The sequence below is a fragment of the Lytechinus variegatus genome, chromosome 2 (genome assembly GCF_018143015.1).
Source record: "Lytechinus variegatus isolate NC3 chromosome 2, Lvar_3.0, whole genome shotgun sequence".
In the NCBI taxonomy this organism is placed as follows: Eukaryota; Metazoa; Echinodermata; class Echinoidea; order Temnopleuroida; family Toxopneustidae; genus Lytechinus; species Lytechinus variegatus.
The window spans coordinates 78,283,605-78,414,650 of record NC_054741.1 but is presented as its reverse complement, the minus strand read 5'-3'; the positions used below and the strand labels follow the sequence as shown (position 1 = coordinate 78,414,650).

Sequence of the window (131,046 nt, the reverse complement as noted above, 5' to 3'; positions counted from 1 at the left end):
TGTATAATTCAAACAATAAAAAACTTTAAAAAATAGTGAATGAGTGACGTCATCGACTCTCTCATTTTGATGTAACTGGCTCGTTCATATAACCATTTTTGTTGAAAATAAGCGAAACTTTGAAATGTCATAACTTTCTTATTTTACATCCGATTTTGATGAAATTTTCAGCATTGTGCTTGTCTGATTTTTCTCTATTTATTTAAATCAACATTTTTCTGAGGTGGACTTGACCTTTAATATAGAAAGATCCCAAATTACTCATGTTTTTCATGATTTACAAAACATGAATTTGTAGGTCTGAATCTTGATTTTTTTTTTTTGCCGCTCGCGCTCGCATCAATCGTTTAGTTATAGGCCTACCTATCCTGTTCACGATTACAAAAAGTGCTTGGAATTTTCATTATTTTGGTAGAAATGTCAAAAATTTTCGGCTTGCGCAAAAATTTTCGGCTCGCGCTTTGCGCTCGCATCAATAATGTAAGAAGATCCCAATTACTTATCAATTTCTTGATTAAAAAAAACATGAATCGATTGTCCGTAAAGGAGGTCTCGCTTCGCGCTCGCTTCAATCGTTTAACCATGATAACTATCCTGTTCACGATTACAAAAAGTGCTTGGAATTACCATTCTTTTGGTAGAAATGTCAAAAAAAATTCAGCTCGCACTTTGCATTAGCATTATTTGATTGTTTAAATATCTAACGTCTTCATGGAGGCAAGCAGTCCTTTATAGGTCACTTTTTGATCAGATTAAAATGTATATTGACAATTTCTCAGTAATTATTCAATTGCATGCACATCTGTTCAGGATCACAAATATTGCCAAGAATTTTATAACAAAATACATGAAATTTAAAAAAAAAAGCTCACGCTTCGCGCCAGCACTATTTAGATTCCCCCCCCCCCCCCCTCTACTAGCGAAGACTGGATCCGCTCCTGAGATATCACAGCGACCAACCGATATATTTTATATTTTTCGATCGAAACTAACTAACTTCTTTGAGGTCCAACCACGAGATTCGATGATAATTGCAGTAGATAGGCGTTTTTTTGCGGAGCTTAGCGGCCTAGCAAGAAAATTATTAATCTTCACTATGTAAACTTTTCAGTTGAAATGTGAAACTCCAAAACAGACTCAGCTGAGTCTCCTCTTACGCTCCTGTTCTACAACTCCCAACTCAAGGAAGCCTTTAACCATCTACTGAAGACTCTCTCACCTCTCCAAATACTATACTTTTCTACTTTGTTTATAATATTCTGGTTTACAGTCATTTTAAGGAATACGTTTGTTTCCGAAAGAGATACTTTACTTTCTAACCTCCAGTTTATCGTCTCTCCATTTCACTATCATTTTCAGGACTTTACACAATACCGTAAACCATAATCTGCCTTTATGAAATAACCGACATATCAATATGTTTTTAGTCTTTAATGTACTGCGTCCAGCCTTATTGAAATATTGACTCAAGATAAATATTACGAAAAAAAAGTATGTGAAAGGTGTCCAAAATTTGCTTTTTGCCGTTGAAAGAGGAAAATTGAAATTCTCTAGGACCGTGTGCAATGGATCATGCTCTTCAGCAAAAAAAAAAGACCCGCAGCCTTTCTCCGGGACAAAAGACCGTTATTTGTCTTCCTTGTAAATTAAATATATGAAATATACGGAACAAGATGGAAAGAAAATAAACGGAGGGGAGAAAATTATTCAAAAAGATTCGTAAATTCGACTTGAAAACGAAGATTCTCAGATCTCGTCATGTCGACTTCGTCATGACAAGGAGTCGAGAAAACAAAATATCCCAGATCTCGTCATGTCGACTTCGTCATGACAACGAAACAAGAAAAAGGGAGACATCATCCTAGATTTCGTCAGCACTAGGAGACAACAAGACAAAATCCTAAATCTTGAAAAATGTCGGATTCGTCATGACAATGAAATGAAAAGACGTCATCTTAAATCTCTTCATGTCGACTTCGTCATGACGAGGAGATAATAAGGTAACATCCTAGATCTCGTCATGTCATGTTTTTCAGAAAGCGAACCCAGACCTCGTCAACATGGACAAGTCGATTGTTAGGACGAGAAAAACATTCTTTATCTCATCAGGTCGACTTTGGCATGACGGGAAAATGATGGACACCTCCTAATCTTATGTTTATGATGGGACTTAATTTCTTTTTATCATTTCTTCGGCATTTTCAGCATATTCATGATATGTAAAAGGTTGTTTCCATGACATATATACTTTGCATTTATAATTTTACCCTAGCAAAGAGAAAAGTCGCAATTTCAGATTGCGACGTTTCTCATCGAGAGATGCGGCAATTCTATACTACCATGATGATCAACATATTCTGTACTAAAGATAAAGTTATTTCAATGTATTTAATCAAGGTTTTTCTATTATGTAATGTATGTTCATGTTAGTAATTAATTACATTTTGAAATCATTCATCTGGATACTTTTTGGCCAATTACTACAAGAGGGAAAGAGATTACCACTTTTATATATTTCTTTCTGGATAAGGCATTCCACTTAATCAATTCAAAAATCTAAATGTTTAAAAAATATAATACGCTTTGAGCCCGGGCTTTGAGTGCTCGTAAAAAAGAGATGTGAGTTTTATACTCGGCAATTTACGCCAGATAGCCTTGACATATATATTCATATTGCACAATCAGCAACGCTGTCAGAAAAAAACACTGCGTTTATAATAGCGATCTGCTTTACACTATTTGCTTTAAGTGTAAATATATCAAGATGATGGGGATAAATATTGATGCTATATACCAGGTAATATGAAGAACTGAAAGACGAGAATATAACACTGATAAGAAACCACGCGCTGGACACGAGAACATGGCATGCTATTCTCTGATTGGATAAATAATACAACCAATAGGTATAACTCATTCAGTGTTGGAATGAATACAATAGAAATAAACATGGTATTAAGCTATTGTGAAATGGACTTTTCCCAAAGTAAATGTTAGAGAACCTATATTTAGTACATCATATCCTGAAAATAAAAACTGTCATTGTGGTCCAATGTCAATTACTTATCTTGTCACCAATTATTTATTTGAATTCTGGTTTTGAATACCGCAAAATAAAAATGAGTGTTCGAAACTTTATATTTTTCCCCTTCAATGCTTTTTTTATGTTTTACTTAAATTACATCTCTCGAATTCAAATTTCTCAAAGAATTATTACCAACTTCAAGTCCAGCATGACACCTGGTGGATGTATGAACGTAAACTCCGCGTTATATCTATATGTTTTGGTACAAAGGTTGTGTTGGAGGAATGCTTGAAATAAACTAACCAATATACGATAACAATACAACTTATCACATCTAAATCGTTATCTCGTTAATGGCTTAAGATTTGGGAATATTTTCCGCGTGATGTTTACCTCACGTTTAAGAGAAGAAGGTGTATTTTTGTTTTTGATGAGTCAATTTATCAATTGTTATGAATAAAATACACGTGTTCTCTTGGCCATAAGAGGACATTGCTGCATGATCAGCAAAAATATATTGTGCAATTAATGAAATCAAACCCAAAATTAAAGTTGAAAATATTTCATCAGAATGTAGGTGTTTTCATAATAAAATGTAATGTAAACGTAAATAATGGAGATAAATATAATTCTACACAATATATCCACACGAAGAAGCTTGGTTTTGATACATCAATATAGGATGTCTGTGCATTTGGGGCATATACATACAAATAATAATGAAATTATGTTCTACCAAGGCTGTCCCTTATAGATTTAGTGCGTTGCTCAACGTCAAGATGAATACATACAATTCTTTCGCAACATAAAAATAGTCCAACACCTTCACGTTTACATCTGACTTACTACTTTCGGCTTCAGATTCATTTAGCAAACATTTTATTATAAAACTGAAAATCCTTTAATTCTTCGAATCCATCAAAATTATACACCCCCCCCCCCAAAGAAAAAAGAAGGAAGTGTTCAGCTGTTGTAATTGTATCCACCGATCGCTTATTATCGTTGCCTTGAAGGGACATGGTTATAACGAAAAAGATAAATCTAAATTAATCTAAGCAGGACTTAAATACGTTTAAAAGATATCTTAAAACATATCTATTCTATTGTAGTCTAAATTTGGCGAGCTGAATAATTATGTAAAGCGCATAATAGCAGTTGATTATGCGCTATATGTAAGTACCAGTTCATTATTTATTACGAATCCTGAATTTGTTGTAGGGTTTTTTATATTTAGTGTCAGTTAAGATTGATTTTTAAATGTACATCCCTTTAGCGTTAGCATGATTCATATTCACAATAAAATGTCGGTATATACTTTCAATTTTCAGTGCTAAAATTCATTTTGGGAAAATTTTTCTTCGTCGAGGAATTTTAAAGATAGGCAAAGGCAGTAATGGTGTAACAATTTACACTCAACAAGGTAATCTCGCAATCCACAATTATTCCCATTTCCAGGTCCATCTGAGAGGGCCTTAAATGGGTATCTGGGGCTAAAAATAACATTCAAAGAACAAATGCTGAAACTTTCATCGAAATTTGATGACAAATAAGGAAGTTATTTAATTTTATGAAAACTGTTATATGCATTTCATCATAAATATTCATTAGGAGGGCTAATGACATCACATCCCACTCCTTTTTTTAATTGTTATTACAAGAAATTATATTTTTTTTCCTTTTTACATACACGTGTGAATAATATGTCCCTAATAATGAAAAACGTTGAAGCAATGAATATCTAATGCACTAAATATGTTGCCAATCCATTTGTTTAGTACTTGATAAAAAAATAATTAGTAAACCTCATTCAATGTAATAAAATACAAGTGTGGATATGACATCATCAATTAGCTCACTGGATGTTCATGAAGATATCCTAGAACTGTTCCACCGGAATAATGCAAATCTTTTAAATGCCATAGTTATATTATTCCTTATCATTTTTGTTTTCTTTATCTGTTCGATTTTTGTTTTAGCCCAGAGAACCCTTTTAATTCTTTGGTCCTCTGGTTACTTTCAACAAGCATTCTTAGCGATCAGAAAAAAAATCACCACTTTCACAATCGGGTAGACTTAGCCTATCACATCTGTTTTAAAAAAAGGTTTAGATGGGGAAAAAATAATAATGGCACGATTGAACAGAGTGACGTCAAATAGAAATCTATTCCTTGTATTGACTGACTACATTTCGAAACGCACTTACATCAACTTGATCATTGAGAGATATAATTTACATTTCAGTTGTATTCATCAATTTTCCAGCTGTCAGCATTCAATGAAGAAACATACACCACATTCATTATATCGATTACTGTTTCACATGTTAAAAAAAACAATGTAAGATTGTATAAGATTCAGTTTCCATTTCCAATAATGTTCGTAAAAACATAAAACTGTTTATGAAACGAGCCGATATTAATCAATACAAGATGATCAGGATTTCAGTCATTGCCAATGCAGAAAACTAAATTAAATGCTTAATGCAATTCTAAAGTCTATTCAAGTGATGTTGACATGCTTTCTGTGTCAATAGTGCTAACCTTTTATCTAACAAACTATGCATACCCGGGCTTTCACACATGGACGTTTTACCCGGGGTATGCCGACTAGAGTTTCATTCGTATTCAATGATTCCATTCTTGATATGAAGAAATGTATTTAGTTAATAACGCAAAATATCAAGAATCATTTCGCATTGTTATAGGTCAAGTCAACCCCAGGAAAATGTTTATTTGAATAAAAGGAGAAAAATCAAACTACCATAACGCTGAAATTTCATCAAAATCGGATGTAAAATAAGAAAATTTTGCAATTCATCATATTGCTTATTTTTCACAAATCAGTTTCATACAAATGAGTCAGTCAATGATGTCCATCACTCACGATTTCTTTTTTTTTATTGTTTGAATCATACAATATTTCATTTTTTACAGATTTGACAGTAAGGACCAACTTGACTCAACAATATTAAACAATGCTAATTTCACATGTTCAGGGAAGAACTAATCGTTATATCATTGACAATGAGTAAAAAATTAGAATACTTCATATTTCATATAATGAAATAAAAAAAGGAAGTAGTGAGTGGATAATGTCATCGGTCTCCTCGTTTGCAAAACTGTTTTGTGAAATTAAGCGAAACTTTAAAATGTCATAACTTTCTTACTTTATATCCGATTTTAATGAAATTTTCAGTGTTATGCTAGTCGGATTTTTTATATTTTTATTCAAATCAACTTTTTTTGGGGGTGGACTTGTCCTTAAACAAAAAGGCAATTCTTGAGATCAAGAACTGATATCATGTGGGAAATCGATATATCGTACGTCGGTATATAAAAAGCTGGCTGAAATACCCAGATGTGACAGATATACGCAACAGTAGTTCCATTTTTTTTAATCGCTGAACATCCATACGATATCAAATCATGGATCGAAGAAGAATTATTGTAAAGATAGACGTAATGTCACATGTAAGATATTTACAATTTAAAAAAAAAGCAGGGGAATTAATTTAGAGGAGTATGTGAAGGTGGTTCGTTATTTCAAGCTAGTTGACTTAAATTCATTCTACTTCTGACCCTGTTAAATTCATAATATTTTCCTTTTAAATAATATCAGCGTTTTATATATATAGACATACCACTTGCACATTGCCACAGAAAGTGGATTTTTTTAGCCAAAGCAAACGTTAGATCCCAACTTAAGCACATATGGTTAGAAAAAAATCGCAAAATTGGTTTATATGTATCAACCTCAACAAAACTTAGATTTAATCAGATGACATATCAAGGGGAAAATCAGACATTCCACCATTAAAAAAATCATGTAAGTAACATAAGTCTGTTCTCCCGTTAAACTGGCCCATCCGACCATTGCCAATGAGGAGAGAATCACTGCCCCAAAATATCATTCGAATTTACTTTAATACTCATTAGTTTGTTCCTTTAGTTAGAATTCTAATGGAATGCAGTAAATCTAGTGCTAAAAAAATCTAGTGCTACCGGTGAAAGACTTGCACTCAGGAATCAAAATCTCTAAATTCTATTCAATTCATGACGGTCATTGTTCATTTTAAAGTCATCAGATGAATGTTCTCCTTGGCTGATACGACCCCCATATCAGCCCAATCAGGTTCGTTGGTCACATCCTTCTCACCTATATATTCGATGTTACATCTGGCACCTGAGTGAAATTAACGAGACAAAATCAATGAATTAATAGGTATTTATTACAGGAATACTAATGGCTTCTAAAATATCATCTCATTAGGATTCATTTTGGGGTGGCGCGTGTCAATTGGCCTTGATATAATTACAATCATTATGACAGCAAATTCATATAAGTCACCTAAATGTTGATGCATCTTGTCGAAATATCAAAATTCTAAAATGAAATAACTGTATCGTTTCAGAGGTCATGTGTGTAGCTTTTAGGCTCAATAAACCATCCGTTTATTTGTTCATAATGGCTATTTCAAGTTCTTCGAATGGCACGTCGGCTAGGCTTCCTCAAATAAATATTTTCAACAAATTTTCGTAACATTTCAAAGGATCTGTTTACTGGTGGAATCTCTAGACTGTTCAAATGAAAAAAAAGAAAATCTAATATCTTCTTGTTGTGTTTATGGATTCATTTTACCCTATATAAAAAATCAGTTCTGTTCTATAAATTTCTTCAGATAAACAATTTATAACAATCAGAGTTCTCTTTATTTGTGGTAAAAGAATAAAATCCATAAATACCATATATATCACGAAAAAAATCTGTCTATTAAGACACAGAGGATTTGAAATGACGTTATAAACATACCATAAAGGAGATGATAATCTTTCTCTTCAACATCCGGACATGGATAATCTTCATAGACTGATCCAGCCTCCATCTCCGCAGCTGAGAAAGAGGGGAGAGAGAGAAAAAATATATGTATACAATGAATCCCATTTATTCATTTTTATTCTATTTATACATGGTAAGGGCCAATTTACAAATAAGTGAAATACATATATGATTAATAACAAACATAACATTTAATACAATATGCAGAAGTATAATTGTTGAATTGTACAAAAAAATTGAGATCTTTTTGCAAGATAAACGTGTATTTCATCATGTACGTAAAAGGTAAAGAAACCGAAAAATATTTATAAAAAGAGAGTAAGAGATAGTGGGAGAGGCAAATATTCTTCGCACATTCTCTTGCTACGTTAAAAAAATATTCAAGAGAATTCAAATTCATTCTAATTTGTTCATTATTTTTATTAACAGTTATTAAAATTCATTAAAACATATTTAAATAAATTCAATAAATTAAAATTCATTCAAATTATAGTTTTCAAGGACAAGTCAAAAATCCAGGGTCGAACTATATTGTTACCCCAGTCATTCAGAAGACATGAGAGGATCCTCTGACAAATATATATGTTTCTCTATATTAAAAAATTATTTTGAAGTTAGTTCATTATTTCCTGAATTTATGAAAGACAATAACAAAGGATAGTTCGCAAGTTATGCTAACAATATTTCATCACTTTTTGTCGGAATTTTCTCCATTATTTACTGACCGTTTCCTCTCATTTTCTCATATATGTTAAAATCAATGGATGGAAGGGAGAGATATATACGAGTTCTCAATTTCCCCATAAATTTTATTCATGGTTGTTATTTCTGTTTATTAGGTTTCTATGGCAGTTTTAATCAGTTTAATGATTTTGCTAGGAAAAAGGGTCACGTCTTTAAATCATGTTTCATAATGATATGAAAAAAGAAAAAAGCGGGGAACAACTAAAACGTTTTGATAAGTGTTTTATTTCGAATTTTATTTTGGTTTCGCTTAATTTTATGCAGATTCAATTCAAACCAATAGAAGTGTTAACCATCCAACTAAAAATGAAATTAGAAAGTAATACCTTTTGATTCATCATCCCATATAAATTGATACGACTGGTTCAATATCCGTCCACCTGGCTTCAAAACAGATAACAACATTTGGCCGTACCTGCAAAAAGTCATCAGAGGGCGCACATACAAATTTAGAAATATGTCCATTGATGGCTATTATATATCTTTTAAGATAGTCATGTAGGATGCATTTCATTATTTTCTCTCAGATGACATTGTGGCTTCATTTAAATAATACAACATAAGTACAACTTGTCCGCTCACAGCAAAGTATAGAGCGCCAATGTTTTTAAACCAGAAACTGTTCACATTTCGTTGAAATGGCTGTCAATAACAGATACCATGATTTCGTTCGAAAACACCACGTAAGCCAATCAACTGCCGTGATTTTAATGGCTATGAACAAAGACTAATACTTTGGTCATAACTGTTCATTATTAATTTAAGACAATTTCATGATTTCATCTTAATGAAAACACCGTGAAATAATATCTAAAAAGTACTAACAATAGTTTAGATATTGAAATAAACCATTTATGACATCAATTGTTGTTACGTAACATTGACAAAGGAAGATAGGAGGATAGAAGTAACTTACTTTGGTCTATCTGGTGTACTAATGACTATTAGTGCCCCACAGTCCCAAATACCATCAACCTTTTCCATTAGTGAGCTGAAAAGGGGAATATTTTGAGATAATTTCACATTATTAAGTAAGCAAACATCCATCGACTGTTACAAATAATGTTATCACTATATTTGTGTTACGTGCGTATCCCGTTACAAGGTTTTGCTGTCAGGAAACTGCGCATTTTTCTGTTAAAAAAATACATATTTGTATAACAACATTTTTGCATATTCATATTGAAAAACTATATGTTTGTGAAAAATGAAAACAAAATTATTTAAAATCATTTTTTTTTCGTTATTTACAATAGGATTAATTAATGAGAATTCAATATACAAAGAACTGTTTAAAAGAGAAGAAAAGTTTAGTGAAAAATTATTTCATCAATTCGGTCATTAAAACCTTTATCTATTAAAAACAAATAGATATACAATCTCAAAAATCTGCGTGGCTCATACTTACACGTCAAAATCGAACATATTACATTTGAATAGTTTGATGGTCTTTTCCTCGTTCTGAAAAGATAAACAAAATGGGTCATGATAGTGATAACAGTATTGCCTTTGTTGTTGTTGTTGTTGTTGTTAACAGGCGCGCCGGAACACTTTCAGTTTTTTTGGGGGGGCAAAATCCCGAAGGGGGCACAATATTTTTGACAACGTGAGATACCGAAGCGATCGAGGGGGAGAGGCTATGGACCCCCCCCCCCCACCACGGTAAGGATTTTGTGTAAAATGGAGTATAAAAGTTGCGTTTCTAAGTGCATTAAAAAATAAATTTCTTGAGAATTAAACAGTCTTGGAGTTCTTTTTGCTCCTTCTGTTTCCTCCGGCCGGCCGGCCCTCCTGACCCAGCCTGGTGTTTCTTCGTGACCAGGGTCGCAGTTCCAGCAAATTACGAGCCTTATTGCAAACGAAATTGTTTCAAACCAGTGTAATATAGGCCTTTTAAAGACTTTAAGATGACAAACATGACCGTACGCAGCCGGGGGCCGCCGATCGAGAGGGCAAAATTCAAAAAATTCACCAAAAGTGTGCACGAAATCCTTCAATTTCATTCTAGAAAATGCAAAAGCTCCCCCATCACAAATCCCCTCGCTCATACGTTTCTTCGAAAATTTAGGTCTTGCAGCCCCACCCACTCCCGGGTTGTTTTTTTTTATTTTTGCAAACGTCCATGAATAACAAAAGCTGGGATGAACCAGAGAACATAGCTGCCATCTCGATCTGACTAGTAACAAGTAATGGGAATAAATTTTGGAATCTAAAATACATAAGTGCTATATATGAGCTGAAATAGTATCAGACAAAACGCCTTCCAATCATGCCAATGAAAATGAATAGAGGAAATACGGGGCTGTGAAAATATATTAAGATTTTTTTTATAGTAGAGCACTACTGTAACGCTTATTTTTTCTTTTATATTATTTACATTTTAAATCATATCTCGGATAATATCTTCTGGTCAAGAAGACACTTTCACAGATGATTTTATTTTGTTCATGTCCAAACATTATCGCTAAGTTGCTTTCGAGTGGGATTCACCATTTTTACAAATTATAAATTATAATCCTCTACACATGATTATTCTGAGTGTAATTTTCTGATAACATGTCTATATTGAGTTGAAATGACCTTGGTATTTTCTTTAGGGCACTGAATTGTTATTATTATTTGTTTGGCGTCACCTGTGCCTGGGAGGCGAAAAGCGAACTTAATCACTATGATCCACAGGTCTCTCCTCCCGATATAACTGATTGGAGGGGGGGGTGCAGGTGGACCTCGACACCGGGGTTTCCCCCCTACTCTTATACGAATAGTGCAGTGGGTTCTTAACGTGCAAAGGTGGTGACTCTCCTCTACACGGGGCCTCCATTTAACGTCCTATCCGAGGGACGGAGTGTTTTCCATTGTAACATAGCCTGCATCTATGAAACATGGGAGAGACGTTTACACACAACGCACTGACTTTAGTCATCCGCCCAGGGTGGACTCGAACCTACGATCTTTGGTTCGACTTCGACGGGCAGACGCGTTCCAACACCGCTTTCTTGTTATCACTGTATTAACTAAATTTAAATTTAGTTGAAAATGAAATAATTGAAACAAGTTTCTCGAGATGTTATGGTTTCTGGGCTTGATAGCTATGACATAGATTCCATATCTTGCTCGAGTAACTAGTGTTCACGCGCGTTAGTTATATCGGGTCCGGTCTGAGCGTTTCTGGGCGACCGCGCGTTTGTTAGACGACACAGCCAGCATCATAGAATTATAAACCTAATCATTGGTGGACCACTATCAATTTGCCATTCGCTTTTAGTCTGAAATGGATTCATTAAAAGGTTAAACGTTATCACACTGTAATAAGATGGAAAAGGGGCTTATCAAAGCTATGTTTCACAGAGGAACTGTTCGTCAAAAGACGCGAGGCTTACTATGATAATGTATTTGCAAAATTTTTCATTTTTGACAATGGAAATGACAATTTTCAGGCAGAAAAGTGCCTTCATTTACTTTTGTCCTTAAATAATTTATCATTTTTCATCTTTCAGGGGGGCACGTTGGGGGGGCAAAATCTCGTTTTGCCCCCCAAAAATTTTATTTGGGGGGGCAAGTGCCCCCCCCCCCCCCGCTTCCGGCGCCCTTGTTGTTGTTGTTGTTGTTAATGTTGCTGTTGTTGTTGTGTATGATGTTGATGTTGTTAGTATAATCATTATTATTGATGGATAATGATTTTTTCAAGATTTTGGATGGATACCAATCTAAACTCAGAATGAGAGTGGAAAGAAAGACTTCTAAATCCACCAGATTGAGATCTTAAATTTAATTTTGCATCGGCCCCCTGTGGCAACTAAATAAATTACATGTAATAATACCTTGCCCCCAAAGTGTAAAAATATCCAGGAACAGATCAACGGAGACGGGCTTTGGGGACTCTCCTGAAAATAAAGAAAAGAAATAAGTCTTTCAAACCCACCTCAAACACTTTTCCATTGGGGATGTTTGGTAGATCATTGACTGTAAAAGACATCTGGTATTTTTCGAAGAACAGACGAAACGATTTCTCTACGATATCCAGGCCGATAACACGATGTCCCTGGTCAACCAACCTTTGATGAAAATAAAAAAACAGACGTGGCGGGAAATTATTTAGTGGGAGTATTTGAATGATACAAGAGATCTAATTTGTCGGTCAAAGAGATATTCTATCCTCATTAATGATGGGAGAGAAAATTTGTTATTTTCCAGATAACAAACTTTGTCTCTGATGGCAACCATAAATGAGCTGAAATTTAGAATACTAATAATCATTTTGGTCACAAAGAAAGTATTTCATGACTTTTTCCGTCGAACAACGCAAGAGTAACTGATCCATTTAATTAAAAAATAATGTCAAATGAAATTTGAGTGACTTACCATTTTATATCATTACTCATTCCGCATAAAGGAAGAAATATCGTAGACCCAGACTTCCCGTTCGTTAGTCTATCAACAAACTTGATAAGATTCCTGTTTTATTGAAAAAAAAAATAATGATACATTGCAGTAGATATTTGATACAAAATGGAGCGTCTAGATGTCAAAAAGAAATGTCAAGCATACGTATCATTTCAAACAATAGACTAATGGCATAGTCCCATATTCTGAAGTCAGGTTGGGTTTAACTTAGACCATTGTCTAACTCTGTGCTAAAATTATGGGAAGCCAACGTGTCATTTTTTTTATTAAGTTGTATTGTTTTTATGTTTACTGTGCTCTTTCCTGATTCATCGATGGTGAAGACAATAATCTTTTTATACTTCCTAGACAGTTGTAAATTATGTTAGTGCCAAATGAGCTGAAATATGATATCTCTACTGTTAGTGATTTATGTAACAATTGGCTATCCATACTTAAACCACAACTTTAAACCTGAGTTTAAGTTAAACCCGACTTCAGAATACGGACCATAAAACTATGTACATATTATATTCAAACGATGTTACATTTTGTCACGTCTCTAATCACAATATTCAATCTTAAATATCATATCTAATTTAAAGTTTTATTTACAAAAAAACATATATCGTCGCTATCGGGGGCATGTGACGATCGGAGTGACGACCTAACTATTAACCATTAAAATCATTATTTGGTCTCCATAATGAAACGTAATGATTGAGAGTCGACAACATATATGTTGCAATAAAAACAGATTAAATTCAAGTGTGCCGACTTGGCAAGATAATTTAACATTATGATAGCATTCCATCAGGTATAATAGGACAACTTATTTTTGTGTCTACCAGACAAGGTAGCATAATTGTGTCTCCACCAGGGGCGGTGCTACAGAAGCCTTCATTGGAGCCCACCCCCCCCCCCCCCAAGATTTTCAAGTAGTGAAAAAAGCCGGGGAAAAAAGCTGAAGGAAAAGGAGGAAAGAGGGTTATTAAAAAGAGAAGTCGTGGTCGTGTTACTTTACAATACCCCTCTGTTTCTATTTTTTTTTTAATGACGTCATCCTGAGGTCGTCTTGCCGGCCCCAGTCAAAATATCCTAGAAGTAGTTTCTCATTGATAGTAAAGTTTCTTACCAACAAAAGGAATAACTTACTCAGTGACAGGTCTATCCGCATGAGCCAGAGGTTTATCATCTGTACCAAGCCATGTCTTTTCCCATTCTTCTTCTGATGGAACCGGGCCAGTTGGGGCTTTTTCACTTTCAATTTGGGCAGACATATTTCCTTTTTTAAAAAAATTGATGATTACATTTTTAACGTAATAATTTTCATATAATTCCTTAATGTATCCGGCAAATTTTATCTTTTTTAATATACAAATATGACACAATTAATCACTCTTTAAAATACATTATGATTGTTTACTCTCTCACAAATTTCGGAAAATGTCAGAACAGTAACTCGGCACCTTTAAAACGTTTATGTAATTCCGTCACTGGTATCGACGATACGAAATGTCTACCAATGTACCTCACCTGTTACTCCTACTGTAATACAGCTCCTGCAATGTTAAGATATTATTTTACTACTTGATAATACTGCCAACATATACAGAGGCTACAGTAATGGTATTGCCAATACAGCGGTAGTGTAGATTGTGCTTGCATGAGCTGATCATATAGGGAGCTAACATTGCACATAAGTACGTATACGCATGGACAGAATAGCCTATACTCTCTGTTTGATCAGATTTGAACATTCATATTTGTCAAGTTCATGAACTAGACGTTGACTTAGACCCTGTACAAACACCATGCAATACACCTCTCTTTCATATAGACGTGATATCATGAAAACTGTATTCAGACTAGACCTTTGCTTCCACTTCATTTCAATCTATACTGTCCGCTGCATGTACCCAGTGTCCCCAGTGTCCATGGCCAATGCCATGTTAATGTGTATAATATTATATGCTTCTCCGATTATAGACTCAACAATATACTGCGGTTTAGTCAAGTTTGTATCCATAGAGCAGACAAACGCTCATGATCGTAATTCACCACCGTGCATGTCGTTATGATCATAACTATAATCATGTTTGATAACAATCATACTCACCTGGATTTACCAGTGGAACATTATAGATCAAGCGTCGAAATGAGAAGACAGACTATGACGTCTGTTCCCCCAGGCGTCTGCTTCAGGCAGGAAAATGGAAAAAAAAACTTATATCGTAACTCTTCTATCATACATGCAATGAGCAAGCGGAAGGAATCGAAATTGAATGGGATTGGTAGTAATGCAAAGTTATTGATATTTCGATTCATTTATAAATGGTTTGGTCGATATTACGGATCGCTGCACAGTACTAAGTGTACAATATGTCGATGCATTAGTGGTTTGCAGAAATAATTCATTTGTCATTTTGATAGAATAAGTGACACAGTAGTGATTCGTAATTATACCGAGGTTATTTTACCTGACTGCTAAAAGCACGAATGCCTGTGAGCAAGCAACCAGGGGACCAACGGCTTAAAGTCCTCTCCGAGGGACCTGGTAATGAGGATAAATGCCTTACCAAAGGGCACTAGCGCACCATTTGGAAATCGAACCCGGGTCACCGGAATCCGAAACCCCCGCTCTACCGACTGAGCTATCGCAATATGATGCAGAATTGTTTGTTCACAGATGATAACAACATCAACAATAATAGTAATAGTATAATAATAATGATAAAAATAATGACAATAATGATAATAATAATAATAATAATGAGACTTGTAAAACGCCAAATCCACTCTGTAGAGTGCTCAAGGCGCATAAAGAGCTAAGAGTTAAATAGCAAAGTTTTTAGAAGATTTTTGAAAGTTTCGACAGAGGTACATTCAGGAAGGCTATTCCACAAAGTGGGGCATGCAAAAGCAAATGATCTTTCCCCCAAGTTTTTGAAACTTTCGGAATGACAAGTAAGCCAGAGGTGGATGAGCGCAAAGATCTGCCTGGTCTGTAGTGATTGGTAAATGAAAGACAGTATTGTGGTGCTGATCCACGAATACTATGAAAGGCAAGTAACAAAATCTTAAAGATAATCCGGTTTTTTATAACAATAATAATAACAATAATAATGATAATAATAATAACAATAACAATGATATTTTTCATATACATCTCCTATGCATAAACACATATACGATCTTTCACTTTTTTGTGACGAGGCCTACCACGAAACGTATATGCAGTGACATGAACTATTATTTGAATAACCCATTCCCACACTGTATAAAGGAACGAAGCGATCTGGATGATTTTCAGTAATTAGGAGAGAAAATCTTTCACGACCCCAATAAAGGGAGAAAGTGTGAACTTATGATATCACTTTCCGAATATCTATCACAAAGTTAAAAGTTTATTTTTTTTAAAAAAGGTCAGGGTCCTGGGAACTATTTTGAACAGGGGGTTCTGGTTGAAATTTGACAAGCAAAAAAAAGGGTCACTACAAAAAATAAAGGTCATTTGGATCACGTGTAATTTGCCAAGCAAAAAAGGGTTCCGCAACAAAATACAGGTGATTAAATTTCTGCTATTAAGCGTACCTACCAGGGGGTATACCTATGGTGAATAATATAGGCCTACGCAGCACTCTCCCCTCACCAGCGAAATGAGGCACTTCAGCACCCCTGCTTCCCATGGTCATTAAAAGGGTTTTTGAAAAATCGCTCAATCGTGCTTTTTTTTCTTATTATTAGTATTTAATAGAAAATTCCGTTAAAACAGTAGTGTGCCCCCCCCCCCTTGAAAGTGAAGACTCATTTTTTCCGGCTTGCTTGTCGAATTTTTCCTCGGCAAAATGTGCCCCCCTTTTTTAAATCCTGGATCCACCCTTAGTTGAATTGAATTGAATGATGATCATGTTGATTCACAGCACGTCTTCAATCCAACCCAACTTTGCGTCAATTACAGAGGTAGATTATATTTATCCACCTCTATATGGCGTCAATCCGGATCTCCCACAAAATGGTCCTGGGCCCTCTACCGGTAATAATACAGCGTCGTCTGCTGCTACGGGAAAAAGTCCTGTATGCGCTCTTTCTTCACACGCAGAAACTACACCCGGCCGGTAATTTCAACTGCAATGCAAAACGCGACAAAGATGTCGAAAATGTGAACCAATTTTGATCATCTGAATGTGAAAACGTAAGTATATCTTTCATTAAGTAGATGCATGTGGTGTTAAATCTTTTAAGTGCTAAGTTGAGTTGTGAATGTGGTTTGGATCTTGTTTGCCTCAATCATGTGGCCTGTTTGGCCGTTGCATGCTGCGTCATAACCCAGGGAGCTCCTTTCGCGGGCCGGAGCTCCCTGGGTAAGCTGCATCAGTGCGTGTTGAAGGCGATGTCATCAGCTGTATTAAAAATCAAAGCAAACAATGGCTCCCATTCTGCATCATCGGGGAGATGGAAAAGCTCTAAGTTAGCCAATGAGCTCTTGGGTTTACAGGAGAGCCCATTATAACCTTGTTCATTGAATGAGTGCTGCATCCCAAGACCCATTCAACTAGGTGCTAAAAAAGCTCCAGTCTCTGTTTTGTAGGTTGTTTGTCTACCCGGGGGGGGGGGGGGGCACTCGACCAAAAAAATGGTGGAAGTGTGCCGCGGGCAAGACAAAAAACGGGGGCCTTGGAACAGGTTTATTGTAAAAAGGAGAGTCCTCGGAATGGGCTTCGGAACTAGAAATGTTTGTGAAAACGGGGGTCCTTGGAACGGATCGCCAGCGTGTGAGCGCATAGGCATCCCTATGGAATGGTCATGCGTGCATGATGCAGATAGCGCGGCCTCCGGCCGCTTTTCACCAAAATTGCAGCTCATTGTAGCAGATCAATGCGATCGGAACGGCATAACAAAAAATATGCGAAGCTTTGGAGCGGATTTCTCTTTTTCTTTTTTCTCGATAAGAATAAAATGCTATGCCTTGGAACGGCTTTCTTTGTTCTTTTTCTCAATAAGACAAAAATGCTATACCTTGGAACGGAAATTTGAGTGTAAAAATGGGGGTCCCCGCCACGGCTCAAACCCACTATGCATTATATACTGAGTGCCCCCCCCCTGGTTTTTCTGGACTATTCAGAGGAGAAAGAAAAAAAAGTTTTAAATATTTCAAAATTCTTCCAAAGAGACTGATTTCAACTGTAGAGGTGCTAGGAGGTCAACGCCATTTCTGTCTCAGCTTTAAGAAAATCCAAAATATTTTGTCATTGTGATAAATAACAAGAAATAAACTAGTAGGATTTCAAAGTTAAACTTAAAGCATATTTTTGCTTTGTGGCCTTCGGGAACATGTCACCAGAAGCACCACAAACTGGTCCCATAGACGTAACTTCTTTCAAAGTTTCATTTTTATTTTTAGCCCAAAATAGATGTATCCTCACTTTTTCAAAAGATTTAAAGGACAAGTCCACCCCAACAAAAAGTTTATTTGAATAAAAAGAGAAAAATTCAACAAGCATAACACTGAAAATTCATCAAAATCGGATGGAAAATAAGAAAGTTATGGCATTTTAAAGTTTCGCTTATTTTCAACAGAATAGTTATATGAACGAGCCAGTTACATCCAAATGAGAGAGTTGATGACATCACTCACTCACTATTTCTTTTGTATTTTATTATATGAAATATGAAATATTTTGATTTTCTCATCATTGTCATATGAAATGTAGTTTCATTCCTCCCTGAACATGTGGAATTCCATTATTTTAACATTTTGTGCTTCAGGCAAGGAGGTCCAAATCATCAAATTCGTAAAAATTGAAATATTGTATAATTCAAACAATAAAAAACAAAAGAAATAGTGAGTGAGTGACATCATCGACTCTCTCATTTGGAAGTAACTGGCTCGTTCATATAACTATTTTGTTGAAAATAAGTGAAAATTTAAAATGTCATAACTGTCTTGTTTTACATCCGATTTTGATTAAATTTTCAGCATTGTGCTTGTCTGATTTTTCTCTATTGATTTAAATCATCATTTTTCTGAGGTGGACTTGACCTTTAATAATCATACTCATAGACCAAAAGCATCAGTCTATTTTGTCTGATATTTTGCTGCACTACATCTTGCTTCATTACACCTCCACCACCATAGACTGAAATCAGTCTTACAATGACTATGAGACACTCCGACTGGGAATCATTTCTTCAATTAGTTCTCTTCACCAATGAAACATGATGATATATGAGGAAAGACCAAAGTAAACACATGAAACAATTAATGTACATAAATGCGATTTTGACATTTTCAGCAAAGTCTTTTGAGAAAAACACTTTTTGTTAAATTATATCCTTCAATTCATTGTTTTAGGGTAAAGTAATATAGGAATTGATCGTGATTATAACATATACTTTTGGGAGATACCAAAATTAGTAATAAATAATTGCCTTTCATCACAATCATATCACTTCCAAATCACCAGAAAAAAAGAAGTATAATTGATTCAAGAAATTATTCTTGTGAGTTTCTAAAAATTACAGTTTTGCCCTTGATGAGTGCTGATTCATACATGAGGAAAATAGGAAAAATTACATGACCTGATGGATTAAATTTATTTCAATCATAAGTAAGTTATAAGTGTAGGACAAACATTTTATTTAAGAAGTAGAACAGTTTGAGTTTATTGGGAACTTGATTGCCCCTTCTCCCCTGTATTCACTGACAATGTGTTGTATGGTTCTTTGAGATAACTTACTTTTACCTATTCAAATATAATACCTATACCTTACTCGTTTTAAACTGAAGATTTTTTTCCTTGCATTCTTTCTGGAAGTCAAACTTAAGGTTAGGATTAATTGGCACATAGCCAGCCACCAAGGTCTGTAAAAAATGATATTGTTATGAAGGAAATTCCTACATACCATACCGAGATGGTGAACATTTTGTATGTAAGAAAGGGTGTATACCCCATCCGTCCCCCCCCCAAACCAGACAATATATATATATATATATATATATATATAGTGCCCCCCCCCAACACATTGAGCTCTAGCTACAACCCTGATGATAGTACACCTTGAAACATGCGGCCACCATGTTAGAACTAGTCCAACCCAATTATGACAGATTCATCACCTGGCACCCATGCTTCATATTTTACCCCCTGCAGTGCTCTCCCCAATTCCCCCTTCCTCCAGACCAACCTGTGTTCAAAACAATAACATTTCATCTATTATGCCATGTTAAAGGCAGGGTTACATTGATGGCTCTGAACAACATTTGCTCTGTTGCTGTGATAATAAAAGGAGAATGAGAATGCTGGTGTAAAAGTGGAAAAATCAAAGAAAGAGAGCACCAAGAATCTTCAAATTGAAAAAAAAGTAAGAAATATGAGCAAAAGAATGATGAGAGCACTACATGTACATTGTTCTCTCATTAATGTGAACAAGATCTGTAATATACAATTCTCTCCCCCTTTGGACACTGAAAATATACCTCTGAAAACATGTTTTGCTTTTACTCATTATAATGATAGAACAAATAATCCATGATATGATGTTGTGAAATTGTCATACCTTAATGTAATTCTCTTGAAACAGTACACATGATGCGAGAGACAAAGATTACAGTGAAATCTGTACTAGAGTAAATAAGAAGCTGTCTCATCAGTTATTATGAGCATTGTTTGTCAAACTTAATTATTCATAATCTTCCTCAAACTCAATCTGTTTCTTTTATTTTTCTCTCATGTAAATTCAACTGGTTCTAATGATTTGATTCTCCTTCACATATATTAATGCAAGAAAATGTTGAAATGCATTGTCTTATAAAAATAAACATTTGAAATATTAAAGAACTTAATATATCATGAAGGGCATAATTGCTCATTGAATAATGATGAATGAAAAGGTGATGTTGGAAAAAAACATGATTTTTTTTCAAAACATAATAAGAAGTTTCTGTGACAAATATATTTTTTATTTATCAGTATTAGCAGTAACTGAAAAAAATAAAGAAATGTAAAATTTTTGCTTCTTACACTTGAACGATAATGCTTATTTTTCTGGAGTTTCTTACTGTGAGTCAATTGAATGTGATATTTTTTTACCAAATATTGCCCAAATAAGACCTGTTCTGGCACATATTTGAGTTGGCCATTTTTCTTTTGCTGAACAAAAAAACAATGAATAGCCCGAATACATATTAAATTCACTTAGAAAAGCAAGGTTGCTTGCAATTGATACTAATGCCACTTACTGGGAAAAATTCATGAATTGCTATATCGTGTGTTTGAAATACACTAGCTATGCTGTCATAGAGAATGATTGCCTACTATTGCGTTCAATGCTGATTTATCAATTTTTACTCAGACCAAACTAATAATTCTCCCCATGCCATCAGGTAGTCCAATATGACTGGGTTTTATAGTATAATCTCACGCCTGCTCACAAAAGAACCATGAATAATTTATCAGTTCCCGCCATTTTATGATAGGGTTGTTGGTAGGGAAATTACGATGAACGGCTGTATAGCCTTTCATAGTTGGCTGGTTCATAAAAGTGAATGAAATTGAGGCCTATGCTGTGCATCGAATGTACCATAATTAGAAATATGTGGGATCAATATATTGTTATCAAACGAATATAGATAAGCACAATACTCAGAGGTTCTCATAATTCAGTTTCTATTGTTATGAAGATGAGATTTTCAATCATGATAGGTGTTGTTTTCTATATTTTGATATTTCATGTTAAATACAAGGAATATCCAATCAAAAATAGAATAGAAACCTACATTTAGAATTTGAATGATTGAAAGAAAGACACAGATATAAAGAGAGGGGGACAGTACTCACTTGTTACCAAACAGTTCTTACTTGGTCATGTTGATCAATTTGATAATGTTAATCAAACACCATTTATTCCCACCATGATTAAGTATAATATTCTACTATTGGACTTTTAATGAGTAAGTTCAACACAACAGCACATTATTGCAAAGCATCATTATTACTGCATGAATCTTTCACAAGTGTTTAATGATTGAAAAGTTCATGAGCAAGAGCTTGCAGAATGATTTATTTTCAAGTGTGCAAGAGTTATTTGTGTGCAGGCAAATGGAATGACTCTTACCAATTATTTTCTTTTGTTGTTTGTGTCATTGGTGATATTGAGTTAATTTGCATTAATCTATCAGATAATATAGCCTTTGAAATCCATCTTTTTTTTAAATAATGATAGTTTTTATAGACCAATTCACACATATTATATTATGATTGCCATGCTCATGATGCTTCAGACTGAATGAGTGATAGCTGTAAGCAAAGGAAAGTCTTTACATGTACATTCTTGTTTGTGATTTCCTATGTGATAAAGTACATGTTGGATTTGTCATAAAATATGCCAGCTACTGCTAGAGCTGGTATAGACCTTTATTTGTCAATCTATCATTAAAAGACATGTCATAGACAGATAGTCAATTTGCTATCCATACATCACAATGTCCGATTATTTGCACATTTGATTTTGTGTTTGTCAGAGCAAGAATCCTTTTATGGAGCTGTCTGAAGTTATGATGTAGTATACACTCTTTTCCCATCTGAGGTAACTTGCAGAGGAATATTTCAGAGATCATGCTCACGATGATCTATTCAACATTTAAGCCAAGACATTCTTTTTTGGCTCTACCGGCCCAAAGGGCAATATGAGCTTATGCCGTGGCGCCCGTCGTCCGTCCACAATTTCAAAATGCTACTTCTTAGCCATTTCAAGTCCGATTTCAATTCTGTTTGCTTTATACGATAGCACCAGGTAGGGGATTCAAAACTTCTACACAGTATTTTGAAATTCATTAAATATGCTAATTTATGCGCATTTTTCAAAATTCACAAAAAATGCTTCTTTATTTGTTGACCGTTTTTGAATTTTTTGCACCCATCTGGTAGAGCTTCATGAGGTTCACCAACTTTCTACACAGAATTTTGAAATTTTGACCAGAACAATTTTTATGCTAATTTATCCGAAATTAATTTATGCAAATTTTTAAAAATTCACATAAAATGCTTCTTCTTTATTTGTTGACCGATTTTGATTTTATGTCTACCATCTGGTAGAGCTTCATGAGGTTCACCAAGGTTCTACACAGAATTTCTAAATTTTGACTAGAACAATTTTTATGCTAATTTATGCGAGATTAATTTATTCATATTTTTAAGAAATCACATAAAATGCTTTTTCTTCTTTAATTGTTGACCTATTTTGATTTTATTCTTCCATCTGATAGATCTTCATGAGGTTCACCATACTTTTACACAGAAATTTTCAGTAGAAAATGATTTATGCTAATTTATGCAAAATTTATTCAAAAATCACAGAAAATCCCTCTTCTTTATTTGTTGACCGATTTAGATTTTTTTTCTTCCATCTGGTAGAACTTCATGAGGTTCACCAAACTTCTACACAGAATTTCAAAATTTTCAGTAGAAAATTATTTATGCTAATTTATGCGAAATTTTTTCATAAATCACAGAAAATGCCTCTTTATTTGTTGACAGATTTTGATTTTTTTCTTCAATCTGGTAGAGCTGCATGAGCTTCACTTAACTTGTACACAAAATTTTGAAATTTTCAGTAGAAAGTTATTTATGCTAATTTATGCAAAATTTATTCATAAATCACAAAAACTGTGTTTTTTCTTCTTAATTTGTTGATCAATTTCAATTTTGTTTGCTTAATATGATAGCTCGAGGTGGTGATACAAAATTTCTACACAGAATTTTGAAATTCATGAAATATGCTAATTTATTCATATATTTTTCAAAACTCAAAAAAAATATTTATTTGTTGATTGATTTTGATTATTTTTGTTCCATCTGAGAGCTACATGAGGTTCACCAAGGTTCTACACAGAGTTAAGCAATTTTGACTAAAAAGTTATTGATGCTGAATTTATATGAAATCTATTCATAGATCGTCATTTCTTCATCAATTTCAATTCTATATCCTCAATTCATGTCACCAATATAATTCACTATAGTGTCAACTGGGCTGAAATTAAAATTGTGTTAAATTTTGTTGCGAGATGCCGCATGAGCTCCACATCATTGATGTGCTAGTTGCAAAATGAATTATATTTTGAGAAAAATATGTTTGTTCTGATGTGAGTGAGTGAGTTAGTGACGGAGGGAGGGAGTGAGTGATGAGTGAGTGAATCAATCAATCAAATGAATGAATGAATGAGTGAGTGAATAAATGAATGAATTAATAACTAGATTTTGATGACATAAAATATAATGATGATATCAGTATTTCAAACTCGAGTGGTAATATTGCTTGCATTCTTCAAATACTGTACGGCAGTACATAAATCAAAGGTGAGAAACAGAAAGTGATAAGGATCAGTTGTTTATAGATTCATTTGTTCTTTTATCAACAGAGATATTAAATCAATATTAATAGCTCAAGGACCAAAAGATTGTTTGAAGTCGTGCCTGTGCACATTCACTATTCCTATTCTGGGGGTTAATTACTTGACTGTCAGGGTTTACTGCTAAATGAAGTTGAGTGCTTTGTTATAAGATTTTGTAAAATGACATATGTATTTTTTTTCAATTTTGCTTGTATTCTCTAATACGCTTTTCACACTGCATTTCCTTAACCCCATACTATCCTTAACCCCGGACTATCATTAACCCCATACTATCTTTGATTCACACTGTCTTTCTTAACCCCATACTATCTGCTCAACCGTGGTTTATGCCTTAACCCCAGACTATCCCTCAGCTCATGAATATTGATGATTTTACCGTACAGAGCGTGATGAACGTGCAAATCGACTTCTGTGATTGGCTAATGCTTAGCCCCACTTTCCTTAGCCCTGTTTCGTTTTCACACTGCATCTCTTAGCACCGCAATTGTGGTGCTAGCACCACAATAAGCCGGCTAACCCTGCTTTTTTGCAGGGCCAGATAGTACCGTACTATTTACCGTGCTAGCCCACTTTGCTAAAACGTAGTGTGAAAACGAAGTGGGCTAAGCTTAACCCCAAGAAATTGGTGGGGCTAAGACCCCCCCCCTCTTAGCCCCACCAATTTAGGACAAAAAGTGAAGTGTGAAAAGCATATAAGATACAATTCGTCAGCGGTCATCCAAACGGTCGTATGTGTGATATGACGGTTTGGATGACCGCCGATGACAACCCATTTCAGAGAAAATCAACTTCAAAGTTTACTATAATTTTCACACTTAGTTCCCTAGCCATACAATATATTCATTGCTAGAAAAAAAAACCATAGTTGGAAAGATCAAGATAATTGCTTGACATTGGTATCCCTATTTTTACGCAAAACCAAGGATGGGAGAAAATATCACAAAAGAGCTCCATGCTTGTAATTTCGGTTTGAGTGGTTTAGATTTCCCCTGGATAAAAACGCCATAGTGGATACAACAAACCCGACCACGATTTAAATGCATGTGGTCAGTCAAAACATCGTATCACTCTGCTAAAGTACACATTTCCAATGGGATTTGCTCATTTTATTAAATAGTTGTATGGCATCGCCATGAAAATCACCTCATATCTCAGAAAATAAAATAAATTGCTGCCTAAAAATTTAGTTATGAATAGTATAGGACTTGCCCTTTCATTTTCTGCAAAAACCTCAAAATCAATTTTTTGGGGGGACCAAAATTGACTGATTCGACGGTTCGGATGAACGCCGAGGACGTAACTTAACCTAGGTTGCATTACTTTAGATCACAGAACTATGCTTTTCTTCTTTAAGTCTGACCTCTTATACTTCTGTTATAATTGTGACATTTAAATGACTTGTTTTGACTTAAATGACTATTCAACTTAAGAAGAGATTCAAGTCAAAAGGTTAACTTAGATATTTTTTACATAGTTATCTTTCCACCATTCCACCCCTCAGTATCCTTGCATTATGTGATGGTGTAAGTCAGTATGTTGTCTTTTAGACTTTAACCCTCCAGTAGTCAGCTCACAAAGTAAACATCTCAAACACTGATCAGGATTTGTTTTTTATCAGAGTAACATGTCCATGTCATGTTAAATCAATGTATTAAAGGGGAAGTTCAACCTGACAAAAAGTTTATTGTAAAAATAGCAGAAAAAATAATAAAAAATATTGACGAAGGTTTGAGAAAAATTCATCAAATAATTAAAAAGTTATTAGAATGTCAATTATTTGATTTGTGACGTCATATGCGAGCAGCATTCCTACATAGCGAATGGTAAAAAAACAATTAAATGTCATTTTCTCAGAAAATTGAAAATGGTTTTTACTTTACCTTTTGTATATCAATAGACAAATCATTTCACACCCGATCATGAATAGAAAACAAAATTAAGTCATCAGCAACCATATAAAATTTGAAATTTATGCATTTTATATTACATAACACATGGGGCAGCTGCTCGTTTATGATGTCACAAATCCAAAACTTTGAACTCTAATAACTTTCTTATTCTTTAACGGATTTTCCTCAAACCTTCACCAATATTTTTTACTATTTTTTGTGCTATTTTTACAACAAAGTTTTCTTCAGGGTGAAATTCCCCTTTAATGCTGGGGATGAAATGTATATCGGTTTTGGTAGGTGAGAGAATAACAAATATTTACTTAGTTTCAGTTAAGCCCACAAGCCCCCCCCCCCCCTTCCTCTATCCTTCCACCCTTCACACAAAGGTCTTGTAAATTTATACTTCATATCTTCATAAAGAAGGGGATATATATTAAAGGACAAGTCCACCCCAACAAGAACTTGATTTGAATAAAAAGAGGAAAATTCAACAAGCATAACACTGAAAATTTCATCAAAATCGGCTGTAAAATAAGAAAGTAATGACATTTCAAAGTTTCGCTTCATTTCACAAAAACAGTTATATGAACGAGCCAGCTACATCCAAATGAGAGAGTCGATGATGTCATTCACTCACTATTTTTTTTATTTTTATTGTTTGAAATATGAAATATTTTGATTTTCTCGTCATTGTCATGTGAAATGAAGTTTCATTCCTCCCTGAACACGTGGAATTCCATTATTTTAACATTTTGTGCTTCAGGCAACGAGGTCCTAATCGTCAATTTCGTAAAAATTGAAATATTGTATAATTCAAACAATAAAAACAAAAGAAATAGTGAGTGAGTGAGTGACATCATCAACTCTCTCATTTGGATGTAACTGGCTCGTTCATATAACTATTTTGTTAAAAATAAGCGAAACTTTGAAATGTCATAACTTTCTTATTTTACATCCGATTTTGATGAAATCTTCAGCATTGTGCTTGTCCGATTTTTCTCTATTGATTCAAATCAACATTTTTCTGAGGTGGACTTGACCTTTAATATTTCTATTTCAGACTTCAGTCTGAAATAGCCCTTAATAATGCAGGGAAAACACATCCTTCATTTTAAGGTAATTATTTTGAAGAGTGTTTAGTTGCCGAGTGTGTTATTTTCATAGGTAGAACAATATACACCTCTTTTTATTTTACAGCATAGGCCTGGAAGTAATAACATTTAAGAAAGTTCTTTTTTTCTCAATAGATGACATCAGTAAGAAAAGTACTTGTAGTAGGAGTAGTAGTGGTAATATTATCGTTAGTAGTAGGTAGTTTTAGTCGTAGTAGTTCAGTAGGAATAATATAGTGAAGGTAATAGAAAGTACAAGTAGCCAGAGGAGTAGGAGTAGTAGTTGTAGTAGTAGTAGTAGTAGTAGTAGTAGTAGTAGTAGTAGTAGTAGTAGTAGTAGTAGTAGTAGAAGTAGTAATAGTAGAAGTAGTAGTAGTAGCAGTAGAAGTAGTAGTAGTAGTAGTAGTAGTAGTAGTAGTAGTAGTAGTAGTAGTAGTAGTAGTGGTAGTAGTAGTGGTAGTAGTAGTGGTAGTAGTAGTAGTTGTAGTTGTAGTAGTAGTAGTAGTAGTAGTAGTAGTAGTAGTAGTAGTAGTAGTAGTAGTAGTAGTAGTAGTAGTAGTAGTAGTAGTAGTAGTAGTAGTAGTAGTAGTAGTAGTAGTAGTAGTAGTAGTAGTAGTAGTAGTAGTAGTAGTAGTAGTAGTAGTAGTAGTAGTAGTAGTAGTAGTAGTAGTAGTAGTAGTAGTAGTAGTAGTAGTAGTAGTAGTAGTAGTAGTAGTAGTAGTAGTAGTAGTAGTAGTGGGAATAGGAGTAGTGTGAATAGGAGGAGTACTTGTAGTATATATAGTGGAATTGGTGGGGCTAATAACATATTGCATCTGAGTAGAGCTTTGATGTATAGGCCTATAACATATCTCAAACCCTAAAAGAAAAGATGCCACTCTATATAATCCTTTGTCTCATTAAATCCTTCAAGCAAACACATGCTAACTCCTGCAAAGAAACATGTGTACTTATTACAAGGCTTCTCCAACTTATCCAAACAGAATAAATAAAAAGACATCAAGCTCTTAAAAAAGAGACAAGAATTTATATCTTGTTTCCTATCAGTAAGGCAGATCATATACAGTGTCAAACACGTTGTCTTTATATATGAATAAGAGCAGTGGTCAAAGATTAACTCATCAGTGGTCATTACGGCCAAATGTCCAATCAAGAGGTAGCTCTGCATTATTGGCGGTCAGTTTCAAACTGTAAGGTATTACATTGAATCCTTGAAGAGATGGATTACAGTCTGTTTTGTCGGTTAGCAAACAGGTTTGCAAACAAGTTGCCTTCATGGGCCCTACAGGAGCTTACTGCCCCAGCCATTGATGAGCATTCACCCATCCATCTATTCCCCCATTGACTCAGACTCCTGAGAAGTCTCACAATTGCAACTTGGTGCACTCCAAGTATTCCTCTCTGTATATTTGGATTCAAGGATGGACCAAGACTGGATGTAAACCTTCATTTTCTTCGGTTTGAGCTGGGTAAATACTTGAGAATAATTCTTTTCTTAGAGGATGGTCTGTTTTTAAGCACTGTTTGCTGATTGGTTGAATAAAGCAAGGAATTTAGAGGAGCTTTTGAACTGGTGTTGAGTTCTTGATTGAGCAGTAGGCTACTGAGTTGACAGGACTATATACTTAGGATTTAAACATCTTGGAAACTTGACTTTGGAGGAAGAAAATAAGGCCATCCAGCAAATGATTCAAGTAAGTTTTAGTATATTATAAAGTGATGGTAAATACAGGGATTCTTTGCAGCCATCTTTATACCAGAAATATGATTTTGAAATATATCATGCAGGTAGCAAACATGTATCTCATATTTTACTTACTCCCCTATAGAAAATAGAAATCTGAAGCCCATTTAATATTTGGGCTAAATGGGACAGGGGCTGCATATGTTTGAGCAAAGATATAGCCTGTTAACTACTCTTTTGTTATTGAGTAACATTTTTGTTTTAATATTTTCTTAACCTGATTTATCTCTGAAAAATAATTAAATGGAAAAAATCCCAATACAACAACAAAAAATATAATGCATGTCTTTGTTTTTGTAAAATAAAAGGCAACAATGATAATGTTCACATATTATTTGTAACAGATGAGTTAGACAATAAAATCAGTTGGATAGTAGGCCTGGGCCCTGTTGTGTAAAAAATAATAATAGTTAGTGTGCTTGCTTATTTGCGGATAGGACATTTTCCATGGAATTACATTATTATTCACATCATTCAACGTCACATATTTTTCAAGCACCACCCCTCCCTCCCAAAATAATGATAACAACTTTGACTTTCAGTCTATAATCGCCTCTTTTGTGCTGATTAAACAAGAAATGTGGTATACACATTTGGTGATTTCAAGTCTGGTGTCGCCATTGGTGTTGGACATAAATCAATACATAAATTTTTATGCAACAGGACCCTGATATGTTACCTTTACTGACACAATTTTGGCGGTATTGGGACTGCTTTTGCCCCCCCAAAAAAAACACAAAAAAACTAATAATTATAATAAATGAATAAATAAATAAATATAATAGAATAAATTAGTTGATCATTGTATGGAACTTTTCAACATTTTCATTTAACATCTAGAATATGTAGGGCCTACATGCTTAACTATTGCAAAGTAATCATTTTTTTTTGTTAGGTTTTCTCACTTGCAAAGTGGGTTTGGGACATGCTTCTCCAAAACTCTGCCTTCTCAACTTCCTTGCTTCATCATGCCAATGTATGTTACTCCGGATTACACATGTTATTGTGTGAGAAACCATATTTCTTATCTTTTCAAAAATCATATGAAATGATGCATGGAAATATGTTATTTTCATCATAAAAAATGATATTGAAAGATCTTTTGTTTGTACGGTAAAAGACGTTTGAATTTATGACTTCAAATTAATCTTTACTTACTTTTGATCTTTGCTCAGAAGAGAATTGAAGCTACGTCCACATTCACTGTACGGTCATATTACTCCGATGCATATTTGTTTGCATATCTTGTTAATGATATTTGGATTCCAGCCATACTAGCAGTGTGCCTATAATACAGATGTCAATAATGATAATTTGAGGTAATTATAGTCCCATACATAGGTCTTTGTGTGCTTTCTGAGTTCAGTTGCTAGGATTACTTTAGAAGAATGAAATCAGTCAATATTGACCACGGAGTTTAATTGGTCATTACACTCGGTATGGTATGGACAGTTATAAATATTTGTGTGTTGACTTCCAGGCAATATAATATTTTGAATACATGAACTATATGGTATGAATTACAACTGACCAATCAAAAACAAAAATATGAATTTAAGTGTAGAGCATGAAATGTAATGTTCAAAATTGTATTATTTGAAATAAGTTTTAAAATGGTAATTTCAATTTAAAGATTTACACTAATAAGTGTAAAAAAATTGAAAAATTCATATGGACAAATAATATTTCGATAGCCTTTCTAGAATTTTCCCCAGGAGTGGAAAAAAGTACATACATTGTGTGTAGGTGTCAGGGTATGTGGCGGAGCGAAGTTGAAAGTTGGGGGGGCACAGGAAAAAAAGGGCACTTTAAACATGGCCGTATGCAGAAATTTTTCACTGGGGGGCAGAACGCATAAACTTTTTTTGGAAAAAATCTAAAGCGAGGGAGCGAAGCGACTGAGCGTTTCATTGAGGTGCTTTTGCATTTTGTGAAGTGAAATTGATGGATTTTGTGCGTACTCTTGGTGAAATATGGTGAGTTTTCAAAATTTCAGGGGGGACTGCCCCCCCCCCACTGCATATACTGCCATGACCTTAAAACAAAGAAAGAAACTTATCTACCCCTCTCACATGACTCATGAATTTTAAGGCATGTAAGTTTATTTTCACAAGTTTTTTCATTCATTATGCACTCGCAGAAGGAAGCAGAATAGTGCTAAATAAAGAAACTGGGCACTCTCAGGCACAAAAAGAGACTTGGTTTTTCAGGACAATTTATCTAATATGAAGAAAAGGCACCTCTGAGAAGGAAAAGGGGCATTGATATGAGAAAGGGTACCTATTAGAAGGCAAGGGGGGACTTGCTCAGACATGAAACAGGTCCTCCTCAGGTGAAAGGGGCACAGAACACGTCCTTGAGCCCCCCCCCCCCCCCCCCCGTCACCACCCCTGGAAGGTGAGCCAAAATCTGATTACCTGGGCAATGTATTTAAAGCACTCCATGTTTTTATTTGAGCACTATATAATATAGTATGTAACTGCTGTGCGCATTGTCAAGCTGTATAACTTTGAAAAATCAATTATAGTTTTTATTTAGAATATTGACATTTTTCTCTTATTGTATCATAATGTGAAATATTCTTTTACACGACGTTTATGAATTTAAAATTACCTTATCACACAATGTGGCTGGGATAAATTATGAATTTGTGTTTTACTATCAGGAACTGAAATTTAATACGAGTCAATAAACTTTTTTTCTTTCAACTGTCTCTAGTTTTTTCTTCAATAAAACGTTTTTAAACTGTGTAATGGACTTTTTCTCATGTTTGGTTTAAACATAGAAGCTAATCTTGTCACTGGCTATTTAGCAGTGCTAGGTAGTTAGTAAACACGATTTGGATTTTCCAACAGTCAGCAAAGTCTACAAACTTTGCTGATAGATCTTTTGTGATGGAGATTAGACCAAATGAGGATTGCTTAAAAATATATTGAAAGAAACCTTCAAGGAAACATTAAGGAAGACCCATCCAATATTAGGAATGGATCATGTGCTAGTAAGTTGTTTTTACTATTTTACTCTCTCTCTCTCTCTCTTTCTTTTTTTTCTCTCTACTCTAAGTTGCTCATTTGTCTTTCTCACTTTATTGTATATTTGTTCATATTAATTATAAAAGTAGAAAATCACGTTCTCACAAATCCTTTATTATATTTTTGTTCACTCCTCACTTCTGTCATTTATAACCATTCCCCAATTTGCCTCCCACAATTTTGCTATCCCCAGAAGCCATTTCTTATATGAAAAGAGCCCTAATGACTTGCCACTTATCTTACACAATAGAACAGTTTCCCCAAAAGCTTATACCAGGCTTCTTTCAATAGTAGAAGGGATCAAATAACAATTTATATTGATGCGATAAAAGGGATTAAATCACATACTGCTTCTCTAAAAGTTTATATGAAAAAGAATTTGTTTGTTTGTTTACCAACATAACTCCATTGCCTGACTGTTGTATAAGCTGTTGATTTGACTTTCAATCATACATATATGCAGAGCTGCCAAGTAGTACGGATTTTCATTATTTAGTACTAAAAAATGAGAAGAATACTGATAATTTCATGCAAAATACTGATTTCTAAAGTTTCAGTTTTATGTGCTGTCTTATGGTATTTCATTGAAAATACTGATGTCATCATCAAAATACTAATTTTCAGCTTTGAAAATACTGAAATTTTCATTCAGGTTGGCAGCTCTGCATATGTGACTAATATCAACACAATTTGTACAAAATAATACTAATATGTCTTGTACATGTAGGTAAAATATTGATATTAGTTTGTTGACTTTGTTCATTTCCGTTCATATGCTATTCATGCTGACAGTGGAGCTGGAAAGTTAGTGAACCACTCCACAAAATGAACTCCTTCATGCAGAGTGTTAAATTTAGACAACACTACAATGTGAGGCAGTTCAAAAGAAACAAAGTTCATTAAATGTAACATTTTGGTTCACCTTACTTTACAATTAAATATAGATAACATGGCAGAACTTGAACTAAATATGTTCATTTTCTGGTGGGGTTCACTTACTTTTTAGCACCACTTTATATCATAACCATGGAGCCCCTAAAGTCCTTTTTTGTAATTTGGTTTTAGGGCTTATTAGATACATTAAAAATTGTATTCAAATGAGGTTTTTTGTTTACCGGATAAATTCATCAAAATATTCATGAAAAATTGCATCATCTGGGCCTGTTGCATCAAAGTTACCATTATGGTAACTGTGCTATCCAATGGTAACTTGGAATGGAATCCTTGAAATTAATGGCTGTTGGTCAGCGTTACCATGGTAGTTACCTTTGGATGGCAAAGCTACCGTAATAAAAACTTTTATGCGATGGGGCCCTGATCCACCTTTTAATACATATTGTTGTGAATTGGAATTCTTAAAATTAAAAATGAAACAACAATTATATCTTTCTCATAACCAACCCTTTTATTCCTTCTCTCACTTATATGCACCCCATTCTTATATTACAGTATATGTTTGTTTTAATGAATGGTGGAATAAGTTTCACTCTTTATTTTGAAATAGTTCCACAGCTCCTCCATGAATTCCCTAGAGTACAAATCTTACTCCAACATATAAACTGAAATGACCATGAATTATATCTCATTTCAATTTTTAGAAGAATCCTACTTCTTCTGTTGGCAGATATAATTATTTAGCTCAGGCATTGATTGGTTTAGAAGGCATTCTGAGTGAACATTAAAAAAAATGATTTGAAATAATATATGATGTATTACATAAAGCCTGTCTACATATATGCCATTCAAGTCTGATTCCATTTGTTTTCGATGTGAATTCTGTATTTTTTATTTATATCATTTATTAGAAATTGTCATTACTTGCACAAACTTTAAATTATAATGATCTCTGTGTTGCTTTGGTCCCTGAATTTGGCATACATCTATAGCATATACATTTAATGTGTCAATATTTTGCTTTAGAGTTGAATTTTTATATATATAGATATATATATGTTTAATGTTTGGACAGTTTTGAAATTAAAAGATAAGCACACAGAAGATGCATTGTGTTTTAACGAGAGGGTTGGGATGATGAAAGGGAGAGTGAGGGTGATAAATACTTTCATAACACTCATGTTCACACATTGAACATCTGCACATGAAAGTTCCTTCAAGAATTCTCCCTCACTCTTGGGAAAAGAATGTGCCAAGGTAATTAATCCCTTCTTGTTTTGAAAGCGATTTACAGCGATTAAGAATTTATTTCATTCCTAGCAACCAAATTCAACCAAGTATCCCTGAATACTATACAAAATCCTGAATGGTTTACTTGCTACCATGGTAACCATGCAAGATAAGACTGGTAATCAAATCTCCTTCCCTTCTGTTCCATTGACCCCTTGTAAATACAGGCAGTTGGAAGTCAATAAAGGGTCAATACCTGTGAAATGTGTCATAAAGAGGCAGGATGTTTAGCCACAATTCTTTTATATATTCCTGGCATGATTTAAACAATTTTTTCGTCTTTCTTGAAAAAAAAAGTTTAGCCAAGAGTCTGGGCACCCAGATTCATACATGGAGGCCTACATGTTTCCTGTATTAGAATAGGATAAAGTTTGTTTTTGAATGATTTTGTTGTATTACGCTAATGAATTTTTTAAGAAGGGGCTTGACTGAATTCACTTCTTTAGATCATATAAAATGTTTTGTTATAAAGTTTTTATATACAGGACTTAGAAAAAAGACACTTGAGCTCAATATTTTCATGCACAAGATTATGTTTATAGCGTGCAGACCTACTGTTTTCTGTCTTTTATTTGACACTTTTGTGACTGAGTTAAATGATTTATAAAACAGTAGAAAGAAGTGGGAAGTCTAGACTTATATGAACTAAACAGTATGTTTTGAATTTGAAGCTCAGACCAATAAAATTCCAACTTCCTATGTGATTGTAGGTGGTATGTAATTACCTCTGTCAGGAGTTCCCAGCCAGCAACATGACACCCTAAAAAACAAACACGGATGATGAATATATGTATCGTTGACTAGAACATGAGAAAGTGCTGAAAATATGAAACATTTTCTTTTTCCTGAACATAGTTCAATCCTAGTCCCATTGCACCGCTTTGATCGCAAGTCCCTGGTGATCCCCTTCGTGGACCCACACATTGCAAGCTATGTCTGCCTGGATACTGTTTCCAAGGTGGAATTCAATGTTGCAGTGCTAGACTGTTCTTCATGGGCTATGGATTTGATGGAAAGAAGAATTTAATGGAGAGTGATGCTGTGCTGATTAAGCAAAAGTCTTCTGAATTGCACTTGAATTTTTGCGTAAAGTTACATTGATTTCCTTCTGAGAGTTGTAATCATCATCACTCTATCTTTGGTGATGGTTAGAGGTGCTAATATGTAGGCAAGCTTGTAGGTAAAGAAATAACATTTGTGTGCAGACAGTATTAAATGTTATGAGAAAACGATCATGGAGAGAGACATGGAGTAGAAAAAGAGGGGAATCGACTGGGGAAGAAAGAGAGAAAAAAAATCAAGTAAAATTGAAAAACAAACTCTATATAAGGCTGCTTTCTAATGCTATGTACAGTTACAAATACCTTTATGAATACTGTACAAATGATTTCATATCATTTATTGTTATGCTATAAATTATTGTTCATACAGCATTTGTAAAGGTACTTTTGACAGTAGCATTAGCTAGCTTTAACTCTTTTGTATTTATCACTTAAAAACAATATTTATTTGTGGCAGTGTATTCATTACATTTCATTAATCATTTCTCTTTCTGTAGGAAATTGTTAACCAGTAATCGGATCAAAATAAATCTGATCTGATGAAAGATTAAAATAGAAGAGCTAAAGAGCCAGGAGGATTGAAATAAGATGAATACTTCAGAAGAAAGTGGAGAATGGATTAATCCAGATGAACAGAATGACAGAAGTTTAGAATATGAAGAACAAGAGGAAACAGAAGAAGGTGAGATAGTTCACAGAATTTGAACAATTTTTTTTTCTGAGCTTTAATGATTAATTTGGGTCCCCAAGAAAAAAAAATGAATGCATTTTAATGTTTATGATGCTTTATATTAACATCTAAAGTTCTGAGCTGCTGTAGACTTGATTTCGGGATTACCTAGTCTAGATCTGAATTTCAGCAGTCGTTTGTTTGGAAAATGCTATACTCGCTCATTGCATATCACAGTAAACTCCAACCAGTTTTCACTCCCTCCTACTAGTAGGAGAGTCAGATTCCTAGGCATATTGATGACCACATATGCTTACTGCATATAGGGTTTTCCAAACAAATAAAGACAATGAATTGCCCAAACCCCTTATTTTATACAATAAGAAGGAATATTGCCATCTTCCTCTTTAAGTATGACCATTTCTGATTTAACTGCAATTTAGTATGATGTTTTTTGTGTAATCAATCATTTGGTTTTCTTAAATTCAGAACATGAAACCAGCTCTGAGATCGAGGAAGAGTTTTCAAGCGAAGAGGAGGAGGAAGAAGAGATGGGAAATGTAGAAGAGAACTACAGATCGGAATCATCTCCTCATATGCACATAGTCAATGGTCACGGGAACCATAATGGAAATGACAATGATGGTGATGATGATGATGACCAAGATGATGACGAGGATGATGCCAGTGAAGAAGATGATGGAGATATTGGCATAAAAGATGAACATCTTAGCAAACAAGTACCACAGAACTTCAACCCACAGAACAGCATCCAAGGAGGCAACCCCAAGATGACCTCATCACCAAGGGAACATCACTTCATGGTTACCAGGCAACGGGATGCAGTCCCAGTGCAACATCAGAATGGACATATGGTTGCTAGGGAGGATGATGGTGATGAGGAAGAGGAGATGGAGGAGGAGATAGAGCCTGGTATTATTGGCCCTCTTCATATAGACCATGTAGACTTTATCTTGGATAGCATAGATGCAGAGCTTAGTGATCTCATCACAAAGGTACCATATTGAATTTGTCTCATAATTTTCTTTACAATATTTAAACATGTAAATCATTTTGATATTACTGCAAATGAATTTATCATTAGGCTGTTGGATATTGCTTTCTTTTTTAACATGGATCACTGATTCTAGACTGTTGGCAAAAGGTACATTGTAATTTGTTCAAAATACTGGTAGTATTATACTCCTTGTAATGAAAACCTTACTGGTGAACTGTAATTCAACAATTGTATAATTTTGCATCATGTCAAAGAAGTTTGTTATAGAACTGTATGTTTTCCTGTGAGATTAGTACCATTCACAACTTTTGTCTTTTATGAACCTTAGAATATTTCACAATGGGAATGAATTTCTAATTTCATTATTATTTCTTTCCACAGAGTGCCAGAGGTTCACCAGAAGAGAGGAAGAGAAAGAAGAAGGAACATACAAACAAGAAAACAAGCTCCACAAATGAATCAGGTAATATATAATAGTTTCTCTTGTTAGAGACTAAGACTGCATTCCAAAATCAAGAGGAGGCAGAATACCTATTCATGCATAATGACTGGGTCAAATTATTTGCAACTTGTTTCTTGTCAGCTTAGATCTGATATGATTTCTTAATAATTTTCTGAAGAATTTCCTGTGACAAAAGTTTGATTACCAACTGAATATTAATAACTCATCATAACAGGTCCGTGTTCTACCTTCCTGATCAAAAGCAACTCAATGGCCCGCATTCACAAAGTGGTTTTTAAAACCCATGGTTGAGTCCATGGTTTATGCAGATTTCCTGTATGAATTACGCTTAATTTAGCGCGTATCGGGCGCGTGTATAAACAATGTCCAATGGTGATACGCGCTTTTGTCACAGTGCGCCTAATTGATGCCTGTTGCCATGGTTATCCACGCTATTTTATTCATGAGTCCACTGTTTGAAGAGTGGACTCATGAATGAAATAGCATAGATAACCATGGTAACAGGCGTCAATTTGGCGCAATGTGACAAAAGCACGCATCAGCATTGGATATGTTTTATACACGCGCCCGATACGCACTAAATTAAGCGTAATTTATACAGGAAATCTGCATAAACCGTGGATTCAACCGTGGGTTTTCAAAACCACCCTTGTGAATTCGGGCCATTATGTAAATAAAGATGGGGAAAGGTCATGAACAGTTTGAGTAATAACATTCAAAGTCCTTAGCAAGCAAATAAAAATATGTTTGTTCATGATGTGATATGTGCTATATAGAGAATTGTTATTATTGTTACGAGCAATGACTAGAGAGACTCAATCTGCACTCACTGTTTTATAGAGGACAAAGGGGAGATATGATTACTGTTTATAAATAGTTAAATGGAATGTTGGGGATCTCTAGTGACAGATTCTTCAAATCAACAATTCATTCAGCATCAAGAGGTCTCAATTTCAAGCTTTAAGTAGTGGAAACTGAATCATTGGAAAGATTTAAAGTTATGGTGGGGGGAAGATTAAACCCTTCCATTTCTCAACGCACCTAAAGCTTCATAAGATTTAACTGTCCAGATAACTTTGTGGAATACCCGAATTGAAGACTGGAAATTCTACAGAAGTCCTTCATTTCTGTACCTGATGTGATATGATGATGTGGTGTAATTTTCTTTATATGTGCCATAGAGGGCGCTAATCAGACTGGACCTCAATCAGCTAATACCACCATTGACAACACCCTACCTCATGATCATCAGCTACAACCCAATGGAAGATACAGGATGCTACCAGTCAACAAAAAGACCAAGAAGACAGGAAAAGGGAGAATGAAGACCAGAAGTCAACCATCTTTAACAACCTATCCAAAACTAAGGATCAATGATTACAGTAAGTTTGTGAAAGAAAAGTAAACATATATACTTCTGATTATTTATCTCTTGTGTTATCTATCTGTTTTGTTTGCTGAATCTCACATTTCTCCTAAGTTGTGTCTGTAGTTGATGGTATATGGCATCCTTCAATTGCATCCTAAACAAACACTTTCTTGTAGCATCAAACATATTGGTTCTGACCCCATCCTGTACGGTTACTTTCCTTCAGATCAAACTTCGTTTGCATTGTGCTAGACTTGAAGCAGGTGAAATAAATTGGTAATCTTGTTGGAGTTAACTTTATTGTTCATTTTTAATTTTGCTCTAATTAATTCCCACATATATTTTCTTCCATGGAGCATGACTGGTTAGTGTGGTAAAGTTAAGGAGGCCCATTAGTGTTCACTTTGAAATCCAAATTGGACAGTCTCAATTTGATTAATAGGAGTGTTTTTACCCTGATAACACTATGTGAAGGTTTTATTGGTCACAGACACACTTGCTGAAGAATTCTTCATTCTAGTTTGGGTCTTTGCTTTGCTAATTTCAGAGGTGTCTTCTTGTCCTGTCATATTTCGCTCTCTGGAAATAAGTTTTGTTGAAAAGTTTTTGTTTTTGTTTCTTTTTGTAATCAAAAGTCATATGGGAGAGTAAAGTGTCAGCTTGTTAGTTATATATTTCACACAAGAATATTGCTTTATTATTTTCATTAAACTTTTCTACCACAGTGCACAGCCATTGAAGATACCATTGGGTGTTTTACAAAGACTGACCATTGAATTGAATTTCTAAGTTGCGTGTGGTATACAATACATCACTGATTTGTTCAGACCATGTTCTACTATGAATAATGATAATCATAATAATAACGCATTTCTTGTATAGTGCATATTGCATTATGTCATAACGTCCCTATGCGCTTCCAAAGGACTTGGATATTATTATCCCGGCTTTAGCCCCGCAGCCTTTTACAGCTCGGTGGCATTTCAAGGAATAAGTTCTTACCAGGTACCCATTCACCTCACCTGGGTTGAGTGCAGCACAATGTGGATGAATTTATTGCTGAAGGAAATTACGCCATGGCTGGGAATCGAACCCACGACCCTCTGTTTCAAAGTCAGAAGACTAATCCACTGGGCCACAATGCTCCACATGAATGAGATAACGCAGTAGGTATCACATATGCGTCAGCACCTATTTGATAAGTTTGAACTCCTTGTAAAACAACCTCTTGATTACACATTATTATAACTTTATTCTAGACATCTTAATGACCACTAAGTGTTTCATCCGAGTTATCTTTCTCTTCCTTTTTTGTTTTGTTCCAACCACCTGTTACAGGCATAGATGATTCTGTTGGAACTAACAGTGATGCAGATTCAATCACAGCTGAGGAGGTTAGGAGAAGGGTTGTCCAATCTCTCCATCAACAAGGTAAAATACCTGATTGATGATTGTACCTTGATACAATGTTTTTTATTTCATTTTAAGAATTCTTGAAAGTAATATAACATATGATAGAACACAGGATATTGACATATATGCTATTTTTCCCTTTTTTAATTTTAGTTAGTTACATTCCATTGTATTGGCCTAATCATCGTAAAATAAAAAAACGAATAATACACAAGCTTGCAGCTAACAATGCACTGTTTTTATTGAGCAGGGTTGATGCAAAGGAATGAGGAGCGAGTTTAAAGCTTGTTATCACTTAGACCACATTAAAATAATTTGTTCACTTAATATTGTATTCAGCCAATTACCAATGTAGAAAATAGAATGCTTTTCCCATCATGCTTTAAAAAAATCCTGTCAATCATTCATTTTCGCAGAAAAATCTAGTAGCAGTTCCTTGCCACCCCACCATCAACTCACTTGTAGCCAAGAGTATCATTTAGCTACCACCCCAGCCACTAACCACTTGAGCAACATTAATAGTAGTCACTCACAAAGTCCACCATCAACTGCTGACAATAGTCCAAACGCTAAGACATCTGAAATGAACAATAATGAGGTTACGGCAAAGAAAAAAATAACAGAAGTGCAAAAGAGTCGGACTAATACCGGTGGGAAAACTCAAGAAGGGAGAAAGAAGAGAAGTAGTGTGTCAAGTAACTCCAGTAAGCAATCAAACCAAAAGGTTTCAACTAAAAAAACAGGGACATTGACACCACAGCAAGTGAGTGATGATTCTGGCGGTCTTGGTTCCAAGGGAGATGCTAGTAATCATATACTGAGGTTAAGAGACATCTTGAACCACTGTGGTGATGTTGGTGAGGAGTCTGAGAAGGCATCCCTAGCAACAGAATACCTGGTCTCACAACCAACTGGGTTACGAGGCATCAGTGACCTGGAGTCTGTAGCAACAGAAGACTTTGAATCTGCCTTCCAAAGGTTTGCCATACCAGAGTCAGCAAGGAGTCATCGAGGTAAGAAACAAGGGAAGTCAAAGCAAGGAAAGAACCAAAAGCAAGCTATAGAATCAGCAACGGAACAACTTCAGAGAGTGAAGAAAAGTGCAGAGGAGAAAAAGATGAAGAGGACTGTTTCGGCGCCCCCTATTGATCCGAGTGGCCTGCCGGAGTATATGTACATGCACAAAGAAGTGTCAGAGAATGATGTTGGGGCAGATTCAATGATAACTGAGGATTATGAGGCTCACTTTCTAGCTATACCTCTCAAGAATATCCAGACAGGTACAAGCTTGTTTTCATCTAGTTTGCTAAAACCTTTAATCATGATGGTTTAATATAATGATGATGATGATGATGATGATGATGGTGATGGTGATGATGATGATGATGATGATGATGATGATGATGATGATGATGATGATGATGATGATGGTGATGAAGATGATGATGATGATGATGATGGTGATGGTGATGATGATGATGATGATGGTGGTGGTGGGGATGGTGATGGGGATGGTGATGGGGATGGTGGTGGTGGTGGTGATGATGACATTGATAATGATGATTGCAATAGTGATAAATATTATACCCAACCTAAACCCTTTACCCAAATCCCAGCCCCAGCACAAAATAATGCAAAAGAGCATCATTTCAGCAAAATAAATAGAAAAGCAGTTTCCAATCTTTGCTCGTAGTTTTGTTCTAACAAGATTGGATCCCAGATCATGAAATGGGATTATTATTCACAAACTTTTTTAATACCATAACATGCTCCATCTAATTTACATCTAGATCCATATAGCTCTTGTAGTTACAGATGAAACAAAGAGACAAGATGATTGATTGCCTGTCCACATCTTATATTGGCACAATCGGTGAAGAGATTTTAATTCCATTTTGTTTTATCATTTAGAGCACCCAGGAGTTACTCCCAAGAAAAGCCCGTCCCGATCTCGTAGGAAAGGCAGCTCCAAAGTTCGGCAAGTGCAGCCCCAGAGTGATCCTGAATCCGTCCAGACAGAAGATTATGAGAAGAAGTTCCGTTCAATTATGGTCAGACGTCTGGCAGGAGTACCGCTCAGTAGTTTTGACTCAGTGACCATTCAGAGTGACCTTGATTCAGTCAAATCAATGGACATCAAGAAGAAATTCAGGAAAGCAATGCACAAACATGAAAGTAAATAACAAATCTGAATACATTTTTTACTTTGACATTACATTGAAAAAAAAATTGCTTTTGAGCCAACTCCAAATGATATACTTTAGTTGTGTGAGGATGACCAATGAATATAAGTCATTTAACAATAGAGGGCAGTATACACATTACCATCAGGTTGAAGCTGAATCATGATGCTTCAATCCTCAGCACACATGCTACTTCTATCCACATACTTTTTAAAATGTAAATCCGATATTCTGTAACCTTCAAAAACAGATGGCTACAATTAAATTTGACAATAACTGGGAATGATGATTAGTGACTTTATAATTTAGTTGGGCTTTAATATGTACCACCAGGATAGATATAGAAATAATTAACTTTCGAAAAATTATACCTTTATTGAATTTTCCTATAAAGCGGATAAATGAATCATAGTCCCATTATAATTTATGGTTGGATTTTTAGAATAGATTAGTTGAGGTATGTTCATGCATGATGGTCTGTTTCCAAATGTAGTTGAGTGGGATTCACATAGACAAAAAACATTTGATTGTTATAGTGATATACATTTCCTCAAAGTGTAGCCTTCAAAATACTGATTACAAGCATCGTCAATATTTGTAATATTGCTCAGTCCTAAAACTTTCAAGTCTATCAACTGCCATTAGCAAAAATGCATTCATCTGAATTTCATACTTTCCTCATGGCGATATTAAATTCATATATTTTTTTTCAGTTTCAGGTACTTCCAGCATAGAAGAGGAAGAGATACCCGGGTCAAAGGTTGCACCAAAGTCACAGAGGTCCAAGGGTAGTCGATCAAGCAGTCTTCAAAGTCATTCTTCAGAGTCACTTAAAATGAAAGCAACAAGACAACAAACCAAGAAAGGTGAGGGCTTCTTGATAACCAGGTTATGATTAATTAAGAAAGGAGGCGCGATAGCTCAGTCAGTAGAGCAGGGGTTTGGGGATTCCAGTGACCCGGGTTCGATTCCCACTTGGTGTGCTAGTGCCCTTTGGTTAGGCATTAATCTTTATAACCAGGTCCACTGAAGAGGACCTTAAGCCATTGGTCCTCTGGTTGCTTCCATACAAGCATTTATGCTTTCTTAGCAATCAGGTAAAAATCACCACCATTTACCAAAATAACAAAAATATTGGTTTTCGTACTTTTGATAATTTTTATTCAACTCTTCGAGGTAAAGTTGACCACTTTTCCTTAGCTCTCACAAAATCCATTGGTTACGGTATCAAGTGGATATTCAGTTGGTTCTCAAACATTCATTGTGGGGCTTTAGGAGTGTCACATCACACAGCTAGACATGAGGGTCTGTATATGAAAGCCCTGATATCATCATTAATGTACAGGTGAACATGTACCGTAAAGATATAACAATAATAATAATAACGTTTTATTTACCCAGGGTAGCCACTTCAGTTATAGGAAACTGCTCTACCAGCGGGCCCTGCATAACATAACATGTTATCAAACAAATGATGTCAAATGATAACATGTTATCAAACAAATGATGTCAAATGATGTCATAACATGTTATCATAACAAATGATATGACTCATAAAGTAAATTTTCAATATCTTTTTTAATGTTTAGCCAAATTCAATGAAATTTGAATTATACCCTTTTCATAAACCTATCCTCCAATTAGCCGCCTAAGAGTAATGCGGATAATTCAATAAAAATTGCGTTCACAAACACCGAAAATAAGCCGCATTATTTTTATGAGCGCTCGTCCTGAAAAAAGGCGGATAATCGTCATGACAACTGGACACGCCCCCTCTGATGCGGTTGTGTTGGGAAAGGGTGACCTTGTGACCACACCATGGCAATTATCCGCATTATTTCGAAATGCGTTCATAAACTCAAAATCTTGTCCCGATGCTGCTATTATGCGGATAATAGCAGCATCAAAATAATGCGGATTACTCTTGTCCTCCAATTTTACGACCAAATTATGCTGCTATTAGCCGCATAATTGGGTTTATGAAAGGGGTATCTGATGGTTGATTACAAATGATATAAAGTGAATGACAAGTTTCTTAGTCAAGTTCCAGTGTCGTTGTAGGTTAAAAGACTAAGGACCGTATTCTGAAGTCATGTTTAACTTAAACTCAGGTTTAAGGTTGTGGTTTAAGTATGGGAAGCCAAAAAGTATCAATTTTTTTTTATTAAGTTGTACATTTCTTATGTTTATGATTATGAGTCCTAAAAGTGCCCAGGCAAGACTGCCAGAGGCATTCCTCTTGTTATTAAAGGCATCAGTTTTCTTGAAATATCTCGATCAATTGAAAATAATGGAAGTATATCACTAAAACCTCAATGATTATATTGTATGCAAGTATCCATTAAGAATTAGTGATGAAGTTATTTACTTTTATTATGTATATTTAACTTCTGTATTCTAGAATGGACTCGTGTTCAAGAACTTTTAAAAAAATATGTTAAATTTCAGGTAATCCTCAGGTATCAACAGGCCCACAACCTGGCATGCATCCACACCATCCCACAATGCATCTGACTTCCCCTGCTATGCACCATTCCAGTATGCCAAACCTTTCTACTACAGTATTGCCAGGACACAGCCATCCCTCAATACACCATCAGACTTATGCACCACCCCAATCAAGAGACAAGTGGAAGAGTCCACCTAGGATCAGCCACTTAGAAAGTCAGTCCAGTCCATTGAGAATAAGGTATGTGGTAACTTTGAATTCATGCTTGAAGTTGTCAAACAAGGTATTTGACACCAATATTTGGGTTGTTATGTAGGTTTTCACAGTTTCAATAAGATTATTCAATTTTGTTCAAAAAGATGCATCCAAACATATTTGTAAATTGAACAGAATTTTTCTCATTTCTTTTTCATATTTGAATTTGACCTTTTCCCAACTTAGATCTGGTACTAAAATGTTTCAAAGTTTTGATTGCTGATGCAGTGTTTGTTGGTATTAACTAGGAAAGTCTACATTAATGAACCAAAGAATTAATCCAAATTATCATTATCATAGTTTAACAAAAAATAAAATATTAGCACTTTTAATTTGAAGTAAAAATGAAATACACATGGAAACAGCACATTTAGATCATTTTGATGTTAGTCTAATATTCTTTTGTTTGTCTAAGTTTATTTGAAAAAAAAAGTTGACACCTTTCTCAAGTTGTGAATTAGCTGATGTGGGCGAGCCAAGGACAATTCCTTCTCATGAAGTATTCATTTTGTGAAACATAAGACGTATAAGTCGTCATTTGCTTTAAAGCAGAATATTCAAGATCGTAAATCCTACTTTAAGTCTCTATTCCTGACACCTGCAGTATTTCCATAGTCTCAAGTTACATTGACATTTTGGATGTTGGTGTACCACGGATGTACATATTTGAATGGGTCAGTAACTTGAGAGTAGCTAGACTAGATTTAATGCACTTACAGATCTCTTTTAGGTCATTCTGCCTTCGGAACACCTCTAAAAGCACATCCGAGTCTGCTGAAAATGTGCACAGCGTTGAATACACTGATTACATTAATGATTAGAAAGGCTAGATCTGCAGAAATTGTTTGTTTTATATATTAATCTCATTCAACCTATTGAAATTTTTATGAAATAATGTCAAGATTTTGTTTATTCACTTATTGTTAATCATTATAAGAACATTAGAAATAGTAATTGATTATGATAATATGAAAAATGTAAAAGCAAAAGTTAAGAAAAAATATAAATCTACTGAATTTGAATTTGAATGAATGATGTAGTTTACGTAACCAATAAACTTACCTGCTAAATTTTGCTTATGTCAATTATTGCAATGATTTGTCTTCAAAATTATGAAACGTGTATGTCACTTCTGCCATAATTTCATTTGAATAATACTTATGCATATACATTGATTTTAAAATTTATTTTCTTGTTAAGCTTGGGAATTTCTCTGTTATTTATATTTCTGTCAATATTTAATACCGGTATCAGTTATTTTATTTTTTTCCTCTATTTGATTTTTTTTAACAAATATTTGGAATGTCATGTGTTTTTTGTTTAATCATAAGTATGCCATCTGAAATCAATGGACACATTGTCATTCATAATTCTTAGTGAGAGTGGAGAAAACAAGAATCTTGATTCATGTTCACACTCCCTTTTGTATAGGTAGTAATACCAGTGATACAATTAAATGGTAATGCAGAACGTTCAACATCCCAGTAGAAACACACCCACCATTGCGTTATATCTCATGCTATCCTTGTAAATTATATCCTCTTCCATATTCTCATCACCATCCCAATTTGCATGTCTCTGTGGTATTATCCAGTTTCTGCTGGTATATAATGGATTTATATTCAACCCCCTGAGAACCCACTAGTGAAATAAGAGATATTTGAAACAGGCTCGTCCTATTCTCGAGACTGAGTGGGTTGATGAATTTGGCGACACCGGTTCATCGGGATATAATCAAATCAAATTTGAATTGATATTATAGGGGCATAAATAGAATGTATGGGGTGTATGGAAGCAAACATTAATAGTAAATGTGGTTTCTTTGTATTTCCTCATCTACGAAAGTGGTTTATTGAAATAATACTTCCTGGAAAATTTAGAACTGTCATCAAACTCTTTTAATGCAAAGGACTGTGGAAACCTTTTCATTATTATCTTTCATGATACTTGGGTTTACACTGATAGTTCCTTGTTAAAGGTCAAGTCCACCTCAGAAAAATGTTGATTTGAATCAATAAAGAAAAATCAGACAAGCACAATGCTGAAGATTTCATCAAAATCGGATGTAAAATAAGAAAGTTATGACATTTCAAAGTTTCGCTTGTTTTTAACAAAATAGTTATATGAATGAGCCAGTTACATCCAAATGAGAGAGTTGATGATGTCACTCACTCACTATTTCTTTTGTTTTTGTCTCACCTGCATAGCAGAGTGAGACTATAGGCGCCGCTTTTCCGACGGCGACAGCGGCGTCAACATCAAATCTTAACCTGAGGTTAAGTTTTTGAAATGACATCATAACTTAGAAAGTATATGGACCTAGTTCATGAAACTTGGCCATAAGGTTGATCAAGTATTACTGAACATCCTATTAGAGTTTCATGTCACATGACCAAGGTCAAAGGTCATTTAGGGTCAATGAACTTAGACCATGTTGGAGGAATCAACATCAAAATCTTAACCTGAGGTTAAGTTTTTGAAATGACATCATAACTTGGAAAGTATATGGACCTAGTTCATGAAACTTGGACATAAGGTTAATCAAGTATCACTGAACATCCTGCATGAGTTTTATGTCACATGACCAAGGTCAAAGGTCATTTAGGGTCAATGAACTTTGGACTAATTGGGGGGTAACTGTTGAATTCCCATCATAACTTTGAAATTTTATGGATCTGATTCATGAAACTTGGACATAATAGTAATCAAGTATCACTGAACATCCTGCATGAGTTTTATGTCACATGACCAAGGTCAAAAGTCATTTAGGGTCAATGAACTTTGGCCGAATTGGGGGTATCTTTTGAATTACCATCATAACTTTGAAAGTTTATGGATCTGATTCATGAAACTTGGACATTAGAGTAATCAAGTATCACTGAACATCCTGTGCGCATTTCAGGTCACATGACCAAGGTCAAAGGTCAATGAACTTTGGCCGAATTGGATGTATCTGTTGAATTACCATCATAACTTTGAAAGTTTATGGATCTGATTCATGAAACTTAGACATAAGAGTAATCAAGTATCACTGAACATCCTGTGCGAGTTTCAGGTCACATGATCAAGGTCAAAGGTCATGTAAGGTCAATGAACTTTGGCCATGTTGGGGTTTTTGTCTCACCTGCGAAGCAAAGTGAGACTATAGGCGCCGCTTTTCCGACAGCGGCGGCGGCGTCAACATCAAATCTTAACCTGAGGTTAAGTTTTTGAAATGACGTCATAACTTAGAAAGTATATGGACCTAGTTAATAAAACTTGGCCATAAGGTTAATCAAGTATTACTGAACATCCTATTAGAGTTTCATGTCACATGACCAAGGTCAAAGGTCCTTTAGGGTCAATGAACTTAGACCATGTTGGAGGAATCAACATCGAAATCTTAACCTGAGGTTAAGTTTTTGAAATGTCATCATAACTTAGAAAATATATGGACCTAGTTCATGAAACTTGGACATAAGGTTAATCAAGTATCACTGAACATCCTGCATGAGTTTCACGTCACATGACCAAGGTCAAAGGTCATTTAGGGTCAATGAACTTTGGCCGAATTGGGGATATCTGTTGAATTCCCATCATAACTTTGAAAGTTTATGGATCTGATTCATGAAACTTGGACATGATAGTAATCAAGCATCACTGAAAATTTTGTGCAAGTTTCAGGTCTCATGATTAAGGTCAAAGGTCATTTAGGGTCAATGAACTTTGGCCGAATCGGGGGTATCTGTTGAATTACCATCATAACTTTGAAAGTTTATTGCTCTAGTTCATTAAACTTGGACATTAGAGTAATCAAGTATCACTGAACATCCTGTGCGCATTTCAGGTCACATGACCAATGTCAAAGGTCAATGAACTTTGGCCGAATTGGGTGTATCTGTTGAATTACCATCATAACTTTAAAAGTTTATGGATCTGATTCATGAAACTTGTACATAAGAGTAATCAAGTATCACTGAATATCCTGTTTGAGTTTCAGGTCACATGATCAAGGTCAAAGGTCATGTAAGGTCAATGAACTTTGGCCATGTTGGGTTTTTTGTTGAATAACCATCATATCTCTGTAAGTTTATTGGTCTAGTTCATAAAAAGTGGACATAAGAGTAACCATGTATCACTGAACATCTTGTGCGAGTTAGAGTAGTATTCAAAGTCAGCACTGCTGCTATATTGAACCGCGTGATGCAGGTGAGACGGCCAGAGGCATTCCACTTGTTTGTTGAATAACCATCATATTTCTGTAAGTTTATTGGTCTAGTTCATAAAAAGTGGACATAATAGTAACCATGTATCACTGAACATCTTGTGTGAGTTAGAGTAGTTTTCAAAGTCAGCACTGCTGCTATATTGAACTGCGTGATGCAGGTGAGATGGCCAGAGGCATTCCACTTGTTTATTGTTTGAATTATACAATATTTCAATTTTTACGAATTTGACGATTGGGACCTCCTTGCCTGAAGCACAAAATGTTAAAATAATGGAATTCCACATGTTCAGGGAGGAATGAAACTTCATTTCACATGGCAAAGACGAGAAAATCAAAATATTTCACATTTCAAACAATAAAAAACAAAAGAAATAGTGAGTGAATGACATTATCGACTCTCTCATTTGGATGTAGCTGGCTCGTTCATATAACTGTTTTTGTGAAATGAAGCAAAACTTTGAAATGTCATAACTTTCTTATTTTACACCCAATTTTGATGAAATTTTTAGTGTTATGCTTGTTGAATTTTCCTCTTTTTATTCAAATCAAGTTTTTGTTGGGGTGGACTTGTCCTTTAAGTTAGTGCTTAATACATTTCCATCATGACATAGTGCTTTCAAATTATTCATTTAACTAAAGTAAATCAATGAGAACAAATAATATAAGGAATACAAATATTCAGTAGAAGATGATCGTTTTAAAGTAGTCCCATTTTTATTACTCTCTCATACCCTCCAAATAAAGTGTGTCTAAATTACTGTAAATCATTTGAACAATTAGGTTTTATTTTGCAAAATTTTGTTTCATTGTATTATAATAACATTTTCTATTATCAAAAAATACTTGCTTACAGGTTTTCTGTAAAGCTGTCCCGAGTCGTGTTTTTAAGAAAAAAGAGAGATTTAAATCAAAGAGAAAATAGAATGCTTCATGGATGTGAGTCATCAATTGTCCTAAAATAGGTTAATATAATGTGTCTTTTGATAGAGAATCAGTTCTTTTCCTATGTACCCGAATAATATAAAAAAAAATCATTCATCAATCAGGGGCCCGTAACACAAAGGTTAGCAATTAATCGTTAGTTTGAAAGAACAATTCTGGTTCCTCGGTAGTCTACTTACCAAATTTGGCTTGCAACAATGATCTTTATACGACTTTTCATTTAGCGATTAATCACCGACCTTTGTGTTATGACTCCCTGGTTGTTAATTAGCTACTACTACTTAATATGGAGTAAGGAGGAATGGGAGCATCATCATTACAAATGAAGGTTTTTCAGCAAGAAATCTTTTTGTGATTGATGTCAGCCAATGTTTAATTGATGTCATGTGATAATACGATGGAGGAGAATTGAGACGTTATCTCTGTGAATGGACTCTCCTGAGGTCTTGATGATGCATGTCACATTTCAAGTTTGAGCAGAGACAGAGAGGAATGTGTATTCTCTGATGGGGAGATGTTCTTTGGATAGGGACCATCTGGAGTGGAATCTTTCTACAAGTAAGTGAAACAAACTTTATATTTTAAGCTAACCATCCATCTCAAATCATCTAAAAAAAATATCAGTGATTATTTCTCTGAACTTTCATGAAAGGGATTTTGAGAAGTCATTGTAATTTCCTGTCATGTTTAGCTTGAAGCAGTAGAAGAGTTAATCACGGTCATTTGACTATTATGAAAGAAAATTATTAGGGTTAATATATTTGGCATAATCATGGTTTTATTTTGAGATGGGTGGTTATACAGTATGATTGATATGTACTTTGTCTAAATATTACCAGTTGTATGATTCTATTATTTGAATGATTTTATTTCTTTATTGAAAGGATACCCACAAACCATTGTTCACATGTTTAATGATAGAAAAAGATTTTGTCTATGTGTATCCTTTATCATTAGTTTGCATTTCCTTTTTGGCAAGGAAAAACATTGATGGTGCCTACAACTTCAATGAAATAGCAATATTCAAACAAGATGGAGTTTTTACTCTTCCCTTATCATGTAACTGATCTAGTATCAAATAAAACAACAACAACAACAAAACACACGAATACAAACCTCTTTCATCCTAAGTAGCTTTTGTGAAAAATGTCTGTCATTGATTTTTCTTTGTGATGGATGTTTCATAACGGTCATGTCGTGATAATTAGCTAATTAGTTCTAATGAGAGCATTGTAAACATCTATAAATGAGCTGAAGCTATTAATCCCTTTGGCTTCATTGACCTTGCATCATTTGCATTCTTGGTCCAATTAGTAAACTAGCATCTTGAAAGGATGCTCTACATTGTAAATTTCTTGAAGCTTTTTGCAAGTAACTATATCACTCTCTTAGACATTGAATTCAGTTTCAACGATATACGGTGTGCATTACTCTTCTCCGTACTCTTTGGAGGACATTCTGATTAATCTCAGTATAAAGATTTTTTTTATAATGTTGAATAAGGTGGTGTTTGGTTCAACAATAGAAACACATGCCAGCATATTTCATCACTATACTCTCAAGCTTAAGTAAGAATAGAATAGATGAGAAACATTTGTTGATGATTTAGTTTAGAAACAATATATTTCATATAATAAATATATAATTATCCAACCTTCAAAGAACTTAGTTCCAGACAAGGTCATGCAGGTTCATATTAAATTTGGATTTATAGTTAATTTGCAACATTCAATTGAGAACTGAATCATTCAAGTTCTGCACAGTGTTTTTGCGTGGTCAAGGATTTTTTTTTAATGAGATCAACTTCTAGCAAATTTTTAAATGATTGAAAATTGATAAAACGTGATAACTGTTTAAAAAATGAAATAAAGGTGTGCAGTTTGTCATATGTGTTAATTTGCACATGCTTTTATTTTGTGATAGATTAATGGCAGCATGTCGTTATTGAGTGTCATGGTTGGAGCAAATGTCTGTGTGCAGTCAAGGGCATTTTGCCATGAGATGAATTCCATGCTTCATTTGGATGTCTGCATTTTTATGCAAAGAAAAACTAATCAAGTGCTGCATTGTTTCTATGTGATTTTGCAATTTAAATGATATTTTAGATGATTTTTTTTAATACCTTCATGTTTTGGGGGTGCTTATAGATATACCATGTGCCAGAAAGTGAAATTCATTTCATTTTGTTTAGTTTATCTGTTTATAGTCTATAGACCGTAATAGACAAATCACTCGACTTGAAAGATTTTTTGTATAAGTTTTTAGATAGAGATATTAATTAATCTGTTGCCTATACATGAACTGACTCTTGCCTAAGTGAAGCCTATGGCAATTACGCAATTTACTGTCATTAATTAGCATTCATTTCAACATCTTTCCAGTTTTTTGCAAGTCTTGACTGAACTTTAGACATGTAAAATATCTTGTTGATTGGTATTGCCAGGAACAATTGGTGCAATCTCTGTCCCAATAAGTACAAAGAAAAGATACACTGTTTTGAAAACCTATCTAACACATTTTCATTCAATTTTTAGCTCATCCGGCCCGGAGGGCAAGATGAGCTTATGCCATGGCGTGGCATCCGTCTGTCAACTGTTGTCCCTCCAAAATTTCAAAATGCTACTTCCTCGCCATTTCAAGTCCGATTTCAATTCTGTTTGCTTTATATGATAGCATTAGGTAGGGGATTCAAAACATCTACACAGAATTTTGAAATTCATTAAATATGCTAATTTATGCACATTTTTCAAAATTCACCAAAAATGCTTCTTTATTTGTTGTTGACCAATTTTTAATTTTTTGCTTCCATCTGGTAGAGCTACATGAGGTTCACCAAACTTTTACACAGAATTTTGAAATTTGGACCAGAACAATTTTTATGCTTATTTATGCGAAATTAATTTATTCATATTTTTAAAAATTCACATAAAATGCTTTTTCTTCTTTAATTGTTGACCGATTTTGATTTTTTTTTCTTCCATCTGGTAGAACTTCATGAGGTTCACCATACATTTACACAGAATTTTGAAATTTTCAAAATTATTTATGCTAATAAATTAATTTATTCATATTTTTAAAAATTCACATAAAATGCTTTTTCTTCTTTAATTGTTGACCGATTTTGATTTTTTTTTCTTCCATCTGGTAGAACTTCATGAGGTTCACCATACATTTACACAGAATTTTGAAATTTTCAAAATTATTCATGCTAATTTATGCGTAATTTATTCAGAAATCACAGAAAATGCCTCTTCTTTATTTGTTGACCGATTTTGATTTTTTTCTCTTCCATCTAGTAGAGCTGCATGAGGTTCTCCAAACTTGTACACAAAACTTTGAAATTTTGCCTTGAAAATTATTTATGCTAATTTATGCAAAATTTATTCATAAATCACAAAAAATATTTTTCTTCTTCATTTGTTGATCAATTTCAAGTTGTTTTGCTTAATATGATAGCTCAAGGTGGTGATACAAAGTTTCAACACAGAATTTAGAAATTCATTAAATATGCTAATTTATTATCTTTTCAAAATTCCCAAATAATTACTTATTTATTTGTTAATTGATTTTGATTATTTTTGTTCCATCTGAGAGCTACATGAGGTTCACCAAGGTTCTACATGTACACAGAGTTAAGAAATTTTGACTAGAAAGTTATTTATGCTTATTTATATGAAATTTATTCATAGATCACAAAAAATTGTCATTTCTTCATCAATTTCAATTCTATATCCTCAATTTATGTCACCAGTATAATTCACTACAGTGTCAACTGGGCTGAAATTAAAATTGTGTTAAATTTCGTTGCGAGATGCCGGATGAGCTCCACATCATTGATGTAATAGTTTTGTGTTCTATGCACATATTTCATCTTATTCGCACTTTTTTTCTTCTTATACTCTCATGATATTCACTCTGTGTCTTTAAGTGATGGTGCAGGTGGGTGTTTCATAAAGCTGTTTGTAAGTTAAGAATGACTTTAAGAACAACTGGTGATCCTTTCTTGTGGTAAATGGTATTTCCATTGGGGATGGTTTATCACGTCAGAAAGGTTCACCAGTCGTTCTTGAAGGCGCTCTTAACTTACGAACAGCTTTATGAAACGGCCCCCAGATCTGCATTTAAACCACCAGTTCACCACCAATACTTATGATTCTTTATGTGATAAGTATCACATGATAGTTAGACTATACTGGTGATGAGATATTGTAGCTTCTAAGCTTGATTTTAATTCAACCACAAAGTCCTCCAGACATTCACGAATATGGCCAGGATATGATCAATGTAATGACACCAAAGTACTCAACTGAAATTTTCCCCAATATGCATCCCATTCTTTTATTAGTGTCACTTGTCTAGTACTTAAACTGCAATACAATTCATGAGTGGAAAATAGAATCTTTGTCAGAAGTAGGGTAGAAAGACCAGAAAGAATGGGGTGGTTTGAGCTGATTATGAAGTTATTAACATCTTAGAGAGAGGCTAAATTTAGGGTGTGTTGCACTGAATGAGAGGGAGTGCTCCATTTAATTCCTCCTATCACACCAACACAGGTATTTAACATGGAGAGTGGATGCTATACGTGTTCCCATGACAACAACTAATGGCATCAGCACTTGCTTGCATTTCTTTCCCAGTCTCGCTCTCTCTTCTTGCACCTTATATCTTCTTTATGCATCGCTAGCTTTAATTCTCTTTCTCTTATCCTCCCAACTAATTTTCTCTTTTCATCTCTCTCTTTCTCTTTGCATTTATTCTTTTCCTTGTCATTTGGTTTCTATCATTCATATGTTTATCTCATCCTCCTCCTCCTCTTCTTTTTTTTCTTCTTCTTCTTCCTCTTCCATCTTCTCCTTCTGCTCCTTCTACCTCTTCTTTTCTTCTCCTCCTCCTCTTATTCTTCCTCTTGATTGATTGAGATAGATAATCTCTGTACAAGTACGAGGACAACCCATATGTCATCAGCAATGACGTAGAAGATTTTGAAGCAAAATGGAAAATAATTATGACTTGTATTTTGGAAAAGGATAAAGGTATACATGCGTCAACCAAATTACATAATTCTTTGTATCCTTAGTATCATAGTCATTCACACTATTTTGTTTATTTCCATCTGATTGAAAATGTATTGGTTGAAGAGACCTTTGAAACCTGTAGACGTTCCATTTAATCCATGAATTTCTCAGAAATCTAGAAGATGTAATTACAGTATCACGAGTGACAGGCAAAGTTTAAGCAGATGGATAAACTAGATCTCATTGTTCTTGTCACAATTTACAAAATTTTATCATTTAGTCAAAGTTATCAGTATCCTAATATAGTACGGATCTTAGTTGGTAACCTACATGAAAGAAGTTATTGTAATATTAGCCATTATTTTGACATACAAATTTCACAATGTTATGTCTTGATAGGATATTCCTAGGTTGTTAAACTTTTAATTTCTTAGATTTGAAATAAATCCAGACTAGCTATAAATAATTACCAGTCAAAAACCTAAATCTTTTTAAAAAATCTGGAATGATTTGAATTAAAATCTTAAAGCATAGTCATGTTATTGTATTGGAGTCCCTTACTGATTCTGAGCAGAACATTGCTGCATAGGACTGTAAGCTTGGTCATTTCATCTATACCCAATGTGCATCAGGTTCTTGGAGAAACTTCACTGCCTCTCTGTGAAGACCTCAGTGTTTGGTGGGATCATGCAACTTATAAAACAAAAAAGGCACAGTAATCCACCCTGTAGTGTGTAACCAGCCATCAGAATTTGGAAAAGAGTTCATGTAAAATAGCTGTTTGGTTCATTGCAAACTCTGAAATGAAATGAACAGAAATAGAACTCTCAAGAAATATGTCCTCACATCCATAAGTGTGAATTTTCACGTGTGCACTACGAATCGCTAACATAATCACCAAACTGTCTCCATGCCTTTTTATCTTTCATCTTCCCATCATCCACTTCACTGGGTCATTCATTGATTTGCCCATCATGAGTGCTTATTGCTTGTTCGTTCCTGCGCTCAAGACAAGAAACAAGCAGCAGAGCTTTCAGATTTGCTTTATTTCGTTGTCCCTCAAAGCGTTGGAATACAGCGTTGTATTTAATTGCCCGACAACCAATACCCAGTGGCATCACTATGTGTCTTTATGTTTGTTGTTTTCCCTCTCCCCAACTCTCTCTCTCTCTCTTACTCAATCTTTGTTCCTTCTTTCATCCCCCCACCCTCTCTCCCTCTCCCACTCTCTCTTCAACACAACCCTACTCTCTAACTCTGTCTTTTTAAAGTATACAAACATAAAGATGTTCTGCTACAATGTGTTGAAATAGATAGCAAACCAATACTACTAAAGAAAAATGTATTAATATTTCAGTCAAAGATCTTATATTCAAATACATAAGACTGGAGAAAATGCATTTTTTCAGGTGGTTTAGAAGATCCTGCATTACCATGGTGATATGAAAACAATAATTAAAATGAGAAATGAAGATGAAGGAAATCTGCCGACCTTACAGGAGAAAGGAAAGATAGACACTGAAAAGAAAAACATAAAGAAAAGTCGTTGTATTAGCATTGCATCACAAATGGAGGCAACATATTGGTAAAAAGTGAAGGGGGAAAACAGTAAAGTAGACAGCTACACACTGACACCATATTCTGTCTTCTATTTTGTTCTCTGATTCTTTCTTCCCTATTTCTTTCTCTCTTTCTCTCTCCTCCCACCCATCTAACCCATCTCTTTATTTTCTCTAATACTAAGCTTGATACTGTTCACCGAGTGCTGCATCGCATGTAAATCCAGCGGCGATCACAATTAGCGCAGTTAGCAAGCATCTATTCTCAGCTCACGGGAGCGCACATGCTAGTCATGCTTGTAGCATGCAGGGATGATAGTCGTTCTCCTCTGCTTCTGCCTCTTACCATTAACAGAATTATTAACCTTCTATACTCTTATTTAATGCCTGAGTACTATTGCATCCCAGCCACGGCATAAATACAGCAATGGCAACTATTCCGTCCACACGAGGAGCTCTGTGTAGGGCAGTAAAGCAGTAAATTGGATCATGGCTTTCAATATAAGACTAGTGTTGACAAACTTAATGAATATGATGTCTCATTGTTTTATGCATGGAGATCGTGACAGAATGAGATGTAAGTTGATTAGGTGTAAATGTTTATCACCGTGTTAGTAATTACTAATGGTTTCTGTGTTTGAAAGGATTTTCTGCGTGGGTGATGTGTAAACTGCATAGGAATACACCTGTTGCTATGGATAACAACCAGTCTGCAAGCACTTGCATTGATTTCATGTTTTTTAGAAGTGTGGGTAAAATATTCAAAACAAATATGATATTGATTCTCTTGATAATGCATTTTTTCATAAACAATTTATATAATTTCTATGATGTACATGACAAGGGGAATATTTGTTTATTTCACCATATTCTATCTGATATTATACTTGCAATCTATCATGCATACAAAGTAAAACATACAATATGTACATCATAAGTATTTCAGACATGTCTTGACTGATTTGTGAAGAGGAACTTTATGTGTTCTGATCCACAGGAATTGCTGAAATTTATTATTCATATGTGAAATGAGCTTTTGTTTGTGATCGAAGCCACACTGAAGGATCCATGAATGAGATTAATAATTAACCTCCCACATCATCAATTGAGGTCATCAACAGATGAATGATAGGGCCTTGAACTATTGTTTCCTCAAATTACTTGCTTTCATCATTTATTTATGATTGTTTCCAGCCATAGAGTGATTAGCTCATTGATCAAAATAAGGTATCTGTACTATATCAAGAGTGCAAATGAAAAATAAGTACTTACCATGAAAAAAAGATGAACTGATTGTATATACTTATCATTTATTTATGATTGTTTCAAGCCATAGAGTGATTAGTTCATTGATCAAAATAAGGTATCTGTACTATATATCAAGATTGCAAATGAAAAAATAAGTATTATCAAGGAAAAAAGATGAACTGATTGTATATACTTATCATTTATTTATGATTCTTTCAAGCCATATATGATTGATTCAATGATCAAAATATCAAGAGTGCAAATGAAAAATAAGTAATTACCATGAAAAAAGGATGAACTGATCTGCAAATACCAATTGACTACATTTTTGCAGTGCCTGGTTTACTTGTTTATAATACACATCTTTAATTTAACTATAAACTACAGCTACATTTTGATGGTTAGTCAATTTTCATGTTGTATATATTTTTAATTCAAATGAGAAAAGAATTCATCTGCCATTTTGAAGGATTTCTTAGCCATTGAGCTGTTAGTGTATATTTTCAAAGGGTTTATGCTGAATGTGCTGATGCCTGTGTCAAGTACAGTGTGTAAACATTCACTTATTGAATGAAAACACTTTTTTGATGATATAATTTTAAGACACCTATTTCAAAGTATGAATTAACTGAATTTAAAATCTAATCATTGTGCGGGTTATAAGCAAAATGAGATTGTACTTTGGTAAACTATCATTCTGTTTTCATTCATACTGAAATAACAGTAACATCAATATTCTTAACATCGTATTATATGTAGTATTTTCATATCTAATGGAGAAAGCATACATGTACACACATTTCAGTACTGGAGTCCGCGCTCACTTAGATTAAACTCATGCAAATTCCGTGTTTATTAGAAGAACTTATACAATTTATTATTTGAAATTAATATTTATGGAATTTCTAATTTATGATTTGTAATTTATATTTGTGGAACTTATAACTTGTAATTGAAATTTATATACTTAATATTCATGATTGTGGATAGAATTTGCAAGGACTTGTAAATTAATCCCTTTGTTATGGTTCATTTATCTAATCAGTAAAAAATCATAAATAATTGATAGTACTGACATCTTTAGTGTTAAATCTCTCATTGAAATTACAATAAACAGAATGTGTGAGGTGCATTCTTTTCCATTAGAACATAGCATAGTCATAATGTCATTAAAAAAATAAAATCCTGTGAAAATCCATATTTTATTGTTCGAAATAGACATGAAATTAAATACTCCAAAAATTTCCTTTGCCCAGTTGATCGTGGGCCCAGCAGCTGCTGTGCAGTGACGAGGCTCTATCCCTTTAATTGTTGCACGCAAACAGGGTAGCAGCAACTCCCATCTTTTAACGTCTTTTGGTCTAGCGTGGCTTGGGTTCGAACTCATGGCCTCCCTGTTGTGAGATGGATGCTCTACCAACTAAGCCAATACACCGCTTCATAAAAGAAAATTGTCACATTTTCATATTCAGCTTCTATTTTGCTGAACAGTTTTAATACCGATGTATTTGATGATGATAATCCTACTTTATTCTAACTCTTGTGACTTATGTATTCAGAAAAAAAAATCATTTTCAATTTTTACTTTGAAAGAACCCTTTATATTGTTATTATTAGAATTGATGCCCTGTTTACCACACCTGCTACCATCTTCCATTAAAGTAGATTTTTTATCCCAAAGGACCATTTAAGATGATTGTCTGATAAAGGAGATGATAACAGATTGGATTTTGCTCAAACTTTGTATAATACATGATTCTATCATTCGGCTTCCACTGCAGATTGCCTAAAGAAATGTGTTAACATTTCAATATGGCCTTATATGTAGTCATAATTCCCTTGCAGAATTAAAACTGATGGATTTTCTATGAATTTTTTAAATTATTTTTTAAGGAAACGAATAAGATAATATGTGGAATCAGGCTTTCCTAGCTATTAATATTTCGGTTTTATTCATATTTATTTATTTGGATGTGGAGTAAGTAAATCATTCTGATAATGTTAAGATAACTTTTATAATTATCAATTTCCTTTCCTTTTTTTTTCATTTTAAGGTGACAAACTATTTAGGCTCAGGGTTCTTTTTACAAAGGATATTGTTTTACATCCATTGTTGATCAGACTAGCATAATAGTTGAAATTCATCATGTTTGACCCAGATTTAGTCTTTCATTTAACAGTCTACAAAATAATTTGCAAGTACATAATGGTTGATTTATATCAGAGGCTATTATATCTTAATTATCCACTCACTCCCACACAAACCATAATGAGGTTTTTTCATACTTGCAAAAGTTGGCAATTATGCCTTCAGCCCAGTACCTGAAATGTGCTAATGGTGGTTGAATGAAACTCTTGATTCAAATTGAATTCATATAAAAGAAGAAATTCTAAGAAAATGAACAATTAAAGCTTGAGATTAATTGAAATTATAAAAGAAAGGAATGGGCATTAACATATTGAGATCACTAATGCTATGTAAATCAATCCATTGACAATGCGGAAAAGATATGTGATGTCATATGGTACAACTTCTTCATTACTTTATGACAGATTTCACCCTTTTTATCTTGTCAATAGTATTAGTAAAATCCATATTTTTTATGAGAGGGTATGTAGTAGAGGTTTTACAACATATCATGGATTATAGTTTGTCATATCATTAGAATGAGCTAAAAGGGTATGTTTTGAGGTATATCTTCATTGAACAAGTAGGAGAGTTGTACTTCTGTGACATCACAGATCTTGTTCACATTGCCAACGGGAGGATTTCCACAGCAGTAGTGATCTTAAGAATGAATTGCTCATAACGTTTTTATTGCTTTACTTGAACTTGGATTGATCCTATTCTTTGATTTTTTGCTGTCACTCAAGCTAGCTTGCTTCAGTGGTTTCATTCTTTAAGATTTCTACAATCAAATGTGTATCCTAGTTCAACAGGCAGTGTGTAAAGCAACCGAAACACTATTAGCTATGATTAGTTTGGATATATAACTTGCAGGGATTGGCTTTCTTCATCCCATAAATCATGCAGCTGTTTTATGTCATGTGTACATGATTTTCTAGGTTTCTCTTGATTATTATGAATTATGATCATGGATGGTGATTCCAGAGGAAATGAGTGCACCTTCTAGAAAATTCTTGATATTCTACAGTAATAAGTAGCAAAGGGTCCCCCATGCACCCCCCCCCCCCCCACAATGACCAAAAAAATCTCCACCCACATGGTTATGATAACTTAAAAATTAATATACTTTAAGAATTAGCGCCATTGTTTCTTGTTATATCAACAAACTTCTAACACTTGAGTCCTTTTTTTTCAATTTATATGCTCACAAAGTTAATACATGTGTTTCACAATTCATAACTTTTCAGAAAATAAACATCATTCGAGTACTTAATTGCCAGTTAAGTGTCATTCACTTGGAAGTAACTTTTAAAAAATTTCCTTTATTTCTTGCATGAGTTCTCAGCTAAAAAAAATCATATTGTTCACAAACCTTTGTTGTAACCAATAATGCTTCCTCGCCAGCCAACATTAATGTTCAACCTGAAAAGTTTTTAATGGAAATGAAAGATTTTAACTCAAATGAAATATCTGATAAAAGTTTAGATCCATAAATCCTTCAAGATGTTAAAAAAAAACTTGTTAGGTTGATATTATGATGAATGTGTTCCTTGAATTGTCATTGTCATAGAGAAAAAGATACCGGTAGAGAGAGCTTGCGTGATGCAATCATTCATTGTATGTATAGAAATCATAATTTTGCTTCGCATACTCTGAGTCAGTTACCATGGCAACCAAGAAGCTATGGCAGTATTTTTTTCCATTATGAATTCATAGAATATGTATTCTGTTGGAGTAATAATAATTGTGAATTCTCGCATGAATTATTTCTGCCACTTCTGCTGCTCTGAGCAATGACCTATTGTTATTTTCTTGACATTATTTGAAGTGCTCATATTACAGAGCTTGTTTGGTTAGTCCAAAAATAATCCAGAAATCAATTCTGTCAGTAAATACTAAATTATACTTCCAAAGTCAGAAGGGAAACTAAGAAATAATTTAAAGATTGAAAGAAATTCCTTGAATTCAATTTGCAGTTTGTTTTCAAAGATATGATTGCTCTCTTTTATTTATTTATAACTTTTCTAAATATTTCATGCATAATACAATTAAACCATGCAATATAAATGTCTTTGGTAAGGGTCATAAAAGCACACAAATGTCATGTTGGAAATTATCCTTCATATATGCCACTTATTCAATTAACAAGCCACAGAAATTTTGCTCATTTTAATAGCATGTATGAGTTATGGTCATTAGATTTAGATTAGATTTGTTTTCCTTTTTTACACTTTTTTTAGATCTTTTAGGGATAAGAATCATGGTTCTGTATAAGGTAATATTTCTTTGTTACACACTTATATCATTTGTGTTTCTGTTGTAACTTCAGTAGGAACTTGGCAGGACAGCATCTTTGCTGGTAAACGCCAAGCTGGTATATAACCAATTACCTAGGAAACATTTTATGTCTAGGTTAAGCAGTCATAGTGGCTGACCTTACAGATGACAGATATTACTCTCCGGCCTTTTTATCAAAGTAGAGACAATGGCAGAGTAGGGATTCTAACCTTGCGATTATGAGTCCAATGCTCTAACCACTAGACCACACGACCCGTTTGGTCCAGTTCTGCACATCAGTTGGTATTATGAGATGGCTACACACTCAGGTTTGATTACACTGTACACCTTAGAGATTGAGCATAACACCAAACATTAAGTAAATAACGGACATGATTTATTAGTGTGTTTATAATCTCACTAAGTGTTCACCCAACACCCTGAATTGAATACTTGTTTAAAGTGCAGTGTATGGTCCTCTCTGAACATTGTGCTGGTGTATATTGAACACTAGTGTGCTTGCAGTGTATTCATATACATTTCAGTCTGAACACTGCAATATCACAGCCATGTTGTAGCATTCGGAGGCATATACAGTATATTCATGAGTTGTTTGATGTGCGCTTTTGTCACTGTGCGAAAAATTGATGCCTGTTGCCGTGGTTATCTATATTTTTTTATTCATGAGTTCACTGTTTTGAATTAATGAATCCAATCTTCAAACAGTGGACTCATGAATAAAGTAACGTACTTAACCATGGCAACACTGAGAAAAATATGAGTTCAAGTTATTTTGTTTTCCAACGGTCATCAAATTAGCAGCCATGCTATAATGACCTTCAAAACTATTATTACTTATTAATTACACATACAATATTTGCTGGTATTTTAGAGACCTGTTATAGTGGTCATTCTCATTTAAAGACAACTCTCAAAAATATTCAGATAGCATGATGAATTCAACTAAATTTATTTTCCAAATTTCATCATCAAATTAGAAGCAAAACTAATGACCTTCAATAATATTAATTGAAAATATGATAATGGCTGGGATGTTAACAAATTAACAAACGATTGCCTGATCCCAGGCAACTTCTCATTTCAGGTTTTTTCAGACATTACATTGTTCAGCACATAATGGGCTTTTTCATGTTCTGGCTTCTTTTCAGACCTGATGGCCCAAATTCACAATGGTGGTTTTTAAAACCATTGGTTGAACTGGTTTATGCAGATTTCCTGTATAAATTATGCTTATATACTGCGTATATTAAAAAATGTCCAATGCTGATGCGCACTTTTGTCACAGTGCAACAAATTGACACCTGTTGCCGTGGTTATCTATGTTTTTTTATTCATGAGTCCACTGTTTGAAGAGTGGACTAATTAATTCAAAACAGTGGACTCATGAATAAAATAGCGTACTTAACCGTGACAACATGCAACAATTTGGCGTGCTGTGACAAAAGCGTGCATCAGCGTTGGACACTTATTAATATACGCGGAAAATAAGCATACTTTATACAGGAAATCTGCATATACCATGGGTTCAACCAATGGTTTTAAAAACCACCATTGTGAATTCGGCCATAGTGGTCCGTTAATGTGATGATAACATGTTTGTGCAATATGCTCTGAAAGCAACATGTTGGTAAACCCTCTACATTGAAATCAATATTGTCTGAAACATGTTAAGTGGCCATGCACATTGTATCACAGCAAGATAATAATTAATGACATCATGATAATTAATAGCGGAGGGAATGCTATCAGTTAGATGTTATCATTGAGGACTGCATTTTTATTATCTCCATAGGAAACACCCTAATCAAATGATCCTTGATCCTGATTTCAAAACCTGCATGAAATGTCTGATATCTTACTCAAAAATAGTTTCTATACACTTTATACAGATTATGTTGATCATATTGAATAGAATTACTTGAATATTTTATCGGTACTTCTTTACTTTGCATTATTTTATAAGTAAAAGCTGCAGAATAGATTCCTTTTCCTTTGTAATTTTTCTTATTTGAAATGAGTGTTTCATAGCAAGATTAAAGCCTCCTTTCCTCAACCCCCCCCCCCCAGTGTTTGTCACTTGGTCACAATTCTAGTTTATTATTATGAATAAAACTGAATATTCAAACTATTTCTCAGACATGAAGTGGACAATATCAGGATATTATCTTAGTTTATTTATAGCTTTCTGATATTCCATTACTTAATTATTTGACTACAAATTTATCTTTAAAAAATGCCACGTTTGTTTAAAGTATTTACACTATTGTAAGATTGGAATGATAGAAGATAGTACAAAAAATCTTAATACTGAACATTAACCAAAGCTATGTATAAATGTACATGTACAGCAGCTTTGGCATATGTATATATATATATATATATGTGATAATGATTATGATATAACATATGGCAATATAAAGATTCCCTGGTTGTCATAACGATGGGCTCACTTATTAATTTTGTACCTTTTCTATCCTAAGTGCTTCACCCATATAAATTGCTCTCGGTTCAGTCATTAAATGCTACTTGGTGAGAATTGGCTCTTTCAAAATAGACTAAATTGAACGTCCATTAGAGCATGTGGCTTACAAGTTGTTAATTGAAATTTGAGTCGTATTTGGTTTCAAACTTTGTGGTATTGGAGTTATGTTACCATTGATAAAGAAGAATATTATCTATAAAGGGTGTTTTAACGATACATCAAAATGCATATTTTGGTCTGCATGATTCAATCGCGTAGCCAGGATTTAATTTTGGAGGGGGCAGTAAGAGCACACGAAGTGTGCGAACACTTACAGAGCGCGCGAAGCGCATTCCCTAGGGGGTGGGTGGACTTTACTTGCTGAGCGCAAAGTTTTTGATATCAAATTCAAATCAAAAGTTTTATCCACATTAAATTTTGTTATCTCGATTAAGTCGCCAAAAAGAGTAGAAGACAGGTATATTCAGGAAGGAAATATAGGCCCTATTTCTTACCGTGAATGGCGTTGAAGCTCTGAATTGTAAAAATGTCTCTGAAACTTTAACCTGTTTTGATTTTGATATTTCTTAGAGTATGTAGAACTCAATTTAGAAGAAAAATGAGCTCAAAATGTAAAAGGGATGATGCAAGCTAGAAGGAGGACTTTTCCTCTCCCATGGTTGCGAAGTACGGAAGCCTCTGTGATTTGGAAGAAAAAGGAATTGTGTAATTTTGCTCATATTAAGCGCTTCCTTTTTTTTGATTTAGAAATTTCAGTGATATTCAAAATTTCAAATCAATGGCACAAAAAAGACAGGAGATGGATGTGCAGCGATATAGAATAAAGTTTAATATCATACATACTTTTGCATATAACATGGCATGATTTAAATGCTTCCCCCTTTGTGCAGATACTTTGCTAAAAATTACTTTCTGAAAAGCGGAAGGAATAGCATTTGGATTTTGGGGACTCAGGGAGTGACGGTTATGTTTACCCGCTCCAAACAGAATTGCCAAAAAAGATGTTTCGTACTGTTTTCACCAATGTATACTTTATAATTTCTGGCAAGAATATACAATTCCCACAGTCGGGAAGGGGAAAAATGGAGTAGAAAAAAAGTTTGGGAAACAAAAGGGAATGGCAATTTCTTTTTTTTTCTGTGTGGGAGCAAAATTTTGTATGAAGAGAGAAAAATGTTTTGTTTATAGGTTTTCATTATTTTGACAAAAAATAGGGAAAAAAACAACAAAGCTTTATCTTTCTTCCCTTTTCTCCTTTCACTGTTTCTTCTTTTTCCCTTCTTTATTTTCTTTTTGAAAGCATGCCTGACATGATTTGCCTGTGAATTATTAGAATAATTTGGTCAATTACTTTATTTTGTGGAAATAGATGATAATTAACCATCCAATTATTAATTGGATGGGTTTTTTTTTATTTCATGGAATACCAGAGATTTTCCACCGATTTGTAGTTTGTGCAATATTGGCATTGGTATCATTTGTATCCCTTTCTGAGCCATCCAATATAATGAAAATATCTTTGAATATAATCATGGAATATCTGTAAAGTCTTTTCTCACTCGTTCTCTCTACATATATTTTCTTCAGATTCTCTCTCTCTCATTTTCTATTTGTCTATCGATTTATCTATCTTTCAATTTCTCTCTATTGTACTGCACACCATAACTTCATGTCAGTTAAGGCTTCTATTCTCTTGTATCTCTATATTTTGTTTTGTTTTGTTTTGTTATTTTTGTTCTTTTATGTATTTATTAAGCTATCAAGTTATTCACTTATTTCATTTTTCTTATTTTCATGTTTTTTATATTTTATTTAATCTTTTTAGGGGGTATGTTTGAGTTCCATGTCTGTGTATAACAAGCTGGGTATGGGAGAGAAAGAAGGCCTCATCAAACAACCAAGTGTTGCTGATGCATTTACTCATACAGTCTCTGACCAATTTCATAGTCTGACAAGTCAGGTTTTTCTCTCATTTTTGGAAGATCTCATTAATGACTGACACAAATTATGAAATTCTTGCTTTGAAGTCTCATCCTCAGCTTTAACACTTCCTCTCTTTATTTTGGTATGTATGCAGGATTCATGACCATGCCAACGTGTCCCCCCCCCCCACACACACACACACCCTCACACACTCCCTGTTAAGTTTCCTACAAAAGCCTAGATACTTGTCTAACAAAGAAAAATTTGTGATGCTCTTTTTCAACAAGCAATACATTTCCCTCTCCCTTGTCTTTATTTCTCATTTTCCCCCTGCTCTCATGTACATGATGTGAACAATAATAGCTGAAAATGCCTTAATTTCTTGAAAATTTGTAAAGATGGCGTGTCATATTTTCATGTTTTCTAAAAGAGTATTAGTTTCCATGGTAATTTTCTCTCTGATCTAATCGTTCCTGAAAGAAGTGTCTTTTTTCAAGCTGTATATTGAGGCGCCCAGGTTGCCCTGACTGCAAAAATAAATTTGATAAAATAAGGTGTATACAACTCTGATAAGAGGTTTTTTAATGTCTTATTTTGTATTGTATAGAAAAATAAAAAGTAGTCAGTAATGACAAGGAGTGTTGGAAATGATGCACATCATTAATCATTTCTATTAAATTGAATGAAATATATTATTGCAAGCATGGATCATTTGGGGGAATAGTTATAAGCCGCCAGTCATCAGCACTAAGGAACGTTTTAGCAATTTTAGAGGTAAGTTTCCATGTGAGGATAAGAAATGCAATGGAAAGGAAATTAAACATTCGAATGCAAGGAAAATCCCTCTACACATGAGAATTTTAATATATAAATAAGAGTTTGGCCGAATGAAAAAATAGGATTGGTTATGAATGGGAACTAAACTTGATGGAGAGATATCTCACGATCTGTGCCAAGAGCAAACAAAACCTCTCATCTGTAGGAATGATCTTTTCTTGTTTCTTGGAATACTTCTTTTTTGTTTAGGACTGACATACAGCTCCTTTTATCACTCTGGGTTTGAGTACAAATATTGACTGCACAGAGTCAGGGGTAAACTGTGAGTTTGTCTAATCAGTTTTTACAGGCATTTTCTAGAACTGTATTCAGATTGACTTTAAGTTAATTCTGATTACAAAGAGATTTTTGTACTCGCCACAGAGGAAGTAATTCAACCATTATATAATTTGCTTCCTACTGAAGTCATAGGTAATTTTCCATGCCCCATTGTATCAAATATTTACTAGCTTTGACATTATGTTAACTACCATTGTAACAAGGTTCAGCAGCAAATAAAAATCAAGGTTTCCATGGAAGTTACCATAATGGCAAAGGGGCCCTGTAGGATTTAAAAGTTTTTTTGAATATCAACAGGCAATCAAAGCTCTGTTCAGTGATCAATCTTATCATGATGATTTTCGTGCTTATTTGTTAAATGCTAAAGTATTAAATATAGCACACTCATTTATGGTGGTACTGCCATTTATGTATATCTTTTGCAGGGATTTTTGTTTTTCATGGAATTGCCCAAAGACCGATGACTAGAAAGTGGACACACCCAAATCTCAGTTGAAACAGTATTTTAAATAGATTTATTATGATGGAGGGAGTCAGTAGTCATTAAAGAATCAATAATTCAAAATGACTGAATCATGATAACTTTGAGAGGAATGGAAATAATTCTTGTCTCGAGGTGAATAGATGGGACAATTATCATGTGATGCAGACAAAGGCTGTATAAAGAAAACACACTGGGAGTGTTGTCTGAGAAAATTATCCATCGTGTGACCTTTACCATTTCATTAGTGAAGAAGAGCCTTCCATAGAAAGATATTCTTGATGATTTGCAAGAATTCAGATACCAGTGAGGAGTTGTCAATTAAGAATGGTGTTATTACATGTGCCATAAGAATTAATGTCTGAAATCATTTACCAAAAATATTATTTTGATATGGAATTTTGCTGAGCTTCTAAATGTGGTACATCACCAAAATGAGAAATTCAGTTGATTTTTTGTTAGGGGCAGTTGCCTGATTTGGATTTCTTATTCCAAAATTAATCCATTTATATTTTTTATCAATCAGTATATTAAGGTCAAATCAATTTATTTTATGACCTACCCTGCCTGTTGTTCTTAATCTATATGATTTCATGTAATGTTCAATTCTGAGTCTAAATTTCATTCATATCTTCCTTTCTCCATTGTGCCTTCTCCTTTATGTTGACCTTTCTTGTCATCAACTTACCATCAATAATATCACCATTTTATTTTCATCAGGATAGCCACTCATCGCATCAATATCCCCATCATTGTCATCGTCACCAATATCATCTTTGTCAATAATTGTAATAATTTGACTAAACCTTCATTTTTTTTTCCTCATGAGGATCCCTTTTTATATGGGATATAAAGGATAGATGTTGTTCTAAGGTTGTGCCTTAATACGTAGAGTTCTGAGACAATACACAGTGAATATCACTCAATCAATCTACAAAAGTGAAAAACTGTACCCATGAGAAACTGTGAGTGCTGCATCGGTTCTCAAGCCAAACATTGATGGAGGAGAAGGTTGGTGTATGAATAATTCAAAGCATGACATCGGTTTATGCATCAATGCTCTATTGTTGTGTTATCACAAGGATGAACAGAGATGAATTCATCCTTCTCCGCCATTTATACTCAAGATCTCTTTACAGCAAATGTATAGTTCAATGCATTATTGAAATGTATAGCTATAATTCTCCCTGAGATTTTTATTTTTAATTAAATTTACCTTTGTTCAAAGTTGCCTGGGTTTTTTTCCTCTGAATGTTACCATTGCTACACAGAAAAATGTCCTTTGGAATTGGGAATATAGCTCCAAATAAAGCCCAAAACATGAACAATACTGCATTTTAAAACATTGGCTTATGCATTATAATTGTATGGCAGTATGGTAGTAAGATCCCTGGTATGAGGCAGTATCAGTGAGGTATGAGTTTCATGCACTCTTAAAACAAATCAGTCAAATTGACTAGACCAGTAGTCAGCTGGGAGCAACTGATATGGCAATCACTGATATTCACATTTCTGACATATATTATAGTCAGAAATAACTCTTTTCTAGTAAAATATGACTAGAAAATAGTCAAATATGACTAGAATAACAGTTGCTTCCAGCTGACCCTATTAACCAGTTATTTTTGACTGATTTGTTTTTAGAGTGTGGTCCTATTAATTGTGTAAAGAGATTTTATGCTGTTAAAAAGTAAAGCTGGAGAAGATTTATGATGTGCTTGACAAAAGAGAAAAAAAATCTATATATAATCTTACATTGTTGTGTAATACAGACATTAAATTTCTGTGTCAGTAATTCAAATGAGTTTTGGAATCAAGGAATCTAGCCTGAAGGAAGTTATTCCATTCTTCAAATGAAAATGACTCAATTTTTTTAGTAAACTGTTTGAGTTAAAATGACTACATGAATTGCGTTTTTATTTGTGTTAACGGAATAAAAAATAAAATTATATCATATCTAAATTTCAATTGACATGATAGTTATCTCATAATACTTTGTAAATCAATGTATTCTCTATAAATGTTTACAATGTCTTGTGTAAAAAAAAAGTCTTGGGTAACATAACCAACATGTCTTTGAGAAAGCATGCACTTTACAGTGAACAAACATATTGAAGTTATTGCACCAATACAACACTATCACCTGCCAGATCGCATGACCTCATACTCGGTAGAGTGAATACATGCCATTAAGCTTTTCCTTTCTAGTAAGGCAGGAAATCCTTGATCGGCATATCATCTCAAGAAAAGCTCAACAACATCACTGTTTAGCTATTCCGGATGACATTACTGAAACGCAAACAGCTATAAACTGATACCTCTCAAAGCCTTCACAAGGGTGCAACAGGGTATATCCTTCTCTTGTGAAGAATTTTGGACAATGTGTGAAGGAGCTTTAGATGGCTAAGATACATTAACACCAACATTTCCTAGACAAAGATGGTATATTTAGCTTGTGTTGACTTCCCTTGGCGATTAAGTGTCATTGATTTATTAATTCTGTTGGTTCATCGATCACCTTGATTAGAAGGCAAGTGTGATTTCTTCAGTAGGTTTAATGGAAAATGAATTAGAAATTTTTCACTTTTCAAAATATAGCTGATGGAATTCAAACCCTACTTCTACCATCCTTTAAATATAGATGAATAAAGGTTAATTGCAATTACAATTATCATAGATGGAGATTTGGTATATCTACATAAATTGAACTCTGTGAAATCATGAAATCTATGCTAAAAAAAATCACACTGAACATCACCAACACAGATAAGCACACATGAGACAGTTCGAACAAGACCAATATTTGGCTAGAATGTCTTGCTAATTTCTCAGTCATCGTGGAATTTCTCCTGGAATCTTTTGGCCTATGTTTCATTATTTCTACATACAGAGAGTTTAGTGGTTATTTGATTGGATTTTGTACAAACTCATTTTGTAATCGTTACCGCAACTGGCATTTACCTTTTGTACTGCCTCATCAGTAGATGAGTGTTTTTACCATTTATAAAATCATGATTTGATGGTCATTTTCACATATTTGTACATAGTTGATGGGGGAAAATGACGGGAGGGCTGATGCCAAACCATTCACCACCTCTGATTTCAATGAAATCCTATTCTATATTTTAATGACCATCTGTCATGATATCTGACAAGTGTTTCCACTCATCTGACTGATGCTAGTCTGCTAACTCTGTTCTGTTACTGGATTACATACATGCCTCATGAATTTTGTAATCTGATTGATCAAAAACTGACCTGTGTTATCTTAATATGCATGCAAAATGGACTTTCATGAGCTTTTTGTGGAAATGTCACTTAAAACTTACCTATATTTAAAAAAAAACATAATGTGACTGTGTTCATATCTTCAGCTGATAACTGAGTAATATCTCTTACCTTTAAATATGATCTGTATCATTAGTATTGATGAGTCATCCCTCTACCACTATTTATTGTTCTTGTTTCTCAGCTTCAATACCAAGAACAATTATTTATATATGTGTTATTGAAAAACATTACATTATATGTGTTCATATCTAATGAAGATAGCACATAGATTTACCTATGAATTTTCTATTCTGTATGGTATTTTTTTTACCTGTTTGATTACCCTAATGACTGAAGTATCTGTTATTTCAACATTACACTGGCATGAAAGGGGGGCATTGTCCCGTTTTTTTTAATGTCTGTTTGGCCTGAAAGCATTTAATTGGTGGATACCAGGAGATTACAGGATATTTGCTCTACTCTAAATTCCACACACTGATTGAATGACCAACTTACACACTGGGTTTAACACTATATGCTACCCTAAACCTAACTTGAAGTCTTATACTATTGCAACCCTAACCCTACATCTTAGACAAAATTAAGCCTAGAGCAATTGTCAAAGGAGCAAATGTCTTGTCACCATACTAGGAACCCATCTTCTTTTCGAGTGATCTGTAACCAACATAATTTTATTATGCTGTTATTAGGTAAACATTTTGTTGGTGCTATGTGTCTACATGTATATATTTCTTACTAAAAAGGACAAAATAGTGAGTACAAAAAGGCTTAAAAACCATAATATCTCCAGAAAATGTCTGGAGATATGTGTTTGTCTATATAGGCCCTATCTTGACTCCTCTTTTCTCACCTCCTTTTGCCTCGCTGAAATACTTTGTGTCAAGTGTTTTGTTTACTGGATAGAATAAATAGAGCAGTTACGTAGGTTTGTAACTAGATATTGCACGCTTCAAATGGATGCCTGAGTTTTTGCCATGTATACCCATTTTTTCAGAGGGTTTAGGAGGTTTTTTAGACTTGATATTGATTGTGTGGCTCCATCAAGTCATAGACCCTTCAATATAAATTGTGTGAAGCTATTTGGTGTCTCAGACTTCAAAGCCTTCTTTACTAACAGCAATTAGCAACTGCTTTGTTCTCAACCCAGGGTTTTTTTTGTGTTACCTCATCAGTAGATGGCAAATTTCATGACATATTACAGACATTTTTTAACAGTTCATTTTTGCATTGGAAAATCACAAAATCACCTTGGTAAGATCTTATGCAAGGTTATCCTAGTCTATGAAATAGCATGTGAAGTTTCCATTTTGAATCTAAATTTCATTCATCTTTTCTCTGTGCTGTCTCCTGAATACAAAGGTTAATTCTTACTCATGTATATTTTAAATATCTTAAGAATGAATTCATATACAGGAAGTTATAAGAATTCATAATTTCATGCCAGAAACTTAGAAAGTACATGTGCATTTATGTGAAAAACACATTTGTAAAAACAGATTGATTACCATCAGCTGATTGAATAACAACAATGCAGCGTGATTAGTTAGCAAAGCATGCAACAGTGCATTCCATGTACACTCAAATTCTTTATATTAAAGCATTGATACTAACAATAGACACACACACAAACGTGACAATTGCCTCAAATTCATTTCAGGATGTTTATTTGCTCATCAATTTTTAATGTTAGTATTATGCACTTCTGTATCCTGCATCCATGCCGGATGTGTTTCTGCTCTTTCCAATTACTCTATTCAGTGATACACACATAATTTTCATTACCTTTTTTTTTTTAAGGAATCTTTCATCGTTGAGTTTTAGGGAAAATGGTTGTCACTGATTATTAATATTCACTCTTCCTCATGTAAGGCTCAGGAAGGTTAGTTGCAGTTTCTACAAGCAGATATAACTGGGAAATACTGCCGGCCTCCTTTTCTTTAACAGGTTTCTTAATGCAATTTGTAACTTGCTCATGGTAATCCCATGGGTTAGAATTTCTGATGGGAGATTTCAGGTATGAAGCTATCCTTTCACATACAGATATGGAGAACATGGATAGCGAGAGGGATAAATGCTCGGAAGCATTATCAGTCACGTTTGCAAGCCAAATGCTTCCGTAATTCGTTGTGAGTTTCGATTATGTTTTCAAGCAGGCTTGCATGATTGTGAGACAGACGTTGATTCCCTTTATCTTTTCATCCCCCCTTTGGTGTTTCCAATCAAAAGAGCTTACTCTCATATCTCCTCTGTAGGCCGAATAATGTGTTCACATTCTAGTAGAGCGCAAGAGACATTGTTTTGTACCACATCACCTGCATGTATGGTAGATGCTATGATGATGTGAATGATACAAAAGATGTTTTCTAAGTGATTCAGTATATCAATGACCTATCTTTCGATCTCTCATTTGATATTATTTGCACAATTTTAAGCATTATTCATTACTTTCAGTTGATTTTTGCAATGCTGCATGTGGAAGAAGTTCATTGGAGAATGTTTGTGCTCTCATTCTGATTGTCATAAGTATGAATTGAAACGTTAGGAAAAACACACAGCTATTGCTTTTATCACTCCACATCAATCTCTAATAAGCAGAAGAAAAATTTCCTCACGAAAGCAGGTCTTTCATATTTTTACTTTTGGCATCCTTGAAAAATGAGAGCTTCATAATTTCATTTTAGTAATTCAAATTTTATTACACTTTCCATAATTTCATTAGAAATTTACAGTATATTTTCTCACCAACCTTGAGTTGTTATTATTTCCCTGTTCTCATTAGCAGTGTAGATGCAACATACAATCTTTATTCTTTCGAGAGAATAATAAGTTTCCTTGACGTACTTGTCAGATTATCATTCCTATCTCAACAGAAAGACATCTTTCACAATAAGATGACCTTTTGAATCTTCACTTCTAAACCACCCACACACAGTCTTCAATGCCAGAAAATAAAAGCTTCACCCTGATAATTGTCAAGCAAAACAGAAGGAAAAAATATCACCAGAAGCAGGAAATTTTTCACTAAATACTAAACACTAACAAGTGTTTGAGGAGACACGTTTCTTTCCATCTTGAAATGAGAAGTCTTATTACAAGTACATGTTGGAGGCACGTTTGTCACAAGAATTTACCAAATTATTATATGAGCATTGCATAACACATGATACCAATGTAGCATATCAGAGGATATAATTTTATTATTTAATTTTGCATATTGGTACTAAGAATCTTGCTATAGGATTTGTCAGATGTCGGTCACATGATAAAGGGTTGTTTCCCCCTCAGTCATCACTCGCAGTGATGGAACTTTTGCATTTCGCTGATCATTCCAGCACATACAGCATAGAGTCATAATACGATATAAATCAGTCTTGAGTACACGTACAGTGACAATCATGCAAGATCTAGATGCGTGTGCGTGTTAGCAGGAAAAAAATTGCGCAAAATAAAAAAGTGCATCGCCCATAGATTGTTTTGTTGTTTTGTTATGTACACACAGTGTACATACGCACTAGCATTAAAACAAGCATAATCGTCTTGATTGATTCTTTTTCAATATTCTTTAATCAAACTTCCTTCTTGTAGAGATGTATTTCTATGTTTATAGTAGTTCTCAATGTGGAATATAAAGTATGTATTCACCTCTTGATAGCTACACCCAGGTTGCCTCAAAAGTGATAGTTTGCCCATCACCTTTACAAGACTTTACCCTATTTACCAAAGGTGATTATTTGCTTACTAGAGCAAATAATTTGGAGTTATTTTGACTCGTGATTTTTGTTCAAAATATTTCCTGAACCAACTTGCTCAGCTGTCTAACTATACCCATCTTCTCCGGTGTCAGAGATGGATTGTAATATCAATTGTACCCCCCCCCCCTTTATTCACTTAGGATTGAATGAAACTTGCTTTTACTTTAAGTACACCTGGATGTCTTGTATATTACTGCCAAAAAGATGTTTTTCTTGGCGGAATGCAGATAGCAATTAAATGATATCAAAGGTTATTATTTTGATTTGATGTTTGATATTGAGATTCTTCTTTCAAAGCACTCTGGCATTTAGGTCATTTACAAGAAAACATCCTTTGTTCACAATTCTTTTAACTGTATAGGTACCAAGTATCCAACATTTATAAGCTCTTTTTTTCAATGATTATTCCTGAATGTTCATTGCTACTACATGGATCTGCCAATGTTAGTTCAGATATTGGACTTGGATAGTGTTTTAGAAAGCCCTCCATAAGTTCCGATGATTTTAGGCACAACCTGTCAGATGTTTTATCCATCAAAGGACTCATTGGAATCCAAATATAATTTTAGCATTTGAATACTTGTCGACAACAAGAGTTAGATTTTATAAGATTGGAAAAAACTTTGTATCTATTTTATCATGATGGATGATTGATCCATGATTTCTTCCCATTTCACCTCTGAAAAAAAATCATGAACTCTCTGCACACCAGACCATGTAAAACATGTGTTTGTAATTCATTTGTTTATTACATCTTTCAATATAATTACTTGTGTTACTTAGTGTCCATACATTTATACAACATGTTGACAGCATCCTGAATTTTTTTTTATACATGTATACATTTCAAAAATAGTATGATGTGTTTCCATAAACAAGTAAACTTGTGGTAAATGACCGTATTTTTCTTCATATAAGTCTTTCAAAAAAGTTGCTGTGTATAGTTTACTCAGAAAGATATCAACAGGCAAACACACAAGGACAACATTAATGAGGGGTTTTTCTCCTTAATCCAAGCCACCACATCAATTTAACATGACATTTTTTTGCATTTCAAAATATTTCCAAATATTTATGACTAAGATTTATATAACAATATAATGAACATTAATACCAGGCATAAATGTAATAAAATGTATATACACTTACACAGTAGAACACCATGAAAATAGCCAATATAAACTTCATATATAATGGTATTAGGTTTAACACAATTATGTTAACTTATTGTACCTATTTTTGTGGAAGAGGAGAAAGGGGTAAATATATCTAGTTATGAGAAAATATATTCTCATCTCACTGAAACGCAGTAACATACCTAAAAAATGTACATTTGAGAGATTTTATCGATTAAGGCTAAGTTCATAATTCATATTCTTAAAGAAAATGGTGAATCATGTCTTACAAAATATTCATAGGCAAGTTCATTTCTTAACAAAATGCAACTGTGTCTGTGCCACTTCCTGCAGTATGTAGTATCAATATGGTCATTGAAATTGAATAGCACCAAGAGAGCTAACAGTGAAGGTTACATTGTCAAACATGATCTTACATTTATTCTCTGTTTGCTCTACAAAAAATATCAGCCAACCTTGATAACCAAGTTCTTCCTCTGCTTCCTCGCTTGTGAACTGAGACAATGACAGCATCCAAATATAACAATTCAGTTTCTATGGCAACTACAATGAATCAACACTTGTCTGCATGCAAGGAGCGGGTTGCTTGCGCTAACATCTCAAAGTGCAATTTGAATTTCAAATGATACTTTTTAGATAAGAATCACAGACAGATAACATAGCTTTTATTTAATATGTAGATGGTGTATGGTTGTTTGTGAAGGGTATTACTGTTGAGTTTCTCTGTGGATTTTATTAAAATCTTATGGATTATCTTTCTGTTTCATCTCTTTTTGATGCAGGTATGATGCCGTAATGTTTGAAGTATGGATGACACTAATTGGAAGTTGCATATGACACCGCCTCTCTTTCTGGTCATGTGACACTGGCATCTCTCCATCATGTGGAACCCGCGCAGACAGGATTCTGTTTCCACATATGAGGAAGTGGAGAGTCTGCACAGTCACCAGTGCACCACTTTCAACTCTCTAGAAGGGAGCAGCTGTCCAAGCAGGCTTGAAAGTGTTGGCGGAAGTTCTGCAGGAAGCCTTGATCGTGCTCTTCCTCCAAATTATGCCCATCCACCAGCTTTCTCTGCCTATCAGAATGATGCCCCTCTAATTGACCCAAGACACCTGTCATCTGGACTCCGGTCTCAAGGGTCAACAGACTCCTCATCAAGGGCAACATCAAACCTGAGCTACCCTCAGAGTCCTGCAGACCTTGGAACACCTAGTCCTCTTGAGGTAGCGCATGATGATCCAAGAGTGGGAGACATCAAAGACAAGTCAGGAAATGTCAATGCCAGTGTAGCAAACTGGGTTAATCAATCCTACAGTCATACCCCTAATTCAGAAAAGGGAGGAAGACACCTTTTGTCTCCTAAAGCAGATACTGTCAAATCAAATGGTCAGGGTTCCCGCGGTGACAGTATAGAACGTTTGGATGCAGAGGCTTCTCCATTGACATATAGAAGTATGTCTCCACTGCAGACATTCACCCGGACTGCTAGCTTGGATAGTGGCTTTCCTCACATGGGACAATCTGGGGGATTTGGTATGCCATGGACACCTGCAGAGAATATGTTGATGACCCTTGGATTTGGCGCTGTAGACTTTGGGATTCCAGAGCGATTTATGCAATCTTGGCGAGATAATGTCATCAAGAGGCGGATTGGCGAGCTTAGCACAATGCTTTCTGGACAACATGGTCCTAGAGGGGCTCATCCCCCACCACTAAGCAGACAAACCTCTGAAGCTGACAGCCTAGAAGACTTTCGGATCAACCCCAAGCCGAGGATTTCACCACCATCACCTATCCAGGAACAAAGGGAGAGGGAGAATCAAGCCAATGCTGCTAATGCACCTGAACCAAAAGTTGAGATCAAGAAAATAAGCCAGATGCCAGTGCCAAGTGAGAAGCAAAAACAGTTAGAAAAGTTAAACTTGATGAGAAGGAGATTCAAGAAAGCAGCTACTGTTGGAAGTTTTAGTTCCCACCTTCTAAGACCCTCTTCTTCACAACCTAACAGTACTAGTGTAAGTCCATGCAGTACTCCTGAACTTCAACGAAGACAGAGTGTGTCATCTGGGAAGAAGCTTGTTCATATACAAGGTTCAAGAGGGACTGCTAAGGACAGGCGTAGGAAGTTTGTCAATCGTCAGAGTTCCTTACCAATCTCATTAGAAACATTGCCTGAGGAAGATGAAGGCCAGCGATCAAAACCACAGAGTATTAGCGATTCTTTTATGGCCCAAAGGTCAGTGAGTATAGATGTTGGCCAGGATAATGTAAAGGACATACCTCCAGTGCCTCCACTCAAGATAGTCACTGAGCAAGCAAGCTTAGAACTCTCAGAGGCTATGTCTTATGGAATCTCTAAACAGGAATCTAAAGATGAGGCCATTGCTGATATGAATGGAAATAAAAAGGATTTGTTGAATATGGAACAGTACTTGAGTGTTATCAAAACTATGATTGATTCTAAAGACTCAGGGATTGGGAACGATCCGTCTAATGATGGAAGTCCACAAATGTCACCCCGCACAAGTGCCAGTGAAGATGAAAACTCGCATACTGTGAAGAGTGCTGAAGGTATGAGGGGTACCACAGAGAAGGGAACAACATTGAAACACACACCAATCGAATCTAAGACGAGTGAGGAAAGAATGGAGACAAGATTTCATAGTGAAGTAAATAACACAGACAAGCACATTGCTATTAGTTCTCAAAATAGTACTTCTGGTAATAAGCAATTTTCAAATGATAATACGAATGCTCCAGAGACTTTACAAGGTGATGAGGCCCATACTACTTACAGTGAACGCAAAAGTGCTGTTGTTTCTCATCCTATACCTGTTCGCAAGCCTTCTCAGAGACCATCACTAACTGCTATGACTGAAGCATTTTGCCAAACTGTAGTCGAAGAAGATGAAGAAGACTGTGACAGTGTCTTTGATACAAGCTCACAGAAGAAAAAGGTTGATGCTTCAACCGTTATTGATAAGGATGTTGGTGTCCAAACTAGTCCAGACTTGATGTCCCCCCTCCTGTCCCCTCTCATTGCTGGTCAGAGGTTTAATATGTCATTTGAAAGTTCATGCAGCAGTGAGAAGTCACAGGCAACAACAGAATGGGATGTCAAACCACAACTAGTACTCCCACCTGATAGTATGCATGTGGAGATTAATAGTAACCAAGGAGCCAGTACAGAAGATGATGCATCTTCTACTGGAACAGTTAACACCCAGTTATCAGAACTTTCCTCCAGTTCTAATTTTGAATATATGTTTCAGCATAAGCCAGTTACCAAGAAAAAATCAATACCTAACAGTGAGTCTGAAGAAGGAAGAAATATGGAAATAGATGCTAGAATAGAGCAAACAGCCACAAGTTGTTCATCCTTAATTCCAGAAAATAATTATTCAAGTGGCGATTTAGATAAAGACAGGCAGATAACAGAAGATATTGTAAAGAGAAAAGATTCTCATACAAGCAAGGTCCCTCAATCTGAAAGCATGGAATCTAAGAAGATATTTTATAGTAATCAAGACCATCAGTCCTCAAGTGACAGCACATTATCAGACAAGAACTCATTATGCAAGGAGAAAGTGGGAGACGTGAATTTACAAACCGAACATGATACTCCCAAGGTAGTCCCTGATGATGGAGAGAAACCGTGGCCCACGCAAAGCTGTAACCTATTTGATGATTTAAGATACCCAAGCAAAGCTCATAATATGCAGAATCAGAGTTGTGACACATCATTGCCTTCTCAGGAGAATCAGATGGAAGTGGCAAAACACGCATTTGAAATCACAAAGAGTGATAGCGGTAGCAGTATGTTTAGCACAAACATGAAATCCAGTGTTTCCAAACGTGAACAGTCTGATGATGATGAGAATGATAGTATTGCTTCTCTGACAGGATCAGAACTCTCTGTTCAATCTCACGATTTTGCTATCCCACAACTCTCACATGCAAGCAGTGGAATTTTTCACTTCTTAAAACAGGAGCAGGATGTTTCAGAAGCACCTAAAATACGTGCCAATGTTGTGAGTTCTGATATTGGTCGCCAGTATGAAGCCCTTCTCAAAAGTGCTCTTGAAAAAGAAAGGGCTCGCAAGCATCTTACAGTGGCAGAGACACTGCATCTTGCTATGGTGAAACTTGAAAAAATTGTGAAAGAACGGCGCTTGTGTAGGCACACTCAGCTCCAAGATGGGGGATCTTCTAAAATTTCCTGTAAATTTTGTGATTCCAGGAAAAATATCCCAGGCAATGTCCATAAAAGATACTCTTTGAGACCAGAAGTAAGCCTTCAACCCAAACAAGTGACTGTTTTGAAACAGGAACAGAAATTACATAAAAGTGTTGAAAGGACTCGATCTGCTCCTAATGAACTTATTCAAAGGGCACCTAGTCAAGAGCAAACCCCTAAGAGGGGTACAGAAGCCCGGGTTAACTCTGTGTCATCAGACTTTAATGATGCTGCCATGAGTGTCACTGGGGACAATCTCCTCATCGATCTGGACAAAGTATCTGAAGAACTACCTTCAGACATAACTTTAACAGGAATGACAGTTGCTGATGTAAAGTCCATACAAGCCTTTCATGTTTTGCATGAGAGTGAGAGTCTTTCACTCGCTGAAGGAGATGAGAAAGCAAAGAAAGAAAAGGAAGACTCATCACAAATGTCACTTCAGAGGCGGAGGAGCCTTTTTGCCAGAAACAGCAAGAGTGGATCTAGACTTTTACTTGCTAATGGAACAACCCATCGAAACAGCACCCTCTTCACCAAGGAAAGCACTCAATCTAAGGAGTTTTTTGAACCACCAACATTTCACTCTTCAGCTGACAACAAAAATGTTTTTTCATCTGAAGATGCACAAAAGCAGATTGTACAGTCTGTAAAGACTAAGGATGAAGCTCCATTTTCCAAAGTAACAAAAGGTTTAAAGACTGGCAAATCATCTAGTCTTTCTTTGGATGACTCCAAAGCTGGACAACTGACACCTTTTCAAGAGATTGACAAACGGGCTAAAAGTATGCAGAACCTCTCTAGTCAGAGCAGCAGCTTTTACATAATTGTCAATCAGTGTAATGATTCAAAATTCGCTGATGGAGGAAGCACTGACAGTGATAGAACAGTATTTCCAAGCTTGAATAGTCACCAAACCGCTGGTAGGAGGGGTTCAAGTGATAAGTCAATGGACTGTTATGTGATGCCTCAATCTTCTCCACGTAAAACACTCTCTGCTCAAAACTCCAAGAGATCATCTTCGCCATTCTCTCCTACTTCTCTTTTATCTTCACCGCAATCTTCTATCCTCAAAACCCCACCGATCCCCGTGACTGATGGTGTTGGGGAATCACCGATACCTCCTCAGCTAATGAGACTCAGTCAATCACCTACCGTCAATCTGGCCTCTTCAACTCCACCTGCTCATTCAGTGGTAGAACTTAGCACCCTTGACATTCAGCCTGATGATGTAGAAGGGACTCAGCCACCTGCTAGTCTAACTCCGTCAAAATTCCGCTCTGAGGTGTTCCTTCAGCTGCCGGACCAAACCAACAGTGCCAACCATTCTGTGAGGAGTGTCAGCCCAGTTTCAGTAATCCTCACTCCAGTTTCCCCTCTACCAAGACTAGAATACATGCCATCATTTGATGAACTCTGTGACAAAGCTCAGACAATTATCACTGATATAGAGGGCTTAGGTGAACCTACAGAGCATGCCATTGAGCAAGGGGTACCAATAGAAGATAGTATCTTGCCAGTAAAGAAGGTAGATGATGACAATAATGAACTCCAACATGAAGAAAATGAAACAAGCAGGTAATTTTATGTATGTTGATAAAGCATGTTCTGAATAATTTGTTTGCACTTTTCGTTTGTTTATTTAGAAAATTCTAATTCCAAGAGAATTTTTTTAAATGTATTAAACTTAATAGATAGCCATTCAAACCCCCTAAATCCCCCAAACCTGTACAGAAAACATATGATGTTTGATAAATCAAATACTTTCTTGAAGAATTTATTGTTCTTAAAAGAAAGATAAGTGAATTGTTCATGCATTGTATTATATTGTTCAATATCTATAACAAAAAATGACATTCAGGTTTATTTCAAAATTTGATATCCTTTAGAATTAGAAACAATTTAATTTTCAATGCACATTACTTTTTTGGATCCTTACTTCATGGGAGAGTCACTTGCAACTAGAATCAATATTTAAAAACTATGATTAATCTATGTCCAGATTATTGATAAATCTCCCTGAAAAAGTTATTTTTCAATGAACCTTTATTCTTAAAATGATTTCTTAGAGAAGGTGTTTCTGGTTTTCACTGAAGAAATGGCATTTATAATGGGTGTGTGCTTGTGTTGATGAATTTGCCATGTCAGTTCTCTGTGTATTTGAGTAAAGTTACCATGGAAACCACTTTCCTCAGTTGCACAGAAATATGTAATAAAACAAATTTTTGTGTGATTGGTTTGACATATCAGACAATACAATTATTTCTTGCATGCATGCGAAAGAAATTTGATTGATTGGAAACTCGCATAGACAAATTTGTTGAGATTTTATCATGTTCTGTGCTGCAAATGGAAGGATGTCTTATTTATTTGCTTTGTAGTGTTAGCATGCCATATTTCTTTCTTGTATGTATGTATGTACGTGTGTATGGGTGTATGTATGTATGTAGTCTATGTATGTATGTATGTATGTATGTATGTATTACATGGTTTTGTGTTACTTTTCACCATTTCTCTACTATTGTGATCCAGTTATTATGCAGAGCATGGAGGTCAGAATGATTTAATACCCTATGCAGAAGTACAACAAAATTGTTAACACTGTTAATTGTATCCAATCATATAGATGACTTTCTGTTTCTGCCTCATCATTTGGTGGAGATGAAAATTAAGTTATTTCTTACATCTTTCAATAAGCAGGAGAAATAATGCATGATATCAGTGTTATACTCATAGCAATTTAAGGAGGCAAAGAATTCTACAGGAATACCGCATTGGAAAATGACTCTTGATGTGATATTGGAAATGATAAATCTAAATTCACATTAAATATTTATCTATAGCTTAGAAAGATCTATAGAAATTTGAATAGGCTATGTTAGTATGCATGAATTGTTTTTAGGGTTTTGTGAATATGTCATGCATATTATTCTGAGTGTTGATCTAAAGTAGATCTAGAATGCATATTATTACTGGTTCTCCTGCTTATGTCACGTTTTCTGGCCTATGGTTGATTTCTCTCATACACCCCCTCTTATCATTTGGATCATGCATCTCTATCGTGTCTCTTTCATATTTTATGACATGTTAACACCGCCTACTTTCATGCATTTTAGAGGTGATAAAATCAGTGTGAGGAAGTGTGATACTTGGCATGATCAATCGCAAGCGTTCCTCCATGATTCAACTCTGGATTTATCAATTACTTGCACAAGAAGAGAAGAAACTGAATGATAATATAAAAGCTTTATTTTTATGATTTTATGATCCAGAAGAAGAATTTTTCTTAATTTCTTCTCTCACTCTCCATGTTAATAACTGCATTAGAAATATATACATAATAGTATATATTTCTAATACAGTAATGAAAAGCTCAGATGAGATAAATGTAATCACAAGGGATTTGCTATCAAGATTAAAATACATTTGAAGGTAGCTGTATTCAACAAACCAATAAATCATTAGTAATCCAAACATCTTGGTCTAGAGCTTTTGTGCCACAGATAAAAGGATGGCGGTGTAAGAGCGGAAATTTTGGCGTCACCGTACTCTATGAGGCCAAGGCCTATTACTCCCTCTTACCTAAGTGCATACAGAAATGCATTAATATAGTGTAGTCAATTCATTAACTATTGCCAACTGCATCATTCTCATTCTCGTAGTGATATTGTTGACTGCATGTATTTGGAAGTGTGCTCAGTGATCAGATGATTCAAATATGCACATTAGTTTTTGAAGAGGTCCTGTTTTACTGTTAATTGGCAGTGTTAAGATATATTGGTTGGAGACTAACAGTGGTTTGATGTCACTTTTCAGAACTCACAATCGAGATTTGACACTATCTAATTTTGTTGTTTATAGGTATCTTGTATAAAGATCTCTTGAAACTGAATTGAACTGCACTCTGTAACATAGCTGCAGCCATGTGTCTTTGATAATCACATAAAAGACTATATATTCTGGATGGCATGTGAATCAGATGTGGAAACTGAAGGCTAATCTCTTGGTGTTTATTCTGTAAAATCAAACTCATTTGCATCTCTCACACCATTCTTTTATCATTTCTGTACAGTACTAAATCAGGTCCTTCCCAAGGAGTTCAGCAAAGAGAAGGGAACATCCACCATTCAGAGGAGCACAGGTTGCAACCATCATCCAATGAACATCCTGGTGTACGAATTGTGGGACAACCTCAGATGAGTTCCACACCCCATCCTAGTCACAGTGGTGGGGCAGGATACGTGGAATCACAAAGACATGCTGAGCAACAAGCAGTCCTGCAACAAATGGTATGATTGTCTCGTTCATATGAGTGGGATGATAGTGGTGGTTGTGATGATAAATGATGCTGATGGTGTTGATGATGAAGATGATGATGAGGAGGAGGATGACGACAATAATGATGATGATGATGATGATGATGATGATGATGATGAGGAGGAGGAGGAGGAGGAGGAGGAGGAGAAAGGTATGGTAATGAAGAAGGTAATGATGATGAGGATGATGATGAGGAGGAGGAGGAATATATGGTAATGAAGAAGGTAATGATGATGAGGAGGATGATGATCACCATCATGATCATCATCATGAACATGATCATCATCATGATCATGAACATGATCATGATGGTGATGTTGTGATGATGATGAAATGATGTTGATAATGATGGTAATGTTGTGTTGATAGTGGTGGTGTTTGCGTTGATGGCTATGGTGATGATGATTTTGTTTGAATTGATGATATCATTATTTTATTAAAAATTCAGTTATTTTTTATGATGGTGATAAATAGAAAGTTTTTACTGCTGGTTTTTATTATCATTGATTTTAATACATAAGGACTATTTTTCAAAATATCAGTATTTCATGATAATTACAATAGACAATATTTATCTGATATAGATTGTGTAATCATTTTGATGATCCTTCAAGTCCTTGATCTGTGGCATATTAAGGGGCTTAGGGCTTTAAACCCCATCTGAGGCTCCCTAAAAATATTTTTTTAATGAGTGTGGGATCAAAACCAACTTGTCGAACCCCTCCCCCCCTAGCAAAAAAGCTAAATCCACCACTCTTGATAATCTACAATTCAAAGCGGCATTGGTGTGAAAATTGTCACAACTGAAGGTTCAATCTTTTTGCCCTTTTCAAAATATTTTTCTCTGATTGATGCTGGCAGGTGGTTAGTGGTCAATTTAAGTTATTAAAAGCTTTATCATGGTGTAATCAGGTCATATTCTATGACATTTGCCTATGGATACCTGAGAGAGAAAAAAAACGTTACTCTCTGAAATTGAGTGTTGCTGGTGTCACACACTGTATCAATTTTTACCTGTCCCTCCCCCCCCCCCCTTTCTGCCTCTCTCATCTGTGTCTCTTCTCTCTACTTATCTCCTGTTTCCTCTCAGATATGTCAGTGTCTTTATGTCTCCATCTTCCCTTTCATCTTGTAAGCTTCATTTATGTCTACAGTATAGGTATAGTCTCCTATGCTTCATACGGGGTGTTGTCTTTGGATATTTTTCAAAATATTTCAATTTCACAGCTTAAAATAAAAATGGTTAAACTGTTTATTTTCATTAATGATGGGTTTTTTAATTTTCTTCAGCATACTTATGTATACATAATACCACCTCACTCTTATGATGAGTGTTTATGAGTACCATTATTTCTTTGTTAGATGCAATCAGAGAATAGCCTCCGTACAAGTCTAGAAGTAATGCAAGCAAGTCTGAAAGAACTCAAGACAAGAAAACAGGTAGGAATATCCCCTTTATCTACAGAATAATGTATCTTGATAACTCTTTGATTTGACAGCAATAAAATCAGACAATTGCAAATCTGTATTTATGCCATTGCTGCCTCGGATCATGTATTTTTAATCTTGCCCACCATATTTCAATTTTATGCTGTTAGTTTAAACTACTCTTTGTCTATATTTCATTTATTCATTTACCCGTGTATAGATTATTTGTTTTTATTCATCATACTGTTGACATCATATAGATGTTTTTTATGTAAATGTATTCCTTGTTTGAATAGGAAATGAAGTTTGAATTTCAATATGAATTTCAATTTGAATTTGAATTAGAAAAACCACTTTGATTGGTTCCAGTTCAGTATTTTGAACAAAGTGGGCATACAACTCTGATCTTTATTGGTCATTGGCATTTAGTGAATGATTGCAAACCTTCATGCTATTAAGCCCAGGTGATATCAGATTTATTTTCATTACTCACAATTTTTCAACATATTAATGATAATTATATTAGCATTCTTTATAATTGTAGCAAGAAGGTTGCACATTCATTTCAAGAACTAGATTTTAAAGAAAATGTATCATTTTGTATGGTGTTCTACTTTATGAAGGTGATATTGTTTTTTGTGTCGTGTTCTAATTTTGAAAGGAGACATTTCTTGCTTATAACATGTTTTATATTATGTCTGATGTCAAATCAAACTCCATAATAGGATGCAGTGGATGAATTGAAGACGCTTCAAGAAGCTGTGAAGAGGAATAAAAGTGATATCCAGCAGGCTGAGGAGATGGCTAGGATGAGTGTAGAGAAAGGAGATGGACTCAGGTAAGAATCATCTCATATCACTTCTTGCATTAATTTATAGCATTTATTTTGCATTGTTGATCTACTTGTGTATTCAAAGGCTTACATATATATCATCCAGGCTTAGCTCCAACAGTGTCCCATTTCATAAAAAGTTGCTATGATAGCAACTCTCGCTGGAATGTCAACTTTCATTGGAAGAGCCCACCAGATAGCAGAATTTTCACTGTTGTCAAGAGTTATCGACTTTTTATGAAATGAGACCTTGATGTTCCCTTTACTAGGTGCATTCAAGGGATTAGTCCTCATATGTACCCATTCAACTCACCTGGGTCGAGTATGGCACAAAATGATAACAACAATAACAGAGATGCCAAGTTCAAAGACCAGCTATGCGTGAGATTTTCTGTGAATCTGAGTGAGATCACAGACATTGTGTACAATGTATATGGGGATAGGCTGTGATAGCTGCGTGAGACAGAAATTTGAGGGGATGAACAAGAGTCCAAAATGCTTGAGTCTCATGCATGCGTGAGACTTGGTAGCTCTGCAATAATGAAATGTTTTTGGATAGCACAAAATTCATATATGCAAAACTGCATGTCTCTAAGCACTTTTTCCAAGTGGAGATGGAGAGGAGAGCACTGGGTAAATATGCTGATAAATATCTTGCTGAAGAAAAGCGTATATGGACAAGTATTCAAACCCATATCCCTCTCATTGAAAAAACAAGAATCAAACCACCAGACTGCAACTCCTCCACTTTAAAAGCATCATTTGAAATGAATACCGTACATTTCTCCATGAAAGAATAGCTCACACCCCCTTGATAGTAAAGAATTTTTGCTCTTATTTGTAATCTCTTAGCTACATCAAGAAACTCTCTGCTGCTCATTATATTGATAGCAAGAGGTTATGATTAATTAATAATTGCTCATTAAAAACATCATATAGTGTTACTCTGAATTATACTATACTTTGATTTGAACATTTTGTTTTGTTATGGCATTGATGCATGACAGTATGCAAGTCTCGATATCAAAACGTGACTCTAATTTGAAATAAATCCTAATCTCTTCAAAGCCACCCTAGTTGTGGTTTTTGACTGCTGCGTATGAAATTGCTGTAAACAAGATGCAGAAAAAGGATCTTGTTGGCCGATATCTTCAAATGAATAATTCCTTTCCCGTATTTCATAGGCATTTTGCTTTCGTACTCAGGTTTTATTCCAATAGCTGGTTTAGGTTCTTTTAATCAGCTAATGGTGTGGCTCACCCCCAGCATATATTTACATTCATGAATTTTAATATCAGACAGGGTCAGGTATTGTGTTGGGAGATGTATAAATGAAATCTCTTATTATAGGAAGGAATATAGCTAAGTAAAATAGAAATAAGGTTTTCTACAAAAGATTTCTTTTCAGATGATCTGGACTTAATAGATAACAGATGTAATGTTGATCCGTAACATATGATATAGTCCCACCCATTCCTTTTGATGTGGAGTGCACACAAGACTCTGCAGGACTTGGTCACTGCTTTCACTGTAATTTTAAAGATGGCAAAATCTGATTGTTTGCGCTAATTTTTAAGTTCTTTACACGTTTCATATTCTTTTATTCATTCCTATTAGACAGTTTGTTTTTAATGAATTTAAAGTTGCAATCAAAAGTAATACCTACCATTGCCATTGGGCATGCTCAATAATAGAGTATTTTGCCCTCCTTATACAAATGTCCTGCTGTTATTCCATCCCCTATTTGCATAATATAAAATCAGAACAAAACATTCATGCCCTGAAGTGTTTTTTCACAAATTTCTCATGTTTTATTAGTCCGTAGTCCATTTTGGAATGGCTATTATCTTCTGTTTGTAATAGTCAGTAGAAAATTTGAAGGCATACTGTTAGTGAGAAACTTTGGTTGTTTTTTCTAGGTATGTCTGAGTTATCCAATACCACATAATTTATCCATGGAAACTGTTCAGTGCAAAATATGTTGTTATTTCTGTATTTCTGGAAATTCTCTCTTGTGCCTCTCTCCATAGTGGTTTCTTTCTCTACAGTATGCTTGAAAATATACCAATCTGTGTAAATATGTGCATTGAATAAAATAGATGCCAAAGTGCACATGAATTAAGCACACTTGTTGCTCTTCAGGTTGTGGTTTTGCAGTGGATTTTTAATCTTCTGGTTCTGGCGCCATCAATGAGACTACTGAATCTCATAAAAAGGCAATTAGACTCTTGGCAGGATTAAGTATGATGATTGTCTGTTGCATGTGAGATTTCAATCTCTTTCCAATTAAATCTTGTCAATTAAATGTTTGTTGAAGAGCATGGGAGTGTTGAGGTATATGACAGCACTCAGGGAAATGTTTGAAGTGCATTTTAAATTAAACATTCACTGAATTGCATGAGGAGTTGTCTGATGAGGTATTTTTATTCATTTTGAGATGTGGGCATTCTTCATGGAATTGTTGGAATAGAGAATAAAATACAGTGGCAATGAAAGCAGTGTTTTTATCATTCTCCAACTGCCCTTTATAGGGCATTAAGAAATTTAAGGTCAAGATCTTTAATACAAAATAATCCATGATGTACTTGATGGGTTATTGGTATTGTTGGTATAATAATAATAGCAGCTAGGGCCCGCTGGGAGAACAGTTTTTAGAACTGAAGTGGCTTTCCTGGGTAAATATACCTGTATCATTATTATTATTGATATCATCCATAATATACTTAAGAAAGATGCTTGGTTTATTTCAGATTCCGACTGAGGTAGTTGAATTCAACAACTATTTAGACTATTACTCACTTACTTTCAGAATGCCCCTTCATTCGTTGCTTATTCGATAAGTTGTAAACATGTACAGTGTAAAAATCGAAATAAAGATCAATTTTATTGATTTTATCTTCGGGGTACCAGATAGAAATTATTTCTCTTTTAAATCTATTATGTTTCTATGCATAGTTGTCATTATGATTGTATCTTTTTATGCAAATCTGGTCCATATTACATGTTTGAATTTTTGATAAATCTGTCTACGACCCACAATAAATGGCACTCTCTCTCCATATCAATGTTACAAGCTGATAGATGATTAATGCTTGTTTCTAGGCAAATGAGAGGTGGCATTTGAAAGGGTTATTTGTTTCCCAGTTGCATGAGCTTGTCAGCTAGGTTGTCAGTGATAGATGAATAGCAAGGTGTTTTACCGCCTAAATGGATTGTTATTGCTGTTTTTATCATTAGTGGGCCTACTCTCAGGGGACTGAGCTTTGCATAATATAACTAGTCTATGGATTAATGAAAATCAGTGTGATATGATTTCATTTTCAATGCAATATGATTCTTATAGCACGGGTTAGTTAGTTGATGATGACTTTATTTTACCTAATTGATTGAATGATTGATACGAGATGCATTTCATTTCAAATTTTCAACAACACAATTAAAAAAATGAATGCAAAATGCATTACATGGTGAAATAGAAGGGACCTATTGATGATAATAATAATAATAATGTTTTTATATTGCACACATATCCACCTTGTTAGGTGCTCAAGGCACTCCTATATTACCCAGCTAAGCTTGGCATTCATAGCGCACACAGCTTCTTGAGGAATTACTTCCTACCGATAAGCATAACTTGTTTGTGTTGATTCCTCTGGATGAATAAACAATTGACATGTTGATGCAAAATTCAAATTCTGATGGCTAAGAAAACATGATGAATGATTAAAAAGGTCAGAATTTACTTAAAATGTGTATACCATTTCCAGTGCATTATATCTGTGTTTCTTTTCTTGAAAAAAAATCTGTTTAAAACAAGCTTATCACTACACACCCTAAACCCGGCAAAATGCCAGTTACAATAAAATAATGGTTTAAAAGGAAAATTGGCAACTTTTTTCTTGTAATCCTGCCATTTTTTATCATGTCTACTCATGTTATCCTTTTTTTTTAAACTGTGAAAATGAATATGGTTTATTTCCTTTAATTCAATGTTTGTTGCCAATTTAAGAAATGAAATATTTCATTAAAGTTGTGCATCTATGTGTGTAAAAAACATTGATGATAAACTTTTCATTAACCTAATGCCTAGGTCTGAACTGATGGTGCTAGAATACCAACGAGACCAAGCAAGAAGAGAACTAAAGGATCTAGAGGAGGGTATCACTGCAAGGAGGAATCCTCAGGAGAATACTAGGGGGTCTGAGAGGGGTCATATAGGATCCACTACTGGCCTCGCGCAGATTGGTCTATCAGTAGAAGAGGTATAACAGTTATTGTGTCCTTTAACCCATTGCTTACTAAAACTAAATGGTCCTTGTATAAAGACTGGGAATTACAGAATTCACTCATTAACAGGTTAAGAAGTGTGTTATTCTAGACATGATGTCAGGACCTGGGAGCTCATTTGAATATTAGAATTCTATGATAAAATTGCTCACAGCCAATCAAATTGCATCATTTCAGTAGCCTATAACAAAAGCTCCTAATTCTCCATTTATGATGATTATCATGTAAAAAAATTCTATTGCATTATTCATTTTCAAATTCTCCCTCCCCTTAAGATGCTTGGTGTGATCCGTGAGCGAGATGATCTCCAGGCTAAGCTTGAGAAGGATCAAGGCAATCACGTTTCTAAAGAGGAACATGAGGAGGTTTTAAGGCAACTTGATCAAACCAAGCAGGAGCTATTTGAGAACCAGAAAGCTTCAAGAACCAAATTGGAGAAATTACAAGAGGTAGGAGCCATGATGAAAAGACATGAAAGGAAGTCATTTCAGATTCACTATTTTAGTTTCTTTCTATGTGTATGTATTATATCCTATTAAATTGACTACCATTTAGTATCATGTACATCCCCCATTGTGATGTACTTACTTGCAGATGAACTTCTCTATCCTTCTGCATATCCACTTCTAATGCACTAACTTTTCCTCAATTCTTCCAAGTATTTTAATTTTGTATCCTTTACATATGCTTGTCTACCATTTTCTTCTTTTGTGATATCAGGAATTAACGTTTGTTAACTTAAATCTGTGAATAATATTCTATAGCATTGACATTAAAAAAAACCTGTATGTATTTCAGAAATATTTCTTTGCAATGATGCAGGAATGCTACATGTAGTAAGTAGTAACTAGTAAAATGGCATTTATTAAAACAAATAACATATGGCAGTCACAAGGCTGAATTACATGAAGTTTATATTGATGAAAAATTCAAATTGGTTACATTATTATTATTATTACATTATTCACATTTGGATTGTCGAACAATTATCTTTAAAATAGACACAATTCAATAACATACTACTGGTAGGTGCAACTTAAAATAAGGGTTGAAAGAGTAGTAAAGAAAGAGAGCATACAAGAAAGAAGAAAAGGGGAAATGAAAGAGGGGGTGAGATAGAGAGGATAAGAGAAAGTGATGAACGAATGACGAGGAATGAGATGGCTTGAATGAGTTGACAGGATGATGAAACAGGAAGAAATACTCAAAGTGTGAGAAGGTAAGATGAAATAAAACTCCGCAGAGAAAAGAGATCAGAGAAGAGTTAGGGAAATGAAGGAGAGAAAACTGAGAAAAGATTAAGGAATGGAAAAATAAAAAATATTTAAAAAAAGTTATTGATTACATTCAATATAACATGAAAAATGTTTGTATGACAGTCATATTCACAATATCATGTAATAATATGAAACATTTGATGATGTTATCAACTGAATTTATTTGTTTCATTAATGTTCAGGATCTTGAGGAAGGAAGAGGGAAGATTGAAAGCTTGAAGCTTATTGAATCTGATCTGAAGAAGGAATTATCTGAAACCCAGGAAACCTTGAAGAACTCGGAGATTGATCACCAAAAACAACTCTTGGTAAGAACTATAGTATGGACTACAGAGGCCATTTGTGGTCCAGTGGACTTCAGATCTTGTTTCTTATTTTGATTTAAACTTATCCAAGTAATCAGTTAAATTCTCAAATAATACACTGGTTAGGTTGGAATAGATGTAACTTCTAAACTGTTCTTATGGTTTCAAGTCCAGGAGCTGTCAACATAAAGATATCACATTAGTTTTCAAAATCAATAATAATTTCATAGACTTGAAATTATAACAAATAATACAATTGATTATATATTTTATGTGTTAGGGCAGCTATCTTACAATTTAGAGAATTCTATTTTTCACTGGACCTTTATGATCTGACTGAAAGTGTAAGTGTACCTTAACCTGCAGAAATCTTAACAAGTTTAAGATAAAAGAAGTCATTACCTGGTTATGATATATTTCATTTAATCTATATAATTGCAGGAGAAAACTACCACTATTGAGGAGATGAAAGGCAAAGCAACCACAGAGATGGCAGACCTCCGACATAAGCTCTCAGAATCCACACAGCGTATCACAACCTTAGAGAGCGCCCTCTTAGATAAGGATGTAGTGACGACTCGTATGCAGGAACGGATCAGAGGACAGGGACAAGAGGTTCTAGAACTTACAAATAAGGTCATTAGAATTTTATTTTCTTGACCCATCTTGTTTTTTGCCTTTTGTGTATGGGGTATTTTGGTTACTGATGAGGTCATATTCACAAAATTCAAGGTGGACAAATATTTTCCACAATCATTCCTCCTCGCTAAATATTTAGAGTACATCCCTCTCGTAGACTATAGTCATAGTCCATGCATAAAAGGTTTAGGAGCTATACGACAGCTCCCCCAACCCAAACATCGTGAAGCCGATTATTGACTCTTGAGTCTTTAGAGAAAAACAATTATGAAATAGTGATATTTATGGTAGTGATAGTAATTAGGATGAGGCTTGTGGCAATTTTGAAAATCATTTTAAATTTTATGGCATATTTATAATTGATAATCATGTTTGCTTTCATATTTTTCTCTGGTAGAAATTACATCGATATATAGTAATAATGATAATTTCAAGTTATGATTATCATTAACTGTTTTAATGGTTATTTTCTAATGAAAAGGTTGATGAACTTGAAAAAGAAAGGGAGAAGAAAGCTAGGAAGGCAGAGACTGTAAAAGAAGTAGCTCTTGTTGAACTTCGAGGAAAACTTCTGAAAGAGAAGGATGAAGAATTGGATCAGGTAAGTAAATGAAAAATGAAAGAAAAGCAGAGATTATACTGTCTTTCCTCAGGTACTTTATCAAATGTCTGAGCCATATCAAGTGATGACCCAATCATGGATGCAACTATTGTTGTAATACCTAGATTTAAACAAACTTAGAAGGAGAATGGAGAAATATTGGCATTATTTTATAAGCTTGAAATCATGCATAAAGCAAGTTAATTGCAAGAAGATGTACAGTAGGATAAAGAATGTTTGAATATATTAATGTCATTGTTTCATGTATTCTCATTATTTTCATATCTGCACCATGCAGCAAAAGAAGTTGTTAGAGAAGACTCACCAAGAAATATTGATCAAAGAACAGACACAATCAACTGAGAGACTTACTAAACTGGAGAAGGAAAATGAGGTAAGCGAAAAGTAGACTCAACATGTCATTAGTTGCTGGGTTGTTATTTTGAATACCTTGGGAAGCAGAATAATACTATATTATCTCAAATTATACAATACTTTGATTTTTTCAAAGTTCGTCTTTATTGATCCATATCCAAAATTTGTTTCGTTCACAACTTCAAGTCAATAAACATCAAAATATCATATTAAACAAATAAAGATATTGTTACATAAAGATTGTTTACAGTGAATGTGAATGCATGTTTACATAATGGATACAAACAGATAAAGCCTTGAACTGAATATTAGATGACAATACTTGAAATTCAGTAGAAATGACTAGTAATTATTATTTCATTACAAACATTTTATTATTTTCATTCTGATAATAAATGCATGAAGTATTAACATATTGATTCAATAAAAGTTTCTGTATTACCCCCAAAACACTTAATTTAGATGTGTGTATTTATTCTTATTTTAATTATTAGAAAATAGGAGAAAAGTTATAAGAAAGTTATAAGAATTATTTGCATAGACAGATTCTATGTACAGTATGATGTACAATTCAAACATTTTAAGCCATATCCAACCTGTTTTAATTACAGTATTTTAAAATTCAGGTGAGATCTTAGAAAGTATGCACTATGTTTGTGGTTTCATGATAACACGGCAAATCCAGATTAAAAGTCATAATTGTTGTGTGTAAGTTTTAGATCAAAGCAATTGCTTCTTCAACATAACCAATATTTTCAGTTCTTTCTATTGCCATCACTGGACAGCAATAAGTGGGGCTGTTTTAGATTAGTAAAAATTTTGAAAAATATATGTTTACCAAAATAGTACTTATATGTTTATATTGTGTATTGTGTTTATATTGTGTATGCAATCATTTTCGGGGGGGGGGGGAGATGTGATCTGTTTTAATTTCATATATCATTCCAAGTTTGGTAAAAAAATTAATGAATGGATGAAATATCCCCTATTTATACCTACAGTGTAGGTTTTATCAAAACAAGTAAGATTTTAGATTAAATCAGATCTGGTTCTTTTCAAAATTAACCATTTGTTTTCTAAAAAAATTATTCAAATTCTTATCTGATATAAGCAATGCTGTTTCTAAATACTACATCACTCCCTTACAACAATATCCCCCTCATCAATTATGATATTTTCATTAACTATTATATGTTAATTAGTGTGATATAGCAATGATATATATCATAATTTTACCGATTTTAATATTATATAACAGAATACTTTTGTTTCTATATATTTCAGGAGAAAGATTGTGAGTTGAATGAGTTAAGAGAGAAGCTATCACAGCAGGAGATTTCTACGAGAACATTGGGAGATCAGATGAGATTAGAAGCACAACAACAGGTATGGTTTTAATCATGTACACTCACATCTCAAGCTTTTATTTTTATGTATTTCTCTTATCTAATCATAATTTATTTTTTATGCATTGTGTCATGCAGATGTTAATGTTTTTTAATTGTGATATGTTTTTGTTTATTCTGTTTTATATAAAAGAAAACAAATTTATACAATTCTATGCCTCATGTTATGTTTAAAACAAATGCTGAACTTGTACCCGATAAGTAGATAATACTGAATGAGATAATTTTTACCTTTATAGATTTACACAAGTCCAAAATATTATGCATGTTATGTAGTTGATGATATTCAATTCAATTCTTAATTGAATCATTATACTATATAAATTTAACATATTCCAATTTTTTAGATTCTTATGAATTTATTTTCTATACAATCAAAATTTTTCCTCATGAATGGGTTATAAAAATGTCAAAATACCTCATTCTTGCCTCAACTATACGTACAGTTGTCCTTGTTGGATTATTAGTAGACCTGGAATTATCTTGGGAATGAACAAATATTTTAGTCTGCATTTCTCTGAAATGTTGGATTTCACTTACCTCCTTCATTATTCCTTAATGTAAAAATAATTCATTGAAATATAATGTAATAATAATAATACCTTGATTTATAAAGCGTTTTTTGCCTGAGGATACAAAGCGCTGCTATTATTACTCCGGCTTTAGCTCGAGCTACCATCACTGGCGCTCAGTGCATTCAAGGAAATAATCCTGCCGGGTACCCATTCACCTCACATCGGTCGAGTATTCTCATAATAATTTCACTTAACATTTAATATCAAAATTCATCTTTGGGCAACTATTCACAGCAGGATTGCAATAATGTATACTTAGTAGTAGAAATGAGTTGGCAACTGGCACTCCGTAAGTGTGTTCTTAGTTAAACCTAGTGTTAACTGTTAATGCCAGCTGGTAACAATCTCAAAATGAGTTAGAAACAAAATCAAGTAGAGTGAAAACGGAAGTATGTAAAAATTATTACAATATGGAAAATAATCATGGCAGAAAATGCGTAATTGCTGTAATAGTAGCATAGTAAGCATGGTGTTCCACCCATATGATGTCACTTTTTCTAATCAATGATATTATACCTTCACAACTGTACCCATTTGTGTTGGCAATCATAAGTATCCTGACTTTTTACACCACCTTGCTAGAATTAGATTTAAGGTGATATTATGGTCATAATTATCTTTCATTTTAAAGATTTTTTAAAATAAAAGTATTGCTTCCTGCTACTAGATATCTTAATTTAATCAGTGAAATGAAAAACCACACATTCATAATAATCAAAGGTTTCTTCACCCCATGCTGTTATGTTGAGGAGCTTTGCACAGTGAAACCCATACTATTGAATTAAATTCAGATTCAAAAAGCCCTTGAGGAACAGAAGGCCATCTTTGAGACAGACGCAGAGAAAGAGAGACAAAGAGAAGCACTGGCCAAGGAGGATGCAGTTGCCATAGAAACCAAGCATCTTAGAGAGGAGCTAAAAAGAGAAAAGCAGCTGAGAGATACCTTAAAGACAAGCCATAGTAATATGAAAGAGGTAAATAGGACCTGGGGCAGGTTTCACAAAGAGATGAAAGGACTTAAAATCACATTACCAGATGTGTGTGTTATAAGACAAATCACTGCATAGCCAAAATAACAAGATTATATGTACATTCTGGCACTTATGTGTAAGTTCAAGTCCTTTGAATATTGTAAGATGGAATGAGTTTTTACCAAAAAAATCACACATGAGGCTTGACAGTAGTAATGTAAGTCTTTGCTATATGAAGAAATGAAATAAAACGAAATAAATAAATCATCATTTGATTTTGCCACAGAGTCAAGCTAAGCTTATACTGGCAACCCCTGCAACCTTTTTAAATCTTTGTATAGGAAATACGACCTTGTTCACATTTGTTCATTATAAGATAATTTGTTATGAATTATGTATTTTCTTTGTTACTTTGTTGTATTTATGAAAGAGTTGCAGAAACAATAATGAAAATGGAAGATTTAAGTAATGTCAGTTTTTAATAAAATCTTCTGTTATTCTACGAGATGTGCTACTTGGTTTTTTTTTGTTTTGTTTTTTTTTAGTTGCTAAGATAATGCAGTTTAATGCAGTTTTGTTCTCTAAAATATCTATTACCTCACAAAAGGAAAAAACACTAATAATCTGTCTTTCTTTTCTTCCCGTAAGAAATCAAACATTGCTTGCTTACCATCTATACCAATTTCCTCAAAAACATTGCATTTTTTGGTGTATCTTTTCTTCTTTTTTTTTCATTTTAACCATTAAAATGTTTTTTATGTTTACATGGATATAATTCATTTATGAAAGAAAAAAATGTTTTACCTTGATCATATTTGAATGCTAACCCTTTTTCAAATATGTAACATATATGTGCATTCCTCGAGCTAAAGACTTATTTCAGCATGATTGTATTTTTATTATTTTGAAGGAGCTTGAAAAGCTGAGAGATGAGAACCTAGGAGCTGGCAGAGAGAAGGTTGAAGCTGTCTCTAAGGCAAGAGAGGAAGCTAGACAGGAAATACAGATACAACTTGATCAGATACGAGATCAAATGGCACAGGTAATATTACATCATAGGATTCTTTTAACTGGATAAATAAATTAACTCTTTATAACTTACCAATGCTTATTTTCTGTTTTCTTTACTAATATTTATAGGAACAAACACATTTTGTCAGGTATGTTTTAATTGATGTATATGATCTAATACTACCTTATAAAATCTTATGAACCTTACCATAGTGGTGAATGCTGTAGAAGTGAATGATGTGTATAATTGAAAAGCAATTCTTAATATAAATTACTTTAGTAAATGTGCCATCTCATGTGAAGTATGAAATAGTTTCTTTTAATCAATAATGCATATTAAATAGAACTTTGAATTAGTGTGTGTAATTTTCAGAAATTATATCCTTAATTAAAATCTATGCAACACAATGTTGATTTCAGCACAGGATTTTGATATACAAAGCTAGGCTCATATAATTTTTGGGGTAAATATACCTTGGTTGGAGAGGTTTAATTGGGTTTATAGTCCAGCATTGATATGATGCAAATCATTAAAAGACCATACAAATTACTGCCGACAACTTAAATCATTCATATATTTCCCCAAAGTTAATAAGAAATATTTTATTTTTTATATTAAAAAAAATTGCCTGAAAATGTTTCTGGCAATATAATTTCACAACCCTCTCTAATTTATTTTTAAGATGATTTCAAAAGGAAATAATCATTTAAGACAGCAACATGTCGAAAGTCCCACAAGGACTTTATGACTTCTACTCATACGCAAACTCCTAGCTAATGTTTACATATCCTTAGATTCAATTAGAATATCTATATCACGCACAGGGAACAAACACCCTTAGAAAGCTTCCAACAAGATCATGTGTAACATAAATATCATATACATGGGTATAAAACCAACTAAAGTTCAAAACGTTGAAAACGAAACAAGTTCTCCCATCCATCGGTACAATATGTGCATGATTATAGGTGCCCATGTGTTATTTGTTCTCAATGAAGATATGGCACTTCATAGTTGGCATGTAAACACAGTCAAAGTGTATGGAAGGGACTAAGCAAATAGACTTATCTTGAAGTGGTCAAGATTCAAATCTGTCCTTTATAGCAGTTGATGGTGATTTTAAGTTTACTTTGGAAGTCAAATGCTCATGAACTCTGCCCTGGAGATGCAATAAATTATATGACCGGATATTATGTTATTGTTGCATCTTCTTGAGAGTGATACAGTAGTACAAGCTGTCAGTGAAATGGGATCATATTAGGTGCACTCACTGGACTATTAGAGTAGAATTATGGAAGTTTGCTACTCTTTGATCTCAATATCTGACGGTCACTTTAAAGGATAGTTAGTAGACTTTGACTCTATAGTCCCTCCATTGGAGTCAACACAACTGTATTATTTGCTGACCTACTGGACATATAGCACCAACAGAACTGGATAATGGTCCTTGTATTGCCTGAGGCTCATCTCATGTCAATTTTTATTGAATCTGATTGCAACCATTATTGATTTATTGATCTGTATTCTGTCTGCCATGGGTTCATCAATATAGCGGATTAAGAAGCAACAGCTTATGAACTATGTCATTAAGTTTGAATACCATCATGTGAACTGTTATTGGAGTTATCTCTGTCTGTCAGATTGTTCAGACACACTGAAAGTTTGTATGTTTTGAAGATGTTTTAAAGAAATAAGCTCATGATGAGTGGCAAGGAAGATTACCTTCATATTATAGTTGTAGCTATTCAAGCAATAAAGGTATGGATAAATTATGCTTATTCATATTATATATGTATGTTCTTATAACAATCTTGTATTAATCATGTTACATGCTCATGACGCAGAGAAGATTATAAGAATATTAAGAGTAAATATACTGAGAGTATTAATTATGGTTAAGTTTATCTGACTAGATTTTCATGAGATTTTGAAGCTACCAAGAGAGGAAATGTTATGAATGTCTTTGGGGTCAATGGTTTCCTGTTCATTAGATAAATGCAAGGATTAGGTGGGGTTTTTTAAGTAATCAATTTGACAATGCCAAGCATTTTTCCCCAAAATTGATATTTAAAAACTTTCAAAATTAGATAAAGATAAAAGAAACAAATACATATTTCCTTATATATATAGTAATTAAAATGCTTTAGAAAAAAAAGAATGAAAATTGTTATGCCTTATTGTTTTAACATTGAAAATTTTTATTGGAAAGCACTCATAATGCCCCTTTTTGTGTAAGCGAGGTTTAGCTTCCGATAAAGTTTTATTGTTTAATTGTTTTGTTTTTATAATCAGTATCTATAATTTGAGGATTTTTCTTTATCTTTTTGGCAGGAGAAAACAAGAGAAACAGAAAAGCTGCAGCAAAAGCTCAAGCAACAAGATGATGAATTGACCCAGCTAAGAACAGAGGTCAAAGGTTACCGTCAGAAACAACGTGATTCATCATCCAGTCAGAGCAGCTTAGACCAGAGCTATAGAAGCATCGTTATGGAACTAAATGAAGAGTGTCGGAAAACATCCAATCTGGTTGGATCAACACCCCGTAAAGTACCTCTGTTCAGGTAGATGTTGTTTTCTTGATGATTGATTCCCTAACTGATACACTGTGACATACTAGATGAAGATGTTATTATTAATGTCCAATTCTTAGACCTCTTGATTGCTCAGTTGTTGGTGTTTCATTTCTCTTTTTTTCGTATGCTGGGTGCATATCAAAAAATAGGCCCTTTGGACAGCCTCAAATAGATTTTGGGGGCATTTTGAAGAAAAATATATATGTAGTTTGGTTTACAATACTCCTATGGTTTCTTGGACCAACTTTCATGGACATATGATGCAATTCTGCTTAATAAACTCAAATCAACCAATTCTTTAAGAGTGTAATCAACATCGTCTATCTACAAGATTGATTGTAAGCAAGCAAACAGCTGTTGTCGGAATTATAAAATGATTGCAATAGATTACTACTTTTCTGAAACACATGAAAAGTGAATACATAGACAGGAAAGCATATATCCGTAATAAAAACTTGTATGTGTCAATTTAATATTTAGCTCAAGAAATATGAAAGCAGACTCGCCATCTCAGACCGGTTCTTCCAAACAAGCATCCTTCAACAGTCCTGGTCGTACTCAGCTCATGGCAGCTATCTCAAACCTTAAAGCTACCAATGATGATCTAAGGAACTATATTAAATCATTACGAGATGACTTAGAGAAACAAAGGAGAGCTACCACAAGGGCAAACAGAGAAAAGGTATGCGATTACTTAAGAGCTAGTAGCTTGACATTAGTAGATTATTTAGCACGTTGGTCCGTGTTATGGCTATAGCAGCTTTTATCAGAGCCTTATAATATATAGCTATATAATCAAACTTGTTGCATTTAAAGAGATGCAATCAATTGTAAAATAATGATACAATGAAACAATATGTAGAGTTTGGAGCTACTATATTCCTTTATAATATCACAAAAAATATTAAAGGCGTTATTTTACTGGTCTGTTCCATTTGCAAACCAAGATGTTGTCAATCTTACAACTATTGCATCTCCTTAGCACATGATTCCAATAGACCTAACATTTAAATCTTCAAAATTGATATTTTTCCCCCTACATTTAAGATCACTAATATCTTCAAACTTAGATTGTGCAGTCATAAAGTTGTAAAGGCCTGGTCACACCGCCCAAGCGTTGTTGGAGCGGTAGGGAGAGGGGGATGAATTTCGCTCACAAAATTGGGGAAAAAATCAAAAACAAAATCAAAACAATCGAAAATGGTGAACGGGAGCGAGCGGTGATGATTTTTTTTCTCCGCTCCACGACCGCTCCAACAACGCTCGGGCGGTGTGACCATGCCTTTAAGATGTACATGTAGTCTTCTGAAGATTGGTCTATCTACATTTTCCCAACCTTTTTCCAATCCTTTTTCCTTTTGCCACTTTGGTTTTACCAAACACAATTTTCACACTTTCTATCCTTTCTTTATCCTTATTTTTCTCACTGATCTTCACCTGTCCATATCTCCTTGTGTTTGTTCTTGTTTATATTACCTGTCTCTTAACTCTGTCTTCTCCTATACAGGATAATGAAGTGAAGAAACTTGTTGAGTCAATGGGAAGAGAAAAGGCTCAAATATTTGAAGGGGTAAGTAATTACCCTATTTTATATTCGACCATGTGGAACAAAGCAAACGGGATGCATATCATAATAGGCATATTCTGATACGAATCATTATAAGAATACGCCACCATGTTTTCTTAGTGGCAAACCAGAATAGATAATGGAGGGTGCTGATATGTTTCCTATGTTAATAAATTCCTAATCACTGTAACATAGATGTTATTTTCATAGAAAAATTTAGGCTTATATCATCAGAATTTACTTCAGAAGGTGTTTTTCAAGACAGTTTGACCATGTTCCAAGTTTGCTGTTTGAAATCGATATTCTTTGAAATTTTATTTTACCTTATCTTCGTTCAAATTGTTTTTCGTTTCTCCTTTATTCACAATTTAATGCATAGTTTTCTATGAATTTTAGTCGTGAGGTGTAGTAGTCAAATTGATAAATGATTACTGTTTATTCCAGGAGAGAGACGTTGAGCTAGACCGGCTCCAGCGCTCCTTGGGGCTACTCCGGGACTCTGAGAAGACTCTCCAGCAGGAGCTAATGAATAAAGATGAGGAGCTACGTCAGATTCAATCCAATATGGCTGCCTGGAAGGAGGAGACTGCTCTCAAGATGGCTAGGAAGTTTGAAGATGAACTCAATAAAGAGCTGGAAGTGTAAGCATTGTTTTTTTTCAGTTTTTTTTTTTAATGAGAAAAAAATTTTATTTAAAGGTCAAGTCCACCTCAGAAAAATGTTGATTTTAATCAATAGAGAAAAATCAGACAAGCACAATGCTGAAAATTTCATCAAAATCGGATGTAAAATAAGAAAGTTATGACATTTCAAAGTTTCGCTTATTTTCAACAAAATAGTTATATGAACGAGCCAGTTACATCCAAATGAGAGAGTCGATGATGTCACTCACTATTTCTTTTGTTTTTTATTGTTTGAATTATACAATATTTCAATTTTTACGAATTTGACAATTAGGACCTCCATGCCTGAAGCACAAAATGTTAAAATAATGGAATTCCACGTGTTTAGGGAGGAATGAAACTTCATTTTACATGACAATGACGAGAAAATAAAAATATTTCATATAATAAAATACAAAAGAAATAGTGAGTGAGTGATGTCATCAACTCTCTCATTTGGATCTAACTGGCTCGTTCATATAACTATTTTTTTGAAGATAAGCAAAATTTTAAAATGCCATAACTTTCTTATTTTACATCCAATTTTGATGAAATTTTCAGTGTTGTGCTTGTTGAATTTTTCTCTTTTTATTCAAATCAAGTTTTTGTTGGGGTGGACTTGTCCTTTATTAAAGAAAATGATGTCAAATACATGCTTTTATGATTGAATAATTTAATTACATCAGTATATTTTTTTTTAAATTGAAGCTCTTCTAAGCCATACATAGATGTATCATTTAAATAATATTAAGATTATTTACTAATTTTAATGTCTCTTTTTATTTAATTCAGTTTCAATTTAATTGTTATCCTTTTCTTTCTTTATTTTATTCAGGAGATTAGAGGAATCCCACAGTGGGAGTGGGTCATTCAAAGGAAGCCTTTCAGATTCAAGATTGAGGAACTCGGCAGTAAGAATTACATGACGGTTTTCAAATTCAAAGGAAATATGGGCACCGATTCATAAAGTTTGTTAGCTCTGAATGTTACCATAGTAACAGTTATAGATCAGTGTCTCTCAGTCAATCAAACCCATGGATTTCACTGACCTCTTCAGAGCTGACAGTCATTTAGTCATTGCTGATAATTTTTATGAAATGCCCCTCTGATGTTTAGTTTAACATTATGAAATAAAAAACATTGTTTGTCTTAAATGTGTTAATTCATTAGCATGTCATATTCAGATCTTTTCAATATCATTCAATCATATCTTACTTTATTATGTATTTACATCTCATTAAAAACTTCTTATTTTGCAAATGCAACTTAATGATTTGGTATACAAGTGAGTGGAGAAGATGTATGTACACTGCTATTCCTATGTGATCAAATTTATATACTTGGACCCATTGCCGGCAGACTTGCGTTGAAACGCAAGGACAAAAATATAATAATTTGCACGTCTCATATAAGTATTTCTGAGTGTTGAATATCTAGATGTGTTTTATCTTAAGACTTTTCGCAAACCGGTCCCAAGGAGAATATCTTGTATATATTAGGGAGTGTCCATGTATTAAAAAGTATTGTCATTGTTGTCATTTTTGGTAGCTTGGAACATCTACCCCATCATCATCTGTAGGATCTGGTGAGACTGGTACTAACAAACTTCTACGCCATCTCCAGGATAGAGTTAAACAGCTAAGGATTGAGAACACCACTCTCAAACAAGCTAGTAGATTGGATAACAGTCTTGATGGAGGGGATTCAAGCTTTCAGAAAAGCTTACAGGTCAGTCAAATTATTTGCATGTTCAGATACAAGAAAGCGTGTTTTTGAAACTATATTTGTCTTTACAATTGTTAATTCATTTACTTCATTGAGTGTTAATTAACACACTATTAACTCACAAAAGATTAAATTAAGATTATAATGATAATCAGGGTCTCGTAACACAAAGGTTAGCGAGTGATCGTACCCTTGATCTTCACGATTGATTGTACATTGTAGTCAATGGAATCAATCGTAGAAAAATGTTCTACGATCATTGCTAAGTTTTGTGTTACGGGCCCCTGGTTATTTGTAAGGCATTTAATAACTATGCACTGTTTATATCTAAGTGCTAATGAGACATATTCATAAGAGTAGCATAAACATAATGGCTTCAATCGGAGGCTTAAACCCCCTTCAGGTTTCAAATTGTAGTGGGGTTTTTTTTTTTAGCATACGCAAACACTGAGTCTGATTTAGCCATGTGTTTTGGTTAGAAATGTACATTTTCTATCTGTGGTTATTTACTTTGATAAATTTTGCCCAATATATCTGTCTACTTCCATCCCCCTTCTTTTTAGCTTGAAGAGAAAGATCAGCAGCTGTATCGGTTAGATCAGAAAGTCAAACTACTAGAGCGCCAGCTGTGGGTAGCTGAGGAGAGATGCAGGGAAAATGCTGCCCTCATGAGTCAGAAAACAGCAGAGAATGTCAGACTGGAAGGAGCCCTTACCCAACAAACCAAGGTAGAAAGTCAGGGTTTATTTCCTACCAGTCTCCATGTTACAAAATGGACAGAAACAAAATATCTGGCAATGAGACATAAGACTTTTAAATGTCTCTGTGTTTTTTATTGTGTTTTTTTTTCATAAGATGAGCAACATACTAGTCCTACCTGGTGGATGTTTCATAAAGCTCTTTGTAAGTTGAGAGCCACTTTCATGTGGTAAAAGGTGGATTCATTGGCAATGGTTCAGCGCATAAGAATGGATCACCAGTCGTTCTTAAAGTCACTCTTAACTTACAAACAGCTTTATGAAACAGGCCCCAGATGTAAGAGGAATACACTGATAGCTTTGGTATTTTGATAGTGCAACCTGGGTATTTACAGTATTTTACACTTACACAGTCAGTTCCATGAGTTTTTTGGTTTATTATATTAAAACAAATTAATGAATGCATTATTACTTTATTTGGATTTAACTTTGCTTATGTCAATTGTTGCTATGTCTGACAGGAATTAGATTACAGATTGTAAGATTCATTTATAATTCATTGAGGAGATTTCTACATTCAATATTTATAATTTTTTCTTTCTTATTTTTCTTTAGGAGCTAATGAGAGTGGAACGAGCTTACAATAAACTTTCACACTCCACACCAACATCACCTGTGCCTTAAAGATTTTTCAGACAACTGCCTCCAAAGAAGAAAAAAAGACTGAAGAATAATGTTGCTTGTCAGATATCAGTGCTTGGCAAACTTGACTGTACAGTATCCAGGAAGGACTCTTAAAGGGGAAGTTCACCCCGATGAAAAATTTGTTGTAAAAATAACAGAAAAAATAAGAAAAATATTTGTGAAGGTTTGAGTAAAATACATCAACGATCAAGAAAGTTACTAAAATTTTAATTTTTGGATTTGTGACGTCATGTATCAGCAGCTGCCCCGTATGTTATGCAATATAAAGTTTTTAGTGGTTCATAATGACTGTTTTTTTTTCTTTCGTAGGAGTGGGTGTGAAATAATGTTTCTATTGATGCACTGTAAGGTACTATAAAACCCATTTTAAATTTTTTGAGAAAATGACATTTTGTTGATTTTTCCCCTACGACATGCACAAAATCTGCTTGCATATGACATCACAAATCAAAAAATTAAAATTCGAATAACTTTTTCTTCTTTGTTAGATTTTCCTCAAACCTTTGGAAATATTTTGTAATATTTCTTCTGCTATTTTTACGATAAATTTTTTTTCAGGGTGAAATTCCCCTTTTACTACTGATGTCTATGACAAGGTATGGTCTCTATCATTCTATCTTGCCATGACAGTTTGCAGGAAGCAACTTTCCATATTATCTATATCACCTGGTCAGGTTTCCAGGGATGTGTTTTAAGAAATTTATTTACAATTGATTCCAAATATCAGTCACAAATATGCAATTGATAAACCATATGTCACAAGAGCAAATCAAAGTGGCAGATTTTTTTTATGCAAGGATTGCCCTGCAATCAATTGCAAATTAGTATTTGATTGTAAGAGTTCAAGTCACTTGCAATGACACCTTAACATTAATTACGACACTGATCTCATTATACTTTCTAAAACTGGTTCAGGAAACCAGTTTTGGAGATCGCTTTGCTAACGTTCCCACTTGATCACTTGAAAGTGGATTTCAAAACCACTTCGCATAAAGCGGTCTTGTTGCTATGGGAACACTCAGTGGGGTGACATGTCTATCGCGAAATTTGAAACCGAACGGTGGTGTCCTCAATTACGCTAAAACGCAAAGGGATCTTCAAAACTACATAGCAAGGTGGTTTTCTGAACCGGTTTGGGAGATCACTTCCAAGACCACTTCGACTATTTTCATTACACGTTAAGCTAGTTTCCAGTAAACTAGTTTTAGGACAATAGTGAGAACGGTGTCTACTAATATCAGGGATCTTCTATCTAGCATAATCCAGCAATGTCCAAGTTACTCCATCCAAGTCATACCGAGTCCAGTTTACTCCAATATATGCTAATGACCAGAATGCTTTATGCCTTTAACACTGTCAGCTATTCAATTCAGTATTCCTCAGAATGATATTCAATAACTGTTCTTGAAATAGTAGAACAAGCTTATATACATGTATGTGGAAAAGCTGAACAAAGAAAACATTTATTTTTATTGAATTGAACAAATTGTAATGAAATTGTATAGATGAATACCTATCTTTGAGTAGATGAATGCTATAGAATGGCATATCCTTTGAAGTTTATAGAGTGAACAAATATTCAGATATATGACTACTTTTGACAAGTGTTTTGTTTAAATCCAATACAAATGAATTCACTTATACTTACAAGCACAAATATATTGAATTATATTTTATGTGTTTTCTATCTCTGTTCACAATATTGTTATTGTAAAATCAACGATTTTCAATACATTTGTTTCATTTGCATTATCTGAATGTTGTAAGGATTTTTTTCTTTACCTCAGTTGTTCAACTTTCATATTTAAACTTGATCTTTATAATGTTCAAAGTTGGTTTCAATTTCAAAAAATGTATTTTAATCTTACAATTCAAACTATTTGCACAAAATGAACTTATTTGTTATCTAAATCTCATTTACTGTCATACACATATTATTTTTATCTTGCGCATAAATTCTATCTTGCGTATCTATAGATGATACGCAACAGATGAATGCCTGTGTAGACATACACATCGCATAGTTTACCATTGCAATGCGGATAATGTGCTTGCACCCATGTTGCTTTGAAGAAAAAATAAACTAAAATTTTTTTTTTAATAAATAGAAGAGGGTTGGGGCTATTTTATCTCTGCAACGTTTATTTCATCAATTTTTCAAGGTGAATTAACTTCAAATGTTGATTTGAAAAATGAGGAAAAATTATATATTAATTGAGAGTAACACCTTAACTTTATTCCTGTACAATCAGGAATTATTTCATAAGACTCTTCTTGACTGAAATTGTCTCTGAAAGGATGCTTGAAAAGATGCGATATAGACATCAAGAATAAATGAGAATGTCATTTTTTTTAAAGCAATCTCTTTTAAGTCGCACTAGCGTATAGTGCAAGCGTATTCGAAGTCAATAAATTGACGCAATCTCACTCCTTTGCCACACCTCCCGGCAGAATGGATTTTCATTGGTTGAGTGAGATGAGAGAGCTATAAAAGCATGTTTCTCATTGGATATTGCTTCAAAAGTAGGTGTGTCTTACAGAGATAAATTGAAGATAAAATTCTTCTCAGAATTAGGGGTATTTTATCTCACTGATTATAAGGAGATTAAATAATTTATTTTATCTGAGATAAAATGGATCTCAGAATACAACCCCTGGTATTATATGAGCATAGTTTCATATGCCCATGCTAAAGGACTAGGAAGCAATGACTCTTTAAGTTTGCACACACAAGGACAACCGGAATATTTTTGGATATACTCTGATATTGATGATATAAAAGAATTTTACAGCCAGCTTAATTTTTGACCGTGTAGTTCTAAACGTTCTGATTTGCAACCAATTTTCTGCCATATATTTGTATTGTTCTGTTTGATAAAACAAACAATTCATAGGTTTAACTTTGTGATGTTGATTGATATGCAAGACCTTAAGTTATGAGTATAACTATTCAGCAAGCATTGTGCTTGTTTCACACTTTATCAACACTAACACACCCCCTGATTATTCTTTTTAATAATGTCAAATTCAGATGTCCAGTAATGATTTTGTTTTGATATGAGTTTAATTCATATTCAATATATTGGCAGTTTTTATATAGATGTTTTGTTAATGCATCAAAGTAATTAGTTGATTTCTTTATAAATCACATATTGATGTGTACTTTTGTAGTACCCGCATTTAGGACATACATTCTTAGGTAATCCCTCATCATGTCATGTATTTCAACAAAATTTTGTCTAATTATATATTTCAAAATATAATCTTGTATCAAAAAGTTGTTTGTACTTGGAAGTCTGCCCTGTTGCCCGTGATCATAAAATCACCACTTGGCTGGCAGAAGGGCAGTAGATTACACATTAGGGTAATTTTCAATTCATATGCATCTGACAAAGGGCAGAATGGCAATTGACATACCTTAAAATCTTAATGACCTTCTGCTCGCCAGGCGACAGGATACTCATTATACGTGTAAGGTTAGATTTATGAGAAAACAAAATTAAGAAATTTAACAATACTTCAATATGTACATTATTTGAAGTCACAAAGTGCCATGGAAATACATGAAACAGCCCAAAGTTGATCAACATGTATATTAAAGTGTGATGATGCTCTTTCAAAAAAGTTTGACTGACTGTTAATGCTGTGCCTTTTCTATAATATATTTAGAAAAACATGTGTATTTAAATTTATTCTCTTTCTGTTCTACATTTGTTTAATTATTTTCAGTTCACATATATGGTAATATATATTATATTTACTAGCATGTATCGATTGTGTATAAAAATCTATAGATTCAATCATTTCCTAGCAATCATGATCAATTTAAATAGGTTTCACCTTTTTCTTAATTGCTTACTTTAATTTATTCTCTAAGACTTTTAAATGTTTTAAATCAGGTTGACAAAAAATTTTAGTCTGTACACATGACAAAACACAGTATGTATATTTTGTTTTTATGTAATTTCATTCTTTCTGAAAACAAATTAATAAAGTTTGTTTTTTATTAAAAGATCAAATCTTCATTTTGTTATGTTTTCATTTATAATGTGTTTACTTCATACAACTTAAGATGCCATTGCTGTATATAGCACTGTTTGGTGCCTTTATTTATTACAGAAATAAGTGTGAACCATTAGTGTATAATTATTGAATTCATATAAGAGGATATTAGATTATTATTATTAGGATGATGACAATCTTTGCCTTCGCAAAATGAACAAAGTGTGCTATGTATTTATATGAGATTTTTGGTTTATTGATTCAAATATATCAATCATGATAATTTAATTTGATAATCAAATTTTTGAGATGATAATTGTGTATATCTGTAGATATTTATATGATGATATCATTTATTTAAAGACAATTGATGAAGAAATACTAGATGATTATTTCACAAAAGCTATGTTATTTGTGGTTAGTCAATAAATCACAGTGTAGCATGTATAAAGACTTTGATTGACAACTATGTGATCAAAATTGATTGTGTGATATGATGTTGAATTTGAAACAGACATTCCCATGTGTTCATAGAGTAATAAATTGCCAGGAACAACAATACAAAGTATGCTTTTGTCAAAGAGTTTCTTCTTTTCACATAGAAGGTTTCCTGTGAATAAGGCTCTTGCCTTCACGTGGGTGGTTTCTTGGTGTACTTTTTTTTCTCTGGCACAGCACATTCACCACTTGTGCTTTATTGTGGCTTTTTACAAATTTATGGTTGAGAGATTGAAAAGTGCATCAAGCTGCAGGCGCTTTTATTGTGCAATTATGTTGTTTGTGCAGAGATTTGTTGGCAGTTTTCAATTCTTTTGAGTTATTCTGATGTTTGAAAATAACAAATACCAAGTAAGTGTTGACATCAACAATTACGATGCATGGCTGACTTAGGAATATATTGCTTATCCCTACACGATATTGTATATTTCTGAAAAGATAGGCCCTTAATATTTCAACAACAACAAAACTCCAGAAAGAGTACATCTTTTATAATTTCTTTCTTTTTATCTCTTTCCAATATTTCAGTTTTTTTATTTTCAAGAGTGGATTATTTTAAGTGGTATAAAGTATAGTAATAATGATATTGACAGGATACCAAAAAATAAACTCCAAAACAGGTCATAAACATTTTTTTTATATTCATCACTTGCATACAAATTTTACGAATCATGAAAATTAATTAATCAATTAGCAATGACAATGGTGTTGGTGATGGTGTTTGTGGTGGTGGTGGTGGTGATGATGGTGGTGGTGGTGGTGATGGTGGTGATGATGATGGTGGTGGTGGTGGTGGTGGTGATGGTGGTGGTGGTGGTGGTGGTGATGATGATGGTGGTGATGGTGGTGGTGGTGGTGGTGGTGATGATGATGGTGGTGGTGATGATGATGATGATGGTGGTGGTGGTGGTGGTGGCGATGGTGGTGGTGGTGATGGTGATGATAATGATGATGATGATGATGGTGATTATGACAATGAAGATCGTCCTATGATAATGATGGTAATAATACAGACTAAATTTGTACTTACTATTAAAAAAAGGTAAGTTTCGCCAACTTAACAGCATAACTTTCACTTGGGAGGTTTCGGGCAACACTGCCAGGTCAAAATGTTCCTATATAGCCTACAGTTCTGACCAACCTCTGAGTACAAACATTGTGAGGTCATGCAGAAAATAGATATATATTATTGGCAAGTTTGTCACTATTTTAAATTCATAGAGTCATTTTCTGAATTTAATTTCTCAAATGTATTTGATATTTTCAATATTCATGCTCTGTGATTTCTGACAATTAGGATTTTTATGGGTCTCTGATCACATATTTTAGGCGCACTTTCCAATGTTCAGCCGGAATCAGCCCCTGGAATTGCTCAATCCATCTAGATTTATTGGATATAAGAAAAATATGCAAAAAAAACGTTTTTCAAGTATCAATCAATAAACACAAAACAAGCTCATTTGATATCGTCGTGGATGGAGTACAAATTGAAATACAGGGCAAGGAATGTTTAAATTCACTAAATGTTTTATGAACTTTGAGGTGACATGCAATTATGCTTTAAATTTTTGCTAATTTTTGAACTTTTTTACACATAATTTACTTTTTTAGTGTAAAGTTTCATTACATCATTTTACTCAAAACCTCTTTACTATTAAATGCTTCATGTCATTTTAAATCATTACAAATTTCCCTTCTATTTTGCAACTTGCAAATTTTTGTAACATTATTCTCTAATTTTCATATAATAATACTGTATTCCACGAACTTCTCAAAATATTCCTTTTCAGGCATGATCGTAAAAACTCATCAAATGGCGCTGCGTGCTCGCATTTTTATTGATGTGCATAAACCTACTTCTATATGAATTCTAACAACATGAACAAACTATTATGACAGTTTATCTGTCGCAATGCTTTCTCAGAATGTTCAATTTCGTAGGACAAATTTCCCAAAATTTCTTTTTAAAAGAATAGCTCGCTTCTCGCGATCACATTATTCAATCAGGTATGATATACAATTATCTTGATAATGAGCATAAAGCTAAGAAGTCAGCGTTCGGACTACCCCTTAAAGAAAAGAAAAAGCGACCGTTTAGGGAAAATGTGAATGAAATCCCCCCCCCCCTCGATCTAATTAAATGTGTATATCGGGGGTATGCATACACATATAAATGTAATGTAAAACAAGTGTGCCCCTTTCCCTCATTTCGAAAACATGGCTACGATGGCTGCGGATGTTTTTATTTTTTGTCCCGCCTCAGCCCAAAAAGGTTGTGTTTGAGGTCTTAATCACCCCGGCCTATTCTGGTCCAAACAATCACCCCCCCCCCTGCGCAAAGCGATTTTTTTTGGGGGGGGTTATAAGCGGTAAACACTTAATCAAGAATTAATCTTTTAGTGGACATTTTGAACTTTGACAAAACAATTTCAAAATGCATCAACACGCCCTTAGCGGTAATTGATTTGATAATTTGTATAATAATAGTTCTGCTCCTATACTTCTTTTATGATAGTAGTTTTCTCATTGAATGCATTTATATTTTATTTGTTTGATGTTCATTGTTCTTTTTTGTAAGTTGTAATTATTCTAAACATGTTCAGTATGGTCCTTGAATCTTTATGTGACATTTATATATGTTTAAACCGGATAAATAAAATTAATAATAAAACAAATATTAGCAGGGCTAGCAATGAGAGAAAAACAGCCTGATAAGCCTATGATCATCCCTTTGAGAAAATTCTGCTTAAGTAAACGCCCCTGGTAACGATAGATCAGCCCCTTCCCACAGGGGCGGTGAAAAAAAATCATCGTAGGAACGAAATACTATTTTTTTTCAAATAGGAAATTCCCTTTTTTTACTAAATGAAATACTCTTTCCAAAGTATACATTTTAGATTAGAAAATCCCATTTTTTTTTAATTATTGTTATCATTTATTTTTAGTAAGGTAATAGGAAGAAGGCTTTGCTCTACTTTATTCTAATTTGCTCCGTCGCCCTTCCTTTTGCCTCCCCATCCTCATAACAATTAAACAGCATAGGTGTTTCTCCTCCACCCTTCCAGGATTCCCGCCTTCGCCACCGATCATTTCATTTTTGGATTAACGAACCTTCGGAATAACGCCAAAATGTTCGGATTAACGAACCCTTTTCGTTTTCGGATTAACGAACATTGAGGTATAACCAATGTGCGTGTTTCGGAATTACGAACCTTCGGAATAACGAAACTTCGGAATAACGAAACTTCGGAATAACGAAACTTCGGAATAATGAAACTTCGGAATTACGAAGTGTAACCTCATGCAGCATAGAGAATATGCCATTTTAAACACACTTCGCATAATTTGCAAAGATTACGAGGATTTTTTTCTTCTGATATTAAAGGTATTAAATATTGATTCAATAAATTTGGCATTTTTGTTTTGGTTTAACGAAACGTCAGATATACTTGTGATGATGAGGAGGAGGATATAATGATGATGATAATGACGACAATGATGAAGATAATGATGATGATGATGATAGACGGCAATTGTTATGATGTAAAGCTAACCATTTGCATGCCTTAAGTATGAGATGCAAGTAAATCCCTATCATGTACAAATAAGTATAGGTCGTTTAAAAATGTTTGGCCTGCCTATATTGGTCATAAATTATTCATAAGTCTTCTTCTAGAATTTTATATTAAAATTGAGGACAAATGTAGGGCGGTTACACTTCGTAATTCCGAAGGTTCTTTATTTCGTAGGTTCGTAATTCCGAAACACGTAAATTGCCTATATACCTCGATGTTCGTTAATCCGAACATTTATGGCGTTATCCCGAAGGTTCGATAATCCGAAAAGGAAATAAGGTTCGTTAATCCGAAAACGAAATAAGGTTCGTTGTTCCGAAGGTTCGTTAGTCCGAAAACGAAATAAGGTTCGTTAATCATTACGTTTTCGGATTAACGAACCTTCGGAATTACGAACCTCACTTTTACTCACTCACTATTAAGGTTTAAAGTATCCTTAAGTACATGTTTATAGGAATGGTTAGGATATATATATTTTATTTTTTTTGTAATTGAGTCTAATAATTATTATTTTGTTTACCACTCGCTTTTTTTTGTATTTTTTGTTTTTAATTAATAATATTTTAAATACGTGTTATCATTAATGTATTATCTTTTCTCATGTTACCTTGACTGGACCTCTAGGAAGAACAGAGCCATTATATCAATGGCTCTGAATAGAGTGATCCATCCGTATATTTTTATGTGCATGTTTATATATTTATATTTAATATCATATCTTGTGCAATGTATTTTATTGTGATTTTTATACGGTAAATAAAACCAAACCAAACCAAACTTTGTTTACGGACTAACGAACTTCCGGAATTACGAACCTCATTCGTTTTCGGACTTACGAACCTTCAGAATATCCGAACCTTCGGAATAACGAAGCTTCGGAATTACGAATGTATGCGATAGGGCATTGGAATTAAAATTAAACGAAGAAATGGCAATAAGTTATGTTGGGAACAGGATTGTATTTTTCTCTAATAATTTTCATCAAAATCGGATGTAAAATAAGAAAGTTATGGAATTTTAAAGGTTCGCCTTTTTTTCTCTCACAAAACAGTGATGTGCGCAATTCAGGGACAAGCAAATTCTACATGTTCAGGGACGAATTAATCGTTGTTTCACTTTTCACCTATGCCCGTGAGCAAGGTATTTAATCTACAATGCTCTTTTAATCCTGCTTTCAAATAAATAGAAATGCTATATGCATTATTGGGAACTAGATGTGCACTGGTTTAAAAAAAATGAGGAGAAAATTAAAATATTTCATATAATGAAATGCAAAAGAAATAGTGAGTGGATGACGTCATCAGTCTTCTCATTTGCATACCGACCAGGATGTGAATAGAGCTGTTTGTGAAATTAAACGAAACTTTAACATGTCATAACTTTCTTATTTTACATCCGAATTCCATTAAATTTTCAGTGTTACGCTTTTTTAATTTTTCCTTTTTTATTCAAATCAACTTTATGTTGGGGTGGATTTGTCCTTTAAACACGGTCGTATTAGGGAGAAAAGAATAACAACTAAATGAATAGTACTTCCCCTGAACATAATACGTGAGGAAGGAAAGTTCAAGCATGCAGTTAAAATATTTTTTCTTCGCATGAATGAAATACACAATATACAAAATAGTTCAGACCTTACTGCGGCAGCCCGAACACGTACGTGTCGAGGTCCCCGGGGCATGTCAGATGCATTCATAATCTTCATAACAGGGAGATAATTCTTAAATTCAATGAAACATTTTAATCATTTGACATTAATCTAATAATCACTGACGATTGGTAAAAAAAAATTCTTTGAATCCAGGATTTTTAAATCAATGATACAATAAACACGATCAGACAATGAAAAAAAATAATAATACTAAAAAGGAAGGAACAGAAACCAAACTTAAAGGGGGCATCCATCCTGGAAAAGAAAGAAATGAAATTATATACATGTACATGATTATGTTCCCTTAATTGCGAGATTTTTAATATACTGACCTGCAATAGGACGTATAACAAGGACTGTTTGCAGTAACTCATGAATAGAATAATATCTTACCAATCGAATAATGCCAGCGAAGAGACATGCTAAGCACTTTTTTATAACCATGAACATGATTGCTATGAACAATTTCGACTTTCGGAGATGAAAACTGGACAATCTAAGCACTTTTGTAATAATCATGAACAATTATTATGCATGATATGTGTATCTATAAGCAAACGATTTACGCGAGCACGTTATGGTGGGAGTTTATTTTTATTTTTTATTTAGCACCTTTTGGTAATCATGAGCACGATTCGTACCCCGCTAATATTAACGAGTTTTCGCAACAACCACGCAGACGTTTTCTGGAACGTCAAAATATATTGTCAAATGTCCTTCATGACAAACTTGTCTTTGTCGAAAATCGGTGAATGATATCATCAGTGTCGTCCTGGACAAATGACAATTTTTCGTCACCTCCGAATCTAATGACGATCTGTGTCCCGGTTCACCAATTTTTGACAAAGACCTCTAAGCTGTTCATTGTGATTTGGTGGGCAATTTAATAGATTTACTTTGTTAAAGAATCCGTCCCCGTTGCAATTGCGAGAACTCCCTAATGAAAACTGGAATCGTGAGCAGAATAATGTTGCATGTTGATTTTTAAATGGAATATCTTAAGCTTCATGTTTTTTTCCTTCTCTTGAACAGAGTAGTATTTATTCAACAGGCAGTGCAAGTGAAAAGGGCAAGCATATTATTTTTTTTATAGCTTCAATGACCTAAATTTTATATTTATCTTATAGTTATTCCCTTCCTTTTATCCTTTTCCTCTAATTTTATTTTATTTTTGTGGGGGGGGGCACAAATGCGGGCGGCTGTTTCACCCCTTGATCCGTCTATGGATAAGGTTTGTTCAATGTGGATCTAGTAGTGACTGTGGTGGCTGTTGGCCATGCATGTAATAGTTTCCTCATTCATGACATGTAAACATGGGACAAAACTACATGTAATTACAATTAATCAATAAATCATGATTTTTTTTTTTATTAAATGAATTATCGTTTCGTGGACTCTTCGGATGGATTTTTTTTTGAAAGTTTCCAATGATGAAATTATTATTTTTATCATCATTATTATTATTGTTGTTATTATTATTATCACTATATTATTATTATCATTATAATTGTCATTATTATAATTATTTTGGGGGATTTCCCTTGTGATGTGTGTCTAAGCTCATGCCATTAATTGATCTTGTTCAATATTACTAAATAAATAACCCTATCTCATGGATTTCCTTATATCAGTATCGGGAGGGGGGTGTAGGTTGTTTGTAATATACCGGTGTGTCTTCCGTGTGTCTTCCAGTGGCGTAAATCTAGTCCGAGTGAGGGGGGGGGGGTGCGTATCATAGCAATAATACTATTAATTTGGAAGGTACCCAACATCAAGTGTTATATAGGTGATGACCTATTCATGGCTCGTGTTTTCATGTTTTTAAAGTAAAACAATCTACTACTATTTGAAATGACCACCCACCACATTACTCCCCAAACCGTTGAAATAGCACATTGATGTAAATCAAATGTAAAATATTACAAAAAGGCAATATTTTGAATTTCAAATAATCTTTAACACTGGCGTAAATCCGTGTTGATGGGTGGGGGATGACTGAAATATTTAGGCATTATTTTTGCAATCATGTTTTTAGATATGCAAGGAATTGTCATTGATATGTCCACACTGGCGTTCCGTGGGTCACGGCATTGTGGGGGCACCAGCAAATTGTTTGAATCACTGAATGAGCGCGCGAAGCGCGAGCTGATTTTTTTTATATTCACACCTAAAAAGGGACATTATAATCAAATTTATGTAATCATGATAGGTACCTGTCTTGCTAAACAATGCGAGCGCGAAGCGCGAGCTGAAATTTTCGTATATTTTGACCACAAACAGCGAGATTTTAAGGAATATATTTTAGGAATCCATTAAGAGTATGCATATCTCACCATAGTCATCTAATGCGAGTGCCAAGCGCTTGCTGATTTTATTAGAATTACATCTGAACACATGAAACACTCTTTGTAGTCATTGCAATCATGATTATCATACGCATCTCACCAATCAAATATTGCGAGCGCGAAGCGCGAGCTGAAAATTTAGATAATTCAGACCTGAAGTGGGGCATTCTGAGGTTTCTTTGTAGGAATTAACTAGGACCATATATAGGTATTTCATTAACCAAATGATGCGAGCGCGAAGCGCGAGCAGAAAATTTTTCATATTCAGATCAGAAGAAGGGACATTTTAAGGACTGATTTTAGGAATTCACGAAGAGCAGACATATCTCACCAATCCACTAATGCGAACGTAATCACGGACAGGAAATGTTTATATACGGAGACCTTAACATGGGGCAATCACTTTTTGAGTCATGTAAAAGAAGCATATGTCAATATATGATAACTCAAGTGCTAGAAAATATATTTGGTTTATATTGACTTGAAAACGTGATGTTTTAGTACAACAGGATTATATATCTTGTTAAACAGACAATGCGAGCACCAGGAACAATGAAGACGTATGCCCTGGGCAAATTATGTTTCATAAAGTTATGATAAAAATGTTTCTTATGTAATGTAACATAAATAATTATAATATAACATTATAGTGAATTATATTTTTTTCTTTCCCACTACGTTTCTCTTCCTTTCTCCATGATGTCTCCTTTTCCCCGTTTTTTTTTTTTTTGGGGGGGGGGTGGGGTCAGCCGTTGGGGGGAGCATTTGCCCCCCATGCCCCCACCCACCGGTAGTTATGCCACTGTATGTACATATGGCAAATACCCCTCCAATATTGTTATCTTTAATTTACCCCATGATGGTTTAATGGTTTTATTAGAGATTACATTCAAAATGTTTTGACATTCCATCTTAATCCCTCCCCCCAAAACCCCAACATTGATGAATTGGAAGAAACGGGGGGTTCTCTTCAATGTTATAATAAAGACAAAAGTATTTCGTTTGCAAATGGTGAACTGGCTCTTTATTTGCATATTATGATCCAATGATATTGTTTTATTTTTGATAAAAGGTATTTTAGGAAGACTTTTCACCAAAAAAATTATCTCTTATGATTTTTTTTTCATTTCTTCCGTAAAAAGTGGGGGAAATATCCCCCCATCCCCCCGGGATTTACGCCAGTGATCTTTAAGATGATGCAGCGTTCAGAATTGGAAACAAATTGTTATTCAGATCTCAAGAGATCGTCACACATTAATTAAAATCTTTTGGAAAATTCGAAAATCGAAAAAAAAACCTATTGCTCTTTTACCAATTACCAATCCCATGCGCCAATCGTGGCAATGTGTCATGGCCAAATTAAAAGGCAAGTTATAAAGGGCGATTTAGATTTACAGATTATTTTCAAATATGATTGAACAATGGAAATTGAAAAAAAAAAACAGGCAAGAAAACTCGAGCAAAATCTTTGACTTTGTTGCATTGGATAGGGCCTGGGGCTCGATATTTTGCAAAAAATGAAGCGCCCTCTTGAAACTGAATACGGTCATGCTCTTCCGTATTGCTTTCCGCAATGTAGGGTGTTATTTTCTACTCCAAATTACGGGGAAATTGACTGTTTGTGGGACATATTATCTCTATTTGGATTCTTAATATCAATATCCGAACACTTGATTGATCGTAGGTGAGTATCTTGACCACCTTAATCGCCATGGAGGGCGAATCCAAGCAGCGATCACAACGTAATCGTCGACGTGAACGGGCTCAAGAAATGAAGCAGCAACAACAGCAGCGGCAGAATCAACAACAGAACAACGCGGGTAGCGGGGAGGAAGACGATGAAGACAACCCCCCTCCCCCTAGGGGAAGGGAGCGAACAAGACACAGACCCAAAAGGCGAAAATCGTCCCGCTCCAGCTCGGGTAACGATGAAGATATTATTGACGGATTTGCAATAACGAGTTTTTCTTCGCTTGATGCTCTAGAGGTAAGTGATAATCATCGATCTAAGTTTAATAAGATAAAAATATTTAGCATAAATTACAGCGAGACCACCACATATCGACCACCTCTTTTGAAACTGACCACCTTGCGCCTATTAAAATTATTGCGTATTACAAACGATATGGGCGGGAGAGTAGGCGCAGTGTCCATATGGACGGTTAGAATTGATTTTACGAGAGAAAACGGGAAAAGGGTAGAAATTTAGTAGAATATCAAAATTGTTTTGACTAGACCCAAACCCTGCCGAAAAAACAGTGGTTCATACCAAGAAATATGATAGGAAACGGCTTTAGAACAAATATCTGTCGTCAATCGTTGAATCATGTGCCAGAGCTTGCAGTGGAAGTAGTGAGACGATCATTTGGAAGGTGACATAGAACTGATTTGGAAGAGTCAAAATATTTCGCCGCCGCGACAAGAATCGGCCGTAAACTTAGTATATCGCGGATGGTCAGTTTTAAATGAAGGGTGCAAATGAGCAAATGTAAAATCGTTGTTTTCTTTTTTTGGCGATGTACGTGAATTGAATCGAAATTGATCGAAACATGGGAATCTGATCTGCTAAATTTTCTGCTCTTGAGACAAAAACTAGGTAAAACTGAGAAATAATTTTGCAGATACAATGCTTAGAAAATTAGGTGGTCGATAAGGGGTAGTTCCAAACATATATATATCAAAAACGTAAGATTTAACGTCAACGAGTAATGTTACCACCCAACTACTGGCGGTAAGGGCCTATGAAGTAATAAAAAAAAATTGTGTGTCTTCATGGGCTTCCTTAAAGGAGAATGAAAGCATTGGAACAAGAAAGCATTGGAACAAGATAGCTTGTGTGAAAACAGAAAAATCAACGAAACAGATCAACAAAAATTTGAGAAAAATCGGACAAATAACGAGAAAGTTATGAGCATTTGAATATTGCGATCACTAATGCTATGGAGATAGCAAATTGGCAATGTGACAAAGATGTGTGATGTCACTTGTGAACAACTCTCCCCATTACTTTAGTATATATTTCACTTGAATTGCCTCTTTTATCACATCTATCCATAGATCATGTGTTCTTTCTTAATGAGAGCATGAAATACATATTTTTTAAGAATACATCATGGATAGAGAGTTTGTATCATCATAAGAAAAAGCAAAAAGAGACAGTTTGAGGGTATTTATTGTCCACCAAAGGGAAAGTTGTTCATCAGTGACATCACACATCCTTGTTGCATTGCCAATGGAAGGATCTCCATAGCATTAGTGATTGCAATATTAAAATGCTCAGAACTTTTTCATTATTTGTCCGATTTTTCTCAAACTTTCTTTTTCTTATTCTTTGATTTTTCTGTTTCTACACAGGCCTATTTGTTCCAAAGGTTTCATTCCCCTTTAATAATAGATCTACAATGACTAGTCAACATGGGAATTCAATGCTTATTGAGCTACTTTTAAAAGCTTAAAATTTTATTTTAAACATTGTTTGCAAAAGTTTGAAATTCTGTTTTGGGACCCTATTTTGTTGTCATTGACTTTGTTCTATTGTTGTTCCTTGAGTCTGTGCACCTAACGATTTGAGTCAAAATTTAAATTAATTTTTGTTTTTTCCAACATTTTTAGTCAGATTTTTGAATACCTGTCTAATGTATCATACATGTATGTGTTCATAATATAGTTTGTGTCTGTTGTATTTCCTCTTATACTAGAATTGTGCAGATAAGGGGGACTTTGCAGAACTTACAATGAAATTAAAAATCTATAATCAAGTTATTAGTAATGACCAACAGGGGCAGATCCAGGATTTTCCAAAAGTGGGGGCACATTTTTTAGAGAAAACTTTGACAAGCAAAAAAAAGGTCAAGTTCACTTCTCAAGGGGGGGGGGCACACTTTTGTTTTAATGCCATTTTTACATTAAAAATTGTAATTTTGCAATTTTGCTTCTTAAGGGGGGAGCATGGGCCGGCTGTGCCCCTGATGACCAGATCTCGTAAACCCTAGTACCATAGATTTTTTGAAAGGGGTACTCCAGTGTAGTAGGTTTCACGGTACACCCTACTTGTAGGGCATGGTGTACCGTGAAACCTACTACATGTACACTATTCTTCTTCTTCACCATGGAAACAGGAGTCATATCATCCGTCTCTACGGGGTACTCCGGGCTGAAAATAATAATAAAGAGAATAAAATTCACATTGCAAAACATTGAAAACTTCATCAAAATCTGATAGATAGACTAGTGATAACAAATAGATCTAAGAAAGTTATTAAAATATAAAGATTCAGTATATTTTGTGAAAACTGATAGATTCACTATGCTTGCTGTTTTTTGTGGGATAAAACGTCCGACAAGTCCTTCCATGAAACGCCTCCCTGGTGTTGACAATCTTCATTTAATTTCCCCATTCACCAACACCAAACCCCAGTGACTGAAAAACAAATGGTGGTATCAAGTGCGGTGTTGGTGATTTGAAGCGCACAAACAGGCGGCGAACAGAATGAAACAATTTGTAAATTTTTAAGAGATTGACGTTTAATCTGAAATTCGATTTTAGGTGCATGTATTAGGCCCCATTTACAGAGGTACTGTACATGTACAGTATATTGATATGCACAGTCCAAGATATAAGTTGAAAGATTGTCATTAGAAAAAAAATATTTGTGCGATCAGAGATTGAATTGGTTATCCATTCTAAATATGACTATAGCCATTGCATACATGTAGTACATGGTGCTACATTTAGTGATCAGCTGATGATTATTAGGCACCAACATACATGTACATGTAACTTGCCATAACGACTCACCAAAAGTTTAATACATGACATTGTACATGTATACATTGTATTCAACAAGGCTATAATGCCTCATTGAATAGAGTAATCTTGTATCATTGCGTAGATAAAAATATTTGCTTTTTGTGTTGTCCAAAGCCTTGGAAGTTCCAAAGAATAATTGATTTTTCCAACTTAAATCCATGAAATAAATGGAAGCATTTTACAAGGGGAAAAAATCCCTGAGCAATATACACATATCAGAACTTTACTATAATTGCTACATGTAATTATACTTGAGAAGTATAAAGATTGTTCCCTGCTGTTGAGTACAGTACACTTGTCTATTGCTCATCAGTGTAGTGTTGTGCTAGAATCAGTCCTTGTGGAAAGATTGAAATGTTGGTGGAGAAAAGGAATAATTGATTAATTGATTTTTATTTTTGTGGCTTGGCACACCTCCCTTCTGATAGATGTACATGTACCTGTACTTGTACATGGGTACAAGATCTGTTGGCTTTGTTGTACCCTGGGAGTTGTACGTCTGCAGAACGTCCTCATGGTTTTTATTTTAAAACATGCAAGCGTTCATTTTAATGCTCATCTTTCAATCCGGTGTACATGTATGGTTGATTCAAATGGTGAAACCAATCCAAGAGCTAAATTGTTCACAGTGGATAAAACAATTACATGTACATGTAAATGTAGTGTTCATATTTGACATTTTAAGCTTTAGCAGTTAACACAATGTACATGTACGTGCAACAATATTTTACTTAGGCTTATGATGGTGGGGGACACTGCAATAATGGTTTCACCAGTAGAGATGTTGGATCGGCCTGTCTACAGCATGGCAAAGCAGATCAACATCCATGGACAATCAAAATTTGTCTTCTTGGGGACAGTGTTGCATTCCTGTTTTGGAAAGGAGCTGTGTTTACACAAGACTCTTTGATGTGTGTGTAAACACCTTGTTTGTTCAGGGTAGCATTGTGCCTGTGTTATTGATTCTCTGATTGGGTGTCTATTGCTGATAAATGATTGCTTTCAATTAAAGGACTTGAGGGTAGACACTATCATTGGATCATAAGATTGATATGGATGTTAGATCTTATCAACTAATACTAGAACATTTTGATTACTGCAGTCTAGTATGTAGTGTATTGAAAGTTTGAAACTGGTGGAAAATGACAAAGTGAACACACCAGCTTATGTGTGCAATATGAAACTTTGTATGGCTTCAGTCTAGCAATGGTGGGTGTTAAAGTGTCATTATTTGAAAATCATTTGGCTGCCCACAATGTTGACTACCTTGTTCTCAATCAAGTCCCGTGAATTACAATAAAGCCTTATCATACATGTAGTTTAGGCTATGGCTCTATATGTACATCATGAGCTCTTGGATGAATAACTCAAATGTTTTCAACGACCCAAACATGTATACCTACACCGCAATTACACGGACACATGTATTCAACCTCCTGCGTAAATTACATGTGCACATGAATATATAGGGGGCATGTCAGTGGCTCTTTACTGTTTGCCCCGAAGGGTTTGAGTCGTCCTAATTTGAATGCATGTGGTGAGGTTAGTGATCACTCCAACCTGTCCTCTCATTAATACATACTGAATCATCTCATATCAGGACAGCTAGCCATATTGCCAAGCTACATGCAAGTCATGAACCAACTAGTCCTGCCCTGTTAGATAGATTTCTCATATCTTTTAATGTATTTTAGTTGCTGTTTCTTTGTCTGATATTGTTGAATTGTGGTTTACTTGTAATCTTGTGGCTGTTATTAAAGGCAGAAGGATGGGGAAACAATATTGTAAAACCAACTCAAAGATACAGTGAGTAATTAATTCATCATGAAGAGAAAAAGTCAAGTTTGTCCACATGTTGCCCAGTGATTAACAGTGTTCAGGGAATGTTTAGAATTGATCAGAGAATTTAGAGTTGGTAAAAATTGAAAGGAACAATTGTAGGCCTACATGTATGCCTGTAGACATGTTTGCATTAAATACATGTGTATGCACAACTGTGAATAAGGGTGTGTTTATGCTTCCATTGCGAGGACAGAATCAGCGATTTCAAACGCCGATTCAAAACGCCGATCGTAAACGTGGTTCTGGGAGTGCTGTTTATGCTTCACTTTTCAGAGCAAATCATGATCTCCAGCTGGCTTCGCATCGTAAAGCGAGGTCAAATTGGGCGCGCCTTTTTTCGAAATTTTTTTTTCCGATTGTTGTTATTACGTAGAGATAACATGGAGCAATACGACTGTATTTGCCCGCGGATTTTCATTTCACCGGAAGCGTACCAGATGACGTCATTTAAACACGTTCACGATCGTGGTTCTGTTTATGCTTCCTGATTCTGGTCAAACGACGTTTACAAACGCACCTTTTTGTGAGTTTACGATCGGCGTTTTGAAACAGCGTTTAAATGAAAGTAAGCATGGACGCAACCGTGTTTTGGACTAATCACGTTTGGAAACGCTGATTCTGGCCTGAAAAGTGGAAGCATAAACACGGCCTTAAACAGTTCAAATCAGATTTAGTGTTATGTCAGGTACATGTAGGTTTAATATCAGGTTTCTTGGCACCCAAGAAACCATTCAAATTTGAATCTCTGTACAGGTAGTTTGATTTCTATAGGGATATTGCTTGAGCATGGTGCATACATATTACATACAACATGTACATGTATGTATGTACATGTAGTACTACTGTCATGCCACATGTACATGTATTTTCATAATGTTTATTGTTATGGAATGAGAAGACAAACATTTATAACATAACCTACATGTAGATAAAATCATAAATCTGTGAATGTTGCACAGTGTGAGCCAAATTGTGAATAGTCTGTCCAATCAATAACCATGCCACAGATCATTATCAGCATCAAACAATAGGAGCTTGCTATTACACCCTCATAATAGTGGACTAATCTATTCAGCTGGGATTTAAAGGGATTAGCCATGCTTCAGGTTATCTGTATTAAAGCAGTTATTCATTACTTGAAATTTGAGGGAAGTGTGGATGTTCTACTGTAAATCTGTGAATACATGTAGTACATTGCAGTGTAAAAATATTTTTTAAATAATTTCAACATTCAAATCAACCACTTATTGAAAAAAGAAGCAAATATTCCTACATGTACATGTACAGTACATGTATATAAATATGAAAGAATACAATGTACTTGGTAGTCTATTCATTGCTTACAGATGAATACATGTATGAATGGTAATGAGACAATTTGGGGATTTTTAAAGAAAATGAGCTGGCCCTATTAATAAATGATGAAAAAAAAATGTTTCTTTTTGTTTTGTTTGAGCACTGTTGCTTTCATAGCAGGCTATCACTTGTGTGTTAAAAGTTCATTTCAGATGTGTTACTGTGTATAAATGGAATTAAAAGTCTTGTATTGACAATGGATGAATTAGAAGTGAAAGTGAAATGTGCAGCTCTGTACTTGTATGTTATTTTCAGACTTACATGTAATGAATAACATAAGAATACAATATTTCAGTCATGTAACATGTTATTCCATACATTTGCTGTTTGACTTGATAATACAGATTGATTGTTAACACTATAAGATTGTATCTCTTTTCTCCATTATAAAATTATGTAAATTGTCAATGGAAACAGACCTGGGGGAAAACATTTGTCTTGATATGCATTCCCTGTACAATATGGAAAGAAAGACAGTACTTGAACTACATGTATAAGAAGCATTGTCATCATATTTTGAAATACTAGCTAGTACATGTATAAAATAGCAAATGTTTACACATTTCTGCCTAAAATGATGTTCCTGTATGTTGTTGGATAATATGTAGTGTCGCTACATGTACATACATGTATGTTTATGAACTGTAGAACTGTAGTTAGAACCGCGTGAACGCTGCTTTGATACTTACCCAGGCAACCTGAGCTTTCCAACACTGATTGAATCATTTCCTGTCTCAGCAGCAACATTCACTCTTGAGAAGCTTCTCTACATTCTCACTTTCAAATTAACCACCTCAAGTAATAAAAGAAGGAATATATGAATGGGTCCCAAATTATCACCCCCCCCCCCATTTCAACAAATTATTGTCTGGCCTTCATCTACATGTAGCATGACACTATACATGTACATGTAGGCACTGCTTTTTTGATGGTTGCTGCGACATTGGCAGTAGCATCATCAACATTGAAATCTTCACCAAGATTAAGTCTTTGAAAAAAGGACCGACTGAATTTCAGGAAACTTGGACATTAGGTTGGTCAAGTATTGCTGATGAATTTGAGTTTTAGGTTTACATAATCAAGGTATCAAAGATCATTCAGGATCAATTCTCAATACTCTTATACATATGTACATGTAGGCCTACATGTAAGCCACATTTTTCTTTTGATTTTCGCATCAACTTGGAACAGTCTACTTAAAGATAAGTGTATGGACTATGGAGATTTATAATATGGGAAATAAAATGTAAAAGGAATTGAAACAATTTAAAAAATTATTTATGAGATTCATGAAGAATATGTCTTCTTTCTGAAATTGGGAGATTATTGTATTATTGCAAATGATTGATTTGTGTCACAAAAACAGACAAAAGGTGTCAAACGCAGTCTTCAAGTGTACAATATCAATTTCATTGCGTGAATTTCATAATTTGATACATGCTGATAACAAGTACTGCCTTCTTACATTCCACTTTGTCCATTATGCCATGGTCTATGAAAAGTTGTCTCGTTTGGCATTTGATGTCAAAATGCATCACGTACATGTAACTGAAGAGTAAAATAGGAGTCCTTTTCAAAATGTAACCATCTTTCTGTGTTCTATTTCTAATATATTTTCACATCACATACACTCAACGAAAGCTCAAGTATTAACAACCTTTTTAAGGAAGGACTTATTTTTAATTAAATGGATGTAAAAAAATTAATTGGTGATAATTTTTTTAATCGATTTAATATTAAAACATATTGCTTTTGCTTTTTTTGTAGCAAAAGCCTTTCATCATGTTGTTTTTACATACGTACTTGTACATGACTGCAAAGCATGCCAATTTTGACATGTAATACCGCTTTCAGTAACTCACTGGTCCAGGTCAGCTGTGGGCTAAGTAGTAAAATTTTGAGTTTATAAATGTTGCGTGCTAAAATAGCCCATGCCAAACCGGTGCTACATGTACATGTATATCGTAAAAGTATGTATGAGCCTGTGCAGACCAAAAAATCATGAGTTACAGAAAGCGGTATAAGATCCACACTCTTCTTTGAAAATTACTGGAAGTGGTACAGTAGTTGTGACATACATGTATTAGGGCCTGCAATGTGCCTGCTCTTTATAATGGGATAAAGGGCTTTTGTTGTGTAGCAAAAAGCATTATTTACTACAAAGAAACTCTTTTGCTGTCTGGCTTGGTTTAATTTTGATGTTTCATTTTAGTCAGTAGGCCTACATGCACATGTAAAGTATCCATATCTAATTCATGCATTCCTTGGTGTGATTCAGAGCTAAGCAATTTTAATGAGCTCAACTACCGGGAAGCATTTCAGTGCTAAACTTTGAGATTTTCTTGTTTGATACCCAGAGTAAAGTTAAATGATTAGATGAGCAGTCTGAAAAGATACATGTGTAACTCCCCAGCCTTGGGCAAATACATGTAGTATTGCCTGTAAACATTGGCTATTCTATTTGTGTGTTTGTAAGTTAAAAAGTAATGACTTAAAATAAAGGGCGAGTGAACTGTGTGTGGTCTCTCATTGGATGTGTGTTATAAATAAATAGTCTTAAAATATATGTTTCAGATATTTACATGTACTAATACCACAGAGAATAAACTGACTTATAATTGTATTTGCATAGAGAAACTAAAATGTTCTGAGAGGAAAAGTAGTTGTTTGCTACTTGGTAACATAATTATTGCAGTATAAATGTATTGAGTAGTAACATGTTATCATTCAAGTGGGTCTACAGGTATATTACTAATGTAGACTACACTAGCATTATGGGTCAAGAAACTGGCTAGGTACATGTATGATTACGTGTAGTTGAGTAGTTGGTTCACTTTAATAATGTAACCTCTTTTCCACAGTGGGGATTGATTTATTTATGTTATAGCTTTGAATTTGTAGGCCTAAATACATGTATATATTACATATGGGGGGGGGGTGCGAGCAGTATTTTCATATTACAAACATGCCTACATGTACTTGCGTTTTTAACATGTATAGTAAATTTTTGCAGTGCTACACGTATAGGGTGTACATGAAGGCCTACAATGAATGCATGCATAGGCTGACATGTTAAGGGATATCCACAACATGTGATTTTGTTTTGATTAGCATTCCTTTCTATGCGAATTTTAAAATATATTGTTTACGTACATGTACATGATCACAGGCTCATTGTTGAAAGAGTTGCAATCAGACACAACGCCTAAAGTCAAATGCAAATTTATTTTTAAATGTTAACAAATCAAAGGCTCATATTTTTTTTAGGGTTAATTTTCTGAGTTGCATTAAAAGGCATCTCTTTTTGCCACAACTCTGTTCTACAATCTCAGGCATGGATTCAAAACCATGACTTCAACTTGTTTCAGAGATGATGTTCAGAAGAATGACATCATTATAGAATCACCGAGCACTGGTACATGTACGGGTTTTCATCCCTTTTGTTTGGAACTGCACTAATGACCACTCCCCCTCCAGTCAGGGCAAGGAGGATGAAGATTTTGGGGCATTCAGAGCTGCGGGTGCTGCCAACCAGCATTGTTTGCCACCCAGCCAACAACATATATTCAGCATAATCAACACGCATGTCAGGAGTCATTAACTCTGCAGTGCATGGGGATCTGGAATTCTGGGCATGGTGATCCTGTGTGAATTACCATGGCTGATAGGCAAGCTACGGTTTACAGCACAAATGTGGGTGAGGTGCCATTAAAGGACAAGTCCACCCCAACAAATGATTAATTTGAACAAAATGAGAAAAATCCAACAAGCATAACATTGAAAATTTCATCAAAATCGGATACATGTATAAAATATAGAGAAAGTTATGACATTTTGAAGTTTCCAATGAATTCACAAAACATTTCTACATGTATGCCAATCCTGGTCGGTGTGCAAATGAGGAGACTGAAGTGTTGACATCTACTCACTATTAATTTTGTATTTTAT

At 34.4% G+C, this 131,046-nt stretch overlaps 3 protein-coding genes across 5 annotated transcripts; 2 read left to right on the top strand and 1 right to left on the bottom strand.

The window, feature by feature from the left end:
- Positions 1-6,214: 6,214 nt before the first annotated feature.
- On the bottom strand, positions 6,215-15,296 carry LOC121409644 (thiopurine S-methyltransferase-like). 2 transcript variants are annotated; one of them, XM_041601552.1, is made up of 9 exons: positions 15,108-15,296; positions 14,144-14,273; positions 12,968-13,060; positions 12,528-12,660; positions 10,014-10,066; positions 9,522-9,596; positions 8,932-9,020; positions 7,835-7,915; positions 6,215-7,207 (listed from the first exon to the last, which is right to left on the bottom strand). In XM_041601552.1, exons 2-9 carry the CDS (start codon positions 14,266-14,268, stop codon positions 7,092-7,094), a joined length of 765 nt encoding a protein of 254 aa, XP_041457486.1. In that variant the 5' UTR covers positions 14,269-14,273; positions 15,108-15,296; the 3' UTR covers positions 6,215-7,091. The 2 variants fall into 2 exon arrangements, with proteins under 2 accessions (XP_041457486.1, XP_041457489.1); XM_041601555.1 differs by lacking the exon at positions 15,108-15,296 and adding an exon at positions 14,525-14,614.
- A 1,779-nt stretch (positions 15,297-17,075) lies between these two features.
- On the top strand, positions 17,076-46,450 carry LOC121409148 (dentin matrix acidic phosphoprotein 1-like). 2 transcript variants are annotated; one of them, XM_041600984.1, is made up of 10 exons: positions 17,076-17,183; positions 35,924-36,108; positions 36,586-37,112; positions 37,496-37,577; positions 38,759-38,959; positions 40,285-40,377; positions 40,776-41,639; positions 42,271-42,534; positions 43,256-43,408; positions 44,991-46,450. In XM_041600984.1, the coding sequence occupies exons 2-10, from the start codon at positions 36,015-36,017 to the stop codon at positions 45,305-45,307; spliced, it is 2,595 nt and encodes an 864-aa protein (XP_041456918.1). In that variant the 5' UTR covers positions 17,076-17,183; positions 35,924-36,014; the 3' UTR covers positions 45,308-46,450. The 2 variants fall into 2 exon arrangements, with proteins under 2 accessions (XP_041456918.1, XP_041456919.1); XM_041600985.1 differs by lacking the exon at positions 17,076-17,183 and adding an exon at positions 28,389-29,099.
- A 10,408-nt stretch (positions 46,451-56,858) lies between these two features.
- On the top strand, positions 56,859-107,523 carry LOC121409147. The gene is made up of 22 exons (XM_041600983.1): positions 56,859-57,546; positions 77,607-82,642; positions 85,137-85,353; positions 86,744-86,821; positions 87,535-87,647; positions 91,732-91,903; positions 92,204-92,377; positions 93,388-93,513; positions 93,952-94,146; positions 94,631-94,750; positions 95,049-95,144; positions 96,410-96,511; positions 97,898-98,080; positions 98,988-99,119; positions 101,421-101,650; positions 102,143-102,344; positions 103,170-103,232; positions 103,674-103,870; positions 104,727-104,802; positions 105,440-105,619; positions 106,180-106,344; positions 106,930-107,523. Exons 2-22 carry the CDS (start codon positions 77,706-77,708, stop codon positions 106,996-106,998), a joined length of 7,827 nt encoding a protein of 2,608 aa, XP_041456917.1. The 5' UTR covers positions 56,859-57,546; positions 77,607-77,705; the 3' UTR covers positions 106,999-107,523.
- The last annotated feature ends 23,523 nt before the right edge of the window (positions 107,524-131,046 follow it).

Bases quoted from the DNA above. Each gene is read 5' to 3' on its own strand.
- LOC121409644 (XM_041601552.1), bottom strand. From the start codon at position 14,268: ATGTCTGCCCAAATTGAAAGTGAAAAAGCCCCAACTGGCCCGGTTCCA. The intron at 10,067-12,527 runs GTGGGTTTGAAA...TTATCTTTTCAG, and splicing joins CCAATGGAAAAGTGTTTGAG to AACGAGGAAAAGACCATCAA. The intron at 7,208-7,834 runs GTATGTTTATAA...AATTTCACTCAG, and splicing joins AGATTATCATCTCCTTTATG to GTGCCAGATGTAACATCGAA.
- LOC121409148 (XM_041600984.1), top strand. From the start codon at position 36,015: ATGAATACTTCAGAAGAAAGTGGAGAATGGATTAATCCAGATGAACAG. The intron at 41,640-42,270 runs GTACAAGCTTGT...TTTATCATTTAG, and splicing joins TCTCAAGAATATCCAGACAG to AGCACCCAGGAGTTACTCCC. The intron at 43,409-44,990 runs GTGAGGGCTTCT...GTTAAATTTCAG, and splicing joins AAGACAACAAACCAAGAAAG to GTAATCCTCAGGTATCAACA.
- LOC121409147 (XM_041600983.1), top strand. From the start codon at position 77,706: ATGTGGAACCCGCGCAGACAGGATTCTGTTTCCACATATGAGGAAGTG. The intron at 103,871-104,726 runs GTAAGCATTGTT...TATTTTATTCAG, and splicing joins CTCAATAAAGAGCTGGAAGT to GAGATTAGAGGAATCCCACA. The intron at 104,803-105,439 runs GTAAGAATTACA...CATTTTTGGTAG, and splicing joins CAAGATTGAGGAACTCGGCA to CTTGGAACATCTACCCCATC.